The sequence below is a fragment of the Nerophis ophidion genome, linkage group LG01, assembly GCF_033978795.1.
Source record: "Nerophis ophidion isolate RoL-2023_Sa linkage group LG01, RoL_Noph_v1.0, whole genome shotgun sequence".
Lineage (NCBI taxonomy): Eukaryota > Metazoa > Chordata > Actinopteri > Syngnathiformes > Syngnathidae > Nerophis > Nerophis ophidion.
In genome coordinates, this window is record NC_084611.1 from 73,444,116 (window position 1) to 73,564,115 (window position 120,000).

Below are 120,000 nucleotides of genomic sequence, written 5' to 3' on the forward strand. Positions count from 1 at the left end.
ATATATATATATATATATGTGTGTGTGTGTGTGTGACGTGCGGTGAACTAAACATCAGGTGAGGCATACATACTTTTTTTTCTTTCTTTTTTTTCTTAAATTCATATGTGCAGCTCTAGTCATTGTTGATTTAGGATGCACATTATTAGAGTAACAGGAAAAAAAAGGGGTTATTGGCTTTCATAAAAACGTTATCATAATGATATTATGATATGATAAATGGTTCCAAAAAGTATTTAATAAAGTTCTTAAATATTTTTGGGTCCCATTTGCTTTTAACAAAATAAATCAAGTATTGTGAGTGTAATTTACCTTTCTGTATTTGTATCTGAAGCAGCAATAGCTATCCTCCATGAAAACATACTTTGTATGACCACATTCATTTTGTCTTAAAGTCCAGTTTAGAGAAGTATTTCATCTTGAATACAGTATATAATCCTCCATATTGGCAGAAACATTCATTTCATTCAATTTCATTCCAAGAAATTAAACAATATTTTTGCATCTGACAAAAAACACCCACAAACGCTGGCTTACTCTAATACAAATGCCATGTTTCTTATAAATACATTTGAAAAAAAGAAAATAAAAAAATGCTGGCTTCCGCTGAAGAGACCTGTGTCTGCTAGCTAGAGCGCCCCCACTTCTCTCAGTGTGGCGAGTCAGAGTACTGCTGAGGCATTGAACTGCAAGTTGACAATATATCGCCCCCTACCTTGAGGCAAAGGTACTTGCTGCCTCAAGACCTGCCTTTTCCACGTGGAAACAAGCATGCGCCCCCCCCCCCCCTCGCACGCACACGCCCAATACACACTGTGTGTAGCTGTGGAGGCACCGCCTGTGTCTGCCTCACTTATTATCTGCTGCATTGTTTTGATCAGGAAACATGGAATTTCCGCGATTTTGACCATGAAAATGATCAAAACATACAGGAACCACACCAAAATCACATAGAAAGCATAAACCAAAAGACAAATATTAAAACTTATTTTGTTTTATTACTTCGTTTTGGAACATCTCATGGTTAAGCCATGTGAGCGACTTTTGCCGTCATCGTGTGGGTTGTGTGGACCACTCAGGAAGGACATCGCTTTGCACAGTTTTGACGCTTTATTTTTTCAAATATAAGCGGCAGTGTTGGTCGGTCGCTCTTTCAGCTCCTCCTCCGCTGCTTGCTCCGGTCTTCTTTTCAGTCGGCAGTGTCTTCATCGCTGTGTTCGGCTCTCTGTCGCTCTGTGGCTCGCTGTCTGATCGTTGCTCTGTGGCTCTTTTCACTCCAACTCCTCCCTGATCTTTCCTCCTTCTCCCCTTTTATACACTGAGAGGAGATAGGCAGATTTTGAGCTGGTGTGTGTGCCACGCACCTGATTTAGATTGTGGCGGCGTCGCTCCCAGCAAGCCCCGCCTCTCTGCTCCGCCGCATCCTCCGCCTCCTGGCCGCCATCTTGAGCAGGGCCAAAGCGTGTCCTGCCCCGCCTCTCCACAATAAATAAATAAAATATATATATATATATATATATATATATATATATATATATATATATATATATATACATGTAGGTGTGGGAAAAATCACAAGACTACTTCGTCTCTACAGAACTGTTTCATGAGGGGTTCCCTCAATCATCAGGAGATTTTAATGGAAGCATTCACATACAATGGTTTATATAGGGCACAGAGTGGGTGGGTACAGGCAGGCGTAGGGTGTGGTGATTGGCTCATAAGTTACCTAGGAGGTGTTTCCGTCTCATCCACAACAGTACACCATGGCAAAAAAAGAACAATTCAACATTTGACGTTACTATGGGGAGTTTTGACGGAGCAGAAACGTGCGAACTCGTTGGGAGTTTCCTCCTCTCCCAGCTTGCTAGCCTCAACCTGAACCTTGGTATTTACCGTGATGACGGACTAGCAGTGTGCCGCGCCTCGCCAAGGAGCAGCGAGAACACCAAGAAACGCACATGCCAAATCTTCAAAGAAAACGGCCTACGGATCACGATTGAAGCCAACAAGCAAACCGTCAACTTCCTCGACGTCACTTTCAACCTGAGAAATAACAGCTACCAACCATTCACGAAACCCAACACAACACTCCAATACGTGCACCATGACAGCAACCACCCACCCACCACCACGAAAGGAATACCTACCGGGATTAATAAAAGACTATCGATGCTGTCATCTAGTAAAGCTGAATTCGACCAAGCAACCCCCCCGTACCAGAAAGCACTTGATGAAAGCGGATACAACTTCACCCTCACCTATGAACCCACGCCAGGAAACCAACCAAAAAAGAGCAGAAAACGAAACAACATCATCTGGTACAATACGCCATTCAGCAAAAACGTCTCAACCAACATCGGCCACAAGTTCCTCACTGATCGACAAACACTTCCCCAAAGGCAACACCCTAAGAAAAATATTCAACAAGAACTACATTAAATTGAGATACAGCTGTATGAATAACATGCAACAAATCATTTCAAACCACAACAAAGCAATTGCAAAAGGACTGCCTACCCCCAGACTAAACGACTCTGAAACCAATAAGGAATGTAACTGTCGCAAGAAACCTGATTGCCCTCTCAACGGAGGGTGCTTACAGACATCAGTCGTTTACCAAGCAAAGGCAACACGTAAGGACATTAACACATCCGACACGTACGTAGGATTAACCGAAGGAGCAATCAAAACAAGATGGAATAATCACAACGCCTCCTTTAGAAACCAGATTTTGCGGAATTCTACAGAACTCAGCAAGCACATTTGGAACCTCAAAGACAATAATGTTGAATATTCAATAACATGGCAAATTCTTGCATCCAGCACACCTTGCAACAGTGGTAATAAAAGATGCAACCTATGCTTAAAAGAGAAACTGTTTATTATATATCATCCAGATCTATCATCCCTCAACAAGCGCAGTGAAATCATTTCAACATGCCGCCACAGATGGAAACACCTCCTAGGTAACACATGAGCCAATCACCACACCCTACGCCTGCCTGTACCCACCCACTCTGTGCCCTATATAAACCATTGTATGTGAATGCTTCCCTTAAAATCTCCTGATGATTGAGGGAACCCCTCATGAAACAGTTCTGTAGAGACGAAGTAGTCTTGTGATTTTTCCCACACCTACATATTGCGCTCTACCACGGTATCGAGCACTATTCTCTGAATAATCCAATCAAGACACATATATATATATATATATATATATATATATATATATATATATATATATATATATATATATAATTGTAGTTGCTTTATTGAGTTTACAACCCCCTGATGCTGTTTTGTACTGTGTTTGTACTTGTTTTGTTATTATTTCTTTGCTTGTACGTAAATGTTGAATATTATGAATCGCAAAAAGTCATCCCCATCCAAAAAAAAAAAAAACGGATTTAGTCGCAGCAATATAAAGACAATATAACATACATCCATAAACGTGGATGCATATGCAAAAGTGCAATTTATTTATCTGTACAGTAATCTATTTATTTACATCTGCCAAAATCATTGTTGTTATAAATTACTGACCAATTAAAGGCTCCAATTACTTTACATCAAAACATCCACTTTAAAATATTTCCAAGTATAAATATTTCTTATTTAGTGTTTGCCATTTAAAAAAGTTTTCTTTGACAAAAGGGCATTAAACCATAAAAAAAAATTTTGGGGGGCGACTTGTCAAGGGGTTACCCCGACTACCGCCCGAAGGCAGCTGAGATAGGCTCTCGCACCCCCTGAGACCCTGAAAGGGACAAGCGGTAGAAAATGGATGAATGGATGGAAATTTAAGCTAAAATGTGTATAAAGACTTGAGCGTTGAAAGTAAAAAAATTTTTAAAAATGTATCTCTTATTTTTATCACTTTTATGAGTGGAGCCTTCTCCAGGTTGGGGAGGAGACCCTGCTCCAAGTGGAGGAGTTCAAGTACCTCGAAGTCTGGTTCACAATTGAGGGAAGAGTGGATCGTGAGATCGGTGCGGCGTCTTCAGTAATGCGGACACTGTATCGATCTGTTGTGGTGAAGAAGGAGCTGAGCCGGAAGGCAAAGCTCTGAATTTACCTGTCCATCTACGTTCCCATCCTCACCTTTGGTCAGGAGCTTTGGATTATGACCAAAAAGACAAGATCACGGGTACAAGTGGCTGAAATTAGTTTCCTCCGCCGGGTGGTGGGGCTCTCTCGTAGAGATAGGGTGACAAGCTCTGTCATCCGGGAGGAGCTCAATGTAAAGCTGCTGCTCCTCCACATCGAGAGGGGCCAGATGAGGTAGTTTGGGCACCCGAACGCCTCCCTAGGGAGGTGTTTAGGGCACGTCCAACCAGTAGGAGGCCACGGGGAAGACCCAGGACACGTTGGGAAGACTATGTCTCCCGGCTGGCCTGGGAGCGCCTCAGGATCCCCCGGAAAGAGCTGGATGAAGTGGTTGGGGAGAGGGAAGTCTGGGCTTCTCTGCTTAGGCTGCTGCCCCCGCGACCCGACCTGGGATAAGCGGAAGTAAATGGATGTATGGATGGATGAGTGGAGCCCTTTTGGATACCCAATAATATTAGTGGGAAAAATAAAAGTGGACTAAAATCAATGATGTTATGAATTATTGACCCTTTCAAGGCTACACATATCAAATATTCCAGTTTGAACATTTTGGGGAGAATACTGTATTACATATTTTGAGTTTTTGGCATAAAAAAAATGGGTTTTGACAAAAAAAGGCATAAACAAATAAAATAAAAAAATACTCTATATCGACAGATACACCTGAAGTTGATCTAGAGATTTAAGAATTGAATTTTTAAAAAAATCTAATGTATTTAGGACTTATTTTTAAAATGTGTGTGCAAGTTCTCCCCGTGAATGCACGGGTTCCCACCTCCAAAAACATGCACCTGGGGATAGGTTGATTGGCAACACTAAATTGGCCCTTAGTGTGTGAATGTGAGTGTGAATGTTGTCTGTCTATCTGTGTTGGCCCTGTGATGAGGTGCCGACTTGTCCAGGGTGGGCCCCGCCTTCCGCCCGGTTGCAGCTGGGATAGGCTCCAGCACCCCCCGCGACCCCGAGAGGACAAGTCGTAGATCATGGATGAGGATGGATGTTTATGACTAAGACCGGGGGTCGGCAACCCGCGGCTCTGGAGCCGCATGCGGCTCTTTAGCGCCGCCCCTAGTGGCTCTCTGGAGCTTTTTCAAAAAATATATGAAAATGGAAAAAGATGTGGGGAAAAAAAACATATTTTTTGTTTAAATATGTTTTCTGGAGCAGGACAAACACAAACCATCCTAATTGCTATAAATCACACTGTTTATATTAAATATGCTTCACTGATTCGAGTATTTGGTGAGCGCCGTTTTGTCCTACTAATTTTGGCGGTCCTTGAACGCACCGTAGTTTGTTTACAGGTATAACTTTGTCTGACTTTCCAAGACGTGTTTTATGCCACTTCTTTTTCTGTCTCATTTCGTCCACCAAATTTTCAACGTTGTGCATAAATGCACAAAGGTGAGTTTTGTTGATGTTTTTGACTTGTGTGGAGTGCTGCTAATCAGACATATTTGGTGACTGCACGACTGTAAGCTAATCGATGCTAACATGCTATTTAGGCTAGCTGTACGTACACATTGCATCATTATGCCTTATTTGTAGCTATATTTGAGCTCATTTAGTTTCCTTTAAGTCCTCTTAATTAAATTTATATCTCATGACACACTATCTGTATGTAATATGGCTTTTAATTTTTTGCGGCTCCAGGCGGATTTGTTTTTATATTTTTGCTCCAATATGGCTCTTTCAACATTTTGTGTTACCAACCCCTGACTTAGACCCTTTCAGATCCCCGGGTCCAAAGTTGAGGGGAACCCTAAAGGTAAATTAAAAATGTTAAATTGGTTCTGAAAATGAAAAATAACCCCCACTCGCTATGATTTTCCAGTGAAAAAAGTTTGGACACCCCTGCCTGAGTTCATTTCCAAAGCACAGGTAATTGTGGTATTTGTCCAAAAGATGTCAGGCGTGAGTCGCTGGGTTTCTCTTAAGAGCCTGGACTCAAAACCCGAGTTTCTATTCCCAGGAACACAGTAAGTACAAAGATGAATAAATAAAGGTCAGCATTTTGTATTATATATTTTGGGTACATTATTTATTAATTATGTTTCAATTGTACAAATAAAATCACACATTTTCCAGTTATCACAAATGTTGCATTGCTGTGCAGTGTATATATATATCTATATATATAAAAAAATCAAAAATCTTATTATAAAGCGACAGAAATAATCATGTCAATCTCATACAGACACATGACACATTTCTATGAACACATGAAAAACAAAACTGAAAATTATGTTGTTCTATTTAATTAATAATGTGCCTGATTGAGGAAGTGTGTACTTTTTCTAATGCTGGTAAAATGTTCTGTGCACACAAGCACGCACGCACTGCCTTTGTAAGTCAGCCTTAAATAGCTTGGGACTTGATAGTTGCGCGGCACAAAGTAAGTGTTTATATTGAGTTCATTCCAAGTGGTGCTACACATAAGTCACAGGACGCTGAGCTTGAATATATTCACAAAAAGACAGGAATGTGAGAAACACTGAGAGGGATATTTGTGTTGGTCTGTTTTTTATCCTGATTGTTCACGAGAGGGATGTTTGAGTTATGTGGAATGTGGAAACACACAGATGCACACACACACACACACACATTTTTGTATTTTTTTTATCTTCTTGAGACCTCCATAAAACTCTATATATATATATATATACTATGCAAATATAAAAAAGTTTGTTGTGAAAAATTTGTAGGAAAATCTCAAGAAAAAGTTTGGCAGTATTATAATAAAAGTCGTAATGTTACTCGACGCAAGTCAGAGTGTTACAAGAAAAACTGAACATGTTAGCGATATTATGATAAAAGTTGGAATTTTACTCACAAACAGTCGCATTTTAACAAGAAAAGCTTAACATTTTGGAGATTTTATGAAAAGAGTCGTCATTTTACGCGACAAAAGTCACAATTTTATAAGAAAACTGTAAAATGTTGGCAATATTATAATAATAAAGGGAACTTCGCTTGGCAAAGTTATGACAAAAGTCATCATTTTATTAAAAAAATGTCACTGGCAATTGGCAATGTTGTGATAAAATATTTCACCACCAGGGGTGCAAATGAGATCTCTATTTTTTGTAATATGCTTAGGGCCGATGGCAAATGAGTCAGGGACCACAGATGGCCCCCTGTGCCGCACTTTGGGCAACCCAGCTGTGGAAGCTAACTGTTAATGGCCACTATAGTCTTAGTACCGTAGTGTATTTGTTCATCCTATGGTCACAAATGGAACGCGGGTTGCCTTACATCAGCACCGGAAGTCGTAAAATCAGCTGTTCACCCTGGCGTTTTTTTTTCGGGGATGAATAGGGAAGTCCTTTTTTAGCTGTCGTCTTGTTTTATCATATATTGCTGCCTTTGCACCTGTCAATGTTTATTTACTTTTGTGTGCAAGTAAAATAAATTAAAAAAATCCAGACTTTGGAGCAATGTTCACGGACTCTAGTATTTGGCTTTCTATTAGATGCAATGGTTTTCCCTATTGGGACCATGATTTTTTTTAAATTGATTGATACTTTTATTAGTAAATTGCACAGTTCAGTACATATTCCGTACAATTGACCACTAAATGGTAACACCCGAATAAGTTTTTTAACTTGTTTAGGTCGGGGTCCACGTTAATCAATCAATGAGTCCTAACTTATTCACCGGTCCTCATATGGAAGGTACTTTTCCTTGTTGATGTATCAAAAAGGGTAGGAATACAAGAACACATATACACACAAATACACGCACACACACTCTTGTATTTCTTATCTTCTTGAGACCTCCAAAAAATGCATACCTCTTTAGGACCACCCTTTTTAGATATGTAAAGGTTTGTATTTACAACATTAACTATATATACAAACTATGGAAAAATAAAAAAAGGTAATCTTTCAGTTCATGATTATTGTTATAAATTCCCTTTGTCAGTGATTAAGATAGAGGATAAAGTTCCCTATTTTATATGTTCATTGTTGAATATAATTGACTATATTATTGTTGACATAACAAGCTATTAATGTAGTCATGCACCTTTAAGTTGAGTCTGATGGAGTCCGGCAGTTTACCGAGCAGCTATGTTTACTTCTCGGGGTCCTTGAGTCAGTGTGTTAAACAGTGTGTATGTGAGAGTGCACTTAGCTGCTGCTAAAAGTTACATATAAAGAAGAAGTTGAAGCGTAAAAACGGTGTCCTTATTCCCTAACTGGAGTACGCTCACGGGTGAAGAGTCCCAGCACAACAACAACATCAGTTTATCCAAATGGTTCTTTAATAATCATAGTGATACTAATAGGAAAATGTTGTTGTTAATTGTTGTTTTAATCTTCATTATTTACTTAATGTTATCACAGTATGCATTTCAATTTCTTACACACACTTATTACATATGTTGGCCAGAGGGGGAGCACTTCAAATTTTCACACACACTTGTTATTTCATATGTTGACCAGAGGGGGAGCACTTTTAAAACCGACACACTGTCAATTTGAAAAATCCCTCCTTTTTGGGACCACCCTAACTTTGATCATTTCACCACCTGGGGTGCAAATGAGACATTCTCTATTAGATGCAATGGTTTTCCTTATTGGGACCATGATTTATGTCCTAACTTGTTCACCGGTCCTTACATGGAAGGTACTTTTCCTTGTTGATGTCCTGCTGCACGGCAACAACAAAAACATAGTCATACAGGCAAGTCGGAGATTAAAGTAGCTGCATGAATATTTTACAATGTTGCAAAGTAATCATCCAGCCGTGTACGAGGTGTTCATTACCTTGTTTTGGCACAAAGGTCAGGGTCTGAAACTGTTAACATGTTTTTACCGCATTGCGTGTGCAGTAGTTGTTTGATGTTTCCCTCTTACACACATGTAAGAGGGATGTGTTCTATGGCTATGAGTTGTTTTTTTCCCCTTGGCCTCAGTCTGCACCTCCTCTCCAGGGCCCAGGCTAAGACCCATTTTTTAATTTTATTTTAATCTTCTATTTTTTTCTCCCCCCCACCCACCTCCCACTCCCTTGTTTACCTGTATCTCATCTTTTTTATAAGGGGCGCTGGAAGCCGGCAAACCCGTCAGCGATCCTGTTCGGTCTCGGAACTCTCCAGACGGACTATCTAATCTAATCTAATTATTTGCCTTTAATGGTGTCATAAAATGATTGTTGCTCTACACTAAAAACACTTCCTTGGGGTTTACATAACGTGTCATCTGTGGTTCTTTGGTCAAAATTGTACAAACCATTTTCAATGCTGCCCTTAGCCAGCGTGCAGGCGTACTTAATGTCAGGACCGAGTGAGTCCACATAATGTTCGTGGAGGGTGTTTTTTTGGAGCCTGTCTGGAAAAAAAGAAGCGGCGACAATCATCTTCCAAACGTACACAAACGTGTACATTTTTAAAAAATGGACACTTTCGAAGAGGGTCGGGCATGGTTTCATTTACGTTGTAAGCCACTCAAAACGTGGTTTATAAAAGTGACAGTGGAGCGACATTTACACCAAAGCAAATCCAATACATATTATCGAGACCAGTGATTCGTAAACGCCATCTAGTGGAACACCAAAGAATCACTTCATTAAAGTATAGTGTTTGGTTTTCTTTTATTCAAACGGTGTGCAATGTCACCGTGGCCAAATATTAAAAATACTTGTTAAATAAAACCTAGTTAATAAATACTTAGGCCTGCTACAATACTGTATTTTATTGTTACTTGGAGAGCCAAGTATTTTCTGTGGTGGTAAAAGAAAAAGTTAGAGAACCACTGACCTACACCACAAGGAAGTGTTGCAAATGTAAATTACCATGAATTGATTAACATTGACCCCGACTTAAACAAGTTGAAAAACTTATTCGGGTGTTACTGTGGAGAGACGGAGCCGACGAGCCGACAGCAAGGTAGGACAGACAGCGGTCCTAACCGAGATGGCGGCCAGGAGGCGGAGCATGCAGCGAAACGGAGAGGCGGGCATGCAGCAATCCGAGTCAGGTGCGTAAACGACACACCTGATCTCAATCCCTGCATCTTCTGCTGCAGCATAAAAGGGGAGAAGGCGGAGCAATCGTGGCAGAAGTAGGAGAGGAAACATGGGACAACAAAGACCACGAAGACGACGAGAGCGACCCAGAGAGAGACGAGCGAAAGACACGAACGAGAGAAGAGACAGCTGGAAAGACTGAACGGAAATTAATTGTTGTAAGAAAATAAATACGGTGTCAAACCTGCATCCTGAGCCTGTGTGGTACTGTTGGCCGAAAAAGCCCGGGAGAGACGCAGAAAACTTCCACCGTTACCATTTAGTGGTCAATTGTACGGAATATGTACTGAACTGTGCAATCTACTAATAAAAGTTTCAATCAATCAATCAATGTAGATTAAAATCGCCATCGGTGCCTTTTAACCTAAGGAACTATTTTAACCTTCTGAGACAAAGGATTGCATTTGTAGTAATGCACTACAGCAGTGTTTCTTTAACATATGGCCGGGGCCCGTTGTTCAGAGTCATGTATAGAGAGAGCATAGCCAACTTGGTTTAAAAATTGGCAGTAAAATGGCATCCCTGTAGTCACATGGGGTGCTTTTGACCAATCAGAAGGATTACGGCCAGAGAATCTCCTAAATGATGGGTCAAAAGGCCCTCACGTGACTCCAGGGCGCCATTTGGCTGCTACCAGCTTTGAAAGCGAGTTGGCCATACTCTCTCTATACTCGGCTCTGCCATTGTATGAGAGGGCCGCGATAAAATATCAGTTTTTCAGCTGTGGGACGTATGGGCCGCAGTGGTAATCAGTTGAAATACACTTTTCTACCACTTGTGGCAGTAATGACAATATCAAACAAAGAGAAGAAGTCTGGCGCTTAAGTCAGAGACGATTCTTAACCGCAAAAATGATGACTAAAGAGGTGAAGCTGTTTTTTCATTTGCACTTTAATTTATTGGCAGTTTATTTAAGAAACATAATTTAGTTATTTTATTTTAGCACAACATAATTGTATGTCAATTGACTTTTCCTCCGTTATTTATGACTCCCTTCTTATGCTGTATATTTGGTTCGTACTTTTTATTTTTTAATCAGCCTGACCTAGCTTAATGTTTATTGAATATGATTAAATACAAGAGTAATATTGTGAATTTTCTGTTAATATTTAAGTGGGCCTCGGGCCCCTCTGTAGTGAAAACGCCAAATGCATGAAGTTGCAGAAAGGCATGTGAGGAAAAAACGCTTCATGCAGGCGTTATTCATATTTCAATTAATACAAAAAGTGACACTACATTTACATATTACCAAAATGAAGAACATTTCACATTAGAGCAATGATTTTTTCCATGTCCAATTTTACGACAAGGATGGAATACAAAAATATAGGCGAATAGAGCTACAAACTGCATTGTTTGTTTGATATATAAATGTATTGTTACTCTCATCAAAATGTAAACAATGATGGGACCAAAACTTATTCAGTTGGCACTCAAAATGTTTGTTTTTCTGGGTCCCACCGGGATATGATGCATATAGATGGCCTTATTTTCCGCGCTTATAATTATGCATGTTCCTTTCTTTCAAATTCTCACACCCAGCCGAGGGACACGCCGACAGGGACCGACCGTAAGTGAGGCAAAAGTGTGTACGTCTGGAATGAAGGTGAGCTCATTACTTAAGAGGCGGACTTTGCCATGATGTCTTTTTTGGGTCGTTGGAAAATGTATTAACACTCGTGAATGTCATTAAAATCAAAGAAAATTATAACTTTCATACATTTGAAAAGGCCGTATCAATCCAGGCAGTGCTTGTCACGTACGTGTTACGCCATGGTGATGTAGTGTGTGTATGCAAGCTACAATAGCTTCTTCTTCCGGGCTGGATGGGAATATTAATCTGTAGATCAAACTTTGTTTAACATATTATTTTAATCGACCTGATGTTAATTGTGATGTTAAAAGTTCTGTTTCGTAGAAATATTTGTGAAGCTGTTGTTTGTGTGTTTTTGTGTGTGTGTGCGTGTATGCTTGTGGAGGGAAGGGTGGGTGTTTCATATTAACTGTCAAAAAATCAATGGAATCAATAACTAAACAATATATTTTATATGTATTTTCTAATAAGTAGTCACATAGTTCATTGATCATCAAAATGAGTGGTTGACGACACATAAATGGAGTATTGTTGGCGGTTTCTATTTTTTTAGAGAGAGAGTATAACGCAACAGAGGACCCTCGATCTGTTGACTCAGTAGTTAGCTATTTATTTACGATTTTGAATGCATAAAAAAAGCTAAACATGTGTTCTTGGTTTACATAAGGATTGTAAATGATAAATACCAGATTGCATTTACATGTTTGCATATTTTCAGTACAACTGATCTGACAACATGGTCAGAGTCTAGAAATGTTACTCTCGTGCCGTAGAAACTATGGAAATTACCGAAGGTGTTCGTAGCGGAATATTCACAATGTCCGACTGAATGTGTGGCATTTTGTGATGTTTGAACGGTGTCTTCTCATACTTCTCGGATTGCAAATACAATTGGATATGGTTTAATGGATACGATAAAAATAAAATAAACAAATAAAGTGAACTTGTTTTTAAACTCTAATGCAGTGGTTCTTAACCTGGGTTCGATCGAACCCTAGGGGTTCGGTGAGTTAGCCTCAGGGGTTCGGCAGAGGTCAAAACACACCCGACTCATCGTCTCAATAAAAACTTCTTATCGGCGTATTACGGATACGGCAACAGCAGAAGTGACACTGATTTGCAGGTGTGTAATTTGTTGTGAGTTTATGCACCGTGTTGGTTTTGTTCTTTGAACAAAGTGATGTTCACACACGGTTCATTTTGTGCACCCGTAAAAAAAACATGGTAACACTTAGGTATGGGGAACATATTCACCATTAATTAGTGACTTATTAACATGCAAATTAGTAACATATTGGCTCTTAACTAGTCATCATTAAGTACTTATTAATGCCTTATTCGGCACGGCCTCATTATAACCCTAACCCTCTAACCCTAAACCCTAACCCTAACCAAATAACTCCAAATTAAGTCTTTGTTACTTAGAACATGTTCCCCTAGTGTCGAAAAACCTTTAAATTAAGTCTTTGTTACTTAGAATATGTTCTCCATACTAAATTGTTACCAAAAACACCTAACTTTGTCTTGAATTAAAAAAAATATATCTATTTTTCACTAAGAAGGGTTCGGTGAATGCGCGTATGAAACTAACGGGGTTTGGTACCTCCAACAAGGTTAAGAACCACTGCTCTAATGGTACTTTAAGGCTTGCTCCATCCAAAGCACGCATTTTGGATGAAGGCGCACAGTGACGGACTTGAATCAAAAGGGTAGAATACAACACAGCCAAAATCCATGCGGTTGCGCACCTTTAGTGGCCATTAGTGAATATCTGCAGGACCTATTCAAGTCAAAGTCCTAAAATATTATCATATTACCTCGTCCAATAGAAAGCTTTTATAGCACCATTAGTGTCTTTTCTTAATACTTCCTCAATAGTTTTGATTAGTCCTCTGTTAGTGTTTCTCACGGCTCAGTTAATCAATCACATTATTACAAATAATTTCTGCTCATTCCTGGTGTTAGGGTTGGTGTAAGTCACGTGGTACACACCATTTCCTAACAGATAAGGACAGAGACATGGAGAGAAATTAGGAGCCTTATAATCACGCTCAGTTACTAAAAATAGTAATAGTATTTCAGGAAAAAATACCTCACTCAGGAGTTCTCTTCGTATTCTGGGTCAATGGTAACTTGTTCTTCAGAATTACCTTGATGGAATAACACAAAGCATATAAGAAAAGTGTGTGTGTGTGTGTGTGTGTGTGTGCGTGTGTTTTAGGCCAGAAAGAGTTCAATGTGCAAAGGTTTACCTTGCTCTGCATCGTCTTTTTTTCGATATCTGCGGAACCCTTGAACTAAAACACACATCACAAAAACATTAGTGGAGGCAGTACGTGGTAAAGACTCACTCCACAAACATACTCCACAGTATCATCTGAGCACACCAATCAACCGGACCAGGGTAGAATAGACCCGCATCCCCTTTCTGTGTACACTAAACGTTCATTGACAAATCAACACTTTTCCTTTGCCGAGATAATCCATCGAGAGCCCATTGGAACAAGTCAAAAGTATGTCTTAGTAATGCGCTACATGTACTCCCATACTTTTATTTACCGTGAATTCTGGACAATAAGCCGCTACTTTTTTTTCCTACACTTTGAACCCTGAGGCTTATAAGACGGTGCGGCCAATTTTATGATTTTATTCTATTTTTTGCTGACAGCCATAATGAAGAGTTCTCCAAAAAACAACAAGTAAATACAATGAGAAGGTGTTTAATTGTTTGTGCTATGGCGCTATATTTTGGACAAGTTTACTTACTGCAGGTGCTCCAGTGTCCATTCCATTTATTGTTAGTGCTTTTTTTTTCTCTTTCTTTTCAATCTTTAAAGGCCTACTGAAACCCACTACTACCCACCACACAGTCTGATAGTTTATACATCAATGATGAAATATTAACATTGCAACACATGCCAATACGGCTTTTTTAGTTTACTAAATTACAATTTTAAATTTCCCGGTAGTTTCGTCTTGGAAACGTCGTGTAATGATGACGTGTACGCAGGACGTCACGCGTTTTTAGGAAGTATGAGCGCTGCACACACACGCAGCTAAAAGTCGTCCGTTTTAACTGCATATTTACACAGTATTTTGGAAATCTGTGTCAGGGTCGAATACCATGAGACATTATAAAGACACCAAAATAGAGAATAGAAGACAAACCAGTGATTGCTTTTCACGTACGAGGAGAGAAACTGGAGCAAGTGGTCAGTTACAGGCTCCTAATTTACTCTGAACTTTCTCCAGTCTCCTCGCCTTTTTAATTCATTTATGGAAGCCCTTTCAGTACAAGCACGCACACACAGCTTCGATCAGGGAGCGGGATTTACAGCTGTGTGGGATACCTAACCCCTGTGCTAATAACTAAACACAGGCAAATACATAGCAATAAAAAGATTAGCAACTTCTTGCATTGCTCTGGGCCATTCGCAAATTCCTCCTTTAAGTGGGGAGGTCAACCTAAGTTCAATCTAAGCCAAGTTTCATTTATACTTGTCTACACAATGCGCAAAACAATCATATCTGAATAAAAATGAGATCACTTATTTACAATTAATCCAACAATTTGTGTTGCTGAATCTTTTGCAATGTGTTCAATTAATATTGGAGAAGTCACAGTAGAAAGATAGAGTTGGGAAGTTTTAGCCTTTAGCCACACAAACACATGGTGATTCCTTGTTTAAAATTCCTGGAGGTGAAACTTTACTATGGATCAGAGCGCGGTCAAACAGACATGGATCCCGACCGAATGTCAACCAGCAGGTTTCGGTGAGAAAATTGTGGTTAAAAAGTCGCCACTTACCGGATATCAGCTGAGCTTGTGTCGTCCGTACAGCTGCCGTCGACACCCGTAAGACATGGCGTCAAGACACCCGTGGACAAACCCCTCCGACTATCAGGTAATATTAAACTCACTAAAACAATAGCAACACAATAGAAAGATAGGGGATTTCCCAGAATTATCCTAGTAAATGCGTTTAAAAACATCGGAATACGTCCCAATGCTATCGCGTTTTTTTTTTTAACTCTTTTTTTTTTTTTTCTAGTCCATCGCTATCAATATCCTCAAACACAAATCTTTCATCCTCGCTCAAATTAATGTGGAAATTGTCGTTTTCTCGGTCCGAATAGCACTTTTTGTTGGAGGCTCCCGTTAAAATCAATGTGAATATGTGAGGAGCCCCCACACTTGCGACGTCATTCTCTGCGACTTCCGGTAAAGGCGAGGCTTTTTCAGGAAGTACCAAAAGTGGCAAACTTTATCGTCGATTTTCTCTACTAAATCCTTTCAGCAGAAATATGGCAATATCGCGAAATGATCAAGTATGACACATAGAATGGACCTTCTATCCCCGTTTAAATAAGAAAATCTCATTTCAGTAGGCCTTTAAGCCATCCATAGCCTTCTACTCATATTGATTCTTTAGTCATCACTCCAAGCAATGGTTGTAAGTTTTACAATATTAATAAAACTATATTTACAAAACCGTTCCATGTCTGATTTCTGTAGGACTGTTTTCATGCTTATTTGTACATGCTATCGTAATATCATGACGCTAGCATCGTTTGCATTAGCTAATATGCTGAAACGTGTATGAGTGTTTGTGTTAGTATTATTAACTCAAAATGGCATTATTTTTGTATTGTTAAAGTTCTACAAATCCCGCAGTAAACTCACCAACGTGTCAAGATTATTGAGTCTCTTTAGCTTATTGGAGAGCTAACTTCTGCAGCTAGTGGGTCCATGATGATGACTTCTGTTTTAGTGCCGTGTTACAGGCACCATGTAGAAACAATTCAGGTATGTAAATACACTTTTACAGTATCTTTCTGCGTACAGTGGGTCAAAAAAGTATTTAGTCAGTCACCGACTGTGCAAGTACTCCCACTTAAAATGATGACAATCGTCCTGTCCCCTTAGCAGAAAAACAGCCTCAAAGCATGATGTTTCCACCCCAATGCTTCACAGTAAGTATGGTGTTCTTGGGATGCAACTCGGTATTCTTCTTCCTCCAAACACGACAAGTTGAGTTTATACCAAAAAGTTCTATTTTGGTTTCATCTGACCACATGATATTCTCCCAATCCTCTGCTGTATTATCCTTGTATCCATTTTGGTATAAACTCAACTCGTCGTGTTTGGAGGAAGAAGAATACTGAGTCGTATCCCAAGAACACCATACCTACTGTGAAGCATGGGGGTGGAAACATCATGCTTTGGGGCTGTTTTTCTGCTAAGGGGACAGGACGATTGATCCGTGTTAAGGAAAGAATGATGGGGGCCATGTATCGTGAGATTTTGAGCCAAAACCTCCTTCCATATGTGAGAGCTTTGAATGGTTGACAAAATACTTATTTTCCACCATAATTTACAAATAAATTCTTTAAAATTCCTACAATGTGAATTCCTGGATTTTTTGTTCACATTCTGTCTCTCACAGTTGAAGTGTACCTATGATGAAAATTACAGACCTCTGTCATCATTTTAAGTGGGAGAACTTGCACAATCGGTGGCTAACTAAATACTTTTTGCCCCACTGTAAATGACTCATTTTACAACATATATATCTGCAGCTTATCATCAGGTGCGGCAATCACATGGAAAAATATTTTTCCTAAAAATGTATTGGTTGCAGCTCTAGAGTCCAGAAAAAATAACTTTTTGGATAAATTGCACTTGTCAGAGTTGTTTTAATGCAACATAGGTTTTTTTACTTGAGTGTTTTCTGTATAGAAGAAACACTACTTGTACTCCGTTACACTGAGTTTCATTCCGATCCCTATATATATATTTATAGCATCATTATTATAATTGCTTGTAAATACATATTCATTTGGCTCATTAGAGAAACTTCTTCTAGCGGGCTGGGTCACATAACTCTGTTTAACCAATCCAACTTAAGCACTAGTGACGTTTGACTCCATTCCACCACTGTAAAAAAGCGACATGACGTCAGATAAGGGATTGTTAATGTTTACTTACGAATCATCAAAAATAATAGCTACATCATGCGCTGTCATCTGTGGCCAAACAAGTCCTTCCAAAGGTATGGGTCAACCCTGGAAAAATGCAATACAACTTCCTCTTATCGGTTGATAAGAGGAAGTTGTGTATCCTGTTAAAACTCTAAGATCATGTGTAAGTATTATATCAATATCATTTTAAAGTTTAGGTTACAGCTCAGAACACAGTTAGCATTCTTACAATCATGTTTCTAAACAACAGAAAAGAGTGATCAAAATAAGGGTGGCTTCATCAAACAGTTTGAGTTAAAAACTATATCGAGCTCAGATGTCAAACACAAGGCCTGGATGCCAGGTCAATTTATGTGGCCCACGAAAGCTTTGTAATATTACTAAATGTATTTGTTCTTTTATTTTTGGCAGAAAACAAATACATGTATTGCATGCAATTGCATATACAGTATTTTTATTCAATGCTCAAAATTCAAGTTGTCCATTAAATTGTACGTCGTAAAAATTACAATAGATTTTGAAGTAAAGAAAAACAACTGGCTGCTTGGTCGCCAGAAATGCACCATTTTTAAAAAATGGTACCGTTTTCCCATTTATAGCATTGCAAAAACAACAACCATAGATTTTAGACCAGGGGTCACCAACCTTTTTGAAACCAAGAGCTACTTCTTGGGTACTGATTAATGCGAAGGGCTACCAGTTTTATACACACTTAAATAAATTGCCAGAAATGGCCAATTTGCTCAATTTACCTCTAATAAATAAATAAATATATATATATATATATATATGTATATATATATATATATATATATATATATAAATATACAAAAAATGGGTATTTCTTTCTGTCATTCCGTCGTACATTTTTTTTCCTTCTACGGAAGGTTTTTTGTAGTGAATAAATGATGAAAAAAACACTTAATTGAAAGGTTAAAAAGAGGAGAAAACACGAAAAAAAATTAAATACAATTTTTAAACATAGTTTATCTTCAATTTCGACTCTTTAAAATTCAAAATTCAACCGAAGTAGGTAATTTGAATCTTTTTGAAAAAAATAAAAAAAAGAATTTATGGAACATCATTAGTAATTCTTCCTGATTAAGATTAATTTTAGAATTTTGATGACAAATCCAATCTGCACTTTGTTATAATATATAACAAATTGGACCAAGCTATATTTCTAACAAAGACAAATCATTATTTCTTCTACATTTTCCAGAACAAAAAATTCAAAAGAAATTCAAAAGACTTTGAAATAAGATTTAAATTTGATTCAACAGATTTTCTAGATTTTCTAGAATATTTTTGGGGAATTTTAATCATAATAAGTTTGAAGAAATATTTCACAAATATTCTTCGTCGAAAAAACAGAAGCAAAAATGAAGAATTAAATTAAAATGTATTTATTATTCTTTACAATAATAATTTAAAAAAATTACTTGAACATTGATTTAAATTGTCAAGAAAAAAGAGGAAGGAATTTAAAAGGTAAAAAGGTATATGTGTTTAAAAATCCTAAAATCATTTTTAAGGTTGTATTTTTTCTCTAAAATTGTCTTTCTGAAAGTTATAAGAAGCAAAGTAAAAAAATAAATGAATTTATTCAAACAAGTGAAGACCAAGTCTTTAAATTATTTTCCTGGATTTTCAAATTCTATTTGAGTTGTGTCTCTCTTAGAATTAAAAATGTTGAGCAAAGCGAGACCAGCTTGCTAGTAAATAAATAAAATGTAAAAAAAAGAGGCAGCTCACTGGTAAGTGCTGCTATTTGAGCTATTTTTAGAACAGGCCAGCGGGCTACTCATCTGGTCCTTACGGGCTACATGGTGCCCGCGGGCACCGCGTCGGTGACCCCTGTTTTAGACTAAAAAACTGTCCGCCCAGTCACCAGAATTTTACTGTAAAAAAGGGGCAGCCATAACTGCGATGTGGCTCTCAGTGAAAACAAGTTTGACACCCCTGATATAAAGTATATTTAAAAGTATAATTGTTACAATATTGTAACAGGTATATTAGGGTTTATAGTTGAAATAAACAAAAACATTTTGCTTGCCAAATCCTTCATGTTTTTAATAAATACAAATCAACAATAAAATGGTGCTTTTAACATGTTTGCAGTAATAAAAAATATATCTTGCGTGCTCTCTCTTACACTGGCCGTGTGGGAACTACTGTATGTTAGCGTATTTGTCAGCGTAAGTTCCAGCCCTGATTACTACCCACCTCTGCCTGAGCACTAATCAGCATTTTAGGATGAGGTGGATGGATTTTCTCGGCAAAGGAGAAGAGATCACAGATTCTGACTGACTTGTTAATCATATTTAAAGGCCTACTGAAATGAGATTTTCTTATTTAAACAGGGATAGCAGGTCCCTTCTATGTGTCATACTTGATCATTTCGCGATATTGCCATATTTTTGCTGAAAGGATTTAGTAGAGAACATCCACGATAAAGTTCGCAACTTTTGGTCGCTAACAGAAAAGCCCTGCCTCTACCGGAAGTCACAGACTATGACGTAATCCGTTGATGGCTCCTCACATCCTCACATTGTTTTTAATGGGAGCCTCCAACAAAAAGAACTATTCGGACCGAGAAAAACGACAATTTTCCCATTAATTTGAGCGAGGATGAAAGATTCGTGTTTGAGGATATTGATAGCGACGAACTAGAAAAAAAAAAAAAAGAAAATCAAATAATAAAAAAAAAAACGCAATTGCATTGGGACGGATTCAGATGTTTTTAGACACATTTACAAGAATAATTCTGGGAAATCCCTTATCTTTCTATTGTGTTGCTAGTGTTTTAGTGAGTTTAATAGTACCTGATAGTCGGACGGGTGTATCCACGGGTGTCTTGAGGCCAGTGTCTGATGGAAGTCGACAGCAGCTGTACGGACGGCACAAGCTCAGCTGATCTCCGGTAAAAGGCCACTTTTTACCACAATTTTTCACCGATAACTGCTGTTTGACATTTGGTCGGGATCCATGTTCGCTTGACCGCTCTGATCCATAGTAAAGTTTCACCTCTGGGAATTTTAAACAAGGAATCACCGTGTGTTTGTGTGGCTAAAGGCTAAAGCTTCCCAACTCCATCTTTCTACTTTGACTTCTCCATTATTAATTGAACAAATTGCAAAAGATTCAGCAACACAGATGTCCAAAATACTGTGTAATTATGCGGTTAAAGCAGACGACTTCTAGCTGTGTGTGTGTGCGCAGCGCTCATATTTCCTAACAGTCCCGTGACGTCACGCATACACGTCATCATTACGCGACGTTTTCAACATGACGCTTCGCGTGAAATTTAAAATTGCAATTTAGTAAACTAAAATGGCCGTATTGGCATGTGTTGCAATGTTAATATTTCATCATTGATATATAAACTATCAGACTGCGTGGTGGGTAGTAGTGGGTTTCAGTAGGCCTTTAAGAGAAATAGGCCTTTTGAGTAATTGGAAAAAAGCTTTACATCTTTGTGTTCGGCTCATGGAAAGTGGCAGCAAAAACAAAAGTGTTGATATTTTTGTTCAGTGAATTGATGCTTAATGTTTAAAAAAAATTATATATACAAACAACATATATATTGTTTTAAATCCAGTGCAACACACAAAGAAAAGGTTGAAAGAAATGTGCACACCTCACTAAACTAGTTAGAAAAAAAGATGTGCATGTAGAAACTAGCATGGAATGACATGGGAAATGTGCCAGTAGATAGAAGACTACCACAAAAACTAACCTTCAAGGGCTTGTTTACACGGGAACCATCTGGCGAAAATAGCTTTGGGAAAATTCCACTTGTGGATGATGCAAACATGAAGGAACAGACCACTTTGCAGCGTGGTAGTGAGAAGGCAGCTTTTGCTCGAATGCTTTCATGTCTTATGTGGGCATCCTCTAATTTCTATGCCACTCAACGGTCAGATCGTAACTGAGCCTCTATTAAAAAGCTCATTATCTAAAGTGGCACACGCACAACAACCACCCTGTGTTCTGCCATTCAAAAATGGATGTGACATGCTTGCAGATCCCTTTGGTTGCAGAGAGTTGTGCTTGCAACGCTATAGAAAATAGCGAGCATAAATGCGCAAAGAAAAGAGAACATTGTCGTTCTCCTGACAAGACAAGATTATTTTATCTTTAATCGCCATGACACTATACGGCCCTTGTGACTGTTTTGGACTCATGTTTACTTTTTCCCAATGTGTGGTATTTCAGTTCCTGTCCTATGGCCCTTATTTTGTTATTCTCACTTCTTCATTTCTAAGCACAGGCATCCAAAGCTTGCTACCTGATTGGCAACCAGAGCACACCTGAGCCCGTTTGCCAACCAGGCTCCTATTTATTTTAGCAATGTCTGACAGACCGCGTCAGTTCATTGTTGTTTTTCATATCGCATATCAATGCTACGCCCTGTTGTTTCATTAGGCTATGCCTAATGATAGATCAGAGAAGGGCTGTGTTTTTAGAAAATGTTTTGTGCTTTTACTTAAAATTCGGCTTCTTTGCTCTTTCCCCCCCACGACCTTGTGAGAGTTTTTCTTTTTCTCATTAAATCTTATTATTTACTCACCATCTCCCATCAATCTCGTCTGTTGCATCTTGATTTTACACCGTGTTTGCATTACAGTTGAGTGCATTGCAAACGAAAAATGTAGATTGTTACACTAATTGCTTAAGTAAAATTGGGTAAAAGCTCAGCATTAAGGAACAATATAGTTTAATCTTGTCACGTCATCAAAACATGTCGAAAACACCTCTTTTTAAACCAATTACACACTTCCGGCTTCACAATAATAGTTTCACATCCAGTTTAACTACAGTAACGTCATGAAAAATATCTTAAATTGTGATCATGCTTTGATTGTCATAGTTGTATTGTAATGTAATCTGTGATATTTATACCGAAATAAATATTGATACATCAGTGGAGGACTTATAGGTTGTATTCACCTGACGTCACTTGTTAACTATACGAGGCTCAAAGTGTTGGGCCAGCGAGCGTCCGTTGTCATCGCTTTCTGGGCAACATTTTGCCTTTCCAAAAAAAAAAATTACCTATGCTTGTTTTGTTTTAGGCTTTTGGAACGGTTTAAATTGCAAAAAGGATACAAGTTCCTTGAAAGGTAATCAAACAGAACAAAAGAAGTCAACATTTTATGAAAGAAAATAAGCAAAAGGGCATGCACTCCAGTAGAAAAAGGCAGAATCGAAAAATGCACAAGTTTGCTGTGATCCCTTTGCTAAAGGTTTGTTTTTTAAATATATTTATGGTTCAGTATTTCCAACTGAAGTTTTATATTGATGTTATATGTATTTCTAAAAACACATTTTGTAAGTTTTTTGTAAAGCATCAACTCAGCGAGTCTAAAGTAGAAAAATGTGAGCAAAACCTAATATAGTTAAGTTTTTACAAACGAAGCTTTCAGCACATACACAACGTTGCGATCTATTATTATATTTTCATAGACGGAAAAAAACATACAAAATCGTAACAACAACAAAGCAAAAAACATGGATGTAGATGTAAAATTATATAATTAAATGCAACCTTAACCACTTATCTGTGAGAGTCTTGATGCCAATTTCCTTGACCCAGCCACACGCAAAGAAGTTGTAGACTTTGTGGCATAACATGATGCCGTCTACTAAGTTGAATACAATGATTAGTTTTTATTTTTTGCAATATTTAAAAGCTTTCACAAAAAGTTTTTAAAATATACTTTTTGGGAAATAGCACTCATTCTTACACATTTGTAATTTCCGCATGCGTCATCATGTTTGGTTTCGGGGCTGTGCATACTGGGCTTAAGTGAAACAAACCGCACCGAAGTTAATTTGCAAGCAGACGGGTCTCGGCCCACTCGTTCGGTGCACACTGTGAACCATTGCATTCAAACTTGACCCAACAAACCATAGTCACAGAGAGACGTATCACAGTTCATATTAAGTGAACCAAACATGACATGTGAACGCACCCTTCAGCGCACTACTACTTACAACACCCCTTGCGGATCCGCTTCCACAGCAGCAGTCCAACGATGAGAGAGCCCAAAAACACCAATGGCGCCATTGTTTTAGTGACCACATCAGTGCCTTGTTTAGGTTTTCCCAGACCTGAAAATATCAGAAATAAATGACAGCATTATTGATTGATTGATATATTTTTAATTCAAATATGCAAAAAAACAAGAGCAAGCCTGATCCAATACAGTGCTATAGCCTTAACAGCCATTACAACAAAATGAAAACAATGGAGAATAAAAAACGAAAACAAATGAGCATAAAAAACTAAAACAAATGTGTCATGACGCGGAGTCAAACCCGCGTTTCCTCGGCGGCTGGAGCTGTGGCCGCTTCTGCTGACAGAGCGCCAAGACTCGTGCTGAGCGTCACACACCCACACGAGCCTCTAGTCAATCAACAATCAACACATCTGAACTTGATGAAAGAGAGCGGCATAAAGACCAGCAGACCCGAGGAACGTTTGCCAGAACGTCGCTAACCTTCACGTAAGCATCACGTCTGGCATTCCCTTCCCCGTGATTTCCTCGCCTTTGCTTTGCTCTCTCTCTCTGTATCCCTGATTCATGTCCCTTTGTGTATTGACAGTGACTCCCCTGCCTTCCGTGATCAAGCCTTGTCCTTCGACATCCAACCGGATTCCCGACTGCCCTCCTCGATCCACGACCTCCCGGCTCGGACCCAGACCACGCTGCCTCGCTCCTCCTCATGACCCCTTGCCTGTACGTGAACTTTCTTCTTCTTGCCCCTTGTGATTCGACAAAAGATTACAACCAACACTCACAGACAACAACCCTTGGTAAAATTTACATTATTAATATTACACATAGTCACACTCATTCACTTGGAGTAGCATACACATGTCACTTATTCATCAAAGGTTTAAAATAAACCTTGAAAAAAATGCAGTTCTGTCCTGGTTGTCGCCTCCTTCCCTTCTCTGAACATAACAGTACGTTCTGGCCACAACATGTCGGAACCAGGCGACAAAAGCAACCCCCCAGCCCCGGACATCCAGATCTTCAGACCTGGCAATCCTTAGCTCCGTTGTTAGCGAACATCAGGTTCGTTTTTCCGCCCTTGAGGACAAACTAGAGAGAGACTTTACCCGACTACATTCCAGACTGGACAAAATGTGCCCTGGGGCCAGTCCAGGACCTGTGGAAACCCGGCATGCTTCTCCAGTCAGAGGACCTGAACACAGTAGTCTGGAACGAGAGCCCAGGATTGCCCGCCCTAGACCCTTTGAGAGGGACTTTGAACTATGTCGAGGGTATTTGGTACAATGTCACCTCATCTTTCGTCACCAGCCATCCCGCTATTCCTCCGATGGTGCCAAGATTGCATTTATATTTTCTTTGCTTTCCGGCCCAGACTTTCTTTTTTTTTTTTTACATATTTGAAAAGGCTGCGATGAGGTGGCGACTTTTCCAGGGTGTACCGCGCCTACCGCCTGACTGCAGCTGAGATAGGCGCCTGCGACCCCCTGCGGCCCCAAAAAGGACAAGGGGTAGAAAATGGATGGATGGATATTTGAAAAGGAGTGAGAAGTTTACACTTATTCAATCCCATCCCTTTTCTTTAAATCATAGATTACTCTGAGCTAGAACTACCTGTTCACTATGTACACACAATGATAAATATATACATACATACATAGAACTGAGCAAACAACACAACACACACAAAACCTGATAAAAAATAAATAAATAAAACATAAAAACAGGTACACAGCAGGTGTATAATGGGGTGCCATTGCAGGATGGATATCACTCAGTGTTAAAAGCCAAGGAACAAAAAAAGTATGTTTTCAAGAGAGATTTAAAAACAGGAAGAGAGGAGGCTTGTCTAACACTCAGAGGTATGTTGTTCTATTGCTTTAAAGGCCTACTGAAATGAGATTTTTTTTATTTAAACGGGAATAGAAGGTCCATTCTATGTGTCACACTTGATCATTTCGCGATATTGCCATATTTTTGCTGAAAGGATTTAGTAGAAAAAATCGACGATAAAGTTCGCCCATTTTTGGTACTTCCTGAAAAAGCCTCGCCTTTACCGGAAGTCGCAGACGATGACGTCACATGTTGATGGCTCCTCATATACTCACATTGATTTTAATGGGAGTCTCCAACAAAAACAACGATTCCTACCGAGAAAACGACCATTTCCCCATTAATTTGAGCGAGGATGAAAGATTCGTTGAGGATATTGATAGCGACGGACTAGAAAGAAAAAAAACGCGATAGCATTGGGACGTATTCCGATGTTTTTAAAGACATTTACTAGGATAATTCTGGGAAATCCCTTATCTTTCTATTGTGTTGCTAGTTTTTTAGTGAGTTTAATATTACCTGATAGTCGGAGGGGTGTGTCCACGGCCGGGTGTTGACGCTCAGTGTCTCAGGCAAGTCGACGGCAGCTTTATGGACGGCACAAGCTCAGCTTTTATCCGGTAAGAACTGACATTTTAACTACAATTTTCTCACTGAAACCTGCTGGTTGACATTTGGTCTGGATTAATGTTTGCTTGACCGCGCTGTGATCCATAGTAAATTTTCATCTCCGGGAATTTTAAACAAGGAAACACCGTGTGTTTGTGTGGCTAAAGGCTAAAGCTTCCCAACTCCATCCTTCTACTGTGACTTCTCCAATATTAATTGAACAAATTGCAAAAGATTCAGCGACACAGATCTCCAAAATACTGTGTAATTATGCCGTTAAAGCAGACGACTTTTAGCTGTGTGTGTGCGCGCGTAGCGCTCACACTTCCTAAAACCCTGTGATGTCACGCGTACACGTCATCATTACACAACGTTTCTAAGACGAAACTCCCGGGAAATTTAAAATTGTAATTTAGTAAACTAAAAAGGCCGTATTGGCATGTGTTGCAATGTTAATATTTCATCATTGATATATAAACTATCAGACTGTGTGGTGGGTAGTAGTGGGTTTCAGTAGGCCTTTAACTCCACATTCAAACCATTCCATAGTTTCACTTCACAAATTGAAATATAAAAACTTTTTATGGTCGTTCTATAACTAAGCATTTTGAAATTTAAATTCCTCCTTAAATTATAACCCCCCTCTCGTGTACTGAACAATTTTTGAATGCTTCCTGGGAGTTTATTCATTTTGGCTTTATACATTATTTGTGCAGTTTGATACACAATAATATCATGAAATTTCAATATTTTTGACTGTAAGAATAGTGAATGAGTATGGTCCAGATATCCAACCTTGTTGATGATGCGTACTGCTCTTTTCTGAAGTATACTTATTAGGGTTTTTTTTAGCCGTTGTAACTATTATGGGTCCAGTAAATCTGGTTTTGACAAACAGGAGCAGACAAACCAGCACAAAGAATGTTTAATTACTGGGAACACTTCCTTTTAGACAGAGTATTAGATAACATATGTTGTTAACTTTCCTGTTGATGCCTAAGTGAAAGGGAAAGTTAAGAAAATCTAGGGTTGGCATCTCATCGTAGTTTTGCGACACACTTTTTTATTCACTTTGGTTTACTTTGTTGTTCTTTTTAACACCCCAGAATATCAAATATCCTAAAAAATCAATCATTACTAATCATTAGTTGTGGTTTTCACAAAAAATATTTTGTGAAATAAAACCCTTAAATTAAATGCAAAGATACTTATGTTTATTGATACAATACATCAAGGGTTCATAATCTTTTTCACCTTGGGGCCCACTCACATATTAAAACTGAATTAGTTAGCTTACTCTTGTTTTTAATGATATGAAACAATGTGTTAATCACAAATATTTATTTAACACATGTACCTTAGGCTTCGGTCAGGCTGATTAGACAAATATGTACTAATCAAATTAACTGCATAAGAAGGGACAGACATAAATAATTTTACATACAAGAATGCTTTATTAAACTAAATTAATAATGAATACGCTTGAACTAAACTGTCAATACAATTAAAGTGTAAATGTAAATACAGCTTCACCACTTTAGTCATAATGTTTGCGCTTGAGAAACTTCTAGACATCATTTTATGTTTGATATTGTCATCACTGCCACAAGTGGTGGACAAATCTACTACAACTGAGTACCGCTAGGGCCTATACAGAGTACCGAGCAGAGCAGAGAAACAGATATTTTTGGCGGCACGGCCCAAAATGGTTAAGAATGGTAAATGGGTTATACTTGTATAGCGCTTTTCTACCTTCAAGGTACTTAAAGCGCTTTGACACTATTTCCACATTCACACACTGTTGGCGGGAGCTGCCATGCAAGGCCCTAACCACGACCCATCAGGAGCGAGGGTGAAGTGTCTTGTTCAAGGACACAACGGACGTGACGAGCTTGATAGAAGGTGGGGATCGAACCAGGAACCCTGAGGTTGCTGGTACGGCCACTCTCCCAACCGAAACACTGCAATACATCACTGGATAATTTTTCCCAGTATTATTTCAAGTGCAAGCATAATAATGTTGTACCATAACAATGCATACCTATCAATATTTGTATTTTAAAAAATGGGAAATTTCCTGGGAAAATGGGTCAAAATATTGGAAAATTATATTTGGAAACTGTGGACGTGGTGTCCTCTGAACAAAGAGGAAAATAACCATCCGATTGTTATAGGCGCAAAGTTCAAAAGCCAGCATCTGTGATGATATGGGGGTGCATTAGTGCCCAAGGCATGGGTAACTCACACATCTGTGAAGGCACCGTTAATGCTAAATGGTCCATACAGGTTTTGGAGCAACATATGTTGTCATCCAAGCAATGTTTTCATGGACGCCCCTGCTTATTTCAGCAAAACAATGCCAAGCCACGTGTTATTACAGCGTAGCTTCGTAGTAAAAGAGTGCGGGTACTTTCCTGGCCCGCCTCCAGTCCAGACCTGTCTCTCATCGAAAATGTGTGGCGCATTATGAAGCGTAAAATACGACAAGACCCCGGACTGTTGAACAACTTAAGCTGTACATCAAGCAAGAATGGTAAAGAATTCCACTTTCAAAGCTTCAATAATTAGTTTCCTCGGTTCCCAAACGTTTATTGAGTTTTGTTGAAAGAAAATGTGATGTAACACAGTGGTGAACATGCCCTTTCCCAACTACTTTGGCAAGTGTTGCAGCCATGAAATTCTAAGTTAATTATTATTTGCAAAAAAAGAAAAGTTTATGAGTGTGAACATCAAATATCTTGTCTTTGTAGTGCATTCAACTGAATATGGGTTGAAAATGATTTGCAAATCATTGTATTCCGTTTATATTTACATCCAACACAATTTCCCAACTGATATGGAAATAGGGTTTGTAAATAAACTATGGCAACACCTTAGTTCCACAAACCACATTTTGAAAACACGTCCAAAAAGGAAAGGACTTAAAGAGGTGCCTTGGGGAATCACACTTTTTGACCCTAGTGTTTGCTTGCAAGGTTAGTAAATGAATGAATGGATTATATTTATATAGCCCTTTTTCACAACTGTCTCAAAGTGGTGGGAATTGATAAACCCATACATTCAAGCTTGGTGGTGGTAAGCTACATTTATACCAATGTGGGTGTCACTGGAACTAGCTGGCTGAAGTATCTTGCCCAAGAACACAACGGCAGCGATTATGATGGCCGATGCTGGGCTTTAACAAGGAACCCTCGAGTTTATGGACGGCTGCGTTGCCCACTGAATCACTCAGTTTAATTTGTGTAAAATGTCAATGCAAGGATCTGCTGATGTGTTTACAGTGGTACAAATTACATTAGGAGAACATGGGAATTTTCTGCAAAAATCTTTGTCTCCCAAATATGGAAATGAACTCGCGGACGAGTTAAATAGCCCTGGTTTATAAACTCAGTTTAACAGCTAATCACAGCAGGGATCAAATATCCTCCTGAGAACAAGCTTCCTCTGTAGTGGAGGGTTGTGTTTGCATAATAGGGTTTTTTTCCCCGTGCATAAAATGTAACTCTGACAAAAGAAGAAGGCCAAAAAAAAAACTTTCTTAAGAAAACAATTTCTGTCCCATAGAAGAGCTTGAACTCGTGTGAACATTATTGCCTGTGATTTAATTCATGACTTTTTTCAAGAGTACCACTTCAAGTTTTATGATACAATAAAGTCTCACTTGGACTATTGGACATAATACACAAAATAAGACTATTACTTAAGGAAAAAGTCTGGAACTTTGACCCCCGGATAACCCTGCTGTGTTGTTGTCTGCTGTCAGTGTTGACAGAAGTGCAGTCTGGCAACGATAATCCAAACTGTATTTGTTATTCAGAAACTATACTTTGAAGACATGAAAGAATTTGATTGCATCTCAACCACAATGCACCTTTGTATTTTCTAGTCGACTTTAGATCTAAAGATTTTAGAAAGAATTTGAATCAGATTTGGAGGTACGATGGACCTTACTGATAAGTACGTCAAAACAACTGCATAAGAAAATCCCAAATCTGTTTTTTAGCTCACCTTAAAAACAAAAGTAAACATCCAGTGATCATGTTATGACAAAACTTTTGTGCCATGCAAGCCTGCAGCCGTTGCTCATTCAATTTTGGACTAACCTGTCTGAAAGTTCTTAAAAGATACTCGTAGATCAGGGTGTTTTTGTTTTGTGCCAATGATTAACGGAAATAACCACACAAAAGTTCCTGGTGCAATTCTTGCAGGACTAGTTTGGTCTTGAATTGAAAATGGTGCAGTTTGTGTTGCCTCAGCAGTATTGTGAATAAGTACAAAATATCAAACAAATGCTTCAAAATCTGAACCCAAATATTTCCGTATTAATACACAGACACAGGAGTAGTACCTACTTTGACTCTTTTTGGGGGATATCAGTGTGGCCTTGTCGTCCTCTCCGCCATTGGCGTTGTACACCTTGCAGGTGTACTCAGAGGCGGTCATCTCCGGCGGCACATTGAGCTTGCTGGATAGGTGGAACAGTCCGTTTCGTGTCACATTCACCTCGGTTTTACTATCTCCGAATTCCTTTCTCGTGGGTCCCAAAAACCAACCCAGTCTGCCCTCTGGGTAGCCGCCTTCTGAGCTGCAGGTCAAGGTGACTTGTGACTTTGGCGAGACATCCATGGGGGTGTAGAGGATGGTTGGTTGGCTGTATCTGGCTGTGACAAAAAACAAAGTGAAAGTGATGATCAAGTGATCACCACGTAACAACTATATGGACCATGGCAGAAGACTTAACGGGGACATACAGTGTAACCTCGATTTAAAGGCCTACTGAAACTCACTACTACCGACCACGCAGTCTGATAGTTTATATATCAATGATGAAATATTAACATTGCAACACATGCCAATACGGCCGGTTTTAATTTACTAAATTGCAATTTTAAATTTCCCGCGGAGTTTATTGTTGAAAACGTCGCGGAATGATGACGCATGCGCGTGACGTCACGGACTGTAAGGAAATATTAGCGTTGCACGACGCGCGGCTAAAAGTCGTCTTCTTTAACCGCATAATTACACAGTATTTTGGACATCTGTGTTATTGAATCTTTTGCAATTTGTTCAATTAATAATGGAGAAGTCAAAGTAGAAAGATGGAGTTGGGAAGCTTGAGCCTTTAGCCACACAAACACACGGTGATTCCTTGTTTAAAATTCCCGGAGGTGAAACTTTACTATGCATCAGAGCGGTCAAGCGAACATGGTTCCTGACCAAATGTCAACCAGCAGTTTTTGGTGAGAAAATTGTGGTAAAAAGTAGCCTTTTACCGGAGATCAACTGAGTTTGCGCCGTCCATACAGCTGCCGTCGACCTCCCTCAGACACTGGCCTCAAGACACCCGTGGACACACCCCTCCGACTATCAGGTACTATTAAACTCACTAAAACACTAGCAACACAATAGAAAGATAAGGGATTTCCCAGAATTATCCTAGTAAATGTGTCTAAAAACATCTGAATCCGTCCCAATGCAATTGCCTTTTTTTCTTTAACTTGATTTTTTTAATAATTTTTTTTTCTTGTCCTTCGCTATCAATATCCTTAAACACGAATCTTTCATCCTCGCTCAAATTAATGGGGAAATTGTCGTTTTCTAGGTCTGAATAGCTTATACTGCTGGTGGCTCCCATTAAAAACAATGTGAATATGTGTGGAGCCCTGCAACTCGTGACGTCACACGCACATACTTCCGGTAAAGGCAAGGCTTTTCTATTAGGGACCAAAAGTTGCGAACTTTATCGTCGATGTTCTCTACTAAATCCTTTCAGCAAAAATATGGCAATATCGCGAAATGATCAAGTATGACACATAGAATAGACCTGCTATTCCCGTTTAAAAAAGACAATCTAATTTCAGTAGGCCTTTAAGAACCCCTTATCGTATCAACTTTTCAATTTACAAACCACAGACCAAATAAAAAAGTATCCTCTGATGTACGAACCTTGTCTCAGTAGACCAGACCTGGGAAAATTAAGGCCCGGGTGCCACATGTGGCCTGTTAAGCTTTTCAATCTGGTCTGCTGGACATTCCCAACTATTTTTTTTTCGATCTTTAAGATGGAAAGTGTAGCTGCCATTATGATGTGTGCAGTGATGTTTTCTAATGACTGTAAGTCTTCAACTGTACAAAGTATTTCAATGGATGGAATCTGCGCTTTTGGATGATATACTAGTTACTATGGTCATCTAGTTAGTTACTATGGTAGTCCACGTCACAGCAGCTCAGACGAGCAACCGAGCAGTGTGGGTGGGAAGCGTTTCCACAGACGCAGTAGGAGATTTTCACAACAAAGTTTTAAAGCTTAGTAATATATCAGATTTTAGGTGGGTTTATTTTGTACTATTCGTGTTCATATTTTACTGTTTGTAGCATTGTTGTTGCATTTTACGTGATTGTAAAATATGTCGATCGAAAGGGAGTGTGACATTTATATTTTGTCAGTATTCAGTGTTTTATCGTTCATAGAAAAATGTGATATTCCACTGTTTTTTAAAGCGGTCTGTCATAACGTTTTTAGCATTCATCATTATTGTGAAGTCTTGCATTAGTGTTCCTAGAAATAGATATGCCGGCCCCCAGACACATTTTTTTCTCTAAATGTGGCCCTCGAGTCAAAATAATTGCCCAGACCTGCAGTAGACGATAGTTTCCTTCACCCATTGTGTGTCTCGCAAAGTCACCAATTTCGTGTCTGCAGCACATCCATTGTGGGTGGGCTGGTCGATCTCCGTGTTTATTCCTTAACTACTGTGCTGCTTTGTGTGCCTTTTAAGTCTTTTTTTAGCCGGTTTACAAAATGTGTCAAGTTTTGTTAGCAACGGGCAAGCCATGTGTGGGTTGAAACATTCAGGAAGTATCCACAGCGTTGTCAAGTCGGCTCCCCCCACTCCTTTACCTGAGGTCAGCTCAGCTTGTTGTTGTTTTGCCTTTGTTATTAATTATAAAGTTGATCCATCATGCCCTTATGTTTGTTTAATATACATTACTATATAGTGAAACCTCGATTTATGGACTTAATTGTTTCTTGAACAGGGTTTATAAATCTAAATGTTCATATAGTGAAGGATATGTTTTCATAAGAAACAATGTAAATATTAATAATACAAAACACAAAATAAAGTGCTATACATTAGTGTACATCAAACAAACATAAGTGGTGAGGGATTAACTTTCTATTAAATACGAAGCCAAAACAAGGAAAAGATAATTGTCCTCCGTATGCGCTGATCTGCCAACACATGCACACACACACACACACACACACACACACACGCACAACTCCCTCTGGTGCCCTCACAGTCAAAAATCCTTAAATTTAACAACCAAATTGCTACAATAATAAACATTTAAAAAAGTAACATCCACTTTCAAACCCCGTTTCCATATGAGTTGGGAAATTGTGTTAGATGTAAATATAAACGGAATACAATGATTTGCAAATCCTTTTCAACCCATATTCAATTGAATGCACTACAAAGACAAGATATTTGATGTTCAAACTCAATTTTTTTTTTTTTGCAAATAATAATTAACTTAGCCAAAGTAGTTGGGAAAGGGCCTGCTCACCACTGTGTTACATCACCTTTTCTTTTAACGACACTCAATAAACATTTTGGGAACTGAGGAAACTAATTGTTGAAGCCTTGAAAGTGGAACTCTTTCCCATTCTTGTTTTATGTAGAACTTCAGTCGTTCAACAGTCCGGGGTCTCCGCTGTCGTATTTTACGCTTCATAACGCGCCACACATTTTCCATGGGAGACAGGTCTAGACTGCAGGCGGGCCAGGAAAGTACCCACACTCTTTTTTTACGAATCCACGCTGTTGCAACACGTGCTGAATGTGGCTTGGCATTGTCTTGCTGAAATAAGCAGGGGCGTCCATGAAAAAGACGGCGCTTAGATGGCAGCATATGTTGTTCCAAAACCTGTATGTATCTTTCAGCATTTATGGTGCCTTCACAGATGTGTAAGTTACCCATGCCTTGGGCACTAATGCACCCCCATACCATCACAGATGCTGGCTTTTGAACTTTGTCGATAACAGTCTGGATGGTTCGCTTTCCCTTTGGTCCGGATGACACGATGTCGAATACTTCCAAAAGCAATTTGAAATGTGGACTCGTCAGACCACAGAACTCTTTTCCACTTTGCATCAGTCCATCGTAGATGATCTCGGGCCCAGAGAAGCCGGCGGTGTTTCTGAATGTTGTTGATTAATGGCTTTCGCTTTGCATAGTAGAGCTTTAACTTGCACTTACAGATGTAGCGACAAACTGTATTTAGTGACAGTGGTTTTCTGAAGTGTTCCTGAGCCCATGTGGTGATATCCTTTAGAGATTGATGTCGGTTTTTGATACAGTGCAGTCTGAGGGATCAAAGATCACGGTCAATCAATGTGGACCGTAGATGTTGAAATCCCTAAATTTCTTGCAATTGCACTTCGAGAAACGTTGTTCTTAAACTGCTTGACTATTTGCTCACGCAGTTGTGGACAAAGAAGTGTACCTCGCCCCATCCTTTCCTGTGAAAGACTGAGCATTTTTTGGGAAGCTGTTTTTATACCCAATCAAGGCACCCACCTGTTCCCAATTAGCCTGCACACCGGTAGGATGTTCCAAATAAGTGTTTGATGAGCATTCCTCAACTTTGTCAGTATTTATTGCCACCTTTCCCAACATCTTTGTCACGTGTTGCTGGCATCAAATTCTAAAGTTAATGGTTATTTGCAAAAAATATATATTCATCAGTTTGAACATCAAATATGTTGTCAACTGAATATGGGTTAAAAAATCAAATCATTGTATTCCGTTTGTATTTACATCTAACACAATTTCCCAACTCATATGGAAACGGGGTTTGTACGTTAACATCGGCAAAGGATTATCTGACGAGTAAGGAGCAGGCAATCGGGGATCGCAAAGGGGGCGAGAGGCAGGGTCAGTGTGTGTGTATTAATGTGTGTGTTCTTGGAAAAGGCGCCGCTGAGCTGTAAGTCTGCTTTAGCATATTTTTCCCAAAAAGTACAGTCTCATCACAAGTAAAACTTGCTGTGGTACTAGGCCTGCGTTGTCAATTCTTCCAAACTTGCGAACGCCATTAATGTACCGTATATCCCGGGCTATAGAGCGCACCGGTGTTTGAGCCGCATCTACCAAATTTTAGAAGAAAAAATATGTTTACATATATTAGCCGCACTGGACCATAAGACACAGATTTACAGTATATATGCCGATACGAATGATTTTGTTAATGTTTATTTATATATCGGTACCTTAAAGGCCTACTGAAATTAGATTTTCTTATTTAAACGGGGATAGCAGGTCCATTCTATGTGTCATACTTGATCATTTCGCGATATTGCCATATTTTTGCTGAAAGGATTTAGTAGAGAACATCCACGATAAAGTTCGCAACTTTTGGTCGCTAACAGAAAAGCCCTGCCTTACCGGAAGTCACAGACGATGACGTCACATGTTGATGGCTCCTCACATCTTCACATTGTTTTTAATGGGAGCCTCCAACAAAAAGAGCTACTCGGACAGAGAAAACGACAATTTCCCCATTAATTTGAGCGAGGATGAAAGATTCGTGTTTGAGGATATTGATAGCAGCGGACTAGAAAAAAATAAAAAAAACAGGTAAAAAAATTAAAAGGCGATTGCATTGGGACGGATTCAGATGTTTTTAGACACATTTAATAGGATAATTCTGGGAAATCCCTTATCTTTCTATTGCGTTGCTAGTGTTTTAGTGAGTTTAACAGTACCTGATAGTCAGAGGTGTGTGTCCACGGGTGTCTTGACGCCAATGTCTCAGGGAAGTCGACAGCAACTTTATGGACGGCAAAAGCTCAGCTGATCTCCGGTAAGAAGCGATTTTTTACCGCAAATTTCCCACCGAAACCTGCTGGTTAACATTTGGTCGGGATCCATGTTCGCTTGACCGCTCTGATCCATAGTAAAGCTTCACCTCCGGGAATTTAAAACAAGGAATCACCGTGTGTTTATGTGGCTAAAGGCTAAAGCTTCCCAACTCCATCTTTCTACTTTTACTTCTCCAATATTAATTGAACAAATTGCAAAAGATTCAGCAACACAGATCTCCAAAATACTGTGTAATTACGCCGTTAAAGCAGACGATTTTTAGCTGTGTGTGTGTGCAGCGCTCATATTTCCTAACAGTCCGTGACGTCACGCATACACGTCATCATTACTCAACGTTTTCAAGAAGAAACTCCCGGGAAATTTAAAATTGCAATTCAGTAAACTAAAAAGGCCGTATTGGCATGTGTTGCACTGTTAATATTTCATCATTGATATATAAACTGTCAGACTGCGTGGTGGGTAGTAGTGGGTTTCAGTAGGCCTTTAAGTGTTTCCAAACGGTGCTTGTCACACGGCAGTAAAACGGCTGATCAAAAAAAAAAAACAATCTTCATGAATCAATCAGCTAAACACACTCACTAACTCCACAGTGACATTTTGGCGAATTTAATAAAACTCAAATGTTTAAACAAAAAAAAAATGTGTGCTGTGTTTATTTCGGTGAAACTACCAACATGCACCAAGTTCTCTGTTCCGCGAGACAGCTAACCCAAAAACTTGCTGCTCTAAACAGCATTGTAATTATTGGTCCTTGGGTTATTTTGACTGAATCTTCCCATTAAAACAACTAGGAACTATTGGAATCTGCGGAAAAAATGGCGTCAAAGTTTCCTTTAGCTAAGCATACGCTGTCAAAGTTCTCACCTGCGACAGAAAGGTTGGCTGAGGTTTCATGCCGACCTCTGTCAGTAACCACCTCACATGTGTACTCTCCCTGGTCAGCCACTGACGTGTTAGCAATAAGCAGGGACACGTTCATGTTCTTCATACTCCACGACTTAGTGAAGGAAAATCTTGGCGACTCATTAAGTTTTGAAGGTTTTTCAAACCCCAGCAGGAGAACGCCGTCCTTCTTCCAGGTAACCATCATGACAGTTGCATCTCTGGCCTCTTTTGCGGTTACGATGCCACAATTCAACATTGATTGATTACCATATTTGCCCACGTTGTCCATCTTGCATTCCACGGTCACGAAAGCTGTAGAAAAATCTAATTTTTATAAATCATAGATGATATCAGATGATATTGTTATATCTCGGAGTGTCCCGATACAACTTTTTCACTTTCGATGCGATAGCCCTGAGAAGAGACGAATACCGATATTAATCCGATACGCTGTCAGCATGAATCCTAGTGCATACTTGGATCATTTTGTAGTGTGGAATGTTAGGATACACTTGAACAAGTGAAATTACTCAGAGAACAATGCTAGGTATGAAAACCATATGATATTATGCTGTCTTCAAATTGAAGTGGAATGCCAATTGTTTTTTTTTTGGCAACACCTTTGTGGTCACAATTCATTAAAGGCCTACTGAAATGAGATTTTCTTATTTAAACGGGGATAGCAGGTTCATTCTATGTGTCATACTTGATCATTTCGCGATATTGCCATATTTTTGCTGAAAAGACTTAGTAGAGAACATCGACGATAAAGTTTGCAACTTTTGGTCGCTAATAAAAAAGCCTTGCCTGTACCGGAAGTAGCAGACGATGTGCGCGTGACGTCACGGGTTGTAGGGCTCCTCACATTCTTACATTGTTTATAATCATAGCCAGCAGCAGCTAGAGCTATTTGGACTGAGAAAGCGACAATTTCCACATTAATTTAAGCGAGGATGAAAGATTTGTGGATGAGGAAATTTAGAGTGAAGGACTAGAAAAAAAAAGTTAAAAAAAAAAAAGGCGAGGGCAGTGAGAGCGATTCAGATGTTTTTAGACACATTTACTAGGAAAATTTTGGAAAATGCCTTATCTGCTATTGTGTTGCTAGTGTTTTAGTGAGATTAAATAGTACCTGAAGTCGGAGGGGTGATGCCACGGGTGTGTTGACGCCAGAGTTTCTGAGGGCAGTCACGGCAGCTGCAGGAGGACGCAGGCTCCGCTGATGTCTCCGGTAAGAGGCGACTTATTAACACAATTTTCTCACCAAAAACTGCCGGTTGACATGTAGTCGGGATCCATGTTCGCTTGACCGCTCTGATCCATAGTAATGCTTCATCTTCGGTAATTTTAAACAAGGAAACACCGGCTGTGTTTTTGTGGCTAAAGGCTAAAGGCTTCCCACCTCCATCTTTCTACTTTGACTTCTCCATTATTAATTGAACAAATTGCAAAAGATTCAGCAACACAGATGTCCAGAATACTGTGTAATTATGTGATTAAAGCAGACTACTTATAGCTTGGATCGGGCTGGAAAATAATGTCCGCTACAACCGGTGACGTCGAACGCACGCGTCATCATATCGCGACGTTTTCAACACGACACTTCGCGGGAAATTTAAATTTGCAATTTAGTCAACTAAAAAGGCCGTATTGGCATGTGTTGCAATGTTAATATTTAATCATTGATATATAAACTATCAGACTGCGTGGTGAGTAGTAGTGGGTTTCAGTAGGCCTTTATGTTCATTTGATGACACGGTAAATTGAATGATGTGGACACGTTTGTTACTGGATACTTTCCTAATGCGTCTGCCTTGTATCTGTAAGTAATATGCAACTTTAAAAAGTCGTTACTTGTTTATATTGACAAATGTGTTTATAGACTGAAATATTGTTCAATCAAGGACACTTACTACACATGTCTAGCTTGTGTGCTATTGTGTACTTAGCTGTTGTGCAGCTGCTAGCTGGCCATGTTTGCCTTTTGTAAATCACTTTACTGAAACAAAAGACAAAACTAACTTTGTGTTTTTATTGGAGGACATTTAGATGTTAATTGGCTGTCCAGATTTGCACAAGTAAACTCACTGCGGGACTGCTTGCATCGGAGCTTATCGGAGAATTCAGATGCGAGACGATATCATCCGATTTTGCTTATAATTGGACCAATGTCATTACATCGGATCGGGACACTTCTACTCATATCATGATGCATCATACAGTTGGTCCTCGTAGTTTGTCCACTGACACAGATCGTTATCAGCAACCACAACAGGATACCAGCAGAGGCCATTGTTGTTTACCTGCAAGACATAACTGTTGGTCATTAGAATGTTTATGACATGGCATCAAAATCACATAAAAAAAAAAAAAAAAATACATTTGCAGGCAGGCACTTTATGATTTCCCTTCCTGGTACGATGACCCGCCCTATCTTGCCTCTGATTGGCCTCATTAATAGTAAACAACAAACCAATCATGGATGTTCTTATAGGTGCAAGCACGTCTTGGAAGGAAGAAGGGGAGGGGTTTAGTAGTCCATGGAGGGAGTGCGGGGGAGAACAAGGAACACAACAAATAAGCGCCATTTGGTCATTTTAATGTGAAATATATTATATCGATATTACAACATTTTCTTAATTAATATCTTGTTTAAAAATATATCAATATATCTTACAAACTCGATATATCGCCCAGCCCTAGTAGTATATATATATATATATATATATATATATATATATATATATATATATATATATATATATATATATATATATATATATATATATATATATATATATATATATATATGTCTTGATTGGATTATCCAGAGAATAGTGCTCGATACCGTGGTAGAGTGCAATATGTAGCTGTGGGAAAAATCACAAGACTACTTCATCTCTACAGAACTGTTTCATGAGGGGTTCCCTCAATCATCAGATTTTTTTTATTTATTTTTTTTTTTTTTCGTGATTGAGGGAACCCCTAATGAAACAGTTCTGTAGAGATGAAGTAGTCTTGTGATTTTTCCCACACCTACATATATATATATATATATATATATATATATATATATATATATATATATCTTTATTACGGGTGTGGGGAAAAATCGATTCGAATACGAATCGCGATTCTCACGTTGTGCGATTCAGAATCGATTCTCTTTTTTTTTTTTTAAATCTACTTTTTTTAAATTATTATTTATTTATTTACCCAACCTGACCCAGCAACACTCAGAACTGCAATAAACAGAGCAATTGAGAGGAGACACAAACACGACACGGAACAAACCAAAAGTAATGAAACAAAAATGAATATTATCAACAGCAGTATCAATATTAGTTATAATTTCAGCATAGCAGTGATTAAAAATCCCTCATTGACATTATCATTAGACATTTATAAAAATAAAAAAAAAGAACAATAGTGTCACAGTGGCTTACACTTGCATCGCATCTCATAAGCTTGACAACACACTGTGTCCAATGTTTTCACAAAGATAAAATAAGTCATATTTTTGGTTCGTTTAATAGTTAAAACAAATTTACATTATTGCAATCAGTTGATAAAACATTGTCCTTTACAATTATAAAAGCTTTTTAAAAAAAAATCTACTACTCTGCTAGCATGTCAGCAGACTGGGGTAGATCCTGATGAAATCATATGTATTGAATGAATACAGAATCGTTTTGAATCGGAAAAATATCGTTTTTGAATCGAGAATCGCGTTGAATCGAAAAAAATCTATTTATAATCAAATAGCGACCCCAAGAATCAATATTGAATCGAATCGTGGGACACCCAAAGATTCGCAGCCCTAATACATATACATCTATACATATATACATATATACATATACATATATATATATATATATATATATATATATATATATATATATATATATATATATATATATATATATATATATATATACATATATATATATATATATATATATATATATATATATATATATATATATATATATATATATATATGTTTTTATTGTCGCCTAAATAGACCTTTGTACTATATATTTATTAAACAAATTTTGGTACAAACTTCTTCCTAGCTATTAAACAATGGGGCCTCAGATTCAAAATAACGGACAAAGTTAAATATCACACAACATAAAATGAGGTTGATAATGTGTAATAATTGATTTGTGAGGAAACAAAATAGATTTGTTCCGGTGGGATTTTGGCACCGTTGAATTGGAGTAACAATTGTCGGGTATAATTTTGAGGCTACTTGAGTTTATCTAAAAGAGTGTTATGATCCAAAACTTTGAGTAGCCAGATAATGTAATGTCCAAAGTTCTCAAACAGTCAAATCAGAACACAATGTGGCTGACTATTAGGGCTGTGAATCTTTGGGTGTCCAACGATTCGATTCAATATCGATTCTTGGGGTCACGATTCGATAGTATATCGATTTTTTTCAATTCGATTTGATTCTCGATTCAAAAACAATATTTTCCCGTTTCAAAACGATCCTGTATTCAATCAATACATAGGATTTCAGCAGGATCTACCCCAGTCTGCTGACATGCAAGCAGAGTAGTAGATTTAAAAAAAAAAAAGCTTTTATAATTGTAAAGGAAAATGTTTTATCAACTGATTGCAATAGTGGAAATTTGTTTTAACTATTAAACGAACCAAAAATATGACTTATTTTATCTTTGTGAAAACATTGGAGACAGTGTGTTGTCAAGCTTATGAGATGCGATGCAAGTGTAAGCCACTGTGACACTATTGTTCTTTTTTATTATTTTTATAAATGTCTAATGATAATGTCAGTGAGGGATTTTCAATCACTGCTATGATGAAATTATAATTAATATTGATACTGTTGTTGATAATATTCATTTTTGTTTCAATACTTTTGGTTTGTTCTGTGTCGTGTTTGTGTCTCCTCTCAATTGCTCTGTTTATTGCAGTTCTGGGTGTTGCTGGGTCAGGTTTGGTTTTGGAATTGGATTGCATTGTTATGGTATTGCTGTGTAGTGGTTTGTTGGATTGAATAAAAAAAAAAGAAATAAAAATGAGAATCTATTCTGAATCTTACAACGTAAACGATTCGATTCGTATTCGAATCGATTTTTTCCCACACCCCTACTGACTATACTACTGTGCTAATCCATCCACTAATCAACCCTTGAACCCCGGGGCAATAATCCACTATTATGATACGTCATGTCTTGTACTGTAATGGCTCTCTGTAAAAAAGAAACACGATTAAAGTGAAAAGGAAACCCCATTGAACAAGAGTTCTGTTAGTGTCCTACAATACACACATCATCGATTCACATCAATAGTTTCATGTGACCTACAGGAAAGAAGGAAGGAAGGGTGCTTTCACTTGCATTTTGACTTTGCCTGGGTTTTCCCAAGTCTGTCAGAGAGCAAGTGAGCACGTCCACTAGTAACACAATAAGCAGATAAGGGATTTTTCAGAATTATCCTAGTAAATGTGTCTAATAACATCTGAATCGTTCCACCTACCCTGTCTTTTTTTTCTAGTCCTTCACTCTCACTATACTCATCCACAAATCTTTCATCCTCGCTCAAATTAATGGGGAAATTGTCGCTTTCTCGGACCGAATCGCTCTCGCTGCTGGTGGCCGTGATTGGAAACAATGTGAGGATGTGAGGAGCTCCACAACCCGTGACGTCACGCGCACATCGTCTGCTACTTCCAGGACAGGCGAGGCTTTTTTATTAGCGACCAAAAGTTGCGAACTTTATCGTCAATGTTCTCTACTAAATCCTTTCAGCAAAAATATGGCAATATCGCGAAATGATCAAGTATGACACATAGAATGGACCTGCTATCCCCGTTTGGATAAGAAAATCTCATTTCAGTAGGTCTTTAAATATATTTTGTCATTATCGCTTATACATTTGCCTCTAAACCTTTCAAAATATGTCCGTATCTGCACTGATGCAAGTAAAAAAAAGTCGCCTACTGGGACGCTCGACCAGGCCCTCAACTGGTGGCCAGCGGGCCACATCCGGCCCACCAGTACTCTCGCCACCCCACAGGGGGCAGTAGCGAGGCACGTGTGACAATAAAGCAGCAGTGGGCTGAATGGAAATATTGGACTACTCATTAAACCCTGAAAAAATTCTAAATAAATTGCAAAAATCAGAATTTTACCAACGACTGGACAACAAAGTATGAATGTTCTTCCCCGAGCAGGTGTTCAAGTCATTGTTTTCTGGCGGACCTTCTAAGCGACGGACACAATGATCCAGACAAGCAGCAAAGATGGTAGAAATCCCAGCATGTCATCACAAAACTTGGTCAAACATTTGTAAGTTGATATTGTGTATAAATATATTTAGTTTGTTTTGTATTGAAATTGCTGACTTTGTGATGTATTTTGTATCTGTATTCATGTTGTTATTTGTCTGAAAGTAACTCTGTCGATCAAACTCGTTTAATACATGTAGCGCTAAATTTGACCAGTAGAGGGCGACAACTCTTCTGGATTTGATTGTGAAAAGCCAAATACAGTGTGTGCAATGTTTGCTGTGTGTGAATGTTATGTAAGTCCTATATGTAGGGGTGTAACGCTACGTGTATTTGTATTGAACCATTTCGGTACGGGGGTTCCGGTTCGGTGCGGAGGAGTACCAAACGAGTTCTACACGAACATATGAAGTAGCCGCCTATGCTAAAGTCTTAACAAGCTGCTCCGCTCCGTTCTGCCTCCGTCTCCTACACAGCACCCTGCATTGTCCCTCCCACACAACCATCTGATTGGTTACAACCGTAGCGGTAACAACCAATCAGCAGTGCCTATTCAGAAAGCATGTCGTCAGCGCTTCAGCGTCGAGCAGATAGGTCTTTAGCAGGTGAGCAATGGATTCTCCCCAAATTATACTAAACACTTCCAAGTCAACTACATTCTAAACATCACTATGAGCCCATTTACCTTCTAGAAACAAACTGCAGCACAGCTCACTCGCAGTCCTGGTTTGAGGTGAAGGCTAGTTAGCTTTTAACGTAATGTTAGCTCATTTTGTGGTGTGTGCGTGTTTGTGTGTGTGTGCGTGTGTGTGTGTGTGTGTGTGTGTGTGTGTGTGTGTGTGTGTGTGTGTGTGTGTGTGTGTGTGTGTGTGTGTGTGTTACGGACAGTGTTGATTGAGGTGTGTTGAAGAAGCAAAAAAGGACATTATATTAAATGAAGAGTTTCTGTCTCTGATAGTGTATATAATAATGTAACTGCATCATAAAGCCTACATGAACTCCATGGTGTTCAGGGATGAATAGTCTCTCCTATTGCTATTGTACTATTTTTTCAGCTATAGTTACATTAATCATTAGTAATGTAGCAGCCTAGTTTTGAATGGCAGGGTCCCTGGTATCACGTGTTGATACAAATACAACATTTACATAACAGAAATCAACTGCAGGCTTCCCCAATGCTGTAATAAATTAAGCATGATGAGTTGACTTGAAACTGTTTAATGTTGCACTTTTTATATGTAGAAGAAAAGTAGTGTCATTTTATTTCATCTAAGCAAAAACTTGAGGCAGTTAATTGTGGATTATCGAGGGGAGAATTATTATAGTGTTCCCAATATTAAAAGGATCAAGCTATTGTTTACAAATTTGGTAAATAAATAATCCAAAAAATTTAAATTTTGTTGTTTTCTTACTGTACCGAAAATTAACCGAACCGTGACCTCTAAACCGAGGTACGTACCAAACCGAAATTTTTGTGTACCGTTACACCCCTACCTATATGTGTAAACATTTGTAGTTTATTGCGTGAATATATTAACACCAAACCTATTTTATTTAAGTAAAATACAAAATGGACGTTACACTTTTGTTACTTGATTTATATAAATGGATTATACTTGTAAAGCACTTTTCTACCTTCAAGGTACTCAAAGCGCTTTGAAACTTTCCACATTCACCCATTCATACACGCATTCACACACTGCCATGCAAGGCCCTAACCATGACCCATCAGGAGCAAGGGTGAATTGTCTTTCCGAAGGCCACAACGGCCGTGACTATGATGGCGGAAGCCGGGGATCGAACCAGGAAGATTCCGGTTGCTGGCATGGCCGTTCTACCACCCGAGCCACACCGTACCTTATGTAATGTTTATTTTATGTTTGTATTTTCAGTCTTACATACCTAAATGAAGGAAATGTGCTCGCAATATTAATTTTAGTGAAGGAACAGGAAGAGGATAGTTAAAGGTAAAGATTCTATCTAAAAAAACGAAAAATATGGTCTGATTAGAAGAACATTTGAAAGAGTAGAAAAAAGAACAAGGGGTTAGGAATAAGTTTGCAATCAAAGGAAAATGTATTAAGCAGACTGAGAAATACTATTCCATGTCTTTATCTCCAGCATGTTAGACCACTGTAATGGCCTTCTCACTGGCATCTCTAAAGCAGTATAGCTAAAATGCTGCTGCTCGAGTCCTGACTAGAACAAGGAAATATGACCATGTTAGTCCAGTGCACAGTGTGCACAAGTCTTTTCATGGTATCGTGCCGAAGTCTTAAAACTAAATGCACCATCTTGGGCTCTGAGAACCTCAGCCAGTGGTCTCCTGCTCCTGTCCAGAGTCAGGACAAAACATAGTGAGGCTGCGCTTGAGTTTTTTGCTCCTAAAATCTGGAATTCCAGAAAATATGAAACAGGTAACAACAATGTTAATGTTCAATTTCAGGCTGAAAACACTTTTAATTGTGCATATGAAAACTGTATTTCATCTACACTCTTTGATTTTGATTTGAATGTTTATAGTTTTATGGTTTCAATCTGAATCATGATTACTGTATTTCCTTGAATTGCCGCAGGGCATATAGTATGCGCCTGCCTTGAATTACTGCCGGGTCAAACTCGCTTCGCAAAATAATTAGCGCATGCTTAGTATTACCGCCTGGTCAAACTCGTGACGTCACGAGTGACAATTCCCCTGTCATCATTTTCAAAATGGAGGAGGCTGATTTAAATACCGGTAATTTGGAATCGCATAAAGTGAAGAAGATTAAGAGCTATTCAGTAGGATTTAAGGTCCACACTTACATCACACTCAAATTTTTACTGTATGCCTTTGGTAAGTGCCGGAGTGAGAAGAGGTTTTAAAATAATTAGCGCATGCTTACTTTTACCGCATGCCTTTTGGTAAGCGCAGGAGTGAGAAGAGGTTTTAAATTAATTAGCGCCAGGGCGGCAACTCAAGGAAATACGGTAGTTTTGCCTTCATGTCATTTTCTATCCAGCACTTTGAATGGCTTTCTGTACGAATTGTGCTCTATAAACAAACACGCTTTGCATTTGCAGTAATAATGTCACATGAAGCCACCTGTTGTTCATTAACTGGCGCTCATTCATGCAAAATAGGGTTCCTTACAGTCCCATGGATGGCTGGGCCCTACGCACAACACGTAATGTGCATATATGAGAGGGATCGGCTCTGGTTGACACATTCCTAGATAAGAAGGAGTATTGTGTGCATGTTGAGCACAGCTGTTTGGACTCGGTGATGGAACATCTGCATCCCATCACGCAGTCGTGGGATCCAGTATGAGAAGTTTGCTCCCTCAAGATGTCTATGACTGGAACTCCAAACCATGTTCACCAAAAAGCTAGGACAACATGGCGCAGCCGGATTGTTTTTTTATAATGTACGGTTATACCTGACAGGCACCAGATTTTTCCACTCCTTTCCCCTTTTTCCACCCCTTGTGTGCCAACTTCTGTGAACTATAAAAGTTAATTGTGTTCCAACATGCAGATCGCCCGCTGGGCCTAAAATGTCAATTAATGAATGACAGGGCGCTTCATATAAAACATCCATCCATCCATCCATTTTCTACCGCTTATTCCCTTTGGGGTCGCGGGGGGCCCTGGTGCCTATCTCAGCTACAATCGGGCGGAACACCCTGGACAAGTTGCCACCTCATCGCAGTCATATAAAACATTTGATTAAAAATGGATACCTTGACCCTTCCTGCTTCGTCACTGATAATAATAAAATGTCAAGTGTTAATCTGCTTTTTCACTGGCGTGCATCTATAGAGCTGCTCTTGTAACACATAGAGACAACCTGGATGAAGACCAATGCTTTTTATCAAACATGATGGAACTCGAGAGGTGCTGCAAAGAGGAATGAGCGAAACTGCCCTAAGATAGGTGTGCTAAGCTTGTGGCATCGTATTCCAAAAGACTTGAGGCTATAATTGCTTCCTAAGGAGCATCAACAAAGTACTGAGCAAAGGCTATGAATACTTATGTACATCTGACATTATTTGTTTATATTTTGAATAAATGTGTTTTTTTTTGTCAATATGGGGTATTGTGTGTAGAATTTTGAGGACACAAATAATCTTATTCCATTTTGGACTAAGACTGTAACATAAAATGTGGAAAAAGCGAAGTGCTATGAATACTTGTTGGATGCACTGTAAATAATTTGGTTACAATTGTTATTTATATAATAAAACATGCATCAAATTAAATTCTTGTTTGGTTACAAAAGTATAAAAATCGCATCTCCAAATACAAACCCCGTTTCCATATGAGTTGGGAAATTGTGTTAGATGTAAATATAAACGGAATACAATTATTTGTAAATAATTTTCAACCCATATTCAGTTGAATATGCTACAAAGACAACATATTTGATGTTCAAACTGATAAACATTGTTTTTTTTTGCAAATAATCATTAACTTTAAAATTTGATAACAGCAACACGTGACAAAAAAGTTGGGAAAGGTGGCAATAAATACTGATAAAGTTGAGGAATGCTCATCAAACACTTATTTGGAACATCCCACAGGTGTGCAGGTTAATTGGGAACAGGTGGGTGCCATGATTGGGTATAAAAGCAGCTTCTATGAAATGCTAAGTAATTCACACACAAGGATGGGGTGAGGGTCACCACTTTGTAAGCCAATTGTCGAACAGTTTTAGAACAACATTTCTCAACGAGCTATTGCAAAGAATTTTGGGATTTTACCATCTACGGTCCGTAAAATCATCAAAAGGTTCAGAGAATCTGGAGAAATCATTGCACGTAAGCGATGATATTATGAACCTTTGATCCCTCAGGCGGTACTGCATCAAAAACCGACATCGTGTGTAAAGGATATCACCACATGGGCTCAGGAACACTTTATATAACCACTGTCAGTAACAACAGTTGGTCGCTACATCTGTAAGTGCGAGTTAAAACTCTACTATGCAAAGCAAACGCCATTTATCAACAACACCCAGGAACGCCGCCGGCTTCGTTGGGCCCAAGCTCATCCAAGATGGACTGATGCAAAGTGGAAAAGTATTCTGTGGTCTGACGAGTCCACATTTCAAATTATATTTGGAAACTGTGGATGTGGTGTCCTCCGGAACAAAGAGGAAAATAACCATCTGGATTGTTATAGGCGCAAAGTTCAAAAGCCAGCATCTGTGATGGTATGGGGGCGTATTAGTGCCCAAGGCATGGGTAACTTACCCATCTGTGAAGGCACCATTAAAGCTGAATGGTCCATACAGGTTTTGGAGCAACATATGTTGTCATCCAAGCAACGTTATCATGGACGCCCCTGCTTATTTCAGCAAAACAATGCCAAGCCACGTGTTAGAACAGCGTGGTTTCGTAGTAAAATAGCGCGGGTACTTTCCTGGCCCGCCTGCAGTCCAGACATGTCTCCCATCGAAAATGTGAGGCGCATTATCAAGCGTAAAATACGACAGCTGAGACCCCGGACTGTTGAACAACTTAAGCTGTACATCAAGCAAGAAAGGTAAAGAATTCCACTTTCAAAGCTTCAACAATTACTTTCCTCAGTAGCCCAAATGTTTATTGAGTGTTGTTAAAAGAAAAGGTGATGTAACACAGTGGTGAACATGCCCTTTCCCAACTACTTTGGCACGTGTTGCAGCCATGAAATTGTAAGTTAATTATTATTTGCAAAAAAAAAACCAAGTTTATGAGTTTCAACATCAAATATCTTGTCTTTGTAGTGCATTCAATTGAATATGGGTTTAAAAGGATTTGCAAATCATTGTATTCCGTTTATATTTACATCTAAAATAATTTCCCAACTCATATGGAAACTGGGTTTGTACAATTCTGCTTAGTGACCCAATAATGTTCCTGTAATCACCAGTTTCCACAAAGTCTTTTTTACAAGCATGGCCCGTTTTATGCATTTTTATTCATCATGGATGTTACAGAACTGTTTCCTGACTCTAAAACTTGTCTCGTGGGATTTTTCTATTCATAACCCTTATTTGGTAGCATCACCATAAGGAAAAAAAGATATATCTAAATAATAGGCAAATCATTAGAGTGAATAATCAAGACGGTTTTATGGCATGGGTGCCCAAAGTGCAGCCATTTCTTTATTGGCTCGCGATTTATTCTAAAGATAAATTAAAACAACACAGATCAGAACATTAATCCATAAAAATGTAAAAATGGTCCAAATCCCGCCAGAAATGGGACATGAAAACCAAAATGGCCGACGACCTGTGCTTTTAACTGTATATTTATATAGTCTTTAGGGACTCCGTCCTGTCGGGTGTACAAATGTATTGCAAGATCTAAGTTTTTGAGTGTGCTAAGGGGCTCAAAATGTTTTTTAACTGGCAGAGTAAAAATAATATTAGTAAAAAAATAGATTGGGTTAGATTGCATTGTTAGCTATAACATAAAGCTCAGATGTTCAGATAGTTTAGCATACAGTGGGGCAAAAAAGTATTTAGTCAGCCACCGATTGTGCAAGTTCTCCCACTTAAAATGATGACAGAGGTCTGTAATTTTCATCATAGGTACACTTCAACTGTGAGAGACAGAGTGGGAAAATAAAATCCAGGAATTCACATTGTAGGAATTTTAAAGACTTTATTTGTAAATTATGGTGGAAAATAAGTATTTGGTAAAAAGCTCTCACTGATGGAAGGAGATTTTGGCTCAAAATCTCACGATACTTGGCCCCATTCATTCTTTCCTTAACACGGATCAATCGTCCTGTCCCCTTAGCAGAAAAACAGCCCCAAAGCACGATCTTTCCACCCCCATGCTTCACAGTAGGTATGGTGTTCTTGGGATGCAACTCAGTATTCTTCTTCCTCCAAACACGACGACTTGAGTTTATAACAAAATGGATACATGGATGATACAGCAGAGGATTGGGAGAATGTCATGTGGTCAGATGAAACCAAAAGAGAACTTTTTGTTATAAACTCAACTCGTCGTGTTTGGAGGAAGAAGAATACTGAGTTGCATCCCAAGAACACCATACCTACTGTGAAGCATGGGGGTGGAAACATCATGCTTTGGGGCTGTTTTTCTGCTAAGGGGACAGGACGATTGATCCAAGTTAAGAAAGAATGAATGGGGCCATGTATCGTGAGATTTTGATCCAAAACCTCCTTCCATCAGTTAGATCTTTGAATGGTTGACCAAATACTTGTTTTCCACCATAATTTACAAATAAATTCTTACAATGTGAATTCCTGGATTTTTTTTCACATTCTGTCTCTCACAGTTGAAGTGTACCTATGATGAAAATTACAGACCTCTGTCATCATTTTAAGTGGGAGAACTTGCACAATCGGTGGCTGACTAAATACTTTTTTGCCCCACTGTATATTGATTGATTGATTTTAGTATCTTTAACATACAAAATATTTTCATGTGGCTCCCAAAGTATCCGTCAATTTTATACGACATCTTCGTTCCATGGTTATCATCACACTTGTCCTATTTACCATGAACCTTGATCATTATAACCTGATGATTATGATAATAATTATAGTAAAATTGTACTAAATAATATGATAAAGATATACATACAGTATATAAAAAACTTAATCAATGATAAAATGTATTTTGGTTAAACCACAATCTAAAAGCACTCAAAAAAATTCTGACATAAAAACTGGAGGAAAAGTAGAAAAAATATTTGCATATCTAAAACATATTTGTTTTACTTTTCACGGCTGATTATACAAATAAGTTTCATTATCGCAGTACTGTGGAAAACGCCGTTTCTTGCGCACACACGCATGCACGCAACCACACAAAGACACTTCAACATTATTGTAAGGGATAGCTTTGATTAAATGTGTTAGGTTACTATGTACAAAACGATTTGTCCTGCAAAAGGAATTAAAACAAGTCAGGACTGGGACTGAACATGACATGACATTCAAGGTGCTGATGTTGCAATACAGCGTATTGCAACATGTATATTTCAAAAATAATTTATTGCCTCACAATACGAAGTTCCTGCAGTCCTGGGTTCAAATCCAGGCACGGGATCTTTCTGTGTGGAGTTTGCATGTTCTCCCCGTGAATGCGTGGGTTCCCTCCGGGTACTCCGGCTTCCTCCCACTTCAAAGACATGCACCTGGGGATAGGTTGATTGGCAACACTAAATTGGCCCTAGTGTGTGAATGTGAGTGTGAATGTTGTCTGTCTATCTGTGTTGGCCCTGCGATGAGGTGGCTACTTGTCCAGGGTGTACCCTGCCTTCCGCCCGATTGTAGCTGAGATAGGCGCCAGCGCACCCCGCGACCCCGAAAGGGAATAAGCGGTAGAAAATGGATGGATGGATGGAATTTACTGTATTTTTGTTGTTGTTTTATTTCTGCTAGTTTGGCCTTATTAGTGTTTAAAACCACAAGTGCTCAGCTATGCGTGTCGTTTTGTTTATCATAGTGAATTTAAGACTACATGACTGCAGGACAGGGGTGCCAAACTCATTTTCTTTGAGGGTCACATCACAGTTTTGGCTGCCTTAAGAGGGACATTTGTAACAGGGACTATTATATGGATACAAATGTATGGATGGGCTTCATGATATTATTACACAAGCGATTCTCAAACTGTGCTACATGTACCACAAGTAGTACGAAGGCTCCATCTAGTGGTACGCCAAAGAATCACTTGTGAACAGTGTTTTATTTTCTAATATTCAAACACAGTGTTACTGTTCAAACTGTGTGTATTGCTACAGAGGTCAAAAATATTAAAAATACTTGTTAAATAAAACCTCTGCTTTGTTTTAACGAATACTTGAGCATACAATGCTACTGTATTTTATAGTTGGTCATTAGGGTGGTACTATATATATATATATATATATATATATATATATATATATATATATATATATATGGAAACTGATCAAGGAGCTCTTTGTATTATTAGGTCCATCTGTGCTAAATATTATAAACTTATCACTCTCCTCGGGCACTGTTCCCCTAGCATTCAAAAAAGCGGTTATTCATCCTCTTCTTAAAAGACCTAACCTCGATCCTGACCTCATGGTAAATTACCGACCGGTGTCTCACCTTCCCTTTATTTCAAAAATCCTTGAAAAAATTGTTGCGGAGCAGTTAATTGAACACTTAGCGTCTAACAATCTATGTGAAACCTTTCAATCCGGTTTCAGGGCAAATCACTCCACGGAGACAGCCCTCGCAAAAATGACTAATGATCTATTGCTAACGATGGATTCTGATGCGTCATCTATGTTTCTGCTCCTCGATCTTAGCGCTGCTTTCGATACCGTCGATCATAATATTTTATTAGAACGTATCAAAACACGAATTGGTATGTCAGACTTAGCCCTGTCTTGGTTTAACTCTTATCTTACTGATAGGATGCAGTGTGTCTCCCATAACAATGTTACCTCGGACTACGTTAAGGTAACGTGTGGAGTTCCCCAGGGTTCGGTCCTTGGCCCTGCACTCTTCAGCATCTACATGCTGCCGCTAGGTGACATCATACGCAAATACGGTGTTAGCTTTCACTGTTATGCTGATGACACCCAACTCTACATGCCCCTAAAGCTGACCAACACGCCGGATTGTAGTCAGCTGGAGGCGTGTCTTAATGAAATTAAACAATGGATGTCCGCTAACTTTTTGCAACTCAACGCCAAAAAAACGGAAATGCTGATTATCGGTCCTACTAGACAACGAACTCTATTTAATAATACAACTCCAACATTTGACAACCAAACAATTAAACAAGGCGACACGGTAAAGAATCTGGGTATTATCTTCGACCCAACTCTCTCCTTTGAGGCACACATTAAAAGCGTTACTAAAACGGCCTTCTTTCATCTCCGTAACATCGCTAAAATTCGCTCCATTCTGTCCACTAAAGACGCTGAGATCATTATCCATGCGTTTGTTACGTCTCGCCTCGACTACTGTAACGTATTATTTTCGGGTCTCCCCATGTCTAGCATTAAAAGATTACAGTTGGTACAAAATGCGGCTGCTAGACTTTTGACAAGAACAAGAAAGTTTGATCACATTACGCCTGTACTGGCTCACCTGCACTGGCTTCCTGTGCACTTAAGATGTGACTTCAAGGTTTTACTACTTACGTATAAAATACTACACGGTCTAGCTCCATCCTATCTTGCCGATTGTATTTTACCATATGTCCCGGCAAGAAATCTGCGTTCAAAGGACTCCGGCTTATTAGTGATTCCCAAAGCCCAAAAAAAGTCTGCGGGCTATAGAGCGTTTTCCGTTCGGGCTCCAGTACTCTGGAATGCCCTTCCGGTAACAGTTCGCGATGCCACCTCAGTAGAAGCATTTAAGTCTCACCTTAAAACTCATTTGTATACTCTAGCCTTTAAATAGACTCCCTTTTTAGACCAGTTGATCTGCCGTTTCTTTTCTTTTTCTTCTATGTCCCACTCTCCCTTGTGGAGGGGGTCCGGTCCGATCCGGTGGCCATGTACTGCTCGCCTGTGTATCGGCTGGGGACATCTCTGCGCTGCTGATCCGCCTCCGCTTGGGATGGTTTCCTGCTGGCTCCGCTGTGAACGGGACTCTCGCTGCTGTGTTGGATCCGCTTTGGACTGGACTCTCGCGACTGTGTTGGATCCATTGTGGATTGAACTTTCACAGTATCATGTTAGACCCGCTCGACATCCATTGCTTTCCTCCTCTCTAAGGTTCTCATAGTCATTATTGTCACCGATGTCCCACTGGGTGTGAGTTTTCCTTTTCCTTGCCCTTATGTGGGCCTACCGAGGATGTCGTGGTGGTTTGTGCAGCCCTTTGAGACACTAGTGATTTAGGGCTATATAAGTAAACATTGATTGATTGATGATTGATATATATATATATATATATATATATATTTTTTTTTTCCCTCTAAATACACTGTAGAAATAAATCTGTGGATTTTGCTGGTAGCTCAGTCGGCAGAATATTATCGTAAAATTGACGGCGGTTTTTACATCATGTACTGTAAAAGGAAAAATTTACACTTTTTTTAAAGGTGAATTACTGCCGGCTGAGCTGCCATTTTTTTAAATCTATTGTCATTTTTAAGCTGTACAAATTGATGGATAACTTGCTTTAAAATCATGATGCAACAAAAAAAATCCAATTGAAATTTTTTTTATGCTGGTTACACTTAAAACCTTTAGCATATCAATATGTGGAGTTCAATTATGGAATTGATTAACCAAAGAAAACAAACAAAGCACCGATATGATTCAGTTTAAGAGACTGTTCAAACTACAGGTGTTCACGAAGTACACGGAACAAGAATTATAATTTATATCTGGAACCCTTTTTTATTTTTTTTATTTTATTGAGACAAAGATCAATTATGTATTTATTATTTGTTTACTTACATACATTGTTTATTATCTATTTGTTCACTATTCTGTTACAGAGAACAAGAAAATAGAATAAAATTGCTATGGTATGAAAAGGGGTTGTATTAAATAAGCTTGGCTTCCTCCTACTCCTTTTCGAACGTGCAGTAATGAAACAACTGGAAATATGTGATAATTTACATTGTATCGTATGCATGTTCGAAATAAACTAAAGCTGAACTGAACTGAACATTAGGTATCGGTATCACTTATACCAGCATGAATTTTACTCTGTATTGGATCGGAGAGAAAATCAGTGGTATCACACATCACCAGGCGGACCTGATTGGAGTTTGACTGTAGAAGAGTGATCCCCAACCACCGGTACGTGACATGTTTGCTACCAAGCCGCACAGAGGTATTAAATAATTCATAACCCACCGCATTTCCTCATACTTTCGCTAGTCCCAATAGACACACCGATAAACTTGATCACAGATGTATTATACAACTCCTGATACAAAGTCGCCATTTGCTCGACTACTGCAACGCACTTCTTGTCAGGATTCCCAGCAAGAACATTTAGAAGCTGCAGTACGTACAAAATAGTGCTGCGAGGATCCTGATGAGAGTGCGGAAACATGACCACATCACACCAATTCTCAAATCCCTTCACTGGCTTCCTGTTCCATTCAGGATTGAATTCAAAATCTCCCTACTAACTCATCAGTGTCTCAATGGAAATGCCCCCCTCTACCTCAAGGAACTGCTCACCACTAAATCCTCCACACGACACCTCCGCTCCGGACAGGCTAACCTCCTCCAAGCTCCACATACAAAGCTTCGAACAATGGGAGACCAGGCTTTCTGCTCCGCTGCTCCCAGTCTGTGGTATGCTCTCCCTGACCTCCTGAGGGCACCTCAGACTGTGGATGCTTTTAAAAAAGGCTTAAAAACCCATATTTTTAAAAAAGCCTTTTTATAGACATGCATGCTGGTTCTAGCTATTGGGCTGTTTCTGGTTGTATATTTTATTTATTTTTATTATGTTTTTACTATTATTATTATTACTATTTTTTACACTTTGAGGCTGTTTGCTCAACGTAAAGTGCTTTTTTTACACATAAAATCTGTTATTATTATCATTATTATTGCTGTATTCGTTACATCTTTGTTACATGGGACAATTCTCATTAATAAACATATAAAATTTAAAGGTGCCAAATCGTAGCCAAAAGCTAGGTTCTGTCTGCAATCCGCGGCAGGTTGATGACATAAGATCAGGGCAGATCAGGAACAAAGTGACCATAGTAGTTAAATGGAGAAGTGCTGAATTGTTGCATATTATAATTGTGCTTAAGGAAAAAAATACACATCTCCTTTGGCCTATTAAGTTAAAGTACTGGTATTATTGAAAATTGTACTATTACATAAGTAGTGAGCAATAATGGATGTATTTCTGCATGGACAAGTGGACCTAAAAAGCTAATATTAGAGTATTTATTCATGAAATATTGCACAAAATATGAATACATAACTTTTAGAATGGAAATCGTAATCCACAGAAATCTATTGGAACCAATGTCAAGTATTTTTAGCTTGCCTATACTGTATATCCATGCTTGTCCTTAAATGTGATGTATCACCTATTAACCATCAGATACTAAAGCCAAAAACAAAAGCCCACTATTTGCAAAAATGAGCAAAAAAAAAAAAAGTCTATGGAGAGCTTTTGTGCAAATGGAAAAATTCAGGGGCTCTCACTAATTGAATGATATAGTGAGTTTTTTCATGTATTCATTGTCCATGCAATTATTTCCTACATTTATCTGCCACACATGGAAGGCAGGTTCGTGAAAATAATGCCTACATTAAAGAAGCAGCTAATAGAATCGTTTCATCTGGAAAACACATTTTATTATGAATATTTGGAGCAGTGGTTCTCAAACTTTTTTCAGTGATGTACCCCTTGTGAACATTTTTTAATTCAAGTACCCCCTAATCAGAGCAAAACATTTTTGGTTGGAAAAAAAAGAGATAAAGAAGTAAAATACAGCACTGTCATCAGTTTCTGATTTATTAAATTGTACAACAGTGCAAAATATTGCTCATTCGTAGTGGTCTTTCTTGAACTATTTGGAAAAAAAGATACAAAAATAGCTAAAAACTTGTTGAAAAATAAACAAGTGATTCAATTATGAATAAAGATTTCTACACATAGACGTAATCATCAACTTGAAGTGCCCTCTTTGGGGATTGTAATAGAGATCCATCTGGATCAGGGGTAGGGAACCTATGGCTCTAGAGCCAGATGTGGCTCTTTTGATGACCGCATCTGGCTCTCAGATAAAGCTTAGCTGACATTGTTTAACACGATAAGTCATGAATAATTCCGCTGGTAATCAGTGTTAAAAATACATCCATCCATCCATTTCCTACCGCTTATTCCCTTGGCCCTGCGATGAGGTGGCGACTTGTCCAGGGTGTACCCCGCCTTCCGCCCGATTGTAGTGTTAAAAATAACGTTCAAAAAATAAAACATTCTCATGCATTTTAATCAAACCATTCGTTTTCTACCGCACCTGTTCAATATGTCGCATTAATGGTAAGAAGTATTATATTTATTATTGGTTAACTTTAGAATAACAATGTTATTAAAAAGAATGAGACTTATTATACTCTAAAAATGTTGGTCTTACTTAAAAATGCATGCATTTAGTTGTATTCAGTGTTAAAAAATATAATACGGCTCTCTTGGAAATACATTTTGAAATATCAGTCTTTCATGGCTCTCTCAGCCAAAAAGGTTCCCGACCAATCTGGATTCATAAACTTAATTCTCAACATTTATTCACAAAAAAAGAAGTCTTTAACATCAATATTTATGGAACATGTCCACAAAAAATCTAGCTGTCAACACTGAATATTCAATCAATCATCAATCAATGTTTACTTATATAGCCCTAAATCACTAGTGTCTCAAAGGGCTGCACAAACCACCACGACATCCTCGGTAGGCCCACATAAGGGCAAGGAACACCCAGTGGGACATCGGTGACAATAATGACCCAGTGGGACGTCGGTGACAATGATGACTATGAGAACCTTGGAGAGGAGGAAAGCAATGGATGTCGAGCGGGTCTAACATGATACTGTGAAAGTTCAATCCATAATGGATCCAACACAGTCGCGAGAGTCCAGTCCAAAGCGGATCCAACACAGTAGCGAGAGTCCCGTTCACAGCGGAGCCAGCAGGAAACCATCCCAAGCGGAGGCGGATCAGAAGCGCAGAGATGTCCCCAGCCGATACACAGGCAAGCAGTACATGGCCACCGGATCGGAATGGACCCCCTCCACAAGGGAGAGTGGGACATAGAAGAAAAAGAAAAGAAACCGCAGATCAACTGGTCCAAAAAGGGAGTCTATTTAAAGGCTAGAGTATACAAATGAGTTTTAAGGTGAGACTTAAATGCTTCTACTGAGGCATATATATAAATATATATATATGCATATATATATATATATATATATGCATATATATAAATATATATATATATATATATAAATATATATATATATATAAATATTGTATTGTTGCATTTTTTTCACAGTTTATGAACTTACATTCATATTTTTTGAAGTATTATTCACTAAATATATTAATAAAGGATTTTTTAATTGTTGCTATTTTTATAATATTTTTTAAAAAAATGTCACGTACCCCTTGGCATACCTTCAAGTACCCCCATTTGAGAACCACTGGTTTAGAAGTATGCAAAATAATATTCATATAGGCTACTGCATTGTATTACAGTTATGTTTATATGTATAGTCTTTATTTTAACAGTCGTTCACGCCTTACTGTACAGGCAGCCTGCAAGCATACAGACGGTGACCCACTTTCTCCTGTGTGAGTGTGTGTGTATACAGAAGTTTCCCGCGTAACGTCCACATTCCCGTATTAAAAGATTAGTCACGAAATACTGAACAGAGAGAGTGCTCTCTTCACAACTAAACGATGACTCCGCGAGCACAACACAACCCAAATTGGCAAGGTGTTCGGGATGTGGACTCACCTAAAGCATGTCGTTTGATCGTCTGTCACTTTTCATTTCGACGATGGAACCCTTTTCGTGGCAGCAAGCCGCACTCCGGCAGCACACATTGGATTTGACTGAAGTCTGTGCAGCCACGCGCCTTCATTCTTACTTTCACTTTCAGTATGACTAAAAAGTGCACAGGACAGCAGCTGCCAGTTAAGGGTGGAGTCTGTCAAAACATGTTTAGAAATTAAGTTTAAAAAAATTATATATATGTATATATAAAACAAAATATGGGTAAAAAGCCTACTGAAATGAGATTTTCTTATTTAAATGGGGATAGCAGGTCTATTCTATGTGTCATACTTGATCATTTCGCGATATTGCCATAGTTTTGCTGAAAGGATTTAGTAGAGAACATCGGCGATAAAGTTCGCAACTTTTGGTCGCTAATAAAAAAGCCTTGCCTGTACCGGAAGTAGCAGACGATGTGCGTGTGACGTCACTGGTTGTGGAGCTCCTCACATCCTCACATTGTTTACAATCATAGCCACCACCAGCGAGAGTGATTCGGACCGAGAAAGCGACGATTTCCCCATTAATTTGAGCGAGGATGAAAGATGTGTGGATGAGGAAAGTTAGAGTGAAGCACTAGGAAAAAAAAAAAAAGGCGAGTGCAGTGGGAGCGATTCAGATGTTGTTAAACACATTCACTAGGATAATTCTGGAAAATTCATTTTCTGCTTATTGTGTTACTAGTGTTTTAGTGAGATTATAAAGTCATACCTGAAAGTCGGAGGGCTGTGGTGACCGCCAGTGTCTCTGAGAGAAGCGAATGGAGGAGCCAAGATGACAGCTGCTGCGGGAGGGCGCTAACTCCGCACAAATCTCCGGTAAGAGCCGACTTAATATCACAATTTTCTCATCCAAAAACCTGCTGGTTGACATGTGGTAGAGAAACATGTTCGCTAAAGCTTCACAACCAACAAAGAAACACCGGCTGTGTTTCGGTTGCTAAAAGCAGCTGCGATCCACCAACAGCATTCTTCTTTATAGTCGCCTTTATTAATTAATTGCAAAAGATTCAGCAACACAAATTTCCAAAATACTGTGTAATTATGCGATGAAAAGAGACGACTTTTAGCCGTAAGTGATGCTGGGCTAATATGTCCGCTACAACCAATAACGTCACAAACACGCGACATTTTCAACAGGAAACTCCGCGGGAAATTTAAAATTGTAATTTAGTAAACTAAACCGGACGTATTGGCATGTGTTGCAATGTTAATATTTCATCATTGACTGCGTGGTGGGTAGTAGTGGGTTTCAGTAGGCCTTTAATTAACAACAAGGACAACGGTTGCAGTTGTTTACGCGTTGAATAAGGAAGTACCGTTAAGAGAATAAAATACTACACAATTGTTCGAAAAGTACTATAAACTAATTTTTAGTAAAGCTGCATTGCAATGAAAAAATCGGAACAAATAATGTAGAGTAATGTTACAAAAGGAAAAGATACAGCTGACAAAAAAAAATAAATAGTAAAATTATGTTGCAAAAATATGTCAGAAAATACTAGAAAGTGAAGTTACCGTATTTCCTTGAATTGCCACAGGGCATATAGTATGCGCCTGCCTTGAAATTACTGCCGGGTCAAACTCGCTTCGCAAAATAATTAGCGCATGCTTAGTATTACCGCCTGGTCAAACTCGTGACCTCACTAGTGACACTTCCCCTGTCGTCATTTTCAAAATGGAGGAGGCTGATTTAAATACCGGTCATTTGAAATCGCATAAAGTGAAGAAGATTAAGAGCTATTCAGTAGGATTTAAGGTCCAAGCTTACATCACACTCAAATTTTAACTGCATACCTTTGGTAAGTGCCGGAGTGAGAAGAGGTTTTAAAATAATTAGCAAATGCTTACTTTTACCGCATGCCTTTGGTAAGCAGGAGTGAGAAGAGGTTTTAAATTAATTAGCGGCCTGGCGGCAATTCTTTCTTTTCTTAGTTTATTTCGAACATGACATACATACAACATTATACATCAGTTAAATTCATAATTTCGCAATACACAATACATCATGTCTGAAAAGGAGTAGGAAGAAGCAACGCTTATTTAATCCTACCCCTTTTCCACTTCAGAGCGCCCACAATATATACATTCATTCACTGACCTTCTTTACAGCAAAATATCAAAATGACATCTATGAGTGATTAACACAGCAGTTTTCTAACATGTACTTAATTATTTCAGTCATTATTAACATACTAAGATGAAGAATATCTTATTTTCAATAAGTTTGAAAGTGTTTCTCATAATACTTCTTCTTTGTACTTTGTAAGCACTATTAATTTGAACATCCTCTTAAACTGGATCATATCAGTCCAATGTTTAACTTCTTTACTTAATCCATTCCATAATTTAATTCCACATACTGATATGCTAAAAGTTTTAAGTGTTGTACGTGCATACAAATGTTTTAAATGAGATTTTCCTCTAAGGTTATATTTCTCCTCTTTAGTTGAGAAGAATTGTTGTACATTCTTTGGTAGCAGGTTATAATTTACTTTGTACATCAATTTAGCTGTTTGCAATTTTATCAAGTCATCGAGCTTTAATATTTTTGACTCAATAAATAAAGGGTTTTTATGTTCTCTATGTCCAACATTGTGTATTATTCTAATCGATCTTTTTTGTAACACAGTTGACGAATGTAGCGCACATTTGTAGTTGTTTCCCCATATTTCTGCACAATAACTCAGATATGGTAACACTAGCGAGCAGTAGAGAATATAAAGTGATTTTTGGCCCAGGACGTATTTTGCTTTATTCATTATTGAAATATTTTTTGCTACCTTATGTTGTATGTTTTGTATATGAGATTTCCAGTTCATTTTATCATCTATTAATACTCCCAAAAATCTGGTTTCTTTTACCCTTTCGATATCTATTCCATCGATTTGTATTCGTGTCTGATGCTCTTTTCTACTGTTACCAAATAGCATTATTTTAGTTTTACTGAGATTCAAAGATAGTCTGTTTTTATCATACCATTTTTTTAATTTATTCATTTCTTCTGTTATTATTTGTATTATCTTCTGTGTGTTCTCTCCTGAACAGAAAGCAGTTGTGTCGTCTGCAAATAAAACTAACTTCAAGTCCTTTGTAACTTTGCAAATATCGTTTATATAAAGATTGAACAATCCTGGTCCCAGTATTGATCCCTGGGGTACACCACAAGATATATCCAATTGTGTTGAACTATTTTCACCCATCTTCACATATTGCTTCCTGTTGGTTAAATAACTTCTTATCCAGCTCAAGACCAAACCTCTGATGCCATAACGTTCTAGTTTTTTAATTAAAATATCATGATTAATTGTGTCAAATGCTTTTGTTGAATCCATGAATACTGTGGCTGCACATTCTTTACCGTCTATTGCATTGGTAATTTCCTCTGTTATTTTTATTAATGCTATTGAAGTTGAGATATTTGCTCTAAATCCAAATTGGTTCTCCGCGAGCGTCCCACTTTTATTGATAAATGTATCTAATCTACTATTGAATAGTTTTTCTATGATTTTGGAGAATTGTGGAAGTAATGAAACTGGTCTGTAGTTAGTGAACTGGTGTGTGTCTCCCTTCTTATGAATTGGTACAACTTTTGCAATTTTCATTTTTTCAGGGAATTTGCCGGTTAAAAATGATACATTACTAATATATGTAAGAGGTTCTGAAATATCTTGTATAACGTTTTTTATTGTTACCATATCTATTCCATGACAGTCAGTTGAAGTCTTAGATTTACAATTATTTACAATTTTGATTATTTCTTCTTTTGTCACCTTCTTTAAAAACATGGAATTGGGATTTCTGTCTATGAGCTCACTCAAGTCCTCAACTGACCCATCATCTGCTTTTGGAATTCTTTGTTCCAGATTTTTTCCGACATTAACAAAGTAGTCATTAAAACGTTCAACTATTTGATTCATATTGTCATTTTTTGTTTTCCCATCTAGAAAGTACTGGGGGTAACCTTTCAATTCAAGGAAATACGGTACTTTTAGGTCCATTACAAGGCAGTTGGCAATGATTAACGTGGACCCCAACTGAAACAAGTTGAATAACTTTTCAAGTGTTACCATTTAGTGGTCGATTGTACGGAATATGTACTGAACTGTGCAATCTACTAATAAAAGTTTCAATCAATCAATCAATGCTTGCTGGAACTCGGCACACTACTTTTGATGTGCCTTTATTTATGTCAGCAACAAAACAGCTTCATAAGTGCAAGTTTAATGCAGGAAATATATATTTACTCGTGAAAGTAACAAGCAGCACCGCACTATAATGAACTTGATAAGAAATAGAAAAAGGCGCCATCATACCGTGACACAGCAAACATACGCAGGTGCACACAATGGATGTAATGAAGAACAAATCAATGATTGAAGTGACAAACTTGCCATCCACACAATACTCTGGTGACAAGAAAATATGTCCGCCATTGAAGCACATTGAGGCTATTAACGAGAGCTAACATTATCCGGTGAAAAGAAGTAAAAGAGGTGGCGTGAATTGATTAACGTGGACCCCGACTTAAACAAGTTGAAAAACTTATTCGGGTGTTACCATTTAGTGGTCAATTGTACCGAATATGTACTGAACTGCGCAATTTACTAATAAAAGTATCAATCAGTCAGAGACAACAAATGGTCGCTGCTAACGGCTAAAGTTAACAAACTAAGCGACTTTGAACTTCTCGATGACGTCACACGTCACTTGGCAACATGCCCCGCCTTTTAAAAGCGCAGACTGCGCTCTATTTAAACCATTTTTCTACTGCAAATGAGTTTTTTTAAGTAACGTATTAATCACTTTCCCTAGAAATTAATTACATTTATCTAAGAGTAATTCCGTTAGTACTTTAATTAATTACTTTGGTAAAGCAACGAATGACTATAATTACTTTTTTAAAGTAATTTTCAGAACACTAGATCTGACTATGTGTTGGCCCTGTGATGAGATGGCGACTTGTCCAGGGTGTACACCGCCTTCCACCTGAATGCAGCTGAGATAGGGATCCAAAACCCCCGCCACCCCAAAAGAGACAAGTGGTAGAAAATGGTTGATGGAGATATATAACTATATATGGTATATATGGTGATATATATATCTATATGTAGATATATATATCATACTTGCCAACCCTCCCAGATTTTCCGGGAGACTCCCGAAATTCAGCGCCTCTCCCGAAAACCTCCCAGGACAAATTTTCTCCCGAAATTCAGGCGGAGCTGGAGGCCACACCCCCTCCAGCTCCATGCGGACCTGAGTGACGTCTATAAAAAGCGTGTCTGCTAAATGACGTTAGAACTGTAGAATGATCGAGGGCGAGTTCTTGGCTTCTTATGTGGGGTTTTTGTTAGGATGTTAGGCAGTCATTAACATCCTCCCAGCGCTGTAAAACAACACACAACAACAGCAGTAACGTTTTTGTCTACCATAAAGCAGTTTGCCTGTCAAAACAGCAATGTTGTGACACTTTTAAACAGGACAATACTGCCATCTACTGTAGATGCATATGGTGAGAAAAACAAGGATGTTAACTCAACAATGAGTAGATGAGTGTTATGTGTGTGTAATTGTGTAAATAAATTAACACTGAAATTCAAGTATTTATATATATATATATGTCCATCCATCCATCCATCTTCTTCCGCTTAGCCGAGGTCGGGTCGCGGGGGCAACAACCTAAGCAGGGAAACCCAGACTTCCCTTTCCCCAGCCACTTCGTCTAGTTCTTCCCGGGAGATCCCGAGGCGTTCCCAGGCCAGCCGGGAGACATAGTCTTCCCAACGTGTCCTGGGTCTTCCCCGTGGCCTCCTACCGGTTGGACGTGCCATAAACACCTCCCTAGGGAGGCGTTCGGGTGGCATCCTGACCAGATGCCCGAACCACCTCATCTGGCTCCTCTCGATGTGAAGGAGCAGCGGCTTTACTTTGAGCTCCTCCCGGATGGCAGAGCTTCTCACCCTATCTCTAAGGGAGAGCCCCGCCACCCGGCGGAGGAAACTCATTTTGGCCGCTTGTACCCGTGATCTTATCCTTTCGGTCATGACCCAAAGCTCATGACCATAGGTGAGGATGGGAACGTAGATCGACCGGTAAATTGAGAGCTTTGCCTTCCGGCTCAGCTCCTTCTTCACCACAACGGATCGGTACAACGTCCGCATTACTGAAAACGCCGCACCGATCCGCCTGTCGATCTCACGATCCACTCTTCCCTCACTCGTGAACAAGACTCCTAGGTACTTGAACTCCTCCACTTGGGGCAGTGTCTCCTCCCCAACCCGGGGACGGCATTCCACCCTTTTCCGGGCGAGAACCATGGACTCGGACTTGGAGGTGCTGATTCTCATTCCGGTCGCTTCACACTCGGCTGCGAACCGATCCAGTAAGAGCTGAAGATCCCGGTCAGATGAAGCCATCAGGACCACATCATCTGCAAAAAGCAGAGACCTAATCCTGCGGTCACCAAACCGGAACCCCTCAACGCCTTGACTGCGCCTAGAAATTCTGTCCATAAAATTTATGAACAGAATCGGTGACAAAGGACAGCCTTGGCGGAGTCCAACTCTCCCTGGAAATGTGTTCGACTTACTGGCGGCAATGCGGACCAAGCTCTGGCACTGGTCGTACAGGGAGCGAACCGCCACAATAAGACAGTCCGATACCCCATACTCTCTGAGCACTCCCCACAGGACTTCCCGAGGGACACGGTCGAATGCCTTCTCCAAGTCCACAAAGCACATGTAGACTGGTTGGGCAAACTCCCATGCACCCTCAAGAACCCTGCCAAGAGTATAGAGCTGGTCAACAGTTCCACGACCAGGACGAAAACCACACTGTTCCTCCTGAATCCGAGGTTCGACTATCCGGCGTAGCCTCCACTCCAGTACACCTGAATAAACCTTACCGGGAAGGCTGAGGAGTGTGATCCTACGATAGTTGGAACACACCCTCCGGTCCCCCTTCTTAAAGAGAGGAACCACCACCCCGGTCTGCCAAACCAGAGGTACCGCCCCCGATGTCCACGCGATGCTGCAGAGTCTTGTCAACCAAGACAGCCCCACAGCATCCAGAGCCTTAAGGCACTCCGGGCGGATCTCGTCCACCCCCGGGGCCTTGCCACCGAGGAGCTTTTTAACTACCTCAGCGACCTCAACCCCAGAAATAGGAGAGTCCACCACAGATTTCCCAGGCACTGCTTCCTCATAGGAAGACGTGTTTGTGGGATTGAGGAGGTCTTCGAAGTATTCCTTCCACCTATCCACAACATCTGCAGTTGAGGTCAGCAGATCACCATCCGCACCATACACGGTGTTGATAGTGCACTGCTTCCCCTTCCTGAGGCGGCGGACGGTGGTCCAGAATCGCTTCGAAGCCGTCCGGAAGTCGTTTTCCATGGCTTCCCCGAACTCCTCTCATGTCCGAGTTTTTGCCTCAGCGACCGCTGAAGCCGCACACCGCTTGGCCTGTCGGTACCTGTCCACTGCCTCCGGAGTCCTATGAGCCAAAAGGACCCGATAGGACTCCTTCTTCAGCTTGACGGCATCCCTCACTGCTGGTGTCCACCAAGGGGTTTTAGGATTTCCGCCTCGACAGGCACCAACTACCTTGTGGCCATATATATATGTGTGTGTGTATATATATATATATATAAATATATATATATATATATATGTGTGTATTTATTTTACACCCTGGACAAGTCGCCACCTCTAGCAAAATCTATGAATTTAGCGGTGAATATACTCCACCCCTCTTAACCACGCCCCACCCCATCCCCAACCACGCCCTCCCCCCGTCCCACCCCCGACCCCCATCTCCCGAAATCGGAGGTCTCAAGTTTGGCATGTATGATATATACATATATATATATATATATATATATACATATATATATATATATATATATATATATATATATATATATATATATATATATGTGTGTGTATACATGCATGTAAACCATCCATTTTCTACCGCTTATTCCCTTTGGGGTCACTGGTGCCTATCTCAGCTACAATTGGGCGGAAGGCGGCGTACACCCTGGACAAGTTGCCAACTCATCGCAGGGCCAACACAGATAGACAGACAACATTCACGCTCACATTCACACACTAGGGCCAATTTAGTGTCGCCAATCAACCTATCCCCAGGTGCATGTCTTTGGAAGTGGGAGGAAGCCGGAGTACCCGGAGGGAACCCACGCAGTCACGGGGAGGACATGCAAACGCCACACAAAAAGATCCCGAGCCCGGGATTGAACCCAGGACTACTCAGGACCTTCGTATTGTGAGGCAGACACACTAAGATATTTTGCAATATAATGTTAGGTGTACCCCGCCTTCGGCCCGATTGTAGCTGAGATAGGCGCCAGCGCCCCCCGCGATCCCAAAAGGGAATAAGCGGTAGAAAATGGATGGATGGATGTTAAAAAATGTAAAAAAGTCTCTCACACAGACACACAAACAAATGTGGCGTACTGGTTATTTTCCCTGCTTAGGCTGCTGCCCCCGCGACCTGACCTCGGGAATAAGCGGAAGATGATGGATGAATAGAAGCATTTTTGGAAATAGTCATAAGAAAATAATTCCTATAAGGATTCTAAAAAATGAGGTCACAAATTAAGAGAAAGCTGTATTTGAGTTTAGGGTGTAAAAGCAGGAAAAATTGAGGTAAGATGAAAAAAAAGGAAAGGTTTAAAAAAATAACGAAATGGTTGAGAATAAAGTCACGTTACAAAAATAATTAAAGAAAAATATATTAATGTATAAAACAACGTTGTTTAGGAGGGTAAAGTTGCAATGTTAAAATCAACTGTATGAATAAATTACTAAGGATAAAAAAATTGTTTAGAGAGAAAATAATAACCAATGGTTGGGAAAAGTCAAAATGTTACACAAATGTGTCAAACATGACAAATATTACAAGGATTTTTTTTTCCTAGAAGAAAAAAAAAGTCAACTTAGAAGAGCAAATAGTGTTATGAAAGTATAAAAAATAAATGCAATATAGAATTTTTAAGAAGAGCAGGGTGTTTGGAAAGCTGTTATTTAACAATTACATATACATACAGTTACAAGAAAACCATTTAATTATGAGTTTTATATAATTGTGGATCAAATAAGCGGGAAAAAACACTAGTTACAAAAACATACGTAAGTAATGATACAAGAAATCTGTGCAAGGAGTAATGTTTTGTCTCAGCAACATTGAGTGTTGACGTTTGCATTTTTTGACTGAAGTAAATCCGCACAGGAAGTCATGGTCTAAATTGATGTTTAATGTCTATCTTCCACTTGTGCCATTTCTTGAATTCAAATGTTTGCAAGCAACTGAACATCCAGCATGAAGAACAAAATAATAAAAAAAAGTCAATGACAGCAGGATTGACAGCAGGAAACAGATGTCTATCGCGGCAGTAAGATAAAATAAAATAAAAAAAGTCTAAGTGTGAACTGTGTCTTAAGGTCACTTATCAAAAGTAGAACAGGTTTTTCAAATGAGGACCAACAACAACAATGTCCTGGCTTGCAGTGTAAACAAGCATTGCAAGAACTGCAAGCAGAAAACTCCACCTTGTGTAAATTTGTAGCTTTAAACACAAAGAGGCACACTTAAGACAGAATTTGAGCAATAAAAAAAACATGGTGTAAAACAAAGTCACAATAGCATAGAAAAAGGCTTCAGATTACTGATGAGGATCCTTTAACACTATGTTGACTAGTAGAAAGGTCACAACTTCATGCAGTTACAATACAACATGTTTTGCCACAGCGGACAACCAACACAAAAAAAAACAGGTTTCGAAGTTCACAGTTGTGTTTTTTTGTTTTGTTTTTATAAATTTAGGAACAAACAGGCATGCATGTTGGGAGAAAAGGGAACAACTTTAAAGTAGTCGCCTGCAGTTTGTGCTGTCGTACCTAACAAATGAGCGGTGATTGATCCTCTCGGAGTGTCAATACAAGGACCGACTGGTTTTGAATGGTTGACTTGGAAATACATAAAGTGCTTCTGTCAAAAATAAATAACAGTACAAAATGGCTCTTAATAGGAGGTATCAAAACAATGCACTTGAGATGTGGAAAAGACTGGCACTAGGGAGACATCAGAGGGGACTAATAAATGGGGGCGGGGTTTCCCAGTTTGTGTTAAAAATGAGCTAAGAGAAACGGGGAGGAAAGGCCGTGATTTAACCCAGGATGAGGCTGGACTTTCCACCAGGTGGATTCCTTCGTCCAGAGGAGGGCAGACCTGCAGCAGGGTCCTCAGCTGGGGGGGCGTCGTCTTGGCGCTCTGCTTCAGTCTCAGCGCTGTCACGTCCTGAATACACACGTCCCCGCCCTGACCATCAGCGACATTTACAAACGAATACAGCGGAACCAGTGATGGCAAAGGGCTGACGATGACCATGAAACCAGAAACATGGTGCAAGGAAATGGTTTTGTTATCACTTATATGCCAAATTATAGTTAAAGCGATTTACATGGATGCTTGATTTACAAACCAATCTATTTGCGATTGTTACCATTTTCAAACTTTTAGATTGCACCAAATGTGTGTGTACAAATGCTTCATTCAGTCATTTTGTGTCCCGCTGGCAGCCATTTTGTGCTTGCTCGTGTTGAAAAGATTTGAGTTTTTCATTGTGATGAGACTGACTTCTCTAGAAAAATATACCAAAATGGCCTTTATTCACAAGCAACTTACTATTTAGGCTGTTTTTGAGAAGCATGCAATGTACGCAAAAGGATTCCAAAGATGCTTATAAGTACAACAGGGCTGGGGCTAAGTACATCTGTATGGATCAAATGTAAATATATATAGTTGTGAAAGTTGGATTCAAAAACCTTTTACAGCAAATTGTTATTTGTGGGCAATAAGAAACAAATGTTCAAGGAATCATAAGAGTGTGTTAAAATAAAGCCAATAATGCTATTTTTCGTGATCTCTTTTATTTTTGAAAGTATCAAAATACATTTTGGTGCTTTACTAATTAGAGATTGAGAAAATAAGTCTTATGTCTTTCAAAGAAATAAACTCTATGAATTGTCAGGCTTGCCACTGACAGTTTGTTTGTGTTTTAGTTTCTCCTCTGTGTGTTTAGTATTTCCTGTCCTTAGTTCCTGTCAGCACTCTTATTTTGGTTCAGCTTCCTGTTTGTCTCCCTGAGTGCTTTGTTTCCCCTCAGCTGTGGCTGATTGGCACCTGGCCACACCTGATGTCAATCAGCCAGCTCCTATTTTACCTCCTTTGTTCCTCCAATCAGTGCTGTTATTGTCGCTCTTGTGTCATTGCTACCTGTCGTGGATTGTAGATGTCGTATCTTTGCAGCGTGGCGGTAAGCTGTATTTTGTTAGCTATTTGTAGCTTACTGGCTTTTGTTCCCTGCTTCCAGTTTTGTTTTCTAAGTACAAGTACGACTTTTGTTTTCCATGCTAAAATTCCTTTTTGTTTTCTAGCTCCCATGCTAGCGGTCATAGTTTATCTACCCACGTGCGTGCCTTTAGTTCTTGTTTAGGTTTAATTAAATCATATTTTCCTATCCAATGCCTGCCTCCATCTCTGCATCTTGGGGTTCGACACCAACAAACTTTGACACTAATTAGAGACATTAACTAGTGTTGTACCGATACCAAAACAGCATTGGCTAGTTATGTCTCTAATTAGTAGTCTTTTCTTAATATTTATGTTTTTGCAATAATTACCATGTCCTAGTGTGATATATATATATATGTGTATATATATATATATATGTGTGTATATATATATATATATATGTGTATATATATATATATATATATATATATATATATATATATATATATATATATATGTGTGTATATATATATATATATATATATATATATATATGCAATATTTATATTTTATTTCTGCCATATTCAGTCTTCTTACTGTGCAATGTTTATAACTTTTTATTACTGCAATAGTTTACCCTTCATAAAGTATATAAATATTGCATATTTTTTATTTCTGGAATAGTTTACTCCTCATATTTTGCAGTATTTGTATTTTTATATTCTGCAATAGTTACCACATTATACTTTTTATTTTATTCTATCATTTGCCTGCAATGTGAAGGCTGTTGTATTCATACCAAAAGGTTGGTATGGGTACAACACTAGTAATGTCTCCAATTAGTTTAAAAAATACAGATACCAAAATATTGGTAATGGGACATGAGTTAGAGTGGGGCAAAAAAGTATTTAATCAGCCACCGATTGTGCAAGTTCTCCCACTTAAAATGATGACAGAGGTCTGTAATTTTCATCATAGGTACACTTCAACTGTGAGAGACTGAATGTGAAAAAAAATCCAGGAATTCACATTTTTGGAATCTTAAATAATTTATTTGTAAATTATGGTGGAAAATAAGTATTTGGTCAACCATTCAAAGCTCTCACTGATGGAAGGTTTTGGCTCAAAATCTCACGATACATGGCCCCAGTCATTCTTACCTTAACACGGATCAATCGTGCTGTCCCCTTAGCAGAAAAACAGCCCCAAAGCATGATGTTTCCACCCCCATGCATCACAGTAGGGATGGTGTTCATACCAAAATGGATACATGGATGATACAGCAGAGGATTGGGAGAATGTCATGTGGTCGGATGAAACCAAAATATAACTTTTTGGTATAAACTCAACTCGTCGTGTTTGGAGGAAGAAGAATACTGAGTTGCATCCCAAGAACACCATAACTAGCATGGGGGTGGAAACATCATGCTTTGGGGCTGTTTTTCTGCTAAGGGGACAGGACGATTGATCCGTGTTAAGGTTAGAACGAATGGGGCCATGTATCGTGAGATTTTGAGCCAAAACCTCCTTCCATCAGTGAGAACTTTGAATGGTTGACCAAATACTTATTTTCCACCATAATTTACAAATAACTTTTTTTAAATATTCCTACAATGTGAATTCCTGGATTTTTTTCCTTTTTTTTTTCACATTCTGTCTCTCACAGTTGAAGTGTACCTATGATGAAAATTACAGACCTCTGTCATTTTAAGTGGGAGAACTTGCATTGTAATCGGTGGCTGACTAAATACTTTTTTGCCCCACTGTATGTCTTCAAGTAGTAGATTATTAAAAGGACTGGAAATCACCCTGCCGTACGTTGTAGTAGTACTCGTGGCAACCTTTTCCACAATTGCACTTTGTATGGAACTGCAAACTGTCCATCTTTGTTTGCAGATATTCTCGATGTATGGTTTTTATATATAAAATCGCTTTTTGGTCTGGTTCCTCATTTGTGTAGATTCCAGGCGCTACAGCTTAATGTCGCAGGACATACTTAGCATGTTTGTTCCTACAGACAACACAAGTCTTGGAAAAAAAGACTTCGCATATGCTACTCCACGGTCATAACCTATCGCTAGATCCTTGTAGTCTGCTGAGCTCAACACAAGGATCTGGGCTCGAAAGCAATGCTAACTCCTTCAAGATAGCAAAAAAATAATTAACAAATCAGGATCGCTGGGCGGAAGAATTTCATAGATGTGACGTAGTGCCAAAGGGATGGTTTGATTCAAACAACAATGGCGGCACGCAGCAAGGAATCGTATGCTGACATATTTTCTTTGCACAAACTGCATCGATCAACTGACATTGCTGGGTTGTTTCAATAAAAGTTCTAACTTTTCGCTCTGTCGTTATCCAATATGTGGGCTGTTCTGTTTTGGATTTCCCAGCTTAGCTCTCATCAGTGTCACGGGTTGATTTCAATGTGAGTGGTCGAAGTAGCACGTCATTCGAGATAAGACGAGTGCTTTATCCAATCACATTTTTTTTTTTTTTTTTTTTACAAGGCACCACTTTCTGAAATACATCTCCGATTGAAAAAGTCCCAGATCATTGTGTGGAGCTCAACGAACTACAAGGACCTGGTGAGAGTCAGGTTACTATAGTTATGAAATGACTTGCAAATGTATCTGACGTTGCCTGAGCTGATCTCTTAGGGGTAATTTCAGGATTTAGAAACTGTTTTAGTTGGGAATTCTAGTAGTTTTTACTAAAACATATTTTTAACGCTTTTTTAAATTGTGGTGTTTTTATAGTTTCCTGTAACTTTGTTTTGCTGCCCTCTTGGCTAGGTCCCTCTTGGAAAAGGGATTTTAATCTCAATTAGTTTTTACCTGGTTAAATAAAGGATACAGATTGATTCATTAATTTACTTGAAAAACATGAGATGTCATGTTTTCTCCAAGAGTTTAAAAGAGTTCATGGATTGTCACACACCTAAACAAATATGCTCTTTACGGTACTGCTGCACTGGAACCATGACTTGTTTTTGCACTGTTGCAGTTTGTAATCTGGTATATTTATACTGAAAAAAATCTAACTGATTTTTTTTTTTGCCCTATAAACACACAGATGCATCATAGATTACTAGGGGCAATATGTAATGATCATCGCTGTGTTGCTTTATAAAGATATCGTTATGGTGAGCCATGTATTGCACGTCATATTGTGAGGTAAGTTCTAGCCCTAATTTTTAATGTGTATAATTACTTGATAGAGATATGGAAACATGCTTGAGTGAAGTAAGAAAAAAAAATTGCTCACCATTGTCGCATACAGGCATGTCTCCATCCTAAAGGAAGAAGGAGCAGACTTCAGTTTCGGCGTCATAGCATAGAATGAATGGTAATGACTTCATTGAATCAGAAAAATCATAGTCATTATGCTAATATCATCTGTCTCAGCACATTTAAATCACTTTGCACATCAATCATTGATCAATAATCAGCCTACAATTTACGGCCGCCTTAATGCACAGGCTTAGCTGGGCTGAATCCCAGGGCCCCACCATATCAGGGACCTCTGAGTTTGACAGCAAAATGCATTGATTGTGATTGAAAGCCAAAACACCAAACAGCTCAGCCTCATCTAGCGATTGTGTACTTTCGCGCTCTCTCTGCTGTTATTTTTCCTACTGCTCCGAGCGGGGCTTGAACCAAATCGCCCACGTGAAAGACCAGCGTATTACTATTGAGCTACAACACAGGCAGTCTACGCGATCGCCAGCACTTAACTTGAAATTGACTGGCTTCTATTACACTGGCCCAGACGTGTATAAACTCATCACAAAGGACAAGTTTTTATTAATGACATGTATTGTTGATATTTTTGGATTGTTGCTGTTCTGTTGAGTAAAATCCTGATTTTTTTATTTATTTATTTATTTTTTTTATTGTTTATTCAAGTTAAGTGTCGAACCTGCCGACACTTAATTGTTTTGCTTGCTTCCTTAGGAAGAGGATAATGTAAATTAAAGTGGATTCCAGCTTGTAGTGTTCACTTCCTGCTTTTATTCTCCTTCCGTTTACTGTTAAGGCAGCTGACAAAGTATTCAACTCTAATGTAATGGTTTAAAATAAACTATTAATTGATTATGATCTGTACTGAATAACATTGTTTTTGATGTACTTTTTCACCATCATTTCTTAAACCAACTTCATTTCTTCTCAACACTGGGATTTATACAAAATAAAATGGTGAGGGCTGACTTGTGTTCTGGTTCTCTGATTCAGAAGTTTCACTTCCTTGTCCTTACAATGTCTGCAGAGGGGTTCATGCCTTGGTTAGCTCCTCTCCTAAGGGGGGCTGACGGCTCACCACACAGCACACCCGTGGGCTTTCCACCTGAAAAAGGATGATGACGTGACACACGTTACGAGAGACCTTTAGCAAATACTGTAACTAATCACAGTGTACATTTGTCCAGTTCTCTGATTGGTTGTCTTTGTGACGCAAACATAACGCTGTGTCAAAAGCAGCAATCTGAGCGAGTATTATAAAAAAAAAAAAAAAAAAAAAAAAGCTGCAAGCGCAGAGGGGAGAGGTTGAGAGAGAAGAGAGGGGGTGGGAGGGAGCGCATCTCTCTGACAGAAGAAAGCAGTGTTAATATGGATAATAAACACTTTTATCGGGCGTGTTATATTTGCTCATACATTTTTATTTTTCGCTTGAGTTTAATGTCTTTTAAAAATGTCTGTGCTTGCAAAACATTTTTCTGTTTTCCAACATCTGCCTTTGTGAACTCAAAATTAAGACAGATACAACTCCCGACACGTCGAACCGCTGTACTACAGGTCTTCCCCGACATGGTAATGAACAGTACATGATATTACACAGCTGCTAACACCTGGCGTTTGCTATACAGTTGAGAAAGCTGAAGAACAATTGGGTTAAATTAATCAAACCTGAAAGGAGAACTGCACTTTGTTTTTGGAATTTTGCTTATTGTTCACAATCATTATGAAAGACAAAACGTAATTTTAATTTTTTTGGGGGGGGTTTAAAGATGATACAAAAACACTTGGAAGATGCGGTTAATGAGTCACCATTGTAGCCTTCAAAGTCTCTAAAACTACTTCAAAACCCTCTGTTTTGTATACAGACTGCAAGTCCATACATAATGTGGACAAGTTCAAAACAATAATTAATATGTACAAAATTTACCCTATTTTGGTCATTTTAAGCACTGTCGGAAATTATTTTCTCAGCACATTCCGTTTCCATAGCAGCATACTTCCGACTTCTAGCAACAAATGTGTGTTCTTACTTCCGGAAACCAACGCGAAAGTTTTCTTAACATGGCAGACTTGGTAGTAGATGACAAAAACTTGATTTTTTGAAGCTGAAAATACGGAGGATGAACTACTGCTTCAAGATGTTCAATATTTATTAAAGTGCAATTTTTGGTCACTAAGTCTGAGAGTCCATTTTTATTTAATGTTTATTAGTTTAGGATAGTTAAAAGTTCTTAACCTTCAAATTATATTGGTAAAAAATAACACCACAAAATCAAAGTTTATTGCATTTGAAAGAAAAACTTGAATTGTTATTATTGTGATTATATTAGCGCTTAACTTGTTCTGAAAATATTGTTTTCAATATTGTTTATCAGCAATACTATTTTTTTTAACAATATCTCGCCTAGTATAATGTATTATCGGCACAGGTTTAGCTGAATCTGATGTAGTGGGCATATACTGTATTTCTCCAGGCATAAACCTATTTGGGCAGCGCAAAGTAGGGTGCAGGAGGGCGAGGTGTCTAACATCCACCAGCAATGTAATCATAGAGGAATTGAAGAGGATTGCAATCACATTAACTTTTTTTTTTTAAATCCCCAATTTCTCTGGAAAACAGCCCAACTTTTGAAATTCTAATGTTCACAGGTATGAGTATTGTCCCTTGAGAAGATACAGTATGTACACGTGAGAGATACTGAATATGTTTATAGGTACAACTGAGAGGATGAGTTTGACAGCACCTGGTGGGTTGTTCCTTCTGTTAGCGTAGGGGTCTTCTGGCTCAGCGAAAACACTGGAGGCCATCTTATTTTTCCGGGCAGGAGGTTTCTCCTCATCAGTACCAAAAGATATGTTGGAACCACCGCCTGGAGGCCGCAGAACCCTGAAAAGGAGGATATTCTGGGTGAGCCAGACGACTGTGAATTGCAGTTATGCCGATCCTGATTGTGTGATGAGATCGGAGCCCATTTTTGCTTTTTTTTGACTGATCGGACATCGGCTGATTAACCCAACCCAATCTTTACCACAGCTGGGTCCCAGTGTTCATACACTTCACAAAAGGATGCAGGGTAAGGGATTTCCAGATTCCTTGTTACCACATGCAGAGGGGTGTGTTAAGACCAGGAGTGTGCATTTTTTTGCTAGAACACCGGCTTGAATTTGAGAGCTACACATCGCAGCAAATTCGTCATCTCCAGTGCGAAGCTACAACTACACCTTCGAAATGAAGCAACAAGGAGTTGAGCTTTGTAATCTTAAGAATTAGGACACCACTTTCTAGGTCACTGCATGTTCGGGCACATAAACAACTATATAGTTATGTTTAAAGCTGCCCCGACACCAATATTTTGGCACCAAAATGTGCATTATGTATTTCAATTCCGTTCGATACTTTTCGAAATAAATGCAATCACGAAAAATATCATTATCGGCTTCCTTTTAACAAAAAATATTATGCTTAAACATATGGTTGTTATTGCACTCAAAGAACAATCTAAAAAGATTGGAATTAAAATTAAAAAGCGCAATAAACACATGGGCTTTTCTTCTTGTACTCAAAAACAGTTTCATTATTTTAATTATCACATATAGCTTTCCATAATCTACACTTAGGTTTGAGTAGAATAGAAAGTTGTATTGACATTGCAACACATGCCTTATAGTTTATGGTTGCCAATTTTTATCTTTTAGGCAAGATAACATTTTTTGGCAAATACTGAAAACAGTACAGTAAGTCTAAAAGTAACAGACATGTAGCAAGCAAAACACACAATGTTAAAGATAAAACACAAATGAAATAGTGGAAATTTGTTATAACATTCAGTCAAATCACTTGCATTAGTTTACACACTGTGGGCGACTTGTACTGCGCCAATAATTTTTAACAAGCCAACCAGCTGTTTGAACAGGAGGGTAGCTGGTAACTTTATTACCTGACACTCTTTAAACTCCTTGTGCAGATCTGAATATGTGTTCTATTTACCTAAATTTAAAGCAAAGGTGGTAATGCTGTATTGACAAATTTGGCGAGGCATGTTTAAATGTCACATTTATCGATGGTTTTGAAGCCCAAATTCCTCCATATTGCGCTTCATGCAATGAACCAGCAGAATTGTGTTTTTTCAGTTTTTCCCTTCGACACATTTTCTGCTTGTATGTGCCGAGTGTGTGCGTTGACACAAGAAATGTGCCGCGCCTCGGCTCACAAATGTCACCCATGCCCAGCAGCATGTATGGATTTTTCAAAGGCAGTGGTATCTTTTTTAATTGGTTAGTACCGCAGTATTTTATTTGCAACCCTAATCCCACTATTACACAACAATCATCATCATGCTTTGGTTGATTGATAAACAAAGAAATACACAGAGAAGAAGCCGCCTTCTACGAATGATGTCTCTTGTGAATTTTTTTAAAAGTATGTAGCATAAATGTTTTCACATTTGCAAGTTTTTAATAAGTATTGATTGAAACTTTTATTAGTAAATTGCACAGTTCAGTACATATTCCGTACAATTGACCACTAAATGGTAACATCGAATAAGAAATTCTAGTTGGCAAAAAGGAACTAAAATAAATAGAAAAATATATAATTTTTATTTAATAAAGACATCTTTGGAGGCTGTCCCATACAACACATATGGAAAATGGGAGGACTTTTTTGACTGTCCGTTGCCGTGGGATGTCATATTTAAACTAATTTACAAAACTACTATCGACTTGCAAAATCGTTATTTTCAAATTAAAATATTTATAACTTCTTACCCACGGGGAAAGTGTTAAAACTATGGAATATAACTGAGTCAGATGATTGCCGATTTTGTTGTCAGGAATCTGAACCCACCCTGCATTTGTTTTGGTATTGTCATATTGTGTCTTCCTTTTGGGTGGAAGTTGAAAAAATGTGTTTAAGGATTGTTTTTTTTATGAAGCTTAATGTAGTTTCTGTTATTTTAGGAGAGTTCATTGACAGTCATGACTTAGTCAATTTAATTATAGTACTCGGTAAAAGGTTTATTTTTAAGGCCAAAAATAGATATTCACTTAGTATTACTTTCTTTAAAACATTTATTCAGTATTTTTTAACTTTAGAAAGATACATGGTTGAAAACGATAAGGACGCCAAAAAACATGAACAAAGATGGGAAATCCTTAAAGGCTTATTGTAAAATTGTAATTATGTTTATAGATATGCAACAACAGCAACAAATATGCTATCTGTTGTTGTGTTCCCTATTTTTGAGTGTACAAAATTAAGGTGTGTGTTGCTAAGTCTGACTTGGACATAATAGGGACCATACACAAAAGCTTTTTATGAAAATGTAATTTTGTTTATAAAGTGTATGCAATCTGTTGTTTTCCTTAATTTTTTGTTGTACATGGATGAGGTTGTGTGTTGCTGAGCCCGACTTGGACATTATCTGGACTGGACCTGGTTTTAAAAACCTTTTAGACAAGTCTAATTTCATTAGCAGCCTGGTCTGGTGAAGATAAGGTCCTTTTTTTATTTTATAAATAAAATAAAATAAGATAAATAAAAAATAACTTTCTTGGATAAAAAAGAAAGTAAAATAATATTTAAAAAATTACATAAAAAATTGTAATAAATGATAATGTTAGTGGACCGGCGGCACACAATCATGTGTGCTTCAGGACTGTGTATCTTGCAGATTGTTATCGATGTTGTGGCAACCAGAATTTTGGTAGCAGAAAGAAACAACCCCTTTTTGTGTGAGTGGGTGTGGATGAGTGTGAATGGGGGAGGGAGTTGATGCACTAATTGAAAGTTTTTTGTTTTTTTATGTTGATTTAATAAAAAATAAAAATAAAAATAAAAACACCAGAATAAGTTTTTCAACCTGTTTAAGGGGTCCATGTTAATCAATTCATGGTAAGTATTTTATACTAATGTTACAAACTAATGTGTAACTTATGCAGAAATTTGGGGATTTTTTTGGCCCTACCTAAATGAGTCGGCATCTGAAATCCCTTGCTCTGAAGGGCTAGATCCACACCCCCTATCCCACGTTATGCCCACTATCCCTACATGCAACGAGTCATTGGGACACCAGCACCCTCAAAAAAACACACAAAATGTAAGGACAGGGCTAAAAAGTAGGGCAAGGGGGTGTATTGGGACTGGCCCAAAGTTTTTTTTCCCCAAGTACCATTATCACTTCAGTACTACAGGACGATGAATGGCTAAGCATGCGAAATATTGAACATAACAAAAGAAGCTTTCCACTAAAACTGTAATGTAAAGTAAAGGTGATCAATCCAAATACCATTTGTATCAATAACTAGCACAGTATCAGTATATGATTTATACCAAAGTGATTAAATCGCAAATTTTTATTTTTCCTCTTTTTATTACAAAATCTTTTTTTGTCATTTTTGTTACGGTTTACAAACTAATGAAATAAGTCGTTGGATAAAGGTAGGCTTTAAGGTTAGGCCTTGTACCCCTGTTGGGGCATAGGCCCTCAACAACTCCCCGCCATCGTCCTCTGCGATCTTTTCTAGCTCCCTACAGGTGTGACTGGTCTGCTTGACGTCAGTCTTCGTGTCCCTTCTCCACATGTTTCTTAGTCTACCTCGATTTCTCTTCCCCTGGGAATTCCAGGTTAGGGTCTGGCGGGTGAAGTTAGATGTTAGTTTTCTCAGGGTGTGGCCGATCCAACTCCATCTCATCCTCCTGATCTCTTCCTGCACTGGCACATGGTTTGTTCTTTGCAAAAGGTCTGTGTTGCCGAAAGTTTACGGCCAGTGTGTGTTGAGGATTCTTCTTTGACAGGAATTGATGAAGAACATCTGTGCTCTCTTGGTGGTGCTATTTAATGATCGCTATGTTTAAGATCCATACAGCAGGACAGACTTGATGTTCGAATTTAACAGGCAAAATTTAACAGGTGCGCGTTGTGATGAAGTGGGATCTCCAGATATTCTTGAGGGGTGATGAAGGATTCCCTAGGCATTTCCGAAGCATCCGTTTCTCCCTGTTGGTTCACCACACTCCCTAGATACGTAAAGGTCTCCACTTTCTCCAAGTTTTTGTTGCCAAGCATCACTGGCTCTGTGCAGGTAGAGTTCATCTTCAGGATCGTGGTCTTCTGGGGGTGGATGTGGAGGCCCACTTGGGAAGCTAAATAGGCTAGAATTGACGTTTTGTCCTGCATCTGATGCCAACCGTGCAGGACTAGGGCAAGGTCGTCTGAGAAGTCCAGGTCGTTAAAATGTGACCTGGGGGTCCACTGGATGCCGTTCTTCTTTCTGTCCGTCGTCTGCTTCATCACCCAGTCGATGGTGAGGAGGAACAGAAACGGTGATGAGAGGCATCCTTAATGTACACCAGTTTTTATGTCAAAGCGTCTAGTCAGCTGGTCTCTGTGGACGACCTGGCACGACATTACCTCATAGGATTTTTGGATGAGTCGTGTCAGTTTGGCTGGGATCCCGTAGTGCCGAAGGAGTAACCACAATAAGGTTTTAAGGGAAAAAATTTAATGTTTTAAATGGGAGCCAATAGTAGTTTTTTTATATTGTTTAAAGTTCTCTATCCACTTTATTTTGCTGAAATAATCGAATGTAGTGATCAATACCACAAATTTATAGCATGTTGTCTGACTTACAAGAACACTGTTGCCCAGGCCTACGTTGTGACATCATGCACAAAAGTGCACTTTATTTGTTTTAAACTATTATAGTGGCGTTCTGTACAAAAATTGCACTTTAATTTAGTGTTGTTTTGATATGTCATCTTAGTGACATCGTGCACAAAAGTGCACTAATAGCTTGTTTTAAAATCTCTCCTACAATCTTGCACTTTCTGTTTTGGAAATGACATGAAATTTTGTGCCACTGCTTAATAACTGTTTACTAAACACAGTTTTGCTGAATTGACTTAGTTGTGGTTTAAAATGAGAATATATTAATGTAGTATGAACAAGAATGTTTTAATGTAGACACAGATTTATCATACTGGTGTGATTATATGTATCTAGTAGGGGTGTAACGGTACACAAAAATTTCGGTTCGGTACGTACCTCGGTTTAGAGGTCACGATTCGGTTCATTTTCGGTACAGTAAGAAAACAACAAAATATAAATTTTTTGGTTATTTATTTACCAAATTTGTAAACAATGGCTTTATCCTTTTAACATAGCACTATAATAATTCTGCCCACGTTAATCCACATTAAACTGCCTCAAGTTGTTGCTTTGATTAAATAAAATGAAAAAACATTTCTTCTACATATAAAAAGTGCAACATTAAACAGTTTCCATTGAAACTGTTTGTCAACTCATTATGCTTAATTTATTATAGCATTTAGGAAGCCTGTAATTGGCTTTTATTGTGTAAATGTAGTATTTTTATCAACATGTGATAGCAGGGACCTTGCTATTCAAAACTAGGCTGCTACATTACTAATGATTAATGTAACCATAACTGAAAAAATAGTACAAGTGTAATAGGAGAGACTATTAATCCCTAAACACAATGGAGTTCAATGAAATAACAGACAGACAGGGCTTTGCGCCCCCTAAAACACGCACACACACACGCACACAGCAAACTGAGCTAACGTTACGCTAAAAGCTAATTAGCCCTCACCTCAAGCCTATACTGTTAGCTTGCTGAGCTGCAGTCTAAGTTGCTAGAAGGTCAACGGGCTCATAGTGATGTTAGTAATAGTTGTGACTGGGAAGTGTTTAGTATAATTTGGTCCGCTCCTCCCCTGCTAGACGAATATCTGCTCAACGCTAAAGCATTGACTACATCGTTCTGAAGTCTGAATACGCACAGCTGATTGGCTGTTACATCGCTCTGAATACGCACTGCTGATTGGCTTTGTATGTAACCAATCAGATGGTTGTGTGGGCGGGACAATGCTTGCTGCTGAGACAGAGGCAGAAAGCAAAGCACAGCAGCTTGTGAAGACTTCTGCTTCTAAACTCGTTCAGTACGCCCGCGTGCCGAACCGAAACGGTTCAATACAAATACACGTACCGTTACACCCCTAGTATCTAGTGTTATTTTCAAGGCTGAGGCAAAATATCGATATATATATCGTGTATCGTGATATGGCCTAAAAATATCGAGATATTAAAAAAGGCCATATAGCCCAGCCCTACACCTGTATAAAAAGTGATTAGGACACCAGATTCTGATCATTTGGTTGGGTGACCAAACACTTTTGGCATTCTCGCCCGGAAAAGGGTGGAGTGCCATATCCGGGTTGGGGAGGAGACCCTGCCCCAAGTGGAGGAGTTCAAGTACCTAGGAGTCTTGTTCACGAGTGAGAGAAGAGTGGATTGTGAGATCGACAGGCGGATCGGTTCGGCGTCTTCAGTAATGCGGACGCTGTATCAATTCGTTGTGGTGAAGGAGCTGAGCCGGAAGGCAAAGCTCTCAATTTACCGTTCAATCTACGTTCCCATCCTCACCAATGGTCATGACCTTTGGGTTATGACCGAAAGGACAAGATCACGGGTACAAGCGGCCGAAATGAGTTTCCTCCGCTGGGTGGCGGGGCTCTGCCGTACAAATAGGGTGAGAAGCTCTGCCATCCAGGAGGAGCTCAAAGTCCGCCTCCACTATATTGGATCCACTTTGGACTTGATTCTCACGGTTACGTTAGATCCACTATGGATTGGACTTTCACAATATCATGTTAGATCAGCTCGACATCCATTGCTTTCGGTCCCCTGGGGGGGGGGGGGGGGGGGGTTGCTCACATATGTGGTCCTCTCCAAGGTTTCTCATAGTCATCATGGTCGACGTCCCACTGGGGTGAGTCTTTCCTTGCCCTTATGTGGGCCCTACCGAGGATGTCCTTGTGGTTTGTGCATCCCTTTGAGGCGCTTGTGATTTAGGGCTATATAAATAAACATTGATTGATTGATTGAAAGTAAAGCTTCTGCTCCTCCACATCGAGAGGAGCCAGATGAGGTGGTTCGGGCATCTGGTCAGGATGCCACCCGAACACCTCCCTAGTGAAGTGTTTCGCGCACGTCCAACTGGTAGGAGGCCACGGGGAAGACCCAGGACACGTTGGAAGGACTATGTCTCCTGGCTGGCCTGGGAATGCCTCGGGATTCCCCGGGAAGGGCTGGACGAAGTGGCTGGGGAGAGGAGACTTTGAGCTTCCCTGCTTAGGCTGCTGCCCACGCGACCCGACCTCGGATAAGCGGAAGAAAATGAATGGATAGATATTATTTTAAAAACGAATCGTTACACCTTTATTGTCAATGTCAAACTAATAAATTGAAATAATTTGTGACATCTGTAACTGAATTTAAAATGTAATCATCCCAAATAAGTGCCAGTGTCTTGCTTTATCAGTTTCCATATGGAACGTTCACTGACCCCGTTGTTGCACCTTCAATTATGTAATAGTGTATGTTTCAGTTTCCATATGGCACGTTCACTGACCTCTTTGTTGCACCTTCAGTGATGTAATAGTGTATGTTTCAGTTTCCATATGGCACGTTCACTGACCTCTTTGTTGCACCTTCAGTGATGGGGAAACCCACGGGTGGCCCCACCCTATCCAGTCACATTTCGCACTGCCAACCCCACACTGACGGTTATTGTACTTCCTAATTTAGATAAAAAATACAGAAAACACTAACAATCATGGATGCCTTACGTGGCTGCAATAAAACGAGGTGAGCGTTTAATCAGCGGGGAGCTAACTGCAAGGTGTACAAAGGGACATGTGCTACCATGCTCGCTATTTTTTGTTTTTTAAAACTGCTAATTTTAACTAATCGGTGTGTTTATCTTGGAAACACAGCCGAATTCGTGATATTTAATTCCCAAATTAGAGACAGAAGGGTCCAAGGCAAGTATTTACGGTTGGACAGGATGCTCGGATGGTTAGCTATAACGGCATAATGGTGGCTAACATGGCGATGGGAATTAGGCAAAGAGACGACACGTTTTACCTTGAGCTGCTTTTAGCATTGGGCTCCACTCCTTGAAATGTCGTCGTTGTGGTCATTTTCACGCTAACAGCTAAAAGACAGGAGGGAGGATACGGGAATTAATCGTTCTGAGTGTGTGCTATTTCACCGCCGCATCTCTGTCAATGCAAACCCGATGCATCAATCAACCTGACTCCAATGTGGTGAAGCGATGGTGTTGATACTAAGAAGGCAATTGTTACTTCCCGTGTGACTTTCAAAATAAAACCGGAACTCGTCTCGTTATTGTTTTTTTTTTTTTTTAATAACATAAAATATGCGGGAATATCTTTAGTTGTACAATGTTAGACATGGCAGTGCATATTGAGGAATTTTGAAACTAAAACAGTGGTTCTTAACCTTGTTGAAGGTACCGAACCCCAGCAGTTTCATATGTGCATTCACCAAACCTTTCTTTAGTGAAAAATAAAAGTTTTTTTGTTTTTTTTTCAAATTCAAGACAAATTTATATGTTTGTTTTTTTTACTGGTGCACAAAATGAACCACAACAAATTACACACCTGCAAATCTGATGAAAAATTTGTTTAGGGGTATCCATAAAGTTTTTATTTACGCGATGAGTCGGGTGTGTCTTGACCTCCGCCGAACCCCTGAGGCCGACTCACCGAACCCATAGGGTTTGATTGAACCCAGGTTGAGAACCACTGAACTAAAATGAGACCTAGAACAGTGTTTTTCCATCTTATTTGAAACAAGGCACATTTTTTTTCCATTTAAAAATCCGGAGGCACACCCTTAGCAGAAAAGGTTAAAAGATGAAACTCCACCAGGTCCTCCTCGTGCCTTATTTTGAGTTTGTTGGTGTTATCCTGTGTGTAGTGCTTTAGTTCTTGTCTTGTGCTGTTATTTTGGTGTTTTCCTGTAGCAGTTGTATGCCTTCCTTTGAGCGCTATTCCCCGCTTCTGCTTTGCATTAGCAAGCAAGGCTATTGAAGTTGTTGCTATTCTTCTTTGTGGGGATATTGTTGATTGCAATGTCATGCACGGATGTACTTTACAGACGCCGTCCGTCTCTGCGCCACACGCTGCAAGTTTTTGCTGTCGTCCAGCATTCTGTTTCTGTTTACTTTGTAACCAGTTCAGTTTTACAGGCATCTTACGTTGCCATCTCTATGCTTTATTGCCTTTACCTTTAAGCGTTACATACCTTTTTTGTACCTGCATTCTGTGGTCTGCATATTGGGATCACAGTTCTGCAGCCAAGTTCTACACAGCACAGACACTAAGGAACGGCACAGTATTTGCAAATTATAATTATTCTTTTGCAAAAAATATATTTTTTTGGACCAATTAGGTGAAGTTGTATCATTTCTCACGGCACACCAGACTATATCTAACGGCACACTAGTGTGCCGCGGCACAGTGATTGAAAAACATTGACCTAAAAGATGGATCGATGCTTAACGACCGTTTTTTTTTTTTTTGTGTACAATATCCCTAAACCGGTGGTCAGCAACCTGCAGCTCTAGAGCCCTGGTGGCCCCATGGAGCTTTTTCAAAAATGTATGGAAATGGGAAAAAAATTTGGTAAATATAGTTTTTGTTGTAATATGATTTCTGTAGGACAAACACAACACAAACCCTAATTGTTAGAAAGCCCACTATTTAATGTTTGTGTTCATGCTTCACTGATGAGAGTATTTGCCGAGCGCCGTTTTGTCCTACTAATTTCAGCAGCCCTTGAACTCACCGTTGCGCGGACTGTGACTCAACAGTTTACATGAAAAACTTTCTCTGATGCTGCCACAGAAAGGCGTGATTTTCGCCACTTCTTTTTTCCACCAAATGTTTTATACCGTGCATGAATGCACAAAGGGGAGCTTTGTTGATACGGTATTGACTTGTTATGGAAAGCTTATCAAGCATATTTACATCATGTGTTGTCATCGTTATGACACTTTTCATTTTTTTGCAGCTCCAGTCAAGATTACTTTGTGTTTTTGGTCCAATTTGGCTCTTTCAACATTTTGGGTTGCCGACCCAAACATTCCCAATGTCTGAATGCGAACCTTGCAAATATCGTTGAGATGACTCAAATCTAAATTATTGAAACCTCGACTCTATAAAATGACCACACACTTTAATTGCATTTTTTAAAATTATGTGTGCTTTTACACATTTCTTAATTTTTACACTTAGGTGATATCCCAAATGCAACACCACAATTTTCATGGTGGAGTACGAAATTTTAATATATTTTTAGCATCTTCTAGTCAGTCAAGATTTTGGTGTAATAGGTTAAATATTTTACCATGACATGTTTCGACTCATGTTTGCAATCTTGTCTGATGATGGAACAACTATATTAAGATATAATGAACATTTTGAGGTATGGGATTTGATTTGATTTATGAGTCACATTAACGCTCACCAAAAAAATTGGCCCTAGTGTATGAATGTGAGTTGGAATGTTGTGTGTCTATCTGTGTTGGCCCTGTGATGAGGTGGCGACTTGTCTAGGGTGTACCCCACCTTCCACCCGAATGCAGCTGAGATAAACTCCAGCACCCCCGCGACCACGAAGGGGACAAGCGGTAGAGAATGGAGGGATTAGCGCTCACAGACTTTACTTTTTTCCTTACTTACACCTCATGGTACCTTTTGTATGTTTTTTGTAATTATGTTTAGATTTTACAATTATTACATTTTTTATATTGTTAATTGCTTCTTACGTTTTTACTTTAGATCTTGCTATTTTGCACCAATACAAATGCCTTGTACCTGTAAATGTATTGTATTTGGATACACACAATTCTGAAGTGTACTAAGTTATCAACTTTTTACATATTCAGACTTAAGAGTTTATATTTACTACAAAAACAAAGATACATGTAAAAAAAAGACTCAATTTATTCCAATAACACATTTCCAGAACAACAGAGAGGGTTAAAAATGCAGGGCCACTTTAGTAGATAGCAAAAACTCTTCCTGACACTCTCACAGCCAAAGAAATAAAACAGTATTTATTTGTCACAACGGCGAGAGAACCCAAAAGTTAACATCTGAATGACATTTCCAAGAACTGTGCTGCTGCAATTACACTGGCGGGCGGAGTGTGTACTGTGTGTGTGTGTGTGTGTGTGTGTGTGTGTGTGTGTGTGTGAGTGTAGACGTTGAATGACAGAGGGGAGGTAGAGATGTACTGCGGGAACAGTCATTAGGGAGCACACCCTCCAGTTTGCTGCTGGAACACGTCGATTGTATCTTCATCCTCCATTTCGAGCTACGGACAATGAGTAAATGTCAGCCCATTTTAGACACACAAATAATGAGTTAGTATCATTTTCCACCTTAAAATAAGTAGGTGTTTGTCATTGTAGTTGTATTGTGCTGTAGTCTAGAAGCTTTTAATCAGAACACCAAAACAGTTTTACCCTCTTGTGTCGTACAAAATGACTCTAAATGTGATACAGGTGTGTCACTCAGTACGTTCCCATGCATTAAATTAGTCTGATTTCTCAAATTATTTGGTTTCTTCTATTTTCACAACATATGATAAATGGGTTGTACTTGTATAGCGCTTTTCTACCTTCAAGGTACTCAAACGTCCACGTTTCCATGCTCTATCCTTAATGTGACTGCTGGCCAACAAGAGTTGGCATTTGTGGTCATTTCAGCTTAGCTAGCTACAGTTAGGTCAATAAACATTTGGACATTGACAATGTTCAGTATATCAGCTCTGTACAACACCACAATGGATTTGAAATAAACAGGCAAAATGTGCTTTAAGTGCAGACTTTGAGCTTTAATTTGAGGGTATTTACATCCCAATTAGGTGAACGGTGTCAGAATCACAACACATTTTATGTGCCTTTCACATTTTAAGGGTCCAAAAGTAATTGGACAAACTAACAATCATAGATCAAATGGTCACTTTTTAATACTTTGTTGCAAACCCTTTGCAGTCAATGACAGCCTGAAGGCCGGAACCCATAGACATCACCAGACGCTGGGTTTCGTCCTTGGTGATGCACTGCCAGGGCTCTGCTGGAGCTGTCTTCAGTTCCTGCTTGTTCTTTGGGCATTTTCCCTTCAGTTTTGTCTTCAACAAGTGAAATGCCTGCTCAATCAGATTCAGGTCAGGTGATTGACTTGGCCATTGCAGAACATTCCACTTATTTGCCTTAAAAAACTCCTTGGTTGCTTTCGCAGTATGCTTCGGGTCATTGTCCATCTGCATTGTGAAGCGCCATCCAATGAGCAGGTAATATTGCCCGAAACACTTCAGAATTCATTCTGCTGCTTGTGTCAGCTGTCACATCAATAAATATAAGAGATCCAGTTCCACTGTCAGCCATGCATGCCCACGCCATTACAAAACCATGCTTCACTGATGAGCAGGTATGCTTTGGATCTGGAACAGTTCCTTCCCTTCTCCATACTCTTTGCTTTCCATCATTCTGGTACAGGTTGATCTTTGTCTCATCTGTCCATAAGATGTTGTTCCAGAACTGCACAGGCTCTTTTAGATGTTTCTCAGCAAACTAATCTGGCCTTCTTGTTTTTGGGGCTCACAAATGGTTTACACCTTGTGATTAAGACCTCTGTATTTCCTCTGGTGAAGTATTCTCTTAATTGTTGACTTGGACACAGATACACTTACCTCCTGGAGAGCTTTCTTCATCTGGCCAACTGTTGTGAAGGGGTTTTTCTTGACAAGGGAAAGGATTCGTCTGTCATCCACCACACTTGTTTTCCGTGGTCTTCCAGGTCTTTTGGTGTTGCTGAGCTGAGCAGTGCGTTCTCTCTTTTTAAGAATGTGCCAAACAGTTGATTTGGCCACACCTATTGTTTTTGCTATCTCTCTGATGGGTTTGTTTTGATTTTACAGCCTAATGATGGCTTGCTTCACTAATAGTGACAGCTCTTTGGACTTCATAATGAGAGGTGACATCTCCAGATTCCCAATTATTATACCACACTTGAAATGAACTCTAGGCCTTTTATCTGCTCCTTGTAAATGAAATAACGAGGGAATGACACACCTGGCCATGGAACAGCTGAGTAGCCAATTGTCCAATTACTTTTGGTCCCTTAAAAAGTGGAAGGCGCATGTAAAATGTGTTGTAAATCCTACACCGTTCCACTGATTTGGATGTAAATTACCTCAAATTAAAGCTGAAAGTCTGAACTTAAAGCACATCTTTATCGTTTCATTTCAAATCCATTGTGGTGTTGTATAGAGCTGAAATACTGAAAATGGTGTCAATGTCCAAATATTTATGGACCTAACTGTATGTAGAAATGTAAGTAGAGCAAAATAATGCTATATGTTCATAAATTAGACATAGTTGTCAAGCTCCAGATCTGATCGATAACTACAACTTTCCATTGTAATTTGGAGTTTTTTGTAATGTTTGTGTTTAAAAAAAACACCTGCTTTGGTTCTTGTGGTTATCGCTTTTTTTGCTTAAGTGCTTTGACTATTTTCTGTCAGGGTTTCCCTTTAATTGCAAAGATACCTAAGGTGGCTGAGGCGTGGTTACCATGATGTCATAGTCTTCTTTGCATTATCTGCTATGGTGATATGATTTTCTTTATAAAAGGCTAAAACAAAAAGGTATACAGTACGTGTATTTAAAAACAAAACCATTATTAATAAGTATTGACATCATTTGATTTAGTTCTGCCATATTTTCAATTGTAGCTGCTTATTGTACGATGTACTTTGTTGAGAATTACTTTAAATTGTTTTCACGTAAAATACTCGTATTTTCGATGTGTGGCAGATATGCTTAGGATATTGCCATGGCGGGGCGCCACATTCAGTTATGTTGAGGGGAACCCGATTTACTACAAACTATGCAGTGGATTATTATAATTGCTGATTTACATGTCAATGTTGTCTAAATTGTTGTATTTTGACGTTTAATTATTGTATCGGTAGATAAAAGCATGAATCTTGCTTCTAGATGATTTGAATGAATGAGATCAGACAGAGATATTTCATTTATAATTTTTACTCTGTATTAATGTTATTGTAATACGTTTTAACAAGAACTGGTTTCTAGTAGCATGATCTAGGTGTTTTAATTTGATTTTTACAAACCCAAACATGATCTGTTTAAGGTATTTACAGTTGTGTTGTACAAGGCTTATTTCCAGCATTTGTTTTTAAAAGAAATCAGACAAATTTAATGCAAGGAAACTTACCAATGGTTTTGGTGGCTAAAGAGTGTCTTAGTCACTCATTTATTTGTGGCAGTCTGCTACATAAAAATGTGAAAAACCACTTCGATTTGGCATTGCAAATGCACGTTACAAAAGCAACACCGCAGAGTAAACAGCATCACAACTCTGCCTCCCTACACACAAAGAGCAGGGTCAAAGTCAACAAAATGGACATTCTACACCTTCTGAGAGTACCGTCAGACTGTGAGAGAATGTTGTGTTCACATAATCTCTGAAACCAGTCTAGACAACTAACTACCACAGGAAACATGCAACAGTTGCCAGGTGGCTATGTTTATATCAAAGTAGACTACCGTATTTTTCGGACTATAAGGCACATTTTTTTTGGTAGTTTGGCCGGGGGGTGAGTCTTGGCCAAACTATAAAAAAAAAAAAAAAAAAAAAATTTTTTTATTTTTTTTATTTTCTCACCCCCCGCTGGACTGTGGAGAAGACTGCGACTTATAGTCCGAAAAATACGGTATATTTGTTGAGGCTCATGCATCTGATGCTTTCCCCCCCTCCATTCTGTTTTATTTTAATCGCACCTGGGGAGAGATGGACATTTATATTTCATGTAAGTAGAACATCAAACTTCAATCAAGACTTTATAACTATTCAGACCAATGTACATTATTTTATGTTATTATTCCTCCAAGACACTTTTGGACTCTAGACATGAAATCGCTATCGCTCATGGACAAGTATGCTGTTTAGGAGATATTCAGACAAAGTTAGGTATCTGTTAATTTTCTCCCCCTGTTCCTTTGTAATGGATGGCCCAAGACAACATTTAAGTTTAAGTTCCAATGATTGTCACACACACACTAGGTGTGGTGAAATCTGTCCTCTGCATTTGACCCATCCCCTTGATCACCCCCTGGGAGGTGAGGGGAGCAGTGGGCAGCAGCGGTGCCGCGCCCGGGAATCATTTTTGGTGATTTTACCCCCAATTCCAACCCTTGATACTGAGTGCCAAGCAGGGAGGTAATGGGTCCCATTTTTATAGTCTTTGGTATGACTCGGCCGGGGTTTGAACTCACAACCTACAGATCTCAGGGCGGACACTAACTCTAGGCCACTGACAACATACTCTATATAATGCATGTCCACACCACATCTTCAATATACGCAATTACGATTTATAAAAGAGTCATAGGAAGGCTACGACTCATTACATATTACAGTATACCAGTAATAATTTAACTTCTTGACAAGTAATCATTTGGAAACTGACATTTTGTCTATGTACACTAGGCCTCTAAAAAAATCTCCAGATTTTTTCACAAAAAATACTAGATTTTTGGAGATTTTCCCCCCTACTTTTTAAAGAAACCTATGAATACAAATAACAGAGGTATTCAAAACAAGTTTTGCCTTTTTTTTTCAAATAAAAAAACTGTTTCAAAATTGTAATTTGTATAATGGGATTTTAGATCACATAAATTGTACTATTTATGCAATATTTTTCAAAAAACTAAATTAGGAGCTTCCTATGGGAGGCAATACTTTTGATTGAATACTGTCATACGCAACAATTCAGCATTGTACTTTGCATGCAAATAATCTCCAACATTGAGATTATCCATCCATCCATCCATTTTCTGCCGCTTATTCCCTTTCGGGGTCACGGGGGGCGCTGGCGCCTATCTCAGCTACAATCGGGCGGAAGGCGGAGTACAATAAAGTGCAAATTTAATTCTTCTGCCTTGATAAAAATACTTCTGTAAAGAAAAATGTAGGATTGCATGCAAATACATAAACATTAATAAATCAATAGATACCAATCATTATATAGTAATAAAAACTAAATTGATCAATACAATGTAAACTTGAACTTTTGAATGACAATATTTCCGTAAATAAAAATGTAGTAATGTACATCGTAGGCAAATAATCCAGTAAAAACATTTAGATGACTATATAGTTTTAGTAAGTGGATAAACGCAGGCTTTTTCAGGACGTATCCTGGGCTACTTGTTAGTGTCTACTGATGTTAAAGACAATGTACACTTCATTGCACATGTAATATATTAGCGGTTTGGATGTATGAATTAGTGGCTTTAGTGGTCGCTCTGTGCATTGTTCTCCTTTCTCATCATTCATCGTATCTTGTGTAAATGACTCAAAACAAGCTGCTTCTTGAGTGGAGTTTGTTGTTGCTGCGTTCATGTTCGCCTTAGAGTTGTATTCCCCCCCACTCGACTCAAAACTGTTTCGGATGCTGGAATAAGTTTGTTGTGTTTCTGCCTTTTTTTTTTTTAAAGAAACTATGCAGCAACCAGTCACTTGTCAACACCTGTTGCTGCAATTCTAAAGAACTGACAACACTTTTCTTTTCTTTTGAACAAATGTCTCGCTCTCATTACCATTAGCCATTATTTTTAAATCATCTGCAATGAAAAATAAATCTAAATTACCAATAAAATCAATGTATTGCCGGGGCGTAATGTGCACGTTTTTTGCCTTATATCTATAAGTAGAGTCCATTTATCCCACCGTGAGAGGCAACAACAAGCCATCCATCCTTTTACAGGTATTATAATAGTTTCTGCAATTATCAGGGTTTCCCCTAGACTGTCAAAATACCTGTAGCGATAGGGGCGTGGTCACCTTGACATAATTTGCTTAATTTGCCATGATATATTATAATTATTTAAAAAGGCTAAACAAAATGTAAACATACATTTAAAAACAATTCTGCTACTATTAGTATTAACATATATATATATATATATATATATATATATATATATATATATATATATATATATATATATATATATATATATATATGTATTGTTTTATCGTTTTTCCCATATTTTTAATTGTTGCTGCTTATTGTACAATGTACTTTGTGGAGATTTTTTCAAGTGTGTACAGACTTTCAGTTTTTCATTAAAAAAAATTAGCAACAAATCTAGCATCCTTTTCTGGTGTTACAAAATGTAGTCATGTTTCGAGACTCTACTTATGTCCCTGACGAAAGCGGCGAACAACCGCGCGGACCAAGCATGACGTTACACTTGCTTCGCGCTGTTGCTCCAGTTGGACTTTGTCTTCTTAAAAGTCGCTACTATCCTCTTAATATTTGCACATTTTGGAGATGGCTGTTGGAGAGTATATCTGGCATATGTTAAAATTACGTCCACATTCCAGACATCCTGACAACAATCCAGACAATGATGTGTGTTTTGTTTACATCCGATTTCGGCAGGATGGTTTTCGTTACATCACTTGTTAATAGTGCACAAATAATAGGCTATGTATATCAATTCATACTGTTAACGACCAGCTGGTGTTAATGTTAGTGAGTTTTGGATTTGATGTTAGTTTTTTCCATGTTTGCAAACAAACTGTCCATTCCTGGAAGGTGATTGGCGGCGAATGAGATAATGTTTTTGTGTCTGGGGAAGCGCGGACTCACGGAGACGAAAGTGTTTTCACGGGAGGTAAAACCGGTGGTGTCCATAAGATTGGTAATAAAATGCAAAAATAGCATCAGACTTTGAGCAATTTGTTCTTGGGGCTACAATATATTAATTTAATTTCATGTTTAAAAAAACTTTTCAAGGTGTAGCGGTAATACAAATGCTGTGGCGGTACACCACTTTCAATTATATTAAAGGAAAACCCTAAAAATCAGGGTTTAGTAAAAATCAAAAAGCTTCAGTACCTGCGAGGGTGTGTCCTGCTCATTAATGGGCTGGCCGTCAAATCGAAACCGTATCTGTCTCATTGATAATCCCTGTGGGAAAGACAGAAAGTATAGAAATATGAAGTTGTCATTATTGAGTATTTAAAAATTATTGCAGTTTCTCAAACTGTACAGATTTTGGATACATAACAAAAATCCATATTGTCCTGTCATGGCACAGTCAGGAAATGCCTCCAATGATTGAACAGTCTTTTTTCCAGGTATCGTTTTACCTAGTGTCTCACCTGTCGTTCACAATAAGCTTTCATCAGTTTGTTGAGTGCAGTGTGCCTTTTGATCTTGAACTGCACCACTGAGCCATCCTGTCCTGCCACCTTCAGGTTTATGTGCTCGTTCTCCGTCTTCACTCCCTCCTGACACAGACAAACAGGCCAGTAGGTTATCCAGTCTTCAATAAACTTTCTGACAGAATGACAACTAGGAGATGCATACTTGAGATCAGGCGACAATATGTAAAAACCCTAAAAATTTACTACAACAAAAATATCAATGCTCCAGTATGGACTATAGATTATATATGATACTCCTTTTGGTGTCGACGCCACCAACTTTTAGATTGATATACCCTCTTTGGGGATGTCATGGTATGAAAATGTCTTATCACAGTTATTATCGCGGTATTATTAAATGTGCTCAAAATTTTTAAAAATTACTTACACTGAAATCTTTTAACCAGGTATTATTTAAAAACACAAACAACACATTCAAAATGACTTACTTTGTAGAATAAACATTATTGTAGATAAGAACACTGTTTCATGGACCTCAAGTAGAAATTGAATGTGTATATGAAAGCAACACAATCATAAACAAGTAATATGGCAGAATATAAATAAATGTGAAAATTGTGCAAAATAGCAATGTATAAGAGATAACAAAAACAAATATAATTTCGCAAGGGGGCACCTGACAGCCATACCTTAACTTTTTGTTCATATAGATAGTGTTCAGAGTTTTGATGGACAAAGAAAATTTCTTTTCAGTTATTGTGACCAAAATTATCACAGCTGTTATCGCAGTATTTTTAAATGTGCCCAAAATGTTCAACAAGTACTTTTACTAAAATATTTTTAACTGAGTTTTATTTAATGAACAAGTAATGACAAAGTTTTAAAATAAACATTATTGTAGATAACTGTTACATATGCACATGAAAGCAACATAAGCATTATTAACAGAGTATTACTGCAGAAACTAAATATAAAATTAATTACAATACATGTTAAAAACATTATTTTATATGGCCCTGCATTTCATTTTACTTTATTTAGCCAGGTAAAAACACATTGGGATTAAAATCAGCGAACATTTGGAAATAATGCTTCAAAAAAGCACCTTATAAATATGGAAAAAAGACTGATGCCCAATTTGGCCCTGAACGAGACGTGGTTGAATTCTGGATGATTGATGAGCCTTTTGTGTGCTATTGTGTATTGCTGCACCATGTTAGTTTTACAGTGATTTTTACATTGCTGTAATTTGAAAACGCTACCACTGTTTACTACGATAAAATTCTGCCGACTGAGCTGCCAGTTTTTTACCATAAAATCTTCGTTTGTTTTTACATTAATTACTGTAAATGGAAGAACGGTACATATTTTACGTTACAAAAAATAAATAATAAAACAAACAGTAGTACTTTTTTTTAATTAAAAGTCATCTGTTGTAAAAAAAAAAAAAAAAAAACACTGTACATTTTACAGTAAAATTCTGGCGACTAAGATGCTAGGTTTTATTTTTATTTTTTTTAATTAGTGGTACTGTTTTCCATTTACCGTAACATGTAAAAAAAATCTATATTTCTTACAATAGGGCTGCAATTCAAAGTTTTAACTAGTGCGAAAATGTAAACACAAAAAAGCTGACTTTTTTATTTTTTCTTCGCTGTCACCAGCATTAGAGGGACAAAAATGTTTACCAATCAGAATTGTTAAACCTCACGTTTATTCGTCTCCCACTTTAAACAGAGAGAAAGACGTCTCACTCTGCATCGCTTTTAGCAGCTGAGCGTGTTTAACAGTAAAATTAACTGAATTCATTGAGCCTTCTTTTCAGTCCTCCACACTCTGTCTCCGTGGGTGGAAGGAAGCACAAACAGAGAGCCTTGAGACTCGCAAGTGAGAAGATTCGCAAAGTAACAAAAATTAGGCACACAAAACAATTACCACTACATAGCCGAATGTCCCTTTTTTGTAATATTACAGCTTCAAATCGAATGGGCAACATGAGCCCATCAACACGGATTAACGAGCAAGAATGTTGTGGTTATGTGATGACTAAAAAAAAAGGTTTTTCCAACTGGGGAAAAAAAAGCACTTCTAAATGTCCAGTATGTATTTAAGCAAAAAACATTTCTTACAGAAAGTAGTCAAATGTACTTTTTTGTTTGTTTACTTCTTTAAAATAAAGTTATGTATATTGTAGCGTCCCGGAAGTTAGTGCTGCAAGGGGTTTTGGGCATTTCTTCTGTTGTGTTACGGTGCGGGTATTCTCCCGAAATGTGTTTGTCATTATTATTTGGTGTGGGTTCACAGTGTGGCACATATTTGTAACAGTGTTGGCATTGTTAATACGGCCACCCAGAGTGTGCCCTGTATGGCTGTTGATCAAGTATGCGTTGCATTCACTTGTGTGTGTGCTAAAGCCGCATATATTATGTGACTGGGCCGACACGCTGTTTGAATGGAGGAAAAGCAGACGTGACGACAGGTTGCAGAGAACGCTAAAGGCAGTGTCTTTAAGGTACGCCCCCAATATTGTTGTCCGGGTGGAAATTGGGAGAAATTCGGGAGAATGGTTGCCCCGGGAGATTTTCGGCAGTCACTGAACTTCGGGAGTCTCTTGGGGAAATTGGGAGGGTTGACAAGTATGAGTATTAGCGGTGAATGCGGTGTTACAGCGAAACTGCCACTGTGTAACACCGGGCCAGCTTTAATGTTAATTTGACATTGCCTCAAGGGCCAAATGAAATTACAGGCAGGGCCAAATTTGGCCCGCGGGCCAGAGTTTTACACCAATGCCTTAGGAGAAAGGGATTGCAGATATTTGGGATACAACACTTATCAGACGGCAGGAGAACTTTCGAATGTCCAGGTCAGCTTTGATTCTACTTACCGAAAAACTTTGTCCATTTGTCGAAGGAGAGACAACGAGAATACAAGCTCCCGTGGATGTGATAAAAAAGGTAGCGTGTGCTTTGTATTACCTGGGCGTCGAGGGAAGACTACGGAAAACGGCGAATGCTTTTGGACAGGCAAAGCAGACTGTATCAGTTATTGACCACCTTGTATGTCGCGGACTCAACGTCTAGGTCCAGATGATTAAAAGTCACCAAAAACGAATGGACAATGAAGGTAAGGCAAAAGAGTGAGGAGTGTCCTGACCAGTTATCTAGATCCCTAGATTGATTGTTGTCAAATGTTCTTTGTCACATTGTTTACTTTTACATATCCGATAAAGATTTGATTAATTGATGATGGCTCAGGTGTGATTCACTACAATAGGGCCCACAGCACACTAGATTCCAATTAATTGAAATACCACAACACTGGATGTTGTTCAGACAAGTTACATTTAAGAACTTGCACACAAAGCAACACTGGAGGTGACTATGACATAGGACTGGGCGATCTAGCGATATACTCGATTAGTCGCGGGGTCGTCTCTGTGTGATATAGAAAATGACTATATCGTGATATTCGAGTACGGTTCTCACGCAGTTGCTTTTAGCTGCGGGCATTAAACTGCATGCATTTCTCCCTCTTTCTTGTCTCTCCTTCTCACAAAGACCTAAAACAAGCGTACCTTCTTACACACGTCATATACTGTCACGTGAGCAACATCACATCCTCCCGTGGAGCAGAGCGGTAACGACATGGTAACGTTAGCTGTGATGCTAGCGGAGTGTTGCGTGTGGTAATACAGCACGACCCATCGTCTGGCGGTGGTTTGGCTTCAAGCAGGAATATGTTGAACATTTATGCGACTGAAGCGTTTCCACAAAAAGTAGCACCACTGCTAATTTGTAGCATCATTTGAAAAGTCACCCGCTAGAGAATGAAGAGTGCACCTCCATTCGATGCCACAACCACAAAATGCTAAAGCAACTATTTCCACATCAACACCGTAGGACATATACTATTTGATTTCCTATTATGCAGCTCATTATTTGACACTGAAATATCTTGTGTGACATCATTGTGTGCACTTTATTTGTTTTAAACTATTGTAGTGGCATTCTGTACAAAAAGTACACTTTAATTTAGTGTTGTTTTGATATGTCATCTTAGTGACATCATGCCCAAAAGTGCACTTTGTTTTAAACTATTGTAGCGGTCTGTACAAAAAGTGCAAACAATTGAAGTCCAAGATTAATGGGGAGATTCTTTCTAACAAAGACAAGCACTTCAAGATGCTCAGGTGTCAGCCTGCTCCTGTGTTCATCTATGATGAGTGCTAAAAAGCCTCTCACTCGCAAGTCATTAAAATGTCTTACAACTTTACCACCATGCTTGACTTAATTGTGGCATGTTTTGCACTCCACCTCTTCATCTTTTTCGTTTTGTAGGATAAAATAATCCCACACAGCTGACATTTTTACCGTAACTTTTAATTCGCACGGCTGTCTGAACGGTTAGAACGCAGACCTGTGGATGTTTTGAAGGTGTTCTGGAAAATGTGGAACGGAGTTTAAGGAGCAGCAGAAGAGTGGAATGTATTATTTAAAGCGGTGTGTTGGAAAACACGGATCGAAGTTTTTTTAAAAACTGGTTCTGGATCGGCATTTTCCCACGCCTTGCCGATAGGCATTTTTTGGCAAATATCGGCGGCCGATCATAAGATATACAATACGTCATAAACAGTATAAGTTAATAGGAACAAATTATAAAGAGGGGAAAATTAATTAGGGCTGGGTGATATATCGATATACGCGATATATCGCGGGTTTGTCTCTGTGCGATATAGAAAATTACTATATCATGATATTAGAGTATATGTTCTCAACCAGTTTCTTTTAGCTGCGGGCATTAAACTGCATGTGTCTCTCCCTCTTTCTTGTGTCTCCTTCTCACAGAGACTTAAAACAAGCGCACCTTCTTACATACGTCACATGCCCTCCCCGAGTTGAGAGGTAGCAGCATGGGTAACACTAGCTGTGATGCTAGCGAAGTCGTGCGAGTGATAATACAAGAGAAAGAAGGTGCGAATCTGGTAACAAATGGAGGAAGAATTAATTCCCAAGAAAAACAGCAGGGGGTCCATCGTTTGGCGGTTTGGCTTCAAGCAGGAATATGTCGAATAGACCATTTTAATTTGTCATGTGTGGGGCACAAGTGTTGCTGCCAAAAGTAGCATTACTGCTAATATGTAGCATCATTTGAAAAGTCACCTGCTAATAACTGTTTAATAAATAAAATTTTGGTCAAATTACTTAGTTGTGATTTCCTTCTCTGCATAAAAGTTTTTAATGAGCATATATTAATGCAGTATGAACGAGAATGTTTTAATGTAGACATAGAATCATCATACTGCTGTGATTATATGCATCAAGTGTTAATTCAAGGCTAAGGCAAAATATCGAGATATATATCGTGTACTGCGATATGGCCTAAAATAATCGAAATATTAATTGAAAGGCCATATCGCCCAGCCCTACTGTGACGTGCGCATTTTCCACGACTGTGTATTAGGTCGCCTTGCGTATGCGCACGGAGGAGGGGAAGGGGTCTTAAACGGTGGCACTGTTGCATGTGGACCCTGGATAGCCTTATCCTATTAGTGTAAATGGGGCCTAAGTAGAGCTGGGCGATATTGCCTTTCTTTAATATCGCAATATTTTTAGACCATATCACAATATACGATATATATTACGATATTTTGCCTTGGCCTTGAATGAACACTTGATGCATATAATCACAGCAGTATGATGATTCTAATGTGTATAAATGAAAACATTCTTCTTCATACTGCATTCATACATGCAATGGCACAAACATTCAAATAATTTCCAAAACAAAGTGCAAGATTGTCAGAGACATTTTAAGTGTCAAATAAAAATGAGCTGCATAATAGGAAATCAAATAGTATTCGTCCTTCACTATGTGGTATATTACTAAGGTTATGAAATTCTCTTCATTCTCTAGTGAGTGACTTTTCAAACTATGCTACATATTAGCAGTAATGCTACTTTTGGTAGCAACGCTTGTGCCCCACACTTGACAAATCAAAGTTGTCCATTCGACATATTCCCGCTTGAAGCCGAACCACCGCCAGACAATGGAAACCCTGCTGTTTTTATTGGGAATTAAGTCTTCCTTCACCTTCTTTCTCTCGTACGGCTACGTTAGCGTATACGTCACATACGTATACGCAAGGGCGTATACGTATGTGATGTATGACGTGACAGTATGTGACGTAAGAAAGGTGCGCCTTCTTGTCTGTGAAGAGAGACAGGAAAGAGTGAGAAGAGCCTGTAGTAATGCCCACAGCTAAAAGCAACTGTGTGAGAACATATACTCGAAAATTACGATATAGTAATTTTCTATATCGCAAAGAAATAAACCCGTGATATATCTTATATATCGCCCAGCCCTAGGCCTCAGGGCCATAGATAATTCTTTGACACCGTGATCTAATACGTATATAAGCTATACAATAGGTCATAAACAGTATAGGTTAACAGGAACATACTATAAAAAGGGGAAAATAAATGAAAACTAAGTGTGCGCAAGTACATCACTGCGCCCCCTAGAGGCTATGAGTATTACAGGCAATGACAAAGCAATTTGATTTGACTGGTAATATGTGTCATGATAAACTATTACTTTGCTACGCCATTAAATCTCCAGTTGTCTACACGAAACAGTCCTATTCCCAGCGCCAGTCAAAAGGAGTTGTTTGGACGTAAGGAGCAGGAAATGGATACAATTGTTGCCCTTCAGCTTGGTAGTTAATGACGGCCTATAGTTGGTAGTTGATGACGGCCTGTAGTTGGTAGTTAATGACGGCCTATAGTTGGTAGTTAATGACGGCCTATTGTTGGTAGTTAAAGGCCTACTGAAATGAGATTTTCTTATTTAAACGGGGATAGCAGGTCCATTTTATGTGTCATACTTGATCATTTCGCGATATTGCCATATTTTTGCTGAAAGGATTCAGTAGAGAAGATCCACGATAAAGTTTGCAACTTTCGGTGGAAAGAGAAATGCCCTGCTTCTACCGGAAGTTGCAGACGATGACGTCACACATGTTGGGGCTCCTCACATATTCACATTGTTTTTAAAGGGAGCCTCCTACAACAAGTGCTATTTGGACCGAGAAAACGACAATTTCCCCATTAATTTGAGCGAGGATGAAAGATTTGAGTTTGAGGATATTAATAGCGACGGACTAGTAAAAAAAAAAAGATTAAAAAAAAAAAATTAAAAAATAAAAAACGCGATTGCATTGGGACGGATTCCGATGTTTTTAGAGACATTTACTAGGATAATTCTGGGAAATTCCTTATCTTTCTATTGTGTTGCTAGTGTTTTAGTGAGTTAAATAGTACCCGATAGTCGGAGGTGTACGTCCACGGGTGTCTTGACGCCAATGTCTCAGGGGAGTCGACGGCAGCTTTATGGAAAGCACAAGCTCAGCTTTTCACCGGTAAGAAACGACTTTTTAACCACAAATTTCTCACCGAAACCTGCTGGTTGACATTCCGTCGTGATTCATGTTTATTTGACCGCGCTCTGATCCATTTTAACGTTTCACCTCCAGGAATTTTAAACAAGGAATCACCGTGTGTTTGTGTGATTAAAGGCTAAAGCTTCCCAACTCCATCTTTCTAGTGTGACTTCTCCAATTTTAATTGAACAAATTGCAAAAGATTCAGCAACACAGATCTCCAAAATACTGTGTAATTGTGCCGTTAAAGCAGACGACTTTTAGCTGCGTGTGTGCGCAGCGCTCATTCTTCCTAAAAACCTGTTTTCAAGATGAAATTCCCGAGAATTTTTAAATTGTAATTTAGTAAACTAAAAAGGCCGTATTGGCATGTGTTGCAATGTTAATATTTCCTCATTGATATATAAACTATCAGACTGAGTGGTGGGTAGTAGTGGGTTTCAGTAGGCCTTTAATGACGGCCTAAAAGTCGGCAGTTGATGACGGCCTAAAAGTCGGCAGTTGATGACGGCCTAAAAGTCGGCAGTTGATGACGGCCTAAAAGTCGGCAGTTGATGACGGCCTAAAAGTCGGCAGTTGATGACGGCCTAAAAGTCGGCAGTTGATGACGGCCTAAAAGTCGGCAGTTGATGACGGCCTAAAAGTCGGCAGTTGATGACGGCCTAAAAGTTGGCGGCAGTAGATGACGGCCTAAAAATTGGCGGCAGTAGATGACGGCCTAAAAATTGGCGGCAGTTGATGACGGCCTAAAAGTTGGCAGTTGATGACGGCCTAAAAGTTGGCAGTTGATGACGGCCTAAAAGTTGGCAGTTGATGACGGCCTAAAAGTTGGCAGTTGATGACGGCCTAAAAGTTGGCAGTTGATGACGGCCTAAAAGTTGGCAGTTGATGACGGCCTAAAAGTTGGCAGTTGATGACGGCCTAAAAGTTGGCAGTTGATGACGGCCTAAAAGTTGGCAGTTGATGACGGCCTAAAAGTTGGCAGTTGATGACGGCCTAAAAGTTGGCAGTTGATGACGGCCTAAAAGTTGGCAGTTGATGACGGCCTAAAAGTTGGCAGTTGATGACGGCCTAAAAGTTGGCAGTTGATGACGGCCTAAAAGTTGGCAGTTGATGACGGCCTAAAAGTTGGCAGTTGATGACGGCCTAAAAGTTGGCAGTAGATGACGGCCTAAAAGTTGGCAGTAGATGACGGCCTAAAAGTTGGCAGTAGATGACGGCCTAAAAGTTGGCAGTAGATGACGGCCTATAGTTGGCAGTAAATGACGGCCTGTAGTTGGCAGTTGATGATAGGGCTGGGTATCATCAGGTACCTCGCGGTACGATATCACCACGATATTTTGCCCACGATAACGATAAGATCACGATACTACGATTATGCGATATCGATGTATTGAAAGAAATTTCATCCACGATACATCATGATTTTAGTCTCACTTAAGAAATTCAAAATTTATTGACTGCACTGAATCCACTTCACCAAAATATTTTCTGTCTGTGCAAATTAAAATTATTAAAAAAACAAAATGAATGCAGAAAATATACATTTCAGAGCTACTGAACTTCTATGTAATCATGGACACATCAGTGCTTAACAATTAAAATCAAATTGTTTTATGAAAACTGGCACTTCACTGTATATAAAAAATAAACATTTCAGTCAGTGCATTACATTATCAACAACTGGGTGATCTTATGAATACCTGAGAACACATTTTAAGATACTATATGGTCTAAGATCTTTACAAAAAAAAGCAAGCAATGGACTTTGTAATGCTCGCAGGCCTGGGGGATGCAGAAGGGAGCTTTGCTTTAAATACGGTGTTGATTGTAGGCTGGCTAACAGAAACGTTAGCGTCGCTACTCGCCCTTTCCTCCGTGGCAAGCTCAGGATGATGGCGGACAAGATGGCTGTGCATGTTCGTTGTGTTGCCCGTGTACTTACTTGACCTTCGCGAGACAGTTCTTGCAGATTGCAAAATCGTTAAAGTGTTGTTCCATTGTCTGTATAGTAAAAGCCGAAGTGGGCCCAGACTTTAGATTAAAAATTCGCCGGTGCATCGTTCACGTGTTCTAATCTGCTATTCGCTCCTCCGCTTTGTGCCATTCCCTCCATCTGCTGCTGCTTCTTCTTCTTTCCTTTCAACGAGTACTCTACTAGAGTACTGCGCTAGAGCGCCATAATGTGGAGGCTCGAAGTAGTGACTCAATATATCAAACAGGTTTTTGTGGGCGAATCTGTTTAAAACGGCTGTATGTTTATGTTTATAAATATCGATATTTGACGCCCATGTATCGATAACGTGCCATAGAGGATATATCGCGATATATCATAGTATCGATGTTTTGGCACACCCCTAGTTGACGACGGCCTATAGTTGGCAGTTGACGACGGCCTATAGTTGGCAGTTGACGGCCTATAGTTGGCAGTTGACGACGGCCTATAGTTGGCAGTTGACGACGGCCTATAGTTGGCAGTTGACGACAACCTTTAGTTCAGAGGTCGGGAACCTTTTTGGCTGAGAGCCATACAAGCCCAAATTTTTTTAAAGTATTTCCATGAGAGCGATATAAGTTATTTATTTTTTAACACTGAATACAACTATATGCGTGCATTTTTAAGAAAGACTAAGATTTTTAGAGTATAATAAGTCTCTTATTCTTTTTAATAACATTGTTATTCTGAGGCTAACCAAAAATAAATAAATTAGTTCTTACCATTAATGCTGCTTTCTTGAACAGGTGCGGTAGAAACCGGATGGATGAAAATGCATGAAAATGTTTTATATTTTGAACGTTATTTTTAACACTGTGATTACCAGCGGAATTACTCATTACTTATCGTGTTAAGCAATGTCAGCTAAGATTTATCTGAGAGCCAGATGTAGTCATCAAAAGAGCCACATCTGGCTCTAGAGCCATAGGTTCCCTACCCCTGCTTTAGTTGGTAGATAATGACATTCTCTTTCTATGCCACATCAATGTGGAATGCACTCCCAACAGGTATAAAAGTAAGTGCATCTCTATATTCCTTCAAAACCGCTCTAAAACAACACCTCCAGGCAACTTCAACACTTTACTAATACCCTCCTCCATTCACATCCCATCTCCCCGGATTATAAACAACTCAAATGTACTTCTAATGTATATACTTGTTCTTATGCTATCTGAACCCACTATGTTCTCTGCTGGCTGTACATATCCTACTAAATAAGACCTACACTGTTTCAATGTCCACATTTCTCTGTTGATGCAATTGTTGATGACTGAAGTTCTGATATCAACCAAAGCTATACAACTATATGCGTGCATTTTTAATCATCCCACCCCCCGGATTGTAAATAATGTAAATAATTCAATGTACATACTATGATGATTAACTTGTGTGATGACTGTATTATGTTGATAGTATATATTTGTACCATGAATTGATTAACGTGGACCCCGACTTAAACAAGTTGGAAAACTTATTCGGGTGTTACCATTTAGTGGCAGTTGATGTGGTACGGAATATGTACTGTACTGTGCAATCTACTAATAAAAGTATCAATCAATCAATCCTTTAGTTGGCAGTTAATGACGGCCTTTAGTCGGTAGTTAATGACGGCCTATAGTCGGTAGTTAATGACGGCCTATAGTCGGTAGTTAATGACGGCCTATAGTCGGTAGTTAATGACGGCCTATAGTCGGTAGTTAATGACGGCCTATAGTCGGTAGTTAATGACGGCCTATAGTCGGTAGTTAATGACGGCCTATAGTCGGTAGTTAATGACGGCCTATAGTCGGTAGTTAATGACGGCCTATAGTCGGTAGTTAATGACGGCCTATAGTCGGTAGTTAATGACGGCCTATAGTCGGTAGTTAATGACGGCCTATAGTCGGTTGTTAATGACGGCCTACAGTCGGTAGTTAATGACGGCCTACAGTCGGTAGTTAATGACGGCCTACAGTCGGTAGTTAATGACGGCCTACAGTCGGTAGTTAATGACGGCCTATAGTCGGTAGTTAATGACGGCCTACAGTCGGTAGTTAATGACGGCCTACAGTCGGTAGTTAATGACGGCCTACAGTCGGTAGTTAATGACGGCCTATAGTCGGTAGTTAATGACGGCCTATAGTCGGTAGTTAATGACGGCCTATAGTCGGTAGTTAATGACGGCCTATAGTCGGTAGTTAATGACGGCCTATAGTTGGTAGTTAATGACGGCCTATAGTTGGTAGTTAATGACGGGTTGTAGTCAAAACATACATTGCGGCCTGTTTAACCAACATGCGTTGTCAGACCACATCAAAGTCACAAAGGCTTGAACAATGAAATTACTCAATTAAAAACATCAAACGGAGGTGTTCATAAATAGATGTTGATGTTTGAATTGTGTTCTTGATTCGGTTGTTATAACTCATAATCCAGTCGTATTTCAGGCATATTAGCAGCGTTAGCATAGACTGCTAAATGTGCTGCTAGCTTGCTGCTGTTCGCGCCGGCTCGTGCATCTGGCCTTCTCTCCAATCCTGGGACTCTTTGGGACTTAGGCCCCGGGGACACCGCCACCCTTCAGCGGGCGAAGTAAACACAGCGAGTGCAAATGATGAATACTAACGTGAATAAAAGTCCTCACCTTAGGCTTCTCGTCTGCCATGTTTGCTGCGTCGTCTGTACGCGCCCCTTCTGTTTTGGCGCTAGGCCGCAAACGCCGCTTAAAGAGCGTTATCGCCACCTAGTGTGCTGGAGGAGGAAGTGATACATTGCATCCCATACTGGGGATTGGTTGGGCCTATAGGGCTGGGCGATATTGGCTTTTATTAATATCGCGATATTTTTATGCCTTTTTGCGATATACAATATATATTACGATATTTTGCCTTGGCCTTGAATGAACACTTGATGCATATAATCACAGCATGATTCTATGCGTCTACTTTAAAGGCCTACTGAAACCAACTACTACCCACCACGCAGTCTGATAGTTTATATATCAATGATGAAATATTAACATTGCAACACATGCCAATACGGCCTTTATTGTTTACTAAATTGCAATTTTAAATTTCACGGGAGTTTTTTCTTGAAAACGTCACATAATGATGACGTGTATGCGTGACGTCATGGGCCTTTAGGAAATATGAGCGCTGCACACACACACACACACAGCTAAAAGTCGTCTGCTTTAACCACATAATTACACAGTATTTTGGAGATCTGTGTTGCTGAATCCTTTGCAATTTGTTCAATTAATATTGGAGAAGTCAAAGTAGAAAGGTGGAGTTGGGAAGCTTTAGCCTTTAGCCACACAAACACACAGTGATTCCTTGTTTAAAATTCCTGGAGGTGAAACTTTACTATGGATCACAGCGAACATGGATCCCAACCGAATGTCAACCAGCAGGTTTCAGTGAGAAAATTGTGGTCTGCGACTTCCGGTAAAGGCAGAACTTTTCTCTTAGCACCGAAAGTTGCGAACTTTATCATGGATGTTCTCTACTAAATCCTTTCAGCAAAAATATGGCAGTATCGCGAAATGATCAAGTATGACACATAGAATGGACCTGCTATCCCCGTTTAGATAAGAAAATCTCATTTCAGTAGGCCTTTAAAACATTGTTCTTCATACTGCATTAATATATGCTACTTTTAAACTTTCATGCAGAGAGGGAAATCACAACTAAGTCAATTGACCAAAACTGTATTTATGAAATACTCTTCATTCTCTCACGGGTGATTTTTTAAATGAAAGAGAAAATTAATAGTGTTGTTGCCTTTTGTAGTAACACTTCTGCTGCATACTTTGCATAATGCTGTTGTCTGCTGAATATCTTCCTGCTTGAAGCCAAACCACCGCCAGATGATGGATCCCCTGCTCTTTATTGTGGGCATTTTGTTCTTCCTTTATTTGTGATCAGTTTCGCACCTTCTCTCTCTTGTATTGTCACAAGCTCCGCTCGCTCGACCTGCCTCAGCTAATGTTAGCCATGCTGCTACCTCTCTGCTTCGTGAGAGCTATGACGCCAGACGCGCGACAGTATGTGACGTATGTAAGAAGGCGGGCTTGCTTTACGTTTCTGTGATAAGGAGACAAGAAGGAGTGAGAAACGCCAGTAATGTAATGCACCCAGCTAAAAGCAACTGTGTGAGAACATATAATCGAATATTACGATGTAGTCATTTTCTATATCGCACAGAGACAAACCTGCAATATATCGTTTGTATCGATATATCGCTCAGCCCTAGTTGGGCCTACTTTTTATTTATTTTTATTTAACTTTTTTATTGACCAACAAAACATATATTTGAAAATTCAGACAAAAATTAAGGCATTTTGCATCCATTTTCTACCGCTTGTCCCTTTTTTGGGGGTCGCTGGAGCCTATCTCAGCAGCACTTGGGCAGAAGGCGGCGTACACCCTGGACAAGTCGCCACCTCATCACAGGGCCAACACAGATAGACAGACAACATTCACACTCACGGGGCGGTTTAGCTCGGTTGGTAGAGCGGCCGTGCCAGCAACTTGAGGGTTGCAGGTTCGATTCCCGCATCCGCCATCCTAGTCACTGCCGTTGTGTCCTTGGGCAAGACACTTTATCCACCTGCTAACAGTGCCACCCACACTGGTTTGAATGTAACTTAGATATTGGGTTTCACTATGTAAAGCGCTTTGAGTCACTAGAGAAAAAGCGCTATATAAATACAATTCACTTCACTTCACATTCTCACACTAGGGCCAATTTAGTGTTGCCAATCAACCTATCCCCAGGTGCATGTCTTTGGAAGTGGGAGGAACCCACACAGTCACGGGGAGAACATGCAAACTCCACACAGAAAGATCCCGAGCCCGGGATTGAACGCAGGCCTACTTAGGACCTTCGAATTGTGAGGCAGATGCACTAACCCCTCCGACACCGTGCTGCCCAGGCATTGCCTAAGGCAGTGGCTCGCAACCTTTTTTCAGTGATGTGCCCCCTGTGAACATTTTTTTAATTCAAGTACCCTCTAATCAGAGCAAAGCATTTTTGGTTGAAAAAAAGAGACAAATAAGTAAAATACAGCAGTAAATAAATGATAAATGAGTTGTACTTGTATAGCGCTTTTCTATCTTCAAGGTACTCAAAGCGCTTTGACACTACTTCCACATTTGCCCATTCACGCACACATTCACACACTGATGGAGGGAGCTGCCATGCAAGGCGCTAACCAGCACCCATCAGGAGCAAGGGTGAAGTGTCTTGCTCAGGACACAACAGACGTGACAAGGTTGGTACTAGGTGGGGATTGAACCAGGGACCCTCGGGTTGCGCACGGCCACTCTTCCACTGCGCCACGCCATCCCCAGTATGTCATTAGTTTCGGATTTATTAAATTGTACAACAGTGTAAAATATTGCTCATTTGTAGTGGTCTTTCTTGAACTATTTGGAAAAAAAGATATAAAAATAACTAAAAACTTGTTGAAAAATAAACAAGTAATTCAATTATAAATAGAAATTTCTACACACAGAAGTAATCATCAACTTAAAGTGCCCTTTTTGGGGATTGTAATAGAGATCCATCTGGATTCATGAACTTAATTCTAATTATTTCTTCACAAAAAAAGACATCTTTAACATCAATATTTATGGAACATGTCCACAAAGAATCTAGCTGTTAACACTGAATATTGCATTGTTGCAGTTCTTTTCACAGTTTATGAACTTACATTCATATTTTCTTGAGGTATTATTCAATAAATATGTCTATAAAGGATTTTTGAATTGTTGCTATTTTTAGAATATTTAAAAAAAAATCTCACGTACCCCTTGGCACACCTTCAATTACCCCCAGGGGTAGGTGTACCCCCATTTGAGAACCACTGGCCTAAGGCATTTTAAACATCAAAAAAATAAATCCATCCATCCATCTTCTTTCGCTTATCCAAGATCGGGTCGCGGGGGCAGCAGCCTAAGCAGGAAAGCCCAGACTTCCCTCTCCCCAGCCACTTAATCCAGCTCCTCCCGGGGGATCCCGAGGCGTTCCCAGGCCAGCCGGGAGAGATAGTCTTCCCAACGTGTCCTGGGTCTTCCACGTGGCCTCCGATTGGTCGGACTTGCCCGAAACAACTACCACGGGAAGGGTTCGGGTGGCATCCTGACCAGATGCCCGAATAACCTCATCGGGCTCCTCTCAATGTGGAGGAGCAGCGGCTTTACTTTGAGCTCCTCCCGGATGACAGAGCTTCTCACCTGATGTCTAAGGGAGAGCCCCGCCACACGGCAGAGGAAACTCATTTGGGCCACTTGTACCCGTGATCGTGTCTTTCCGGTCATGACCCAAAGCTCATGACCTTAGGTGAGGATGGGAATGTAGATCGACCGGTAAATTGAGAGCATTGCCTTGAGGCTCAGTTCCTTCTTCACCACAAATAAATAAATAAAAAGAAAATAAATCAAAAGCAAATACTAATCAATGAGGTCAACCAACAAACAAGATCTCTCTACAGAATCTCCTCTCTGGTCAAAAAAGCACCTTGAAGATTCCAGCAGGAACTCTCATTCAACCCTTTTTCAATCACCTTTGCACCTCCTGGTACCCCAAGACCTCCAAAACCCTCAAATCTAGACTCCAAACATCCCAGAACAAGCTAGTCAGGTTACTTCTAGACCTCCACCCCAGATCACATCTCACTCCTACCCACTTCTCCAAAGTGGGCAGGCTCAAGGTGGAGGACAGACTAAAACAACTTGCACTGAGCCTAGGCTATAAAATCCGCTACACCTCCCTGATACCGGAGTGTATGTCAAACGACTTCCCGAAAGTAAATGACCGCCATAACCACAACACCAGGGGGAGATCCACAAACCACGTTAAACCCAGATTCCGATCCAACAAAGGTCTTAACTCATTCTCTTTCTATGCCACATAATTATGGAATGCACTCCCAACAGGTGTAAAAGTAATTGCATCTCTATCCTCCTTCAAAACCGCACTAAAAGAGCACCTGTAGGCAACTTCAACCCTTTACTAACACCCTACCTCCTCCACATCCCTCCTCCCCGGATTGTAAATAATCAAATGTATTTCTAATGTAAATACTTGTTCTTATGCTATCTGAACTCACAATGTTCTCTGCTGGCTGTACATATCCTACTAAGTCAGACCTACACTGTTTCAATGTCCATTTCTCTGATGATGCGATTGTTGAAGACTGAAGTACTGATATCAACCAAACCCTCCTCATCCCACCCCCCGGATTGTAAATAATTCAATGTATATACTCTGATGATTAACCTGTGTGATGACTGTATTATGATGTTAGTATATATTTGTACCATGAATTGATTAACGTGGACCACGACTTAAATAGGTTGAAAAACTTATTCGGGTGTTACCATTTAGTGGTCAATTGTACGGAATATGTACTGAACTGCGCAATCTACTAATAAAAGTTTCAATCAATCAAAAAAACAGTATATGATATATATACTGATATTTGTCCTGGGCATGACGTCAAAGTGCATCTGACAGTGGAGGCTCCTCTAATCTTGGGGCACTAGGAGGTTAACCCCTTTACTATTGTTACCCCAAACCCCTTTACTACTGTTACCCCAGGTGGCCCTTGGCAAAGACCTAGTACCTGACTGCTCCCTAGCCAGGGATACGTTGAAGACCTCAACAGCGGAGCAGGCAGAAGACTGTAGATATAAGAACAAACATAACGGCTGCGATGGCGGAAGAAGGCTGCAGCAGAAAAGGGTCCCAAGTGGTCTTGAACTCTATGCCACTATACCCTGACCCGATTCTGTCAAGAATCGTGTGGTGACTGTCTGTGCACCAGTCTCCCCACGTTAAACAAAGTCACGCACAGGCATCCTCCATAAAGGGATACACCCCTAACAGGAGGATCGTCATACTCGTTCGAGTGACTGCTGATGATGATACTGATATATGTTTATATCATATACTGAATATTATACATAATTACCATGTACAATTTTACAGTGTATGTAACAACTGCAGCATAAAATAGAGTGTATATCCAGTAGAAAATATACATTATAAACAAAGAGAGGTGGCTAACAGGTGTCAGGTAATAGACAAATATCATCTACTGCTGTATGGCGAGTGATTATACAGCTGGATGGAGTGCGGAATGAAGGAGTTCTTGACTGGAACGATGTGGGAACGAAGCTGAAGGAGCCTGTTGGAGTATGAGCTAAATAAATAAATGGGTTGTACTTGTATAGCGCTTTTCTACCTTCAAGGTACTCAAAGCGCTTTGACACTACTTCCACATTTACCCATTCACACACACATTCACACACTGATGGAGGGAGCTGCCATGCAAGGCGCTAACCAGCACCCATCAGGAGCAAGGGTGAAGTGTCTTGCTCAGGACACAACGGACGTGACGAGGTTGGTAGTAGGTGGGGCTTGAACCAGGAACCCTCGGGTTGCGCACGGCTACTCTTCCACTGCGCCACGCCGTCCCTGTCCCTCAATTTTCTGGTGGAGTGGGTGGGCAGGATTGTCCATGATGGCCAGCAGTTTGTCCAGTGTCTTCCTGTCCCTCACTGACCCTAACGCCTCCAACTGCGTGCCAATAGTTTGGCCGGCTTTCCAGATCAGTTTGTCAATCCGGTTTTAGTCCCTTTTGCTGGTGCTGCTGCCCCAACAAACCACTGCAAAGTACAGGGCACTGGCCACAACAGACTGATAAAAAGATCTCCAACAACTTCTTGCACACATTAAAGGACCTAAGCTTCCTCAGGAAAATATGAAAATACTAAAAAATATGAAAACAAAAATACAAAAGACAAAATAAAAAAAGACATACAGGGCTATCTAAATCATTCTAAATTAAAAAAATATATATTTTTAACAAATATATCAATTGCAGGGCTTTTGGACTTTTAATCAAACTCCAAGATTTCATTGTTAATTTCAATAAATCAATCAATGTTTATTTATATAGCCCTAAATCACAAATGTCTCAAAGGACTGCACAAACCACTACGACTGCGACATCCTCGGAAGAACCCACATAAGGGCAAGGAAAACTCACACCCAGTGGGACGTCGACGACAATGATGACTATGAGAACCTGGAAGAGGACCACAAATGTGGGCAACCCCCCCTCCCTAGGGGACCGAAAGCAATGGATGTCGAGCGGGTTTAACATGATACTGTGAAAATTCAATCCATAGTGGATCCAACGCAGCCGCGAGAGTTCAGTTCAAAGAGGATCCAAGACAGCAGCGAGAGTCCCGTCCACAAGAAACCATCCCAAGCGGAGTCGGATCAGCAGCTTAGAGATGTCCCCAACTAATACACAGGCGAGTGGTCCATCCTAGGTACCGACTCTGGACAGCCAGTACTTCATCCATGGCCATCGGACCGGACCCCCTCCGCAAGGGAGGGGGGGACAGAGGAGAAAAAGAAAAGAAGCGGCAGATCAACTGGTCTAAAAAGGAGGTCTGTTTAAAAGCTAGAGTAATCAAATGAGTTTTAAGGTGAGACTTAAATGCTTTTACTGAGGTAGCATCTCGAACTGTTACCGGGAGGGCATTCCAGAGTACTGGAGCCCGAATGGAAAACGCTATGTAGCCCGCAGACTTTTTTTGGGCTTTAGGAATCACTAATAAGCCGGAGTCCTTTGAACGCAGATTTCTTGCCGGGACATATGGTAGAGTACAATCGGCAAGATAGGACTGAGCTAGATCGTGTAGTATTTTATACATAAGTAGTAAAACCTTAAAGTCACATCTTAAGTGCACAGGAAGCCAGTGCAGGTGAGCCAGTACAGGCGTAATATGATCAAACTTTCTTGTTCTTGTCAAAAGTCTGGCAGCCGCATTTTGTACCAACTGTAATCTTTTAATGCTAGACATGGGGAGACCCGAAAATAATACGTTACAGTAATCGAGGCGAGACGTAACAAACGCATGGATAATGATCTCAGCGTCTTTAGTGGGCAACATGGAGCGAATTTTTGCGATACTACGGAGATGAAAGAAGGCCGTTTTAGTAACACTTTTAATGTGTGACTCAAAGGAGAGAGTTGGGTCGAAGATATCACACAGATTCTTTACAGAGTCGCTTTGTTTAATTGTTTGGTTGTCAAATGTTACACTTGTATTATTAAATAGAGGTCGGTGTCTAGCAGGACCGATAATCAGCATTTCGTTTTTTTGGGCGTTGAGTTGCAAAAAGTTAGCGGACATCCATTGTTTAATTTCATTAAGACACGCCTCCAGCTGACTACAGTCCGGCGTGTTGGTCAGCTTTAGGGGCATGTAGAATTTGAAACCATTAAGCAAATGGGAAAATGTAGGTTTAACTTTATGAAATCTACAATGATGTATAAAACATTTTACTCGAAGCATTGCAATATTGACAAGCATTTCTTAGTTACAACCACTTATAAATATGCCAAATTTGATCTCTTCTTTTGCAAATTGGGACATCTCCACACCCTTGTTTCTTAGCCAATCTCTAATCTCCTCCCAAAACACCTGTACACTCTCACATTCTACAAACAGATAATTGACATCCTCTACAGCGCCACATATATAACAGCCATCAACCTCCATGTTCAATTTAAATTTCAAAAAATATTTTCAAGGGTATATGCCATTAATAATTTTAAATTGTATTTCTTTAATTTTGGGAAGAATTGGGAATGTAGGTTGTGCCTAATTAAAGGTATTTAGGCTGCCTTTTTTCACTTGTGTTTACTGAGCAAAAATTATAGGCTACAATACTTATTGCTATAAATTATAGCAATAATGTCAAAACTAAAAACAAAATGTTTTGGTGTGCAAAACGTTCACCCAGTGTGCAATATTGGTGTTAATATACAATACTGTTTTTTTTTGTTTTTTTACCTGTACATAGTGCAAATGTGTAGTGCACAATATGTCTTATTTATTACTAATTTTTAACTCATTAAATTACATTTGGTTACTGTATGTATAAAGCAGCAGCGCAACAATGATATGCCCATTTTGGGATAAATAAAGTCTATTTCATCCTTATCTGGAACAAAACACCAACTGCAATGCTTGCAAGTAAAGAGTACAGCACAGTGGACAGTTACAGTGGGGCAAAAAAGTATTTAGTCAGCCACCGATTGTGCAAGTTCTCCCACTTAAAATGATGACAGAGGTCTGTAATTTTATAGAATCTATTTGTAAATTATGGTGGAAAATAAGTATTTGGTCAACCGTTCAAAGCTCTCACTGATGGATACATGGATGATACAGCAGAGGATTGGTAGAATTTCATGTGGTCAGATGAAACCAAAATAGAACTTTTTGGTATAAACTCAACTCGTCGTGTTTGGAGGAAGAATACTGAGTAGTTGTAATACCACGCATGACGTGCTATTGATATTGAATTGTGACTCACACGATGGACAATGGTCTGGCTGGTCTAGCTGGCCAGGGACATTTTTTCCTGTCTGTTTGGGTAAGCACTCCATTTATGTACAAATAGCTTGGCTTCAATTACCACATTTTCAGCTTTGATTTGCTTTCAACTCAATCTCTCGGCTTCTGTCTGCTACAACATTTCACCCTTATCTTTGTGTTCGCTTCTAGAAATAATAGTTCAGTTTTTGTTTATTCAGGTGAAAAAGATAGGTATGTGAATCCTCATTTGTCCAAAAATAGTTGTTTTTGTTGTCCGTTACCAAGTCTGCCATGATTAGAACACGAACTAGTGTTTGTATCCGGAAGGAGGACAGTTTTTGCCAGAAGTCAGACGTACGCTGCTATGGAAAGGAAAACCTATGCGCGCAAGAAGTCAGTAGTAAATACGGTATATATTAAAATATTGAACGTGTCCGTTACTACATTATGTACAGATATGCAGTGTTTATAAAACGTTGATTGAGGGCTTTGAAGGCTACGTTGGTGACTCCCATTAGCTGCATCTTCCAAGAGTGTTTTTTATCATCTTTAAAATCCTAATTAAAAAAAGAAAGACGTGTACTTTTATTTCATAATGATTCTGAACGATAGTCATAATTCCAAAAGAAAAGTGCAGTTCCTCTTTAGGAGCCTGAATAATTGCTCATGTAGCAGTACATCCATAAGTTAAAATGTTGTAACCCTTCCACCCACCAAAAACAATAGTGTGATAATAAATAAATAATTAAATACAACAATCGTCGGAAAGGAGTGAACAGACTCTTAAAATCTAAACAAAATAGTCTCTTGTTTGCCAGTCAATATATATATATTCAATTGAGATCCATGTAAATCCAAATTTAGAATTACAATCAATATTTCAGAATTTTGAATACATGGCCAGACCTTCTAAAGCAGGGCTGTTTAAATGGCTGAAGTGGGGAAAAAGTTACCGTAGCGGCCCCCGGCGTTGACTTCAAAACTTGGGAGCCAAACATTTTTGCTGCAAATAGGAGTGCTCCTGTTGTAAATAGGAACGTGGAACACTTTTAACACATTAGCAGATGCTTTGTCATTTCAACCATGCAAGCAAACACAGAACACTGGGGTCCAAACTTGTGAATTACATAACTGAGGCAGTCCTCAATGCACCCCTTTAAGTCCTCTCCTTTTTTGGCATTTACAGTTTTCTCCCTTGTAATTATGTTGCAGTAGCTTGTTTACTTTAGATCATGGGTCTCAAACTCTATTTACCTGGGGGCCACTGGATAAAGAAACTGGGTGAGGCTGGGCCGCAAGATTTCTTAAAAAAATCTAACGTGCACTTTTTATTGTAGTCACCTTCTTTGAATGGCTTTCCCACCCTAGCAACATACTTGCCAACTCTCGCTATCTTTCCAGGAAACACCCGAATATCAGTGCCCCTCCCGACAATCTCCCGGGGTTATCATTCTCCCAGTTTTCACCCGGACAACAATATTAAGGGCGTGCCGTGATGGAACTGACTTTAATATCCTCTACAACCTGCCGTCTCGTCCGCTTTTCCACGAAACAAACAGTGTGCCGGCCCAGTCACATATTGTATGAGGTTTCTGCAGACCCACAAAAGTGACTGCAAGACAAACTTGATCAACAGCCATACAGGTCACACTGAGGGTGGCCATATAAACAACTTTATCACTGTTACAAATATGTGCCACACTGTGAACCCACACCAAACAAGATTGACAAACACATTTTGGGAGAACATCCGCACCGTAACACAACAGAACAAATGCAGCCCTAACTCTTCCGGGCTACAATAGGGGGCGTGGTTGGGGGAGGCAGGGGTGTGACCTGTGTGGCTGTTGATCAACTATGTCTCGCAGTCACTTACTGAGTCTACAGAAGGCAACTACAAAATGTGGCTGGGCTGGCACGCTCTCTGTACAGGTTGTAGAGGATGCCAAAGGCAGTGCGTCCACGGTGTCCCCTTAAAGGCCTACTGAAATGAGATTTTCTTATTTAAACAGGGATAGCAGGTCCATTCTGTGTCGTACTTGATCATTTTGCGATATTGCCATATTTTTGCTGAAAGGATTTAGTAGAAAAAATCGATGATAAAGTTGGCAACTTTTGGTCGCTAATAAAAAAGCCTTTCCTGTACCGGAAGTAGCAGACGATGTGCGTGTGACGTCACGGGTTGTGGAGCTCCTCACATCCTCACATTGCTTACAATCATGGCCATTTCCCCATTAATTTGAGCGAGGCTGAAAGATTCGTGGATGAGGATAGTGACAGTGAAGGACTAGAAGAAAAAAAAGACAGGGCAGTGGGAGCGATTAAGATGTCAGACACATTTACTAAGATAATTCTGGAAAATCCCTTTTCTGCTTATTGGGTTACTAGTGTTTTAGTGAGATTATATAGTCGTACCTGAAAGTCAGAGGGGTGTGGCCACGGGTGTGGTGGCCGCCAGTGTCTCTGAGGGAAGCCACGTTTCTCGACGAGGTGAAGTAAAGGCAGCTGGTCGGGCAGGGCTGAACTTTTTTTTCCATTCCTCCACGGTGGAAGCGTCCCACGTTCGGGGGTGGCTGGTTGGAGGAGGCAAGAGAGTCCGCAGCTGCCTCTTTGACAGGTGCACAAAGAACGATGCAAGCTCCGCTCATGTCTATGGTAAGAGCCGACCTATTACCACAATTTTCTCACCAAAACCTGCTGGTTGACCTGTGGTAGAGAACCATGTTCGCTAAACCGCTCTGTCCCATAGTAAAGCTTCACCTTCGGTAATGTAAACAAGGAAACACCGGCTGTGTTTGTGTTGCTAAAGGCAGCCGCAATACACCGCTTCCCACCTACATCTTTCTTCTTTGACGTCTCCATCATTAATTGAAGGAATTGCAAAAGATTCAGCAACACAGATGTCCAGAATCCTGTGTAATTATGCAATTAAAGCAGACGACTTATAGCTGGGATCGGGCTGGAACAAAATGTCCGCAACAATCCGTGACGTCACGCACACGCGTCATCGTACGCGTCATCATACCGCAACATTTTCAATAGGATACTTTGTGCGAAATTTAAAAAAATTGCAATTTAATAAACTAACAAGGCCGTATTGGCATGTGTTGCAATGTTAATATTTCATCATTGATATATAAACTATCAGACTGCGTGGTCGGTAGTAGTGGGTTTCAGTAGGCCTTTAATATTGTTGTTTGAGTGAAAGTCGGGAGAAAGATTACCCCTGCAGGGGCACTGAAAATTGTGAGACTCCTGCAAAAATCAAGGGTATACAAGTATGACGCTGTAAAGCGTCATTCATATAAAACTTGCGGGCCGCACCAACATTACATTTTCACATTAAGGTGCGGGCCGCAAAATAACGTCTCGCGGGCCGCAATTGGCCCGCATGCCGCGAGTTTGAGACCCCTGCTTTAGATGCAGTGAGTAGTCATTGATCGACTACTTTAGTTAAATTTGTGGTCTTCCCCAATGTTTAATTTTAGGTCTTCTCTTCTTCATCATTTGGGCTATTATACACACGTTTGTTTCAAATAGACTTGTGAGAGACTGACATTTTTGCAGCAGATTCCTAACAAATAGCAGAGGGCTCCTGTAACTCTGATAAAATAAAAAGGCCAAAATCAAATGTCTACTGTAGAGGACACAGGTTTCACAGAAAAACATATAGTAAACGGGAGAAGTCTCGCCTCTAGGTCCATAGCTTTCTGGAAATACGGCAGCTAAAACAATTTAGTTGGAATATTCCTGTTACAAAGTGTAACAATAATACTTCATTTGAACTTAACCTAACACAAACAGTATAGAAGAAATCTTTTTTTGATTCTTACTAAAGCCTTGGCTTATGAATTGAAGGTTAAACTGCAAGACAGTGTCTAGTCAAGCATACTTTCTCGTTAAATAAGGGTACAAAAGTTAAAAATAAATAAATAAGATATAACCCTAGAAGCCGTTTCTTCCTCATTGCCCAGATAAATACAATCATTTCAAAAGTGAAAGGAAATGGGCGGGGCTACAGAGAACCCCATCTGTCAGGAGGGGGAAAGTCATTAACTTCGCCGACGTCTTCGTAGTGCTGCTCTCCTAGCGTGAATGTCAACTTGAACCTCATGCGAACTTTTTCCTGCAAAGTATGTAACCACACACACACACGCACGCACGCACGCACGCACGCACACGCACACGCACACGCACACGCACACGCACGCGCACACACACACACACACACACACACACACACACACACACACACGGTCAAAGGCAAGCAAAACAATACTGGACCAATGCACGAGAGCTCCAGGCTATAAACATTACCTTGTGTGGATTTGAAAGCAGTATGACTTGACTGATGGTAGCGGGGGGTGCGATGGGGTTGAAGGAAGCCAGCTGTGTACCCGAGGGTGGCTGCAATCTCACTTTCATTGTCTCAATAAAGGAGGAAAAACACACAAACACATGTCAACATGGCAGTCCTACTCATCTCCTTTTTTTTTTTTATCAAGCAGAATGATTGTGATGATGTCAGTTTGTTATTTTACCAAAGCACAACTGAATGACTGCAAGAAACATGTGACACCATACAATCTCTTTTGACTTTTTAAAGCAGAAAGCTAGAAACAATTTTCTTGTTATCCTCGTAATAAGCAACGTGCAGTAATGTTGATTAGAGCTGGAATTCTTAACAATTTTGACCTCAAGTCCAAACTTTTCCACTACGCAATTAGTTAATTACCCTCACTCTTGTTATTAATTCATATTTAATATATTTACAGTTTACAACTTGTCAAAGAATATGAAACCATGTGTTGATCACAAAGG

The 120,000-nt window shown here is 39.3% G+C and overlaps 4 protein-coding genes across 13 annotated transcripts in view; all 4 read right to left on the bottom strand.

Annotated features, from left to right (window-relative positions):
- Positions 1 to 978: 978 nt before the first annotated feature.
- Positions 979 to 58,816, bottom strand: zgc:174863 (uncharacterized protein LOC100136852 homolog). 4 transcript variants are annotated; one of them, XM_061910890.1, is made up of 8 exons: positions 58,660 to 58,816; positions 39,178 to 39,260; positions 36,937 to 37,269; positions 30,534 to 30,842; positions 23,717 to 23,833; positions 13,987 to 14,031; positions 13,827 to 13,884; positions 6,123 to 13,732 (listed from the first exon to the last, which is right to left on the bottom strand). In XM_061910890.1, exons 2-7 carry the CDS (start codon positions 39,248 to 39,250, stop codon positions 13,832 to 13,834), a joined length of 930 nt encoding a protein of 309 aa, XP_061766874.1. In that variant the 5' UTR covers positions 39,251 to 39,260; positions 58,660 to 58,816; the 3' UTR covers positions 6,123 to 13,732; positions 13,827 to 13,831. The 4 variants fall into 4 exon arrangements, with proteins under 4 accessions (XP_061766869.1, XP_061766874.1, XP_061766881.1 ...); XM_061910885.1 differs by lacking the exons at positions 6,123 to 13,732; positions 13,827 to 13,884 and adding an exon at positions 979 to 1,476; XM_061910897.1 differs by lacking the exons at positions 6,123 to 13,732; positions 13,827 to 13,884; positions 13,987 to 14,031 and adding an exon at positions 17,807 to 17,825.
- A 9,140-nt stretch (positions 58,817 to 67,956) lies between these two features.
- On the bottom strand, positions 67,957 to 84,421 carry jpt1a (Jupiter microtubule associated homolog 1a). 2 transcript variants are annotated; one of them, XM_061910908.1, is made up of 5 exons: positions 84,205 to 84,421; positions 76,000 to 76,142; positions 74,275 to 74,363; positions 73,284 to 73,311; positions 67,957 to 69,041 (listed from the first exon to the last, which is right to left on the bottom strand). In XM_061910908.1, the coding sequence occupies exons 1-5, from the start codon at positions 84,258 to 84,260 to the stop codon at positions 68,890 to 68,892; spliced, it is 468 nt and encodes a 155-aa protein (XP_061766892.1). In that variant the 5' UTR covers positions 84,261 to 84,421; the 3' UTR covers positions 67,957 to 68,889. The 2 variants fall into 2 exon arrangements, with proteins under 2 accessions (XP_061766892.1, XP_061766899.1); XM_061910915.1 differs by having other exon boundaries at positions 67,957 to 69,020; positions 84,205 to 84,417.
- A 2,653-nt stretch (positions 84,422 to 87,074) lies between these two features.
- sumo2a (small ubiquitin like modifier 2a) lies at positions 87,075 to 106,558 on the bottom strand. Its single transcript, XM_061910928.1, has 4 exons — positions 106,419 to 106,558; positions 94,356 to 94,484; positions 94,090 to 94,161; positions 87,075 to 87,465 (listed from the first exon to the last, which is right to left on the bottom strand). Exons 1-4 carry the CDS (start codon positions 106,437 to 106,439, stop codon positions 87,400 to 87,402), a joined length of 288 nt encoding a protein of 95 aa, XP_061766912.1. The 5' UTR covers positions 106,440 to 106,558; the 3' UTR covers positions 87,075 to 87,399.
- Positions 106,559 to 118,343: 11,785 nt separating this feature from the next.
- The window catches only part of gga3a (golgi associated, gamma adaptin ear containing, ARF binding protein 3a), a 44,960-nt gene continuing 43,303 nt past the window's right edge, over positions 118,344 to 120,000 (bottom strand). For 5 of the 6 annotated variants that reach the window (XM_061910971.1, XM_061910943.1, XM_061910964.1 and 2 more), the window contains 2 exons: positions 119,497 to 119,607; positions 118,344 to 119,305 (listed from right to left, as the gene is read on the bottom strand). In XM_061910971.1, the coding sequence (XP_061766955.1) occupies positions 119,232 to 119,305; positions 119,497 to 119,607 (185 nt within the window). In that variant the 3' untranslated portion in view covers positions 118,344 to 119,231. Of the gene's footprint in view, positions 119,306 to 119,496 lie in introns of all 6 variants that reach the window. The other variant, XR_009808141.1, reaches the window with a different exon arrangement.

Bases quoted from the DNA above. Each gene is read 5' to 3' on its own strand.
- zgc:174863 (XM_061910878.1), bottom strand. From the start codon at position 39,250: ATGGCCTCTGCTGGTATCCTGTTGTGGTTGCTGATAACGATCTGTGTC. The intron at 30,843-36,936 runs GTGAGAACTTTG...TTTTTGTCACAG, and splicing joins AGCCAACCTTTCTGTCGCAG to CCAGATACAGCCAACCAACC. The intron at 24,489-30,533 runs GTAGGTACTACT...TCGAATCACAAG, and splicing joins ATCCCCCAAAAAGAGTCAAA to GGGCAAGAAGAAGAAAGTTC.
- jpt1a (XM_061910908.1), bottom strand. From the start codon at position 84,260: ATGACCACAACGACGACATTTCAAGGAGTGGAGCCCAATGCTAAAAGC. The intron at 74,364-75,999 runs GTGCTGTCAAAC...ATCCTTTTTCAG, and splicing joins CAGAAGGAACAACCCACCAG to GTGGAAAGCCCACGGGTGTG. The intron at 73,312-74,274 runs GTAAGGACAAGG...TTCTTCCTTTAG, and splicing joins TGAACCCCTCTGCAGACATT to GATGGAGACATGCCTGTATG.
- sumo2a (XM_061910928.1), bottom strand. From the start codon at position 106,439: ATGGCAGACGAGAAGCCTAAG. The intron at 94,485-106,418 runs GTGAGGACTTTT...TGTCTGTGTCAG, and splicing joins TGGCAGACGAGAAGCCTAAG to GAGGGAGTGAAGACGGAGAA. The intron at 87,466-94,089 runs GTACTGAAGCTT...CATTGTCCGTAG, and splicing joins AGCAGGACACACCCTCGCAG to CTCGAAATGGAGGATGAAGA.